Source organism: Salmo salar, chromosome 01 (assembly GCF_965601325.2).
Source record: "Salmo salar chromosome 01, fSalSal1, whole genome shotgun sequence".
In the NCBI taxonomy this organism is placed as follows: domain Eukaryota; kingdom Metazoa; phylum Chordata; class Actinopteri; order Salmoniformes; family Salmonidae; genus Salmo; species Salmo salar.
Genome location: NC_138291.1, coordinates 78,865,533 through 79,009,711, shown reverse-complemented (window position 1 = coordinate 79,009,711; position 144,179 = coordinate 78,865,533). Strand labels below are relative to the sequence as shown.

General features: G+C 43.0%; 4 protein-coding genes across 10 annotated transcripts; 1 reads left to right on the top strand and 3 right to left on the bottom strand.

Moving 5' to 3' along the window:
• The first annotated feature begins 7,091 nt into the window (after positions 1-7,091).
• Positions 7,092-8,911, top strand: nkx3.3 (NK3 homeobox 3). Its single transcript, XM_014215926.3, has 2 exons — positions 7,092-7,678; positions 8,055-8,911. The coding sequence occupies exons 1-2, from the start codon at positions 7,330-7,332 to the stop codon at positions 8,567-8,569; spliced, it is 864 nt and encodes a 287-aa protein (XP_014071401.1). The 5' UTR covers positions 7,092-7,329; the 3' UTR covers positions 8,570-8,911.
• A 30,820-nt stretch (positions 8,912-39,731) lies between these two features.
• Positions 39,732-71,484, bottom strand: slc25a28 (solute carrier family 25 member 28). 2 transcript variants are annotated; one of them, NM_001173593.1, is given in 4 exon segments: positions 39,732-42,309; positions 43,242-43,298; positions 47,822-48,050; positions 70,768-71,246. In NM_001173593.1, coding segments are annotated over 4 exon segments (1,188 nt in total). In that variant the 5' UTR covers positions 71,119-71,246; the 3' UTR covers positions 39,732-41,758.
• A 25,369-nt stretch (positions 71,485-96,853) lies between these two features.
• On the bottom strand, positions 96,854-115,026 carry LOC106612941 (uncharacterized). Of its 6 annotated transcripts, none has more exons than XM_082976944.1 (16): positions 114,764-115,026; positions 113,178-113,215; positions 110,259-110,812; positions 109,056-109,113; positions 108,396-108,555; positions 104,836-106,426; positions 104,390-104,469; positions 104,013-104,135; positions 103,681-103,848; positions 103,451-103,553; positions 103,012-103,241; positions 102,665-102,929; positions 100,926-101,249; positions 100,442-100,606; positions 100,218-100,286; positions 96,854-98,588 (listed from the first exon to the last, which is right to left on the bottom strand). In XM_082976944.1, the coding sequence occupies exons 1-16, from the start codon at positions 114,916-114,918 to the stop codon at positions 97,971-97,973; spliced, it is 4,701 nt and encodes a 1,566-aa protein (XP_082833070.1). In that variant the 5' UTR covers positions 114,919-115,026; the 3' UTR covers positions 96,854-97,970. The 6 variants fall into 6 exon arrangements, with proteins under 6 accessions (XP_082833070.1, XP_045578576.2, XP_082833072.1 ...); XM_045722620.2 differs by having other exon boundaries at positions 108,396-108,558; positions 114,764-115,025; XM_082976946.1 differs by having other exon boundaries at positions 104,836-105,571; positions 108,396-108,558; positions 114,764-115,021.
• A 3,930-nt stretch (positions 115,027-118,956) lies between these two features.
• Positions 118,957-133,810, bottom strand: pgam1 (Phosphoglycerate mutase 1). Its single transcript, NM_001139777.1, is given in 4 exon segments — positions 118,957-121,257; positions 121,657-121,837; positions 131,955-132,229; positions 133,621-133,810. Coding segments are annotated over 4 exon segments (765 nt in total). The 5' UTR covers positions 133,760-133,810; the 3' UTR covers positions 118,957-121,087.
• Positions 133,811-144,179: the final 10,369 nt, after the last annotated feature.

Below are 144,179 nucleotides of genomic sequence, written 5' to 3'. Positions count from 1 at the left end.
TCAACACACAACATTCTGATCCAGAGTCATGGGGTTAGACATGGGATGACTCATGGGGTGATAGTGCTCCCTGTTGCCCCTATTGGCCGGTTTTGAAGGCATTTCCCTCAGGGCATCATAGACGTCTAATTTCAATGTCAGTCTTGAACAACCTGGCTGGTCTAGGAATGGCATGAGTGGGGAGGGGAAAACTGAAAGCTACCTGTTATTAGCAGAGAGGTTTGGAACTCTCTTTCTTATTGGTCTATTAATGAATTTACCAACTGCCAGGTGGTCTTTTCAAACAGCTCTTACACTAAAAAGGGCACTATCATATTTTTCACAATTTCACAGTATTATTCCAACCTCATAGTGTGTAAATATATGACTGCACCAGGCCTTTAACCCGTGAAACTGAAATTAGACTGATTTGCCTTAATTCGATTTGTCATTGGATGAAGGCCTAAACCAATCAGAAACACTGATTACATAGTTGGGTTGCCACTTTTTCCACTACTTTTGCCTTTGAGGACATGTCACTGTGTTCTCATGGTAACTTCCATCCAACTTTCCACCTATAAAATGGGAAACATCCAACTGGGCACACACTGGTTGAATCAAGGTTATTTCCATGTCATTTCAACGAAATTACGTTGAACCAATGTGGATAAGACATTGGATTGATGTCTGTGCCCAGTGGGATGGTCTTCCGTCACAGTCCCCAAATAAACGATGATGTTCAATGGGACGAGAGTGTGGCATGGTTTGGGTTTACAATGGGGGAATTCATATAACTTTGATCTCTAGGTCTCCATATCACTGGCGCTCATTACAGACAGCTAACCGTTTTAAACAAACGGCCTGCCTCTCTCTATAGGCCTACACAGGACTGATCCGATACGAAGACGCCAATAATGGAGATGAATAGAAACGTAAACAGTGTTTGTGTCCAGTGATAGGCCGCTTCCCCTGGCTACTGCACTGCCGGGAGAGGATACCTGTGTCAGGGTAAGTGGCAGAGAGACGCTAAAGTAAATAGAGATGGCGACAGGAGGGCGATGCCTGAGGACGCGGTATGTGTATGTGTGTGTGTGCACGTGTGTGTGGAGAGTAAGTGCCACAGCCGTGATTGCTATCTATTGCTGTCAAAGATTGCAGCTCATCCAAAAGGCGCACGGCGTTAACAGAGTTTCCTAAAACAGACTCCCAGGGCTACAGAGAACAAATGCCAAGTATAGAGTAGACCTATAGACAGCTATAGGCCTAGCGGAGGAACTTAAATATTGATAGCCCACCTTACTCTCTCATCCTGGTCTACCCGAGCAGCAGCAGCTGTCAGCGGGGTTGGGGAATGACAGAGATGTGCTCCGGATCCCCGGATGGAAAGAGGAGACGCACATATAAACATGTCTAGGCTGTTAATGACATTATATAGGCCTATGTAGGCTATATGTTTGCAATATCTATGCTTCTGAGAAAATGTGAATCATACAGTATTTTAGGAGATTGTGATGAGGCTGAAAAAGTAATTCGTCATTATGCATAGAAGCCTACAATAGCTAGCCTACAAAGATCCTGTAATACAGGCTACCATGAACACCTGTAGGTTTGCTTAATAGAATTTCCATGACTTCTTCTCCAGACATGTTTTGACACCTCAGGGCTGTGTGTTCTCTGTAGTCAGAGCAGTGAGAAAGAGAGACCTCTCTGTTTAGTCAGGGGACGAAAACAAAACACAACCAAGGAGCAAGAACACTCACCTGTCATCACATAATCACATCATCTCATAAATGAAAGGTAGGCTCGAAAGTTGCACAATATGGACAGAGAGGGAGGTGTGTGCGTGTGTGTGTGCGTGCGGAGGAGGACTGCGAGTTGCTGCGCATAAAGGTAATGTGTGTACTTAGGTAGACTATTTTAAATTTGGTTATTGAGCTTTTGTTTTTTAAAAGCTCTATTGTGTAAAAAGGCACTCAAGACTAGGCTAATGACAGAAAAATATAATCACAAAAAAATATATACAACTGAAAATGTAGGACAAAAAAATCCCAAGAAAGTAAGAACAATGGAATGTCTCAATAAATGCATCAAACATGAAACATTATTAAAATAATGTGTAGTGACGTCTTATGTAAACAGTTTCCAACAATTATTGTATTTAGAGGATATATAGGAAACCCTAATTATGTCATTTGAGATCCTGATTGCAGGGTTGTCGCGATCATATTCAGATTATTATTGTTCTATTGTGAAGATCAGCTCTGTGTTGGAACCACTCGTCAAGGCGCAGGGCTGTATTTCCATACTCTCTCAAACCCATGTTATGACTGAGCCATTTTACTGAGTGTGGTAATCATTACTACCACAGGGCGGCGCTACTTACTCATTAACTAACTAACATTGACAGCAAATTAGATGAAGGTGAGCGGATTACTTCAAGAATGTAGGCTATTATATTCCAGGGCAATGATCCTCTAAGTCTTCCCTTTTCCAAATCAGTTTGCTATGGTTGCCAGAAGAGCTGCTGTAAGATGGAGGATGGTGTTCTTTCTGTTGCTGAAATGTTCTAGCTTCTAAATCACCTGTCAAACTCATTCCAAGGAGGGCCGAGTGTCTGCAGGATTTTACTCCACCCTTGTACTTGATTGATTAATTAAGGTCACCAATTAGTAAGGAACGCCCCTCGCCTGATTGTCTAGGTCTTAATTGAAAGGAAAAAACAAAAACGTGCAGATGGCATTGAGGAGTACACCACATCAGTCACTGGCTTCATCAATAAGTGCATCGATGACGTCGTCCCCACAGTGACCGTACGTACATACCCCAACCAGAAACCATGGATTACAGGCAACATCTGCACTGAGCTAAAGGGTAGAGCTGCTGCTTTCAAGGAGTGGGACTCTAGCCCGGACGACTGTACTCCCTGTTCACTCATGACTGCACGGCCAGGCACGACTCCAACACCATCATTAAATTTGCCGATGACACAACAGTGGTAGGCCTGATCACCGACAACAACGAAACAGCTTATAGGGAGGAGGTCAGAGACTTGGCCGTGTGGTGCCAGGACAACAACCTCTCCATCAATGTGATCAAGACAAAGGAGATGATCGTGGACTACAGGTTGAGAGCTTCAAGTTCCTTGGTGTCTACATCACCAACAAACTAACATGGTCCAAGCACACCATGAATGTCATGAAGTGGGCATGACAAAATGTATTACCCCTCAGGAGACTGAAAAGATTTGGCATGGGTCCTCAGATCCTCAAAAGGTTCTACAGCTGCACCATCGAGAGCATCCTGACTGGTTGCATCACTGCCTGGTATGGCAATTGCTCGGGCTCCGACCGTAAGGCACTAAGAGGGTAGTACGAACGACCCAGTACATCACTGGGGCCAAGCTTCCTGCCATCCAGGACCTCTATACCAGGCGGTCAGAGGAAGGCCCTAAAAATTGTCAAAGACTCCAGCCACCCTAGTCATAGACTGTTCTCTCTGCCACCACATGACAAACAGCTTCTACCCGCAAGCCATAAGACTCCTGAACATCTAGTCATATGGCTACCCAGACTATTTGCATTGCCCCCCCCCCCCCCCCCACCACTGCCACTCTCTGTTGTCATCTATAGATAGTCACTTTAGTTAACTCTGCCTACATGTACACACTACCTCAACTAACCGGTGCCCCCGCACATTGACTCTGTACCGACACCCCTCTGTATATATTGTTATTTTTTTACTGCTGCTCTTTAATTACTTGTTACTTTTACCTCTTATTCTTATCCGTATTTTTTTTTAACTGCACTGTTGGTTAGGGGCTCATAAGTATGCATTTCACTGTAAGGTCTAAAACTGTTGTATTCGGCGCATGTGACTAATAACATTTGAATTGATATGATTATAAGAAATCCCGCTATGCCTTCCGACGAACCATCAAACAGGCAAAGTGTCAATACAGGACTAAGATTGAATCGTACTACACTGGCTCCGACGCTCGTCGGATGTGGCAGGGCTTACAAATTATTACGGACTACAAAGGGAAACCCAGCCGCGAGCTGCCCAGAGACATGAGCCTACAAGACGAGCTAAATGACTTCTATGCTCGCTTCGAGGCAAGCAATACTGAAGCATGTATGAGAGTATAAACTGTTCTGGAAGACTGTGTGATCGCGCTCTCCATAGCCGATGTGAGTAAGAACTTTAAACAGGTCAACATTCACAAGGCCACAGGGCCAGACGGATTACCAGGACGTGTACTCTGAGCATGTACTGACCAACTGGCAAGTGTCTTCACTAACATTTTCAACCTGTCCCTGACCGAGCCTGTAATACTAACATATTTCAAGCAGACCACCATAGTCCCTGTGCCCAAGAACACCAAGGTAACCTGCCTAAATGACTACAGACCCGTAGCCCTCACGTCTGTAGCCATGAAGTGCTTTGAAAGGGTGGTCATGGCTCACATCAACACCATTATCCCAGAAACCCTTGACCCAGTCCAATTTGCATACCGCCGCAACAGATCCACAGATGATGCAATCTCTATTGCACTCCACAGTGCCCTTTACAACCTGGACAAAAGGAACACCTGTGTGCTTTTCATTGACTACAGCTCAGCGTTCAACACCATAGTGCCCTCAAAGCTCATCGCTAAGCTAAGGACCCTGGTACTAAACACCTCCCTCTTCAATTGGATCCTGGACTTCCTGACGGGCTGCCCCCAGGTGATAAGGGTAGGGAACCTCACATCTACCACACTGATCCTCAACATAGGGGCCCCTCAGGTGTGCGTGCTCAATCCCCTCCTGTACTCCCTGTTCACTCATGACTATATGGCCAAGCACAACTCCAACACCATCATTAAGTTTGCCGATGACACAACAGTGGTAGGCCTGATCATCGACAACGATGACACAGCCTATAGGGAGGAGGTCAGAGACCTGGCAGTGTGGTGCCAGAATAACAACCTCTCCCTCGAAGTGATCAAGACAAAGGAGATGATTGTGGACTACAGGAAAATGAGGACCGAGCACGCCCCCATTCTCATCAACGGGGCTGTAATGGAGCAGGTTGAGAGCTTCAAGTTCCTTGGTGTCCACATCACCAACAAACTATCATGGTCCAAACACACCAAGACAGTTGTGAAGAGGGAATGACAACACATATTCTCCCTCAGGAGACTGAAAAGATTTGGCATGGGTCCTCAGATCCTCAAAAGATTCTACAGCTGCACCATCGAGAGCATCCTGACTGGTTGCATCACCACCTGGTATGGAAACTCCTTGGCCTCCAACCGCAAGGTACTACAGAGGATAGTGCGTACGGCCCAGTACATCACTGGCATCCAGGACCTCTATACCAGGCAGTGTCAGAGGAAGACCCGAAAAATTGCCAATGACTCCAGCCACCCTAGTCATAGACTGTTCTCTCTGCTTCCGCACGGCAAGTGGTACCGGAGTGCCAACTTTAAGTCCAAAAGGCTTCTTAACCTCTTCTACCCCCAAGCCATAAGACTTCTGAACAGCTAATCAAATGGCTACCCATACTATTTGCATTGTCCCATTTTTAGCTGCTACTACTCTCTGTTTATTATCTATGCATAGTCACTTTACCTCTACCTACATGTACATATTACCTGTGTCCTCGCACATTGACACTGTATCGGTATCCCCTCGCTACTGTTATTTTATTGTTGCTCTTTAAGTATTTGTTATTTTTCTATTTTGTTATTATTATTTTTTTACTTCAGTTTATTTTAGTAAATACTTTCTTAACAATTATTTTTCTTAAAACGGCATTGTTGGTTAAGGCTTGTAAGTAAGCATTTCACGGTACCTGTTGTATTCCGCGCATGTGACAAATAAAATGTGTTTTGATTTGATTTGAAACTCGGCCCTTCTTGGAATGAGTTTGACACCCCTGTTCAAAATCAATGGCAGTCACTTTACAATTCACCTTCACATTTCTCTAAAATCGCAAGCTAATTGAGGTGCTCATTGGTTTCTCCATTCCTTTCTTCACTTGACCATAACTAAGCTATGTTGTTGTTAGGCCTACTATCTGTAAACAATCTGCAGACAAAAGTCTTCTTAATAGTTATACATCGCAAGTTCCTCTGATAACAAAAGTTATTAAGGCCTAAATGTTCTGCCCATTCCTTCTGCAAATACAGGCAATGCCACACCTGCGAAAACCATGAGGGTAATCAGGCTTCACTCACTTTACAAACACTGACTTACAGTATATAGGTCAACTACATTCACCTGACATTTGATCCGTTATGTACACAAGTAAACTTTAAATAGTACTTTGATTGAACAGTCATTTCGCTGAAAGTTTCGCAGCGTTTGATCCATGGGACATGCATAGCCTACTGTTTAGGCCATTTTAGGCATTATTTTAGCTTCAAATCCACATCAAGGCAAAAGCACAGGAAAGGTGATTAGGAAACTGGACGGAAGGGCGCAGCACACATTTGTGGACAAAAATTATAAACAAAATACAATATATGCCAGCTCCCTGTTTTAGTGTCAGCATCTTTACTAAATTTAATGTAGGCTAATATTGAAATGCGTAGGCCTATGCAATTCCTATAGTGTGGATAGCCTATTAGGCCTGAGGAGGTGAGGCTATAGCGCCCGACGGTCTCCACGTCCATTGTTATTGATCCTTCATAACACATTAAAACAAGATAAGAGTAGGCTACACAAATACAATGTTCTTAGATCTTGCAGAGCTCCGCGAGCCAATAGCCCATCACAGATTGCCCTCAACAAAATCACCCCAACTGCAGACCTTTCCCATAACTGTTGACGGTCACTACTTTCTCCTCATTCCGATAACAACTGTTGTCAAACTGAAACATGCGTTTAAAAGGTCTGAATTTGTGCTACCTTCATCCCTCATAGTCCATAACACTTATACAATCACTGCAGGCTTTTCCTCCTTGTCTTCAAATGACGCAAGTTTATCCTATTTATCTCTCCGTCTTCAAATAAAGTCAAGTGCTTGAAGGATAGACATACAGGGCAAGGCGGTCTGGGGCGGAGATAACTAGGTCAGACAGCCAATCAGCGCAGGCTTCAGTGGCAGTAGTGAGAGTTGTAGTGCAGACATGACATCTAATGACACCTCTGCTGTTGATTAGACCAGCGGCTGTTTCACCGCAATTAAATCACCTCGGGAGAATATCGAGAGAGAAGAGCAACGGACAACCCAATCAATACCTGTAGAGTTTAGACTTTTGAGGGGTCTCTGGATGGGGGTCGCACGACTTTAGAGAGCGGGTTGCGAGAGTAGCCTAACAAAACTTCGGTTGTGATAAAAAATTGGTTTTGCGTAAATGTTATCATGGCGCTGGGCTGCTCCTCTTTCTCCATCAAGGACATCCTCACCCGGGGACGTGACGCACGAGAAAACATTCCAACTTCACGGGATCTGACAGAACTCTGCACGTTAAAGCTGGCCTCCATCAACCAGGACCGGCAAACAGAGAGCAGGGATGGGAGCTTGAGGGGCCCCGGTTCATCCACTTCGGATTGCAGTGACGAGCACAACGGGGATGAGATGGAGATGAAACACATCCGCCAAGGAAGTATTAGTTCCTCTCCTGGTTTGGGAGACATCAGGAACCCTACGTCCGAGTCCGGTAGTGAAGAGTCCACGGGGGAGGAGGCGGAATACATGGCATGCAAAAAAGGTACTTCGCCCTCTGACTGTCTAAGATTATTTATATCGACCATGAATCTAAATGCAATTCTAAACTGGTGGTTCGAGCCCTGAATGCGGATTGGCTGAAAGCCGTATTCCACGGGTGTGACAAAACATTACTTTTTACTGTTCCAATTATGTTGGTAAGCAATAAGCAATAAGCAATAGCAATAAGTCACCTCGGGGGTTTGTGGTATATGGTCAATATATATAGGCCTAATAGTAAAATTATTTTGTGGAAACACGCTGTGTCCTGGAGAGATATAGACTGGCTAGCCAACGTCATTGCTATTTGAAAAATAAAGAGGTCGCCTGTTTGCCAAATAACCACAAGAGCTTTTACTTTTCTCTTTCCTCCAATACAGACATAAACAACAAACAACCCAGTCTGGATCAGGACAAACAGAGGGAGGAAGAGGAGAATGAGAGGGAGAGTAGTTACAGCACCGTGGGCCAATCCATATCTGTTAACAAGAAGCGCTCCCGTGCGGCCTTCACCCACACGCAGGTCTACGAGCTAGAGCGTCGGTTTAACTTGCAGCGCTATCTGTCCGGTCCCGAACGGGCGAACTTGGCGGGCGCCCTGAAGCTCACGGAAACCCAGGTGAAAATCTGGTTCCAGAACCGGAGATATAAGACCAAACGGCGGCAGATGGCGGCCGAAATGGCCGCTTGTATATCCTCTACACCAGCCACACTGGCTAAGAAAGTGGCGGTGAAGATCCTGGTTCGAGACGATCAGAGACAGTACCGAGGGGACGAGCTGCCTAGTCCGCCTGCTCTGCCACTCTATCCGGCCTACCAATATGGATACAACCCCTACATGTACTGCTTCCAGCCATGGATCTCTAGCAATGCGCTTTGTGGGGGGATGCATTGACACAATGGTGTAGCTCCAATTCCTCATGACATTCATTCACTTTATGGACTTACTAAAAGATGACAAAGACACTGGATAACCAGACGACATTTCTACATGCGTCTATGTGTAGCTAAATACTTTCTTTATTCTCTATTGGAGAGTGAGGTCATTTCAAAGCACAGGGAGCTTTTTGATACTGTATACCTGCAAGGCAAATGGGCCTATAGACATTACACTGACAACATTGATGGATACAGCAAAGTGTAGTAGCCTAGATAACAATATTGGAATTATTACGCAGGAATGTGCATCGAGTTTAATTGTATAGCCAACTAATAACCAAATAAAGCTTAAAAACTAGTTGGGAGTCATCATTATCCTAATGTCATTGTTTACACACACACACACACACACACACACACAAAGTTGATAACTGATTATAAAACAGGAAAGGGGTACATTCAACGGTGTCTTCCGCATTTAACCTAACCTCTCTAAATCAGAGAGGAGTGCGGGGCTGCCATAATCGACGCCCGGGGAACAGTGGGTTAACTGCCTTGCTCAGGGGCAGAAGGACAGATTTTTACCTTGTCAGCTCAGGGATTCAATCAAGCAACCTTTCGTTACTTGCCCAACGATATAACCACTAGGCTGCATGAGGAATATAGGTTAATTTAGGATTATGAAACAATGTTGGCTAATATCAAGTGCTAAATCGAAATAAACTACATTTACATTTCTAACATTTTCATACACTTTTGATAGACTTTTCGATCTAAACTTTCAATTTAATAGGTCTAATAACTTTTCACATTAGTCGATCGCATATATGCAATAGATTCGTTAAAACATTGATACAACACAAATACAATTGAAATACTTAGGTAAACTAAGGATTGTTTTTCTCCAAATTAAGCCAACATCCATCTTCATGAAATTATTAAATTCGTAAGAGGAAAAAACAAATATATGGATTTCAAAATATTGTGGGATTTTTTCAAAACATTCTTAAGGGTTGATAACGAATTTCATTATGACAGACACAATATAAGTACCGATAATATCTGTATTGTTTCTGCATTTAGCTGCCTGTTAGAAGTTGAACCCACAATATGTGGACAGAAAACGTACACAACATGACGACGCAAAAGACGTTGCACCAATGAGGACGTAATGCGTTTGAACATGGTTATTATTAGCCCATGGTGGAGATCTTGAAGACTACAAGTAACTCAATTGAATCACCGACATTCTACAATCTAAAAATGCTAGGTTTAAAAACAACCCAATTTTATAATTGAATATGAGGCTTAGAATGTAAAGGTATCAAATCAAATGTTATCTGTCGCATGCTTCGGAGACAACAGGTATAGACTATTTGTTATTTATTTAACCTTTATTTAACTAGGCAAGTTAAGAACAAATTCTTATTTTCAATGACGGCCTAGGAATAGTGGGTAGAATCTTGTTCAGGGGTAGAACAACAGATTTTTACCTTGTCAGCTCGAGGATTCGATCTTGCAACCTTTTGGTTACTAGTCCAACGCCGCTAGATCACGCAACGCAGCCACAACTGTCAGTAAGAGTGTCCATTATTGAGTCTTTCAATGAAGAGATTGAGATAAAACTGTCCAGTTTGAGTGTTTGTTGCACTGACTAACAGTGAAATGCTTAGTTAGAATCCAAAGTTAAAGATAATATAAAAAATAAAATAAAACATTTAAATAGTGACACAAGGAATAAATACACAGTGAATAACGAATAAAAATAACGAGTAAAAATAACATGACTAGCCTTTATATAGGGAGTAGAAAATAACATGGCTATATACAGGGAGTACCAGTACGGAGTCAATGTGCAGGGTACAATGTAATTGAGGCAGCTATGTACTGTACATATAGGAAGGGGTAAAGTGACTAGGCAACATTATAGATAATAGGCAGTAGCAGCAACGTGTGTGTGTGTGTGTGTGTGTGTGTGTGGTGTGTGTGTGTGTGTGTGTGTGTGTGGCGTCAGTATGCATGTGTGTGCATGTTATGTGTGTGTGGGCGTATGTAGTGTATTATCATAGAGGAGGATAGACTAGTTTGGCTAGTTTATATTTATGACATTTTAATTTTAGATGCTTTCACGCTTTCAAAATGTTGAGCCAAAAATCACAATTAATCTAACTAAATACGTGCTGCTGACACGCCCCTGATTTGTTTTGTGGTTAAAGTGTGCAAATGTCCCCTACCTTCGCCACAGGGTTTTAAGTGATTTTCCAAACAGATCTCGGATAGTATTGTCATTAAGGACCATAAATAGTAACCGTGGTTGAATGGTAGGCCTAAATCAATATCATATTAATAGTTGACCTGTAATTCATATAGGCTAATCATACATTTCCCTATTGATAATACAGGTATAACAAACCAATCGTAATACAATCATAATCATTTTTCATTAAAATACATATTAAAAAGTACATTTTAAGTTACTCATTTAAACTTTAATCCTGACCTAATAAACCCTAATAAACCTGGTATTTTGTGAACATTACACGTTTTTGATTATACACTTTCAGTATAATCAAAAACGTGTAATGTTCACAAAATACAAACATGCGTACACGAATTGCAAAAGTGTAGTGTAGGGCTGCCTACACATAATAAAAACACGTGATGTACACAAAATAAAAAGTGTGTTCCCCACGATTTAAAGAGTGCACTACATACACTTATACCTAAAACGTGTACAGTGCTTTCAGAAAGTATTGACTTTTTCCACAAAATACTCTGTAATGTCAAAGTGAAAGAAAAATTCTAACATTTGTAAAAAAAATTATATGAAAAAAATAACACTAATATATCTTAATTATGTAAGTATTCAACCCCCTGAGTCAACACATGTTAGAATCACCTTTGGCAGCGATTACACCTTTGCATCTTTCTGGGTGTCTCAGAGCTTTCCACACCTGGACTGTACAATGTTTGCACATTATTATTACAATTCTTCAAGCTCTGTCAAGTTGTTTGTTGATCATTGCTAGACGGCCATTTTCAAGTCATGCCATAGATTTTCAAGCCGATTTAAGTCAAAACTGTAACTAGGTTATTGTCCTGCTGAAAGGTCAATTTGTCTCCCAGTGTCTGTTGGAAATCAGACTGAATCAGGTTTCCCTATAGGATTTTGCCTGTGCTTAGCTCTATTCCATTTCTATTTATCCTGAAAAAGTCCTTGCCGATGACAAGCATATCCATAACATGATGCAGCCACCACCATGCTTGAAAAAATGAAGAGTGATATTCAGTGATGTGTTGTGTTGGATTTGCTCCAAAATTAACCCTTTGTTTTCAGGTCATAAAGTTAATTTCTTTGCCACATATTTTTAAGTTTTACTTTAGTGCCTTATTGCAAACAGGATGCATGTTTTGTAATGTTTGTATTCTGTACAGGCTTCTTATTTTCACTCTGTTATTTAGGTTAGTATTGTGTAACTAATGTAACTACAATGTTATTGAGCAATCCTCAGTTCTCTCCTATCACAGCGATTAAACTCTGTAACTGTTTTAAAGTCACCATTCGCCTCATGAGGAAATCCATGAGCGGTGACCTTCCTCTCCGGCAACTGAGTTTGGAAGTTCGCCTGTATCTTTGTAGTGACTGGGTGTATTGATACACCATCCACAGTGCAATGAATAACTTCACCATGCTCAAAGGGATATTTAATGTCTGCTTTTTTTACCCATCTACCAATAGGTGCCCTTCTTTGCAAGGTATTGGAAAACCTCCCTGATCTTTGTGGTTGAATCTGTGTTTGAAATTCACTGCTCGACTGAGGGACCTTACAGATAATTGTACAGAGATGAAGTAGTTATAAAAAAAATCATGTTAAACACTGTTATTGCAGACAGAGTGAGTCCATGCAATTTATTATGTGACTTGCTAACATTTCAGATTTACATTTTTTTATAAATTGTTTAATTCAAAATGTCTAAAAGCATAATTCCACTTAGACATCACAGAGTATTGTGTGTAGGCTAGTGACACACCATCTCAATTTCATCCATTTTAAATTCAGGCTATAAAACAACAAAATGTAGTAAAAGTTAGTAAAAGTCTAGGGGTGTAAATACTTTCTGGTGGCACTGTATCTATTCCACTAAATTATCATAAAATGTGTGTCTTACTGTGTGGAGTTTTGTCTGCTGTGTTTGTAGCCTAGCTTGTTAACTCTTGTTCTGAATCCGCTGTCTCTTCAGATGCATGAGTTGAGGTAAAAAAGAATAACAAAAAATTATCCAAACTTGTAGACTTCACTGAATTGTGTTGATACTTGATCATTTTGGGTGTTGGGGCTATATTATGAGGTGCTGTTAAATGTCTACAAATGGCACCCCATACCATATATTCTTACATACACTGAGCTTACAAAACATTAAGAACACCTTGACACAAACCGGTGTGCTTGGCATCTACTACCATACCGCCCGTTCAAAGGCACTTACATCTTTTGTCTTTCCCATTCACCCTCTGAATGGCACACATACACAATCCTTGTCTCAATTGTCTCAATGCTTGAAAATCTTTCTTTAACCTGTCTCCTCCCCTTCATCTACACTGATTGAAGTGGATTTAACAAGTGACTTCAATAATAGATTCATAGCTTTCACCTGGATTCACCTGGTCAGTCTATGTCATGGAAAGAGCAGGAGTCCTTAATGTTTTCTACACTCAGTGTATTACAGGTATGAATGTGTGTTTACTGCTGTTGTAAATTCCCTGCTCTAGGCCCAGCTGCATGAGTCAGATAGCTTCAATAGAGCATGTCGGTGTTGCACCACACAGCCCTGCTGCTCAGGACAGATCCACATTAATCATGCTATGCTGAAAAGACTGTACAGACTAAACCCTCATCTCACTGTAATAGGCCCTGCTGAGCAACCTGGACTCAGTGGTAGACGTAACATAGTAAAGGTCAATCCGGGATGCTGCAATTAGTAGGATATGTTACGTTTCGTAAGGTATGTATTCGTTTGTGGATGTCCATCATCCATTTCATATAATATGTTACAAATTACAATTCATATGATATATTACAAATTGCAATTCATACACTATGTTACAAATTTGCAAAACATATGCTATGCTATGAATTCCAAATTGTTGTGACTAAAGTTAGCTAGGTGGCTAACGTTAGATAGGCTAGGGGTTAGAGTTAGGGGTTAAGGTTTGGGTTAAGGTTGGGATTAGGAGTTAGGTTAAAGAGCTAAGGTTAGGGTTAGGGGAAGGGTTAGCTAACATCTTAAGTAGTTGAAAGTAGCCAAAAAGGTAGTAAATAGTTGGAAAATTGCTAATTAGCTAAAATGCAAAAGTTGCCCATGATGAGATTCAAAGACACCCAACCTTTGGGTTGCTAGATGTTTGTGTTATATGCCTACCCATCCCCCCCAACCAACCATCCACCCTACTCTCGTTTTTGCCTTAAGTAATCTTCTGTGTTATTTAGCGTTTTGTTCCACTGTTCCAAATAGCTAAGTAAAGTTCTGAACCAGTTCAAACCCCCAAAAGTACTGGTTTATATTGTTCCTTTCTGTTACATTTTTTTTACCTGTGAAATCAACCGTTTTTTTACATTTAGCTCATTAAATGACTTCACCAATCAGTGCAGATAGAGCAGGCAAGCTAGTTGTTTACATGCGTGGTGGAAAGACAAGTGTAGACTATGGTGCAAGATGCAACTGAAATTGTGCGGGTGGGGAGATGTTGAGAAGGAGGCTTGAAGCACTGGGCATCTTGTTATGACATGCATTCTATGAATTAGGTTCACAGAATTATACTTAGGAGGAGTGGCTTCTATGGAGGAACTTTGAATGTCCTTTGAGCTAGCTAGCTAACAAGCTTGTGTGTGCAGAGCGGCACCAGAACTTTACACATGTCTTACATGGAACGTGATAACGTGATAACTAGGTCTATAGTATCCTTAACTAGCATTGAACACGTTAATCCATTCTCTAGCTAACTAAAAATCTTTCTCCCTATCTTCTGAATCAAGCTTATAACGTCAGTACAGTAGCCTATGCTTCGGATGGGGAGGGGCAGGTAGCACACACAGGCAAAGATTTAGCACAGTGTGGATCACTTTCTTTCCAAGTTACGTTTCTGTTCCTGGTCTTACGCAACCATACCAAACGTAACACATCACTAATTTGAGTGTCCCGGATTTACATTTACTATGCTACGTCTAGTCTATGAGACCAGGCTGTGCCAAGGGGTTAGCTACTGCAGTTTAACTAAATATAAATATGTATGTTGGGTGGAGTTAAGTGGCAATAGGATATAGAACATGGAATGAGGAATGCTCAAAGCGACATTAGGCCTACTTTAAGATGGGAACTTAGTAAAGTTGTGTGCATTCTACATAGTCAAAGAATAATGAGTGCATTCTCTGTAGGCTAAATTATTGTGGTTTCAATGCGTGGTGAGAGTTTGATGCGTGGTGAGCGTTTGGGAAGAAAATGGCTGCAGTGGCATCCCTTAGGTAGATGAAACCTCAGTACTTTTGGATAAGGTGAGTTTTTCTCCCTAACAACATAAATCAAGTATTCATCATTACTTGAAGTATTCCAATGCATTATCGGTAGTAGTAGTATTGCAGCTGTAGTGAAAATCTCCATCACCCTATCTGCCTACCTACATGCTACACACCCACTAGGCCTCCAACCTGTTTGTCAGACAGAGTCACTCTCACCTTGGGCACGACACTGGCAGCCGCCCAAGCCTCATTCATCTCTTTCAGATCAGATTTACCACTCTAAGCTATCACGTGTGGCTGGTATTGTACATACATGGTTCTGTAGAGGAGAGACAACACAACTCCTTGTGATTAACGGACCATCATCAAGTGACATCTATTGACATTTACAGGGTGGTTACAGTCATGTGACAACAGAAGACTTGGGTGATTAGAGTTATCATTACATAATTGACAGCATGGTCATGGTCCCAAATCCCAACTGAAGACCATGATTAGTTTGTTACTGAAACAGGTGTGTTAGTGCAGGTTGGACCTTGGATCAAAAGCCTGCATATCTAGACCCTGCAGCCTCTTTTGATTGTGGTTAGGTGAGAGAAGGCCTGGGTCAGCAAGCTAACGTCTGTGTTTATCTATACATATATAATGCACAAGTATGTAAACATTCAGTCTGAGAGCGAGAGCCAAGTATCGCCTTCACGCTTCCCTGCTGTTTGACGTGAAGAGGCTCGTAAAACAGATAGAGTGAGTGAAAGAGAGAAAGAGAGGACCCACTAGGCACACACTGGTTGAATCAACATCGTTTCCACTTCATTTCAATGAAATTAAGTTGAACCAACGTGGAATAGACGTTGATTTGATGTCTGTGCCCAGTGGAGTGATAGAGATGAGTGGGAGAAAGGTAAGTAGAGAAACAGAGAGGATGGGGGGGTGTAGAGAGAGGGAGGGCAGAGACAGACAGACAGACTGACAGAGGGGGGAAAAACTCAGTGAGAAGAAAGTGTTTGAAGAATAGACTGGATTTGTTTTAGTGTGAAGAAAATGGGCCTAAAAACAAAGTCAATGTTGGGGAGAGATTTCTACCTGTTTTAACACCACGTCTGGACAGACAATGTACCTGTACTTAACATAATTAATTTGCAATGACTTCAAGTTGATAGATTTCTCATCTGTATTGGAAACACTAATCCTTTGTTGTCTTAGGAGTTTGCTACAGTAGCTCAGCTCTCAGCAGGGTGGAATGTACTGAGGGTGAGACATAGATACAATGAAACACTCACCCAGTCAGCACACACACATGCATACACGCACGCACACACACACACACACACACACACACACACACACACACACACACACACACACACACACACACACACACACACACACACACACACACACACACACACACACACACACACACACACACACACACACACACACACACACACACAGAGGTGTCATGCGCATAGGAAATGTATTACATTTTTTTGTGGTTGTTGTTGTCTCTCAGTAATACTACTGGCCACCTAGCAATTTTTGGAAGATTGGCTTTAGCTAGCCTGGATAGTTTCCCAGTCTCAACCAGAGAGGAAGACACATTTTAGGCTATTTTGGAGAATTGGCAAGACATGCAAAACAAGATATTGCTAGATACAGATTATTAAGACATATGGGTATGGTTCAATTTGCCTGCACCCTCCTTGATCTCTCTCGTGCTGGCTCGCCTGCTCTTTCTCTTTGCTAATGATGAGAGTGTGTGTTCAGTCTTCGGTCTGTTGTGTGTAGATTATCCTAGCCTATTGATTGATGATAGGCCCTGCTTTACCAAAATTGCGAGACATTGCAAGCCAAGAAATTGCGAGATCCAGCTTTTGATTGCCAATAGATAGGCCTAGTGCACAGTTCTGACGGTCTGCGTGGCATCCGACCTGCCTATACTGTGCCCCTCCTCTCTCGCTCCATTCCTTGCTAGCTCGCTATGGAAATGGCTGTTTAAACAGTAAGATATTTTTTTTCAATTTGTGACATCCCTACTCTCAATCATGTTACAGTTGCTAGCTTGTCTAACTACACTGAACAAGAATATAAACACAACATGTACAGTGTTGGTCCCATATTTCATGAGCTGAAAGAAAAAAAATCACAGAAATGTTGGCATATCAAGAAGCTGATTTAATAGCATGATTATTACAAAGGTGCACCTTGTGCTGGGGACAATAAAAGGCCATTTTAAAATGTGCAGTTTTGTCACACAACACAATGCCACAGATGTCTCAAGTTTTGAGGGAGCGTGCAATTAGCATGCTGACTGCAGGAATGCCCACCAGAGCTGTTGCATGATAATTTAATGTTCATTTTAATGTTCATTTGTCTACCATAAGCTGCCTCCAACATCATTTTAGAAAATTTGGCAATACGTCCAACCGGCCTCACAACCCCAGACCACGTGTAACCACGCCAGGACCTCCACATCTGGCTTCTTCAACTGTGGGATCATCTGAGGGGGTTGCAGCGATGCTGAGGAGGATTTCTGTCTGTAATAAAACCCTTTTGTGGAGAAAAACAAATTCTGATTGGTTGGGCCTGGCTATGCCTTCCCAGGCCCACCCATGCCCAGTCATGTGAAATCCATAGAATAGGGCCTGAATGAATTTATTTGAATTGACTGATTTCCTTAAATGAACTGTAAATCTTTGAAATTGTTGCATGTTGCGTTTATATTTTTGTTTAATATATCTTAGCTGGCATGCCTGCTGGCAAGGTTGGTAGACTTTAGAAAAGCAAGAAATTACTAAATGTACTGAATAAGACTAACATTCCTTTCTATCTTTTATCCAGATTTTAGCAGAGATTCAGAGAAGTATATTTCGTTTCTTTAAAAAAAGAACCACCAGTCAGGAGGATAGAGACAGCTCAAGAGGTATGCTTAGATATGCAGAAAAATATACATGTTTTTATATAGAATTAAGAATAACGATTATGGCTCTAGATGGCAGGAAAAATCTGTTTCAGATGTTTGAAAAATGAAAAATGTGCCAATTTACAACCTCCCAGCCATCACGTACTTTGTGCTCCCTTAGGTTTTTGGAGTGTATGACGCCACTGCACATACACAAACACACATGTATGGACGTGTGTACAGACACAAACACACAGACACAGTCTCTGCTACACTACAATGCTTTGTAAGAGCTAGGCTCAGAGATCTCACACTGTTCACAATCTGTCTTATATCTCCCTCACTAACTTTAAGCATCAGCTGTCAGAGCAGCTTAACAATCATTGCACCTGTACACAACCCATCTGTAAATAGCCCACTCAACTACCTCAACCCCATATTGTTATTTATTTTTTTGCTCCTTTGCACCCCGGTATCTCTACTTGCACATACATCATATGCACATCTATCACTCCAGTGTTTAATTGCTAAATTGTAATTATTTCACCACTATGGCCTATTTATTGCCATACTGCCCTAATCTTACTACATTTGCACAAACTGTACATAGATTTTTCTATTGTGTTATTGATTGTACGTTTGTTTATTCCATGTGTAACTCTCTCTCTTTATCTTGACCAGGTCGCAGTTGTAAATGAGAACTTGTTCTCAACTGGCTTACCTGGTTAAATAAAGGTGAAATATATAAAAAAATTAAAAAAACTGTAATTACAGTATCTGTAATTACAGTAGCATTTCCTGTAAGTCTATTGCAACAGTAATTATTTTGCCCTTTAACACTGAAAGTGATGTAAATGATCTCTATACAACAACTGTCAGCACTGACTGTTAATGGATATTTCCATTACAAACCTCACATAGATGCTGGGTGAGGATGGAACAACATCAATCTATCCAAAGAGATTTAACTAGGCCTACGGAGGGTGGAGTGTGTGTGTTTAAAGGTGAAAATGGTGAGGTTGGGGAAGTGTGTGTGTTTAAAGGTGAAAGGGGTGGTGTGGGGGTAGTGTGTGTGTTTAAAGGTGAAAGGGGTGGGGGGAGTGTGTGTGTTTAAAGGTGAAAGGGGTGGGGGGAGTGTGTGTGTTTAAAGGTGAAAGGGGTGGGGGGGTGGGGGGAGTGTGTGTGTTTAAAGGTGAAAGGGGTGGGGGAAGTGTGTGTGTTTAAAGGTGAAAGGGGTGGGGGGAGTGTGTGTGTTTAAAGGTGAAAGGGGTGGGGGGAGTGTGTGTGTTTAAAGGTGAAAGGGGTGGGGGGAGTGTGTGTGTTTAAAGGTGAAAGGGGTGGGGGGAGTGTGTGTGTTTAAAGGTGAAAGGGGTGGGGGGAGTGTGTGTGTTTAAAGGTGAAAGGGGTGGGGGGAGTGTGTGTGTTTAAAGGTGAAAGGGGTGGGGGGAGTGTGTGTGTTTAAAGGTGAAAGGGGTGGGGTGGGGGGGAGTGTGTGTGTTTAAAGGTGAAAGGGGTGGGGGGAGTGTGTGTGTTTAAAGGTGAAAAGGGTGGGGTGGGGGGGGTAGTGTGTGTAAGTGTGTGTGCAGGCGTTAATGTGTTGTCCCAGGGTAGACTTGGGTCAGGACTCAGGAAGGAGATGGGTCATGGTTAATACCTCTGTTTAAAAGACAGAGCTGCTTCCCCGGACCTTGTCTCCCCAGCCGCATTAGTGCTCCACACACACATGCACACATAGACACACACACACAGACACACACACGGCCAATATTCCCCCTCAGAGGACTGCTCTGCTGTGTTCCAGAAACTATTAGCTGATAGCATCGCAGCATGTAGGAATGTAAACATTTACAGTAAAACCATAAGAGATCTCCTCCCTTCTGGGTGTGTTGTATCCATCACAGACAACCACATTTTCCCCCAAAGACGAGGGTTTTCTCTCATATTTCACATAAACAATGGATGGTTCATTGAATGATTACTCATGATACACGATTTCCTCTTATATTACATTGGTGTCGGCAGTGGGAATTTATTATATGCGGTTGGATAACAATAATAATCTTTTAGATTTTACCTAGGAAAATTGACTGTATTTCATACAGAAATAACTTTTTGACCCAGGAACATTTCCCTCAATGCGGCTTTGATTCAATTCTCCCTGTCATGTCATTCTGAAGTTTGAAAATTCCAAAAAGAATTTTCTCTCTCTCTCTCTCTCTCTCTCTCTCTCTCTCTCTCTCTCTCTCTCTCTCTCTCTCTCTCTCTCTCTCTCTCTCTCTCTCTCTCTCTCTCTCTCTCTCTCTCTCTCTCTCTCTCTCTCTCTCTCTCTGTGTGTGTGTTCTAAAGCATTGGGAGGGGTCATAGTGAGGATTAGTAAAGGCAGTCTGATAGATGAGACCACCCAGGGGAAGGAGAAATCAGGGTTATTTATGATCACTAGAAGGACTATAGTGTTTGAGTGGAGTCCATTAGATTATGAGGAAGTAAGTTGCTTCAGATAGATAGACACTAGACAAGATGCACTAGACTGGACAGACTTTTCAGTCTGATAACAACACTAACAACAACCCCTTGTCGCAGATCTAAAAGAGCCTGAGTTGTGCTGTTGATCTTGGTTCAAAACCCAGTGGTATTTTATCATAGTAGAAAGCCTCTAAAACCAAGCATCAAACTGGACCTTCCTCCCGCCCTCACATCTATGTTATGTCATATTTTTAATATTATCTAATTATTTGTTTTTCATTAAACTATGTGTTGTTTATTTATGGTAAAAACAGGGGCAACATGCGTAAACATGGCACTTTGCTTGGACATACAAATAAATATTTCTCTAGTCAACTTAAAAAGTAACTCATGGCTACACTTATCAAATCCATGTCTTTCAGGAGAGATACTCTCACAGAAACATCCATGTTCCCTTGCCTTGGACATGCTATGTGTGTGTGTGTGTGTGTGTGTGTGTGTGTGGTGTGTGTGTGTGTGTGTGTGTGTGTGTGTGTGTGTGTGTGTGTGTGTCACTGGCCCCCTTCCTTCGTATACTATATATACAAAAGTATGTGGACACCCCTTCAAATTAGTGGATTCGGATATTTAGCCAGCTGCCTCTTGGCAGGGCAGGCCAGGCCAGGCCAGGTTGAATATTTGTGAGGCCTCCTGTCCATAGAAGGCCAGCTGAGTGGAAGATATCCTCCAATCTGCTACATCCCCTCCGACCGCTCCCACACACTCTCTCTCTCTCTCTCTCTCTCTCTCTAACACACACTCCCTCAGCCCCAGAGCTTTGGCCAGAAGAATTTAGATGTTTTAATGAGTGGTGATGAGCAGAGACAAGTAGAGCATTGAGAAGCTCTGACACAGAGCAACATCCACTATCACAAACCGATAACAACCACACTCACTCAGAAACTACTTACCACCTCTCTTCCTCTACTCCCCCTGTCTGCCTAGTCCTCCCTACTCAGGCTTTACCAAGCAAACATGACCCCATTGGCCCAATGTGGGTATTTGGTGGGCAAGGTGGGCATGGGCTAGCCCACATCAAGCCCACACCAGCACGAAACGGGCTAGCCCACATCAAGCCCACACCAGCCTGACACGGGCTAGCCCACATCAAGCCCACACCAGCCCGACATGGGCTAGCCCACATCAAGCCCACACCAGCCTGACACGGGCTAGCCCACAACAAGCCCACACCAGCCCGACACGGGCTAGCCCACATCAAGCCCACACCAGCCCGAAACGGGCTAGCCCACAACAAGCCCACACCAGCCCGACACGGGCTAGCCCACATCAAGCCCACACCAGCCCAACACGGGCTAGCCCACATCAAGCCCACACCAGCCCGAAACGGGCTAGCCCACAACAAGCCCACACCAGCCCGACACGGGCTAGCCCACATCAAGCCCACACCAGCCCGACACGGGCTAGCCCACATCAAGCCCACACCAGCCCGACACGGGCTAGCCCACATCAAGCCCACACCAGCCCGACACGGGCTAGCCCACATCAAGCCCACACCAGCCCGACACGGGCTAGCCCACATCAAGCCCACACCAGCCCGACACGGGCTAGCCCACAACATACCCACACCAGCCCGACACGGGCTAGCCCACATCAAGCCCACACCAGCCTGACACGGGCTAGCCACAACAAACCCAATACAGGGTAGCCCACACAGTTTCTCTTGTAAAAATTATATGTATGATAATAACAACTTGTTGGTTGTATTTCTGATACACTGTATCACGTTCCCTAAATACCTTTAAGGCTTGAAAATTATGCAATTCATGCATTGAATAAAATAAATTATAAATAAATACATTCCTATTAAATAGCAAAGGCTTATCGGCCCAATGTGGGCAGCCTACATAGGACCAATATTTTAGCCCGCATTGGGCCCATATTATGCCAATGTGGACATGTTTGCTGGGTACTTACTGCCTCTCACCAGCCTCTAGTTAACAGGTCAGAGACTCCAAACCACTCTCCTCTTCTGTTCTCCCTCCCTCCCTCCCCTCCCTCCCTCCCTCCCTCCCTCCTCTCCTCCTCCCTCCCTCCCTCCCTCCCTCCCCTCCCTCCTCCTCCCTCCCTCCCTCCCTCCCTCCCTCCTCCTCCTACTCCTCCACCAAGTGACTGTGGTCAGGTAACACACATACAGTACACAGTGTCCGACAGGTCAGGGCCTGGACAAGTGTGTGTGTGTGAGAGAGCTCACGGGGGGGTTTAGAACAGCCTGAGACTTTGTCCGACCTGGAATTGAAATTGTCTCTCTAAGGAGGTCTAGTCACGTAGAAGGTACTCACACGTGCGTGCCCACACACACGCACACACGCACGCACACAACACACACACTAGTCACATAGTGGGCTGCAGAGCGAGACAGGGGAGGTTACTAAGTGTTCTTCTGTAAGACTTTCTGCAGGAGAGGAGTGTAGCAGATGAAGCTACATTTTAGGACATGGAGTGATAACATCCAGGTCACCATTCTGACATGAGACTGTGATAGCTTGTTTAGTGATAAAGACTGTCCAAGATATTCTACATGTGAGAGCATCAGCTACTGTACGCCACCAACAACTCTCTCACTGCTCCAAAGTAGCTATATGTGACAGGGACTTAGTGAAGAGGAGTAAAACACGCCCCAAAAACGTCAATAGTGTGCTCACAGACACACTCATTGTGTCAATGTGTGTTCACCAAAGTTACTGTGGGATTTATCTCCAAACGTATCTTATTTGTTTTTTTTTACCCCTTTTTCTCCCCAATTACGTGATATCCAATTGCAAACTTGCCTCATCGCTGCAACTCTGACGGTGTTGAGAGCCGTTTCTAAACAGGCAATAAAGGGGGGAGGACAAAGAGACAAAACATTAGAGACGTACAGACTTATCAGAGGTCTGAACAATCTTCATACGCCTTACAGGAGACCATGTGCTGGCCAAGACATAGCTTATCATTAGCAGAGGCACAGTCAAGTCCCAGTTTCCATGAAGAAACTATGTATTTAATTTGCATTTCAACAACAGCTGGCTAAATGTGTATTATGTGAAAGTCTTTGTGCAGGGTGCAACTCCCCAACGGGCTCGGGAGAGGAGAAGGTTGAGTCATGCGTCCTCCGAAACATGACCCTCCAAGCTGCGATTCTTAACACACCGCTCACTTAACCTGGAAGCCAGCTGCACCAATGTCTCGGAGCAAAACTGACGTCAGTCTGCAGGTGCCCGGTCCCGCACCTTCATCAAGGAGTCACTAGAGCGCGATGAGCCAAGTAAAGCCTCCCGGCCAAACCCTCCCCGAACACCCGGACGACGCTGGGCCAATTGTGCACCGCCCTATCGGACTCCCGGTCGTGACACAGCCTGGGATCGAACCCCAGGCTGTAGTGGACGCCTCAACACGGTGATGCAGTACCTTAGACACCTGCACCACTCGGGAGGCCCAAAATGTAATGTTTTAACAATGCTCATGAGAACACAGAGATTATTTATGCAGTTGAAGTAACCAATGCAAAAATGTGTTGCATGTGATGGGTAAGTATTCCAAACTATTTTTAGTTAAAGTTCAAGTTCTGTAGATAAAGTCTAAAACCTAGTCATTATACAAACTTTGGTCCTGGCCTTGCTGTGTTGACTAGTTGACTAGTGCTGCAGGCAGATTGTTTGACAGGAGAGGAAGACAGTGTTTCTTTTATAGTTCAAAGTACTGACGGCCTCTCTCTGTGTCCCTGACTGCACCTGCGCTGTTAATGCCAGACACACACCGTTCCGTCTTGTCCACACCCTCTGACAGATCAGTGACCTTGTTTTAAGCCTGTGGCAGGGTGTGTGCATGTGTGTTCATGTCTGTGTGTGCATGTGTTGCTCACTAAAGAGCTTGTCGGAAGATTTTTATGACCTTGTTTACCTTTTTGAAGGAATTTTGTCACAACATCTGAGATGGAGGAATGGGTTGGAGGGGCAGACAGGGAGGGAGAGGGTGTATGAAAGGGTAGAAAGAGAGAGTGGTGGACACCTACACTCATCTGCAAAGAATGCTAGTTTTCACCAGACCCTACACAGGCCTTAACCCTTAATGCTGAGGGGAGGTATGTGAGAGAGAGAGAGAGAGAGAGAGAGAGAGACGAGAGAGAGAGAGAGAGAGGAGAGAGAGAGAGAGAGAGGAGAGAGAGAGAGAGAGAGAGAGAGAGAGAGAGAGAAGAGAGAGAGAGAGAGAGAGAGAGAGAGAGAGAGAGAGAGAGAGAGAGAGAAGAGAAAAAAAAAAAAGATATTGCCTGGGGACATATAGAAGGAGGAACACTTAGCTGACTCTCACACAGTACTTTCATCATCAAAGGCACTGCAATACAACCTACCCAATACACACACAGATGTCTTTGTGACATACAGATATAGAGTACCAGTCAAAAGTTTGGACACACTTACTCATTCAAGGGTTTTTCTTTATTTTTACTATTTTCTACATAATAGAATAATAGTGAAGACATCAAAACTATGAAATAACACATATGGAATCCTGTAGTTACCTTTTTTAAAAAAACAAATCCAAATATATTTTACATTTGAGATTCTTCAAAGTAGCCAACCTTTGCCTTGATGACAGATTTGCACACGCTTGGCATTCTCTCAACCAGCTTCACCTGGAATGCTTTTTCCAACAGTCTTGAAGGAGTTCCCACATATGCTGAGGACTTATTGGCTGCTTTTCCTTCACTCTGTGGTCCAACTCATTCCAAACCTCCTCAATTGGGTTGAGCTCCGGTGATTGTGGAGGCCAGGTCATCTGACACAGCACTCCATCACTCTTCTTTTTGGTCAAATAGCCCTTACACAGCCCTGGAGGTGTGTTGGATCATTGTCCTGTTGAAAAACAAATAATAGTCCCATTAAGTGCAAACCAGATGGGATGGCGTATCGCTGCGGTAGCCATGCTGGTTAAGTGTGCCTTGAATTCAAAACAAATCACTGACAGCGTCACCAGCAAAGCACCCTACACCATCACACCTCCTCCTCCATGCTTCATGGTGGGAACCACACATGCAGTAATCATCCCATCACCTACTCTGTGTCTCACAAAGGTACTGCGGTTGGAATCAAAAATCTCAAATATGGACTCGTCAGACCAAAGGACAGATGTCCACCGGTCTAATGTCCATTGCTTGTGTTTCTTGACCCCAGTCCTTCTTCTTATTGGTGTCCTTTAGTAGTGGTTTCTTTGCAGCAATTCGACCATGAACAGTTGCTGTTGAGATGTGTTACTTGAACTCTGTGAAGCATTTATTTCCTTTCCTGTGGTGGTCCTCATGAGAGCCAGTTTCATCATAGTGCTTGATGGGACTGCACTTGAAGAAACTTCAAAAGTTCTTGAAATTTTTCATATTGACCATCCTTCATGTCTTAAAGTAATGATGGGGGTGGCAGGTTGCCTAGTGGTTAGAGCGTTGGACTAGTAACCCAAAGGTTGCAAGATCAAATCCCTGAGCTGACAAGGTAAAAATCTGTTGTTCTGCCCCTGAACAAGGCAGTTAACCCACTGTTCCTAGGCTGTCATTGAAAATAAGAAATTGTTCTTAACTGACTTGCCTTGGTAAATAAAAAATAAAATATGGACTGTCATTTCTCTTTGTGTATTTGAGCTGTTCTTGCCATAATATGGACTTAGTCTTTTACCAAATAGGGCCATCTTCTGTATACCACCCCTGCCTTGTCACAACACAACTGATTGGCTCAAACGCATTAAGAAGGAAAGAAATTCCACAAATTAACTTTTAACAAGGCACACCTGTTAATTGAAATGCATTCCAGGTGACTACCTCATGAACCTGGTTGAGAGAATGCCAAGAGTGTGCAAAGCTGTCATCAAGGCAAAGGGTGGCTTCTTTGAAGAATCTCAAATATAAAATATATTTTTTTGGTTACTACAGGATTCCGTATGTGTTATTTTATAGTTTTGATGTCTTCACTAGTATTCCACAATGTAGAAAATAGTCAAATAAAGACAAACCCTGGAATGAGTAGGTGTGTCCAAACTTTTGACTGGTACTGTATATACACCGATCTACACATTAAGACCATTTCTTTGTCCATATTTGTCTTCCTCTCTGATCCCTCGCTCCATCTCTCCTCTTTCAGTATCACTATTAGTCTTTGCACGCTGATGCCAGCTTGCTGTGGGGTGGCAATAAATCATCTTAGCCAATGCAGAACCGTTCACAGTACCACGTACACCCCCCACCACGTAAGTGTGTTGTGTGTGCTAATCATTTTCAGCTTGTATGCTTGGTGGTGGGAAGAATATGTCTCTGTGCTCATTGTCTGTAGTGCAGGTGCACTTTCTCCTCCACATCTGAATTCTCTGACACACATCCATAGATGAATGTCAATGGGAGAATATCTCTGCTGAAATTGAAGTTACAGCTTTCTATCCACAGTAACTCATGACTTCTCTTTCTTTCTCCTTTGCTATGGGCAGGGAAGGCGCTCGCTCTGTCCAGAGTAACTCGATCTGTGACTTTATCTGTGTGTCTGATGGTATCGTTACAGGTTGTGTTGTCCAGCCTGCTCCTGTGGTCAATAATGGGGATTAAAACTGATCACGACAACAGATAGCACCTTTACTCACATCTCTAATTCACTCACACATTGTCTCAATTGTCAGATATGGTCAGTGTGTGCGTGTGTAATATTTTACTTGCTGCCAGTAAGGAATGGATCACCCATTTGCAGTTAAAATCTGCTAGGGTTTTTGAATAGAGATAAGCTGAAAGCTGGGTTAGTCGGTTTACTACAGTGAGAAGACCAATAGGGAACTGCATTAGAGTCCAAACCTCCCCATGCTCTTGTCTTGTACTCACCTGAAACACTCCTCTTTGGACGAAACACAGACCTTAAAGCACCAGCTACAACTATAACTGGTCGTTCCAGCAATTGGTTGCCTTTTGAGTAGTGTAACTTGTAAGATTTAAAAAATGCTTCTAATTTTAACATTCTGTCATAAAGATCACATGTTCAACTTAATTAAAAATGTTTTCCCATCTAAAAAAAAAGACAATACTAAGCGCCAATTAATGTAACCGTAACAGGGTTGATGATTTAATCTTAAATCAGTCATAAATCCCCTTGTGACAGGGGCAATTGAATGCTAGCTTCACAAACAAAATGCAATTCTTAAACATTTCTGTCCTGTCTATGGGTAACAGTTTTCCACCACAAAACACCAGAAAATGGCCAAAAAGAGTAGAACCAGCTCACCTGCTTTTACTTCTTTTGGAAATAATATTTAAAAAGGAATAGTTTCACCATATTAAAATGAGAGTTCAGTTCACGTAACAAGGTGGACCTTAAAATGAGGGACAGGATTTGTTAACCTTAAAATGATTCACTCATCACATAATAATCGCCAGAAATAACTTAGTCAAAGAAACATTATAACTAGGGCTTTACAATGATGGTGAAAACGTGGAGAAATGTTTGGGTTACTAGAAGTCACAGAGGGACATGTCAATATGCTGAATTCTGGCACTTTAGTTTGTCTTATATTCATATTAAAAATCATATTTATTGAATTTTCCATGTGGTCTATATTAAATAATATAACAGGCTTGTAAAATTCCACATGAACAATTTCTACTTAAAATATCAAAGGGATGCAAAAGGCACTTATTTCGTGGAACAACCCAACTGTCACACACACAAGCACGCGCACGCACACACACGCACGCACGCACACACGCACGCACACACACACACACACACACACACACACGCTCACAGAGAGCATGTAAGAGCATCACTCTCCCATCACTATCCCCTTCCTGTCCTCTCCTCTCTCCTGAAGTGGGAGTGAGAGAAACAGGCAGGTGGATTATCATCAACAGCTCCTCCATCCAGCATCACCCCTAAGAGAGCATGGGACCACAACTGGTGTGTGTGTGTGTGTGTGTGTGTGTGTGTGTGCTCACACCTCATCCATTACATCCTGAGCCAGGCATCAGCACATTAGCACCAGAGCTGGCCTAGAGAGAGAGAGACAAAGAGGGAGAGAGTGACAGAGATAGAGAGAGGGAGGGAAAGAGAGTGACAGATAGCGAGAGAGAGGGAAAGAGGGAGAGAGTGACAGAGATAGAGAGAGGGAGGGAAAGAGAGTGACAGATAGCGAGAGAGAGGGAAAGAGGGAGAGAGTGACAGAGATAGAGAGAGAGAGGGAAAGAGGGAGAGAGTGACAGAGATAGAGAGAGGGAAGTTGTATAGTACGGTGAGAAAGTGACCGCCTTTTCCACTTCACTTCAGAGTCCAGTGCCATACTAATTAGAGTGGGCTTTAAGACGAAACATTTGACCCAAGTTAAACAATTTAAAGGCAATGCTACCAATTACTAATTGAGTGTATGTGAACTTCTGACCCACTGGGAATGTGATGAAAGAAATAAAAGCTGAAATAAATAATTTTCTCTACTATTATTCTGACATATCACATTCTTAAAATAAAGTGGTATTCCTAACTGACCAAAGACAGGGAATTTTTACTGGGACTGAATGTCAGGAATTGTGAAAAACTGAGTTTGAATGTATTTGGCTATGGTGTATGTAAACTTCTATTTATCTTAAATGACCGTGTTTTTATGCATTTGATGATATAATCTTGAAGCCCATTCGAAACAATATGGGACTGGATACAGAAGTAAGGTGGAAAAGGCGATCACTTTCCCACTGTATTAAGCAGTAAGACACAAGAGGCTGTGCATTTGGAAACTATTTAGACCCCTTCGCTTTTTGTTACATTACAAAAATTACAAAAGTGTTTTCCCCTCATCAATCTACACACAATACCACATAATGACAAAGCAAAAATAGTTTTTTGGAAATGTTTGCAAATATATAAAAGAATTCAAACTGAAATATCACATTTACGTAAGTATTCAGACCCTTCACTCAGTACTTTGTTAAAGCACCTTTGTCAGGGGCTCCCGAGTGGCACAGCAGTCTAAGGCTCTGCATCGCAGTGCTAGAGGCATCACTACAAAAAATATAGAATAAAAACGCCCCTTTGGCAGTGATTACAGCCTTGAGTCTTCTTGGGTATGACGCTACAAGTTTGGCACACCTGCGGGCTGCACACCTGGGGCGGCAGGGTAGCCTAGTGGTTAGAGCATTGGACTAGTAACTGAAAGGTTGCAAGATTGAATCCCTGAGCTGACAAGGTACAAATCTGTCGTTCTGCCCCCGAACAAGGCAGTTAACCCACTGTTCCTAGGCTGTCATTGACAATAAGAATTTGTTCTTAACTGACTTGCCTAGTTAAATAAAGGTCAAATAAAAAAATACAATTTGGAGAGTTTCTCCCATTCTTCTCTGCATATCCTCTCAAGCTCTGTCAGGTTGGATGGGGACTGTTGCTGCACAGCTATTTTCAGGTCTCTCCAGAGATGTTCAATCAGGTTCATGTCCAGGCTCTGGCTGGGCCACAGAAGGACATTCAGAGACTTGTTCCGAAGCCACTCCTGCGCTGTCTTGGATGTATGCCTTCAACCTAGTCTGAGGTCCTGAGCGCTCTGGAGCAGGTTTTCATTAAGGATCTCTCTGTACTTTGCTCCCTTCATCTTTCCCTCGATCCTGATTAGGCAACCCAGTACCTGCTGCTGAAAAACATCCCCACAGTATGATGCTGCCACCACCATGCTTCACCATAATGCGCCTTTTACTGAGGAGTGGCTTCCGTCTGGTCACTCTACCATAAAGGCCTGATTGGTGGAGTGCTGCAGAGATGGTTGTCCTTCTGGAAGGTTCTCCCATCTCCACAGAGGAACTCTGGAGCGCTGTCAGAGTGACCATCGGGTTCTTGGTTACCTCTCTGACCAAGACCCTTCTCCCCCGATTGCTCAGTTTGGCCGGGCGGCCAGCTCTAAGAAGAGTCTTGGTGGTTCCAAACTTCCTTCATTTAAGAATGATAGAGGCCACTGTCTTCTTGGGGACCTTCAATGCTGCAGAAATGTTTTGGTACCCTTCCACAGATTTGTGCTTCGACACAATCCTGTCTTGGAGCTCTATGGACAATTCCTTCGACCTCATGGCTTGGTTTTTGCTGTTAACTATGGGACCCTATATAGACAGATGTGTGCCTTTCCAAATCATGTCCGACCAATTGAATTTACCACAGGTGGACTCCAATTAAGTTGTAGAAACATCTCAAGGATGATCAATGGAAACAGGATGCACCTGAACTCAATTTGCAGTCTCATAGCAAAGGGTCTGAATACTTATGTAAATAAGGTATTTCCGTTTTTTATTTTTTATAAATTTTCAAAAATTTCTACAAACCCGTTTTCACTTTGTCATTATGGGGTATTGTGTGTAGATTGGTGAGGGGGAAAAACAATTTGATCCATTTTAGAATAAGGCTGTAACGTAACAAAATGTGGAAAAAGGGAAGTGGTCTGAAGACTTTTCAAATTCGTTGATGTCACAGTTAAATTACGTTGTTTGGCCAGATGTGTTGGAGAGGAACAGCTTCTGTAGACGAAACACCATACATTAGGCACACTGTCAGCTACCATTATTACAGCTGTCCAGTAATCTTTGTGTTCATCATTACTACTGCTGTCCAGTAGTCTGTGTTCATCGTTTACATACCAAATACAGTCATGTTAGATAAGAGAGGCAAAACGTTAATTTGTTTTCAAACTAGTTACAAAGACACGCACACCCACAGACCAACATGTCTTAGCTCCAGACTAAATAGTTTATATTAGGATAGGAAATGGTGTCAGAGGGACTGTCCCCCCCACACACACCCAGTCAGGCTCTCATGAGGAGCATCACCAGAGGCATGGGTGAGCCAGCTACACCAGACAGGAAGAGATATGCAGGGCCAAACACAGTGAGAAACAGATAGACACACACACACAGACGGTTCATTATAACTCGCTGTTTGAACAGGTGTCTGGCTGACAAGAGACAGTGTTGTGTGTGTGTGTGTGAGTGAGATGAGTCAGTGAGACATCACTCTACACCTGAACCTGTGAAAGCCGATTCTTTCTAAAGCTGCTTGTCCAAAACATCACTGTCTTAGCTAACCAGAGGACACCATGCTTTAGGCTACTTCTCCTCGTTCTGTTCAAACAATTAAGACAACACACACACATAAGAACCTAACAAGGGGAAGTACTGGGAGAAATCACTTTCTAACATTAAAATGCTAATGGATTTATTTTATTATCAGCAGGCTATCCAGGAAGTACATTCCCCTGCCATGTGCTTTACAATGACAACGGAGATACAGTTGAAGTCGGAGGTTTACATACACCTTAGCCAAATACATTTAAACTCAGCTGTTCACAATTCCTGACATTTAATCTTAGTAAAAATTCCCTGTCTTAGGTCAGTTAGGATCACCACTTTATTTTAAGAACGTGAAATGTCAGAATAATAGTTGAGAGAATGATTTATTTCATTTCTTTCATCACATTCCCAGTGGGTCAGAAGTTTACGTACACTCAATTAGTATTTGGTAGCATTGTCTTAAAATTGTTTAACTTGGGTCAAACGTTTTGGGTAGCCTTCCACAAGCTTCCCACAATAAGTTGGGTGAATTTTGGCCCATTCCTCCTGACAGAGCTGGTGTAACTGAGTCAGGTTTGTACAGTCGTGGCCAACAGTTTTGATAATGACACAAATATTAATTTTCACAAAGTTTGCTGCTTCAGTGTCTTTAGATATTTTTGTCAGATGTTACTATGGAATACTGAAGTATAATTACAAGCATCTCATAAGTGTCAAAGGCTTTTATTGACAATTATATGAAGTTGATGCAAAGGGTCAATATTTGCAGTGTTGACCCTTCTTTTCAAGACCACTGCAATCCGCCCAGGCATGCTGTCAATTAACTTCTGGGCCACATCTTGACTGATGGCAGCCCATTCTTGCATAATCAATGCTTGGAGTTGCCCTGAATTTGTGAGTTTTTGTTTGTCCCCCCTCCTCTTGAGGGTTGACCACAAGTTCTCAATGGGATTAAGGTCTGGGGAGTTTCCTGGCCATGGACCCAAATTATCAATGCTTTGTTCCCCAAGCCACTTAGATATCACTTTTGCCTTATGGCAAGGTGCTCTATCATGCTGGAAAAGGCATTGTTCGTTACCAAACTGTTCCTGGATGGTTGGGAGAAGTTGCTCTCGGAGGATGTGTTGGTACCATTCTTTATTCATGGCTGTGTTCTTAGGCAAATTGTGAGGGAGCAAACTCCCCTGGCTGAGGAGCAACCCCACACATGAATGGTCTCAGGATGCTTTACTGTTGGCATGACACAGGACTGATGGTAGCGCTCACCTTGTCTTCTCCGGACAAGCTTTTTTTCCGGATGCCCCAAACAATCGAAAAGGGAATTCATCAGAGAAAATGACTTTACCCCAGTCCTCAGCAGTCCAATCCCTGTACCTTTTGCAGAATATCAGTCTGTCCCAGATGCTTTTCCTGGAGAGAAGTGGCTTTTTTGCTGCCCTTCTTGACACTAGGCCATCCTCCAAAAGTCTTCGCCTCACTGTACATGCAGATGCACTCACACCTGCCTGCTGCCATTCCTGAGCAAGCTCTGTACTGGTGGTGCTCCGATCCCACAGCTGAATCAACTTTAGGAGACGGTCCTGGCGCTTGCTGGACTTTCTTGCGCGCCCTGAAGCCTTCTTCACAACAATTGAACCGCTCTCCTTGAAGTTCTTGATGATCCGATAAACGGTTGATTTAGGTGCAATCTTACTGGCAGCAATATCCTTGCCTGTGAAGCCCTTTTTGTGCAAAACAATGATGACGGCACGTGTTTCCTTACATGTAACCATGGCTGACAGAGGAAGAACAATGATTCCAAGCACCACCCTCCTTTTGAAGCTTCCAGTCTGTTATTCAAACTCAATCAGCATGACAGAGTGATCTCCAGCCTTGTCCTCGTCAACACTCACACCTGTGTTAACGAGAGAATCACTGACATGATGTCAGCTGACCCTTTTGTGGTAGGGCTGAAATGCAGTGGAAATGTTATTTTGGGATTCAGTTCATTTGCATGGCAAAGAGGGACTTTGCAATTAATTGTAATTCATCTGATCACTCTCCATAACATTCTGGAGTATATACAAATTGCCATCATACAAACTGAGGCAACAGACTTTGTGAAAATTAATATTTGTGTCATTCTCAAAACTTTTGACCACGACTGTAGGCCTCCTTGCTCGCACACGCTTTTTCAGTTCTGCCCACAAATCTTCAATAGGATTGAGGTCAGAGCTTTGTAATGGCCACTCCAATACATTGACTTTGTTGTCCTTAAGCCATTTTGCTACCGCTTTGGAAGTATTATTATTAGTTTTTTTATTTAACCTTTATTTAACCAGGTAGGCAAGTTGAGAACAAGTTCTCATTTACAATTGCGACCTGGCCAAGATAAAGCAAAGCAGTTCGACACATACAACAACACAGAGTTACACATGGAGTAAAACATACATACAGTCAATAATACAGTAGAAAAATAAGTCTATATACAATGTGAGCAAATGAGGTGAGATAAGGGAGGTAAAGGCAAAAAAGGCCATGGTGGCAAAGTAAATACAATATAGCAAGTAAAACACTGGAATGGTAGATTTGTAGTGGAAGAAAGTGCAAAGTAGAAATAGAAAAAATGTATGTACAGGTACAGTGATCTGTGAGCTGCTCTGACAGCTGGTGCTTAAAGCTAGTGAGGGAGATTTGTTTCCAGTTTCATTTTTTAAAAACATTTTTAGTCATTTAGCAGACGCTCTTATCCAGAGCGACTTACAGTAGTGAATGCATACATTTCATGCATTTATTTAGAGATTTTTGTATTTCTTTCCAGTCATTGGCAGCAGAGAACTGGAAGGAGAGACGGCCAAAGGAGGAATTGGCTTTGGGGGTGGCCAGAGAGATATACCTGCTGGAGCGCGTGCTACAGGTGGGTGCTGCTATGGTGACCAGTGAGCTGAGATAAGTGGGGACTTTACCTAGCAAGGTCTTGTAGATGACCTGGAGCCAATGGGTTTGGCGACGAGTATGAAGCGAGGGCCAGCCAACGAGAGCGTACAGGTCGCAGTGGTGGGTAGTATATGGGGCTTTGGTGACAAAATGGATGGCACTGTGATAGACTGCATCCAGTTGTAGTTGTCCACATATTCTAAGTCAGAACCGTCCAGAGTAGTGATACTGGACGGGCGGGCAGGTGCAGGCAGCGATCGGTTGAAGAGCATGCATTTAGTTTTACTTATATTTAAGAGCAGTTGGAGGCCAAGGAAGGAAAGTTGTATGGCATTGAAGCTCGTCTGGAGGGTTGTTAACACAGTGCCCAAAGAAGGGCCAGAAGTATACAGAATGGGGTTGTCTGCGTAGAGGTGGATCAGAGACTCACCAGCAGCAAGAGCGACATCATTGATGTATACAGAGAAAAGAGTCGGCCCAAGAAATGAACCCTGTGGCACCCCCATAGAGACTGCCAGAGGCCCGGACAACAGGCCATCCAATTTGACACATTGAACTCTATCAGAGAAGTAGTTGGTGAACTAGGCGAGGCAATCATTTGAGAAACCAAGGCTATTGAGTCTGCCGATGAGGATGTGGTGATTGACAGAGTCGAAAGCCTTGGCCAGGTCGATGAATACGGCAGCACAGTATTGTTTCTTATCGATGGCGGTTACGATATCGTTTAGGACCTTGAGCGTAGCTGAGGTGCACCCATGACCAGCTCTGAAACCAGATTGCATTGCGGAGAAGATGCCGTGGGATTCCAAATGGTTGGTAATCTGTTTGTTGACTTGGCTTGCAACAATTTCGGCAGATAATTTTAGAAAGAAAGGGTCCAGATTGTCTAGCCCGGCTGATTTGTAGGGGTCCAGCTTTGCAGCTCTTTCAGAACATCAGCTGACTGGATTTGGGAGAAGGAGAAATGGGGAAGGCTTGGGCGAGTAGCTGTGGGGGGTGCAGTGCTGTTGACCGCGGTAGGGGTAGCCAGGTGGAAAGCATGGCCAGCCGTAGAAAAATGCTTATTGAAATTCTCAATTATAGTGGATTTATCGGTGGTGACAGAGTTTCCTATCCTCAGTGCAGTGAGCAGCTGGGAGGAGGTGTTCTTATTCTCCATGGACTTTACAGTGTCGCAGAACTTTTTTGAGTTTGTGTTGCAGGAAGCAAATTTCTGCTTGAAAAAGCTAGCCTTGTCTTTTCTAACTGCCTGTGTATATTGGTTTCTAACTTCCCTAAAAAGTTGCATATCACGGGGGCTGTTCGATGCTAATGCAGAACACCACAGGATGTTTTTGTGTTGGTTAAGGGCAGTCAGGTCTGGAGAGAACCAAGGGCTGTATCTGTTACTGGTTCTACATTTCTTGAATGGGGCATGCTTATTTAAGATGGTGAGGAAGGCATTTAAAAAAAATAACTAGGCATCCTCTACTGATGGGATGAGGTCAATATCCTTCCAGGATACCCGGGCCAGGTCGATTAGAAAGGCTTGCTCGCTGAAGTGTTTCAGGGAGCGTTTGACAGTGATGAGTGGAGGTCGTTTGACCGCTGACCCATTATGGATGCAGGCAATGAGGCAGTGATCGCTGAAATCTTGGTTGAAAACAGCAGAGGTGTATTTAGAAGGCAAGTATGCTTGGGGTCATTGTCCATTTGGAAGACCCATTTGCGACCAAGCTTTAACTTCCTGACTGATGTCTTGAGATGTTGCTTCAATATATCCACATAATTTTCCATCCTCATGATGCCATCTATTTAGTGAAGTGCACCAGTCCCTCCTGCAGCAAAGCACCCGAACAACATGAAGCTGCCACCCCCGTGCTTCACGGTTGGGATGGTGTTCTTCAGCTTGCAAGCCTCCCCCTTTGTCCTCCAAACATAACGATGGTCACTATGGCCAAACAGTTCTATTTTTGTTTCACCAGACCAGAGGACATTTCTCCAAAAAGTACGATATTTGTCCCCATGTGCAGTTGCAAACTGTAGTCTGGCTTTTTTTTATGGCGGTTTTGGAGCAGTGGCTTCTTCCTTGCTGAGCGGCCTTTCAGGTTCTGTCGATATAGGACTTGTTTTATTGTGGATATAGATACTTGTATACCTGTTTCCTCCAGCATCTTCACATGGTCCTTTGCTGTTGTTCTGGGATTGATTTGCACTTTTCGCACTAAAGTACGTTCATCTCTAGGAGACAGAACGCGTCTCGTTCCTGAGTGGTATGATGGCTGCATGGTCCCATGGTGTTTATACTTGCATACTATTGTTTGTACAGATGAACGTGGTATCTTCAGGCGTTTGAAAATTGCTCCCAAGGATGAACCAGACTTGTGGAGGTCTACACATTTTTTTCTGAGGTCTTGGCTGATTTATTTTGATTTTCCCATGATGTCAAGCAAAGAGGCACTGAGTTGGAGGGTAGGCCTTGAAATACATCCACAGGTACACCTCCAATTGACTCAAATGATGTCAATTAGCCTATCAAGAAGCTTCTAAAGCCATAACATCATTTTCTGGAATTTTCCAAGCTGTTTAAAGGCACAGTCAACTTAGTGTATGTAAACTTCTGACCCACTTGAATTGTGATACAGTGAATTATAAGTGAAATAATCTGTCTGTTAACAATTGTTGGAAAAATTACTTGTGTCATGCACAAAGTAGATGTCCTAACCGACTTGCCAAAACTGTAGTTTTTTAACAAGAAATTTGTGGAGTGGTTGAAAAACAAGTTTTAATGACTCCAACCTAAGTGTATGTACTGTAGATGACACAAACTGCTGTTTAAACTTTTGATTTTTGTTTTGATAAGAGAGGAAAGGTGTGTGTGTATGAAAACAATCAATGCAAACAGGTGTACCAGCATCTGTGGGCAGCTTGAAGGAGTCTTCTGCTCTGTTTATTGATCTGACAGGATTACAGGTTATAGTCAGAGATCTTTAAGACTAATCAGCTCCATTCATCATCCACACCCTCAGTGTCAAGGTCCCTAATCAATCAATCAACCAACCAACCAATCAATACATTTGTGTGATTGATAATATACAACAGAGTAGAACAATGTTACACCCCTAGATTTGGGGAGGAAGCTAATCATAGATCTACACTATATATATACAGAGGTATGTGGACACCCCTTCAAATTAATGGATTTGGATATTTCAGCCACACCCATTGCTGACAGGTGTATTTTATTGAGCACACAGCCATGCAATCTCCATAGACAAACATTGACAGTAGAATGGCCTGATACTGAAGAGCTCAGTGATTTTCAACGTGGCACCATCATAGGATGCCACCTTTCCAACAAGTCAGTTTGTCAAATTTTTGCCCTTATAGAGCTGCCCCAGTCAACTGTAAGTGCTGTTATGGTGAAGTGGAAACGTCTAGGAGCAACAATGGCTCATCCGCGAATTGGTAGGCCACACAAGCTCACAGAACGAGACCGCCGAATGCTGAAGCGTGTAAAATCGTCTGTCCTCGGTTGCAACACTCATTACTGAGTTCCAAACTGCCTCTGGAAGCAATGTCAGCACAAGAACTGTTAGTCGGGAGCTTCATGAAATGGGTTTCCATGGCCGAGCAGCCGCACACAAGCCTAAGATCATGTGCAATGCCAAGCGTCGGCTTAAATGGTGTAAAGCTCGCCACCATTGGGCTCTGGAGCAGTGGAAACATGTTCTCTGGAGTGATGAATCACGCTTCATCATCTGGAAATCCGACGGACAAATTTGGATTTTGCGGATGCCAGGAGAACGCTACCTGCCCGAATGCATAGTGCCAACTGTAAAGTTTGGTGGAAGAAGAATATTGGTCTGGGGCTGTTTTTCATGGTTCGAGCTAGGCCCCTTAGTTCCAGTGAAGGGAAATCTTTACGCTACAGCATACAATGACATTCTAGATGACTCTGTGCTTCCAACTTTGTGGCAACAGTTTGGGGAAGGCCCTTTCCTGTTTCAGCATGACAATGCCCCCATGCACAAAGCGAGATCCATACAGAAATTGTTTTTTGAGATTGGTGTGGAAGAACTTGACTGGCTTGCACAGAGCCCTGACCTCAACCCCATCGAATGCCTTTGGGATGAATTGGAACTCCGACAGCGAGCCAATCCTAATCGCCCAACATCAGTGCCCAACCTCACTAATGCTTCTGGCTGAATGGAAGCAAGTCCCTGCAGAAATGTTCCAACGTCTAGTGGAAAGCCTTTCCAGAAGAGTGGAGGGTGTTATAGCAGCAAAGGGGAGACCAACTCCATATTAATGCCCATGATTTTGGAATGAGATGTTCGACGAGCAGGTGTCCACATACTTTTGGTCATGTAGTGTATGTGTCTAAGGGTAACTTCTACCTTTAGTCTTTAGAACAGCTTATTAAACAAATGTGGCATGTTCAGAAACCTTTAAATGGACCACTGAAAGTTCTGCAACATGAGCTCATTCCTTCTTGACCCTTTAGTTAGTCAGGGCCAAACCCTAACATGAGTAGGGCTGGCACAATTATTGTATAATCATGTAACCGACAATTATGGACAGTAACCGTAAACTAAAATATTGTCCTAATAAATTCATTTTAGAAGGGAGGATTCAACTTTATATTCAAGTAGATATACAGTATCTACAGTACAATTTCAAAGATTTTACTGAGTTACAGTTCGTATAAGGAAATCAGTCAATTGAAATAAATAAATTAGGCCCTATTGTATGGATTTCACAACTGGGCAGGGATGCAGACATGGGTGGGCCTTGTAGGGCATAGGCCCACCCACTCCGGAGCCAGGCCCAGCCAAACAGATTAGTTTTTCCCCATAAAAGGGCTTTATTACAGACAGAAATGCTCCTCAGCACTGGTCCCCCCCTCAGGCAATCCAGCAGGTGAAGAAGCTTGTTGTGGAGGTCCTTGCCTGGCATGGTTACATGTGGTCTGGGGTTGTGAGGCCAGTTTGACGTACTGCCAAATTCTCTAAAACGACACTGAAGGCAGCTTATGATAGAGAAATTAATATTCAATTGTCTGACAACAGCTCTGGTGGACATTCCCTGAGAATTGCACTCCCCCAAAACTTGAGACATCTGTGGCATTACGTTGTGACAAAACTGCACATTTTAAAGTGGCCTTTTATTGTCCCCAGCACAAGGTACACATGGGTAATGATCATGCTGTGTAATTAGCTTATTGATATGTCATACCTGTCATGTGGATGGATTATCTTGGCAAAGGAGAACAGGGAAGTAAACAAATTTGTGCACAACATGAGAAATAATATTTTTTAAAGAACATTTCTGGAATTTTTTATTTCAGCTCATGTAACATGGGGGCACACGTATATATGTTTGTGTTCCATGGTTACCCAATAGCAGTTTTACAAGAAATGGGTAATGTTGGTAATAATTTTAAGAGCAGCACGGCACGGTCGGGAGGAGAACCTTAAATTTACAAAAGATGCATGCGGTCAAAATCATTTATTTTTTTGACAGAAGCGTATTGTATTCATGGTCATAGCCAACGTTTAAAGATTACAAGATCAAAACTTTTTTCAACAAAAATGACAATGACAACCGTGGCTATTTCCATGACAATTAATCGTTACCCAACATTCCATAATCGTCCCTAAACATGAAGACGGTGTGTAAACATCAATATTTTATGTAAACCATGCCAATAGGAGATTCTCATGAAATTCCGTCATGTAAACATGGTTCTGGAGTTTGGATTTGGCTGTTAATGCATGGGAATCCATATCCTGTGTGTGCCTGTTGGTCTCTGCTTTAGCCAACCTGTCCTGTCTAAACCTTTGTGTACTTGTTAATACTGGGACAGTCAGGCAGGCAGCCAGTCTAGGTAAAACAAGGGTGTGACTGTAAACCAACAGAAAATTTAAGTGTGTGTGTAGGTTATCCCATCCAAGAATTTGATCTCCTCAAAACAAAAATACAACGTGAGATCTGGGAAAACAACATCTCCTTACATCGGTACCAATCAGAAGACAGGATGGAGTTTATTGGCCAATGAAATGGCAATTATTTCTAGAAGCCAATCATGTCGCTTTGGATCTAGAACAGTGGTGTCAGCCAACTAAAGGCTAGTACTTTGTGTTCTGGAATCAATACAAAAATAACTCTCAATAGTTCCTCAGAATAGAGCTAACGTGCTTTACAAAATACTGAAAGCAATAAATTAAGTCTATTTCAGCATTTTACATAAAATCTGATCCGATTAAAAAAAAAATTGTCATTTAAATTCACATATATAGTATGCAACCATTTTGAGAGCAATTCCTGATTTCAAACCTTGAGAGGACTCCCTTTGTGTCTCTACCATTTCTGAAGCGATAAGGTAGAAGTTGCTCCTAACCATTGGTCGAGGATTAGATATTCTTTCATACCCTCAACAGTTAAGATTTGAGAAACGACAAACTGATCCTAGAGCTGGGGTTAAGGCCAACTTGTACCTGAAGCCTATAAACTATTGCCTAGGTTTACAAAGCAACACTAACGCCCCCTAAAGGCAGACTGTCACTCACACCTCATCATATTTTATTACTCCAGCTTTATTGGGAGGGGGACAGTGGCCCCTGGTGGGGCTTACAGTGAACAACATTCTCATCCACATACAGTTAACGCCATAATTAACTTTACATGTACTCCGTAATATAACATCATACAAAGCTGGGACACTTCCTGCTTACACACATCAACAAAAACCGAATCCAAATCTAATGGCTCTTTTCAATCTGCGCCTCAATAAGGGAATTTTGTTAATTTCTATCAGCAGGAATTGGCCCAGGTGTGTAGAATGATGTTATATTGCTGAGTCTGTCTTTAACACGGACAGATAGGACAGCGGTTGTCAAATTCATCACAACAATACTTATGAAAGAGATTGGAAACTCATTAGCAAAATATTTAACAAAACTCACTGGAGACTAGCAAAACAGAATCAACAATTGTTCTGGTTAGCATTTATGTGCGTTGATAACGTAGTGTCAATACATGACATTCACTTTCATAGGAAATTGTACATTTTCAGTTGCAAACAGTTTAGCATGGATGTTATTAGTTGAACCACATCTGGAAGTCTCTTTGTTATTGGCTGTCTGAACAGGGGTAAAGAGGGTATTGGTTGGTTTATGTGCGTATCGATTCTTCCTCTCCACTGTTCCTCTCAATTCTCCCTTGCTCTGAACACCTGCTTGCTCCGAAGGGCAAAGGAAGGGGGTTGATAGAGAGAAAACAGAAGAGACGGCAAAGAGAGATGGCTGAAAGAAGAGGATTTTCTTTATTTTTCCTTCTCTACTTCTCTCCCTGCGCTATCCTCTTCTCGTACTGGTGCTTGGTGATTCCGTACTTGAAGAACTCATAGACGGACCAGCTGATGGCTGTGGAGGGCATCTGATAGATCACCCTGGCCTGGACTCCTTTGAAGAACCCAGGCAGGCCGCCCAGCCTGTACACTGTCCGGAAGGCATGGGCCAGGCCTGTAATGTGTCTGTGTGTCCCCTGACCTCCACCCTGGCCTGCAGCGGGGAGCCCCACCAGGGACTCCTGGGTGTTGAGCAGGGTCTTGCAGACATCCAGAGGGGTGGTGGCTGCAGCAGCAATGGCCCCGGCCAGGGCTCCAGACACCATGTGTGAGGAGGGGTTGTACTGTCTGTGGGGGTTGAGGAGCTCCTGGAGGGACTCGTAGGTCATGAAGTGGAGCACCTGGAAAGGCACGTTCATGGTGAGCTGGGTGGTGTAGGAGCGGTAAAAGGCTGCGGCGCCCTCTCTCTGCCACACGGCACGCACACAGTCCATCACGCCGCGGTACGGAGAGTTATACATCTGCAAACGCTGCTTCACCACTGGACAGGGAGGGAGAAAAACAGATGGAAGGAGAGACAGGAATAGCCAGAAGAGAGCGTAAGAGAGAATGCAGGCAGTAGAGATGAGGAATGGGGGAAAGAGAGCGATGAGAGCAGTATAAAAGAAAAAACAAGGCATAGTGAGGCAGAGAGGAAGGAAGGGATAGGTGAGTAAAGAGGGGGAGCAGAGGGGAGGATTGGAGGGATGCAAGGTAGGATTGCCAGGTGTGTTTTCATCATTAGGGACCAGGAAAATAGCCCGGAGGATAAAAAAGAAAGACAAATTATTGACCAGATATTTATTTTTTTGAAAATGCAGTCATAACATCCTCCAAGGCTGAGGAGGGCATTAGGATGTTCAGATTAATTAAGACATTAACAGAGATTTTTATTTAGACTGCTGAAGTTCAAAGCAGTGACCCAGGCGTTACCTTGGAATCTGAGACTAGCACCTATGTCCCTCGCCTCCACCCTACACAGCTGCCTGAGGATCACCTGTCCAGGCATTTCAGTGGAAGGATACCCATCAAAGTCCGCTGTAGTCTACAGATGGTGGTTGAGTTAAATACAAAGGCGACAGGACACAAGGGAGCATCTTTCTCCACGTCTCCCCCCTCCCTCAACCCTGCTCGCTCCCTCAATCTCTATCCCAGTCTCTATTCCAATTTCATTCTTGGCCCTGCTCCTCCCCATCACCCTACCCTCTTTCTCTCTGTCTCCCCCTCCACCTTGCCCTCCCGTCCCTAGCGAGCAGTGCAGAGTAAACAGGCTAGGCCCTTGATGCAGTAGGAGCTACAGCTGCAGAGGGAGCTCTGCTACAGCCATTTATCTGCAGCAAAGAACGTCTCAGTCACCTGAATACACGCCATGTGTGAGATCGAGAGAGCAGGTTTAAGAGAGGGAAAGATATATTTATAGATGGATAGATTTACCTTCAGATGGGTTCATGGCTGCATCATGAAGCAATGTGGCCACACACCCCGCCGTACCTGTAACACATACACACTCAATGGTTAAACACACACACAGAGAGAGAGAGAGTGAGAGAGACAGACAGACAGAGACAGAGAGAGAGACAGAGAGACAGAAAAGACCAGAGATATAAAAGGAGAAGGAAAGAGTAGAGGAGAGACGAGGAGAGAGGAGAGGCCAGATGACAGAAAATGCTCTAGCTATCCCTTGCGGTAAAACAGGCCATCACCACTCCTGCTGGACCAGAGTCAAACATCCCCTTCCACTACTGGGCAGGTCTTACCCTGCCTCTCCCCTGACCTGGAAACCAGGGAGGAGGGAAAAACAGAGACAGACAGCTGACCTGGGAAGAAGGGAAGAGAAAGAGAGCAGAGAACATGTACAGGGATAAAAAGAGCAAGTATCTCTAGTACTAGATTTGTCTGAGCAAACTTAAAAAATGTTCTTGTCGTGCAAATTAGGGATGTGCAAAGTTATTTGAATATTCAAATGTCGGAACGGACGTTAGAATTCGAATACTTGTGATTATTCATGTGCGAGAGCGAAAAAACTATAGGCCTATTTTAACAATGAAAAAGCCTTTTCTCAATTAAATTAAAATATCCAATTTGGAATTGTTATATACAAGGATATACACTCACTGGACAGTTTTAGGTACACCACCACTTTCATGAAAATGGGTCGCTCCTACAGAGAGTGAGTCATATGGCCATGGCTTGTTTTATAAAGCAGGCAGAGAGGCAGAGGCATTCAGTTACTGTTCGATTGAACGTTAGCATAGGCAAAACGAGTGACCGAGTTTCGGTGTAAGGATCGTCGGTGCCAGGCACGCCGGATCTAGCATCTCAGAAAGGACTGACCACCTGGGCATTTCACACATGGTAGGGTCTAGGGTTTACCAAGAATGGTGCATAAAAAAAACATCCAGTAACGGCAGTCTTCTGGGCGATGAGCGAGGTACAGTTAAAGTCGGAAGTTTACATACACCTTAGCCAAATACATTCAAACTCAGTTTCACAATTCCTGACATTTAATCCTAGTAAAAATTCCCTGTCTTAGGTCAGTTAGGATCACCACTTTATTTTAAGAATGAAATGCCAGAATAATAGTTGACAGAATTATTTATTTCAGCTTTTATTTCTTTCATCACATTCCCAGTGGGTCAGAAGTTTACGTACACTCAATTAGTATTTGGTAGCATTGTCTTTAAATTGTTTCACTTGGGTCAAACGTTTTGGGTAGCCTTCCACAAAACGTTGGGTGAATTTTGGCCCATTCCTCCTGACAGAGCTGGTGTAACCGAGTCAGTTTGGTAGGCCTCCTTGCTCGCACACGCCTTTTCAGTTCTGCCCACAAATTTTCTATAGGCTTGAGGTCAGGGCTTTGTGATGGCCACTCCAATACCTTGACTTTGTTGTCCTTAAGCCATTTTGCCACAACATTGGAAGTATGCTTGGGGTCATTGTCCATTTGGAATACCCATTTGCGATCAAGCTTTAACTTCCTGACTGATGTCTTGAGATGTTGCTTCAAAATATCCACATAATTTTTCATCCCATGATGCCATCTATTTTGTGAAGTGCACCAGACCCTCATGCAGCAAAGCACCCCTACAACATGATGCTGCCACCCCAATGCCTCACGGTTTTGATGGTGTTCTTCGGCTTGCAAGCATCCCCCATTGTCCTCCAAACATAACGATGGTCATTATGGCCAAACAGTTCTATTTTTGTTTCATCAGACCAGAGGACATTTCTCCAAAAAGTACGATTTTTGTCCCCACGTGCAGTTGCAAACCGTAGTCTGCCTTTTTTATGGCGGTTTTGGAGCAGTGGCTTCTTCCTTGCTGAGCGGCGTTTCAGGTTATGTCGATATAGGACTCGTTTTATTGTGGATATAGATACTTTTGTACCCGTTTCCTCCAGCATCTTCACAAGGTCCTTTGCTGTTGTTCTGGGATTGATTTGCACCAATATATGTTAATCTCTAGGAGACAGAATGCGTCTCCTTCCTGAGCGGTATGACGGCTGGGTGGTCCCATGGTGTTTATACTTGCATACTATTGTTTTTACAGATCAACGTGGTACTTTCAGGCATTTGGAAATTGCTCCCAAGGATGAACCAGACTGTCAGAAGCTTCTAAAGTCATGACATAACTTTCTGGAATTTTCCAAGCTGTTTAAAAGGCACAGTCAACTTAGTGTATGTAAACTTCTGGACCACTGGAATTGTGATACAGTGAAATAATTAGTCTGTAAACAATTGTTGGAAAAATTACTTGTGTCATGCACAAAGTAGATGTCCTAACCTACTTGCCAAAACTACAGTTTGTTAACAAGACATTTGTGGAGTGGTTGAAAAACAAGTTTTAATGACTCCAACCTAAGTGTATGTAAACTTCAGACTTCAACTGTATGTGCAGGCATAAGCTATGGTCAACGAAGACAATTGCATTTAATCGATGGTAATTTGAATACCGTGACGAGATCCGGAGGCTCATTGTCATGCAATTCATCCTCCGCCGTCACCTCATGTTTTATCATGATAATGACACAAGGATCTGTACACAATTCCTGGAAGCTGAAAATGCCACAGTTCTTCCATGGCTTGCATACTCACTAGACAGGTCACTCAATGAGCATGTTTGGGATGCTCTGGAACGACGTGTACAACAGAGTGTTCCAGTACCAGGCAATATCCAGAAACTTCACACAGCCATTGAAGAGGAGTGGGACAACATTCCACAATCAACAGTCTGATTAACTATGTGTGAAGGAGATGTGTTGCGCTGAGTGAGGCAAAATGGTGGTCATACCAGATACTGACTGGTTTTCTAATTCGCACCGCCATCTTCTTTTTTTTAAAGACATCTGTGACCAACAGACGCATATCTGTATTCCCAGTCATGTGAAATCATAGATTAGGGCCCAATTTATTTAAATTGACCAATTTCCTTATATGAACTTGAAATTGTTGCATGTTGCATTTATATTTTTGTTCAGTATAATAAAATAAACTTTTCAATGTTGCTTTTATGACATTCACCCTTCACATGTGTAGCTTGTTTATGTTGGCCAATCAAAGCTTATGCAATGAGAGTACACTAATGCAATGCAAGTTGGAATAAAATTACAGAATTAAAAGTGAGAATGACTAGGCTACAACGAGCAACCAACAAGTAGGCTGTTGTTTTATCTGAATGGGGTTGGGGAGAAAGCGTAGCATGTGGCCTCAATTAGCCTAGCCAGCTATAGTAAGTCACAGCCGAAGATTAACATTTTATCTTTATCCAATGTCTGATATGTATTTGGATGACGTCGTCGCTGCTCCCTGTGTGCACTGAGTGCTAGTGCGCATGTGAAGTTGGGCATGTAAACCGGATGCAACCCGGATATAGACAGTCCATAAATCGGCGTATGTAAACACGAGCAGATTATGTTGAAAACAACGGACGCAGTCCCCACTTCTTTTATACCTCAATGGCTCGCTCCCATCTCTCACACTCTGCCCCATCCTCAGCTGCAGCAATATTGCCAGCCTCGCTCCTCACATAGCAGTGCTCAGGTTAAAAACTTTTCTCTGACGCATGTCTGTAGCGTGGACCCGGACACCATAGCATGGCATGTAGTCAGTCAGAGGCCCTGGTCTATTTGTGGACCTGGCTGACTCTGCAGAACTCTGACCTCATAGAGAGAATACAGACAATGTCAGATCAGCTCCATGGCCAGAAAGATACCCCTCCTGCTGGGACGGAAATAGCCCCGGACAACAGCTGATCCACCACCTGAGCGGCTGGTGATGTTTATCACACTGGCAGGTGGCCCAACAAGTTAGATTCAGTCAAATCAAATGTATTTTATAAAGCCCTTTTTACATCAGTAGTTGTCACAAAGTGCTATACAGATACCCAGCCTAAAAACCCAAAGAGTAAGCAATGGAGAAGCACAGCAGCTAGGAAAAACTCCCTAGAGGGCAGGAGCCTAGGAAGAAACCTAGAGAGGAACCAGGTTCTTAGGGCCTGCTTACTGTACTGGGTATGAGAGAGCCTGAAGTATAGCGCAGGCATTTGTCCCCTCTACTGTCCAGGGGATGGGGGTAATAAGGGTGTGGCACCACCACTCTCCCGCCACTCTGCTCCAGCTGTTAGAACTGGCAGGCTGACTCACCCACACACATAACTCAGTGTCTGAGAGAAAGGTTCATCTAGGTTAGTCCGAGCAGCATCCACTTAGTGTCCAGGGGAGAAGGGGGTCTTCTCTCCCTCTCTCTCTGCAGTGTTACAGAGATGATCTCTACAGGACTACAGCAACATAGCTGTAAAAATACAGCAAAATAGTTTAATTGAATCTTCATCACTACTTGCTTGAGTTGCTAAAAATAGAATATTGGAAAAACCAAATGAACTGCTAGCATTTACTAGAAAAAACAATGTCATATAGTTATATTTCCAGGAAGTCAACAAGTAATCCAAAGAGTGGTTGCAGAGAAGTATAGGATTGGTGTGTGCATATGCTAGTGTGTGTGTGTTTTCCTGGTATACCGTTGGCCAGATGGCTGTTAGCCCCGGGGTGGATGATGTCACCCAGACTCTTCTTCAGTTTCTCGTAGCAGGCGAAGTAGAGAGCGTGCGCCGGACCCGCCCCCACGGCCGTGGCATTCAGCCCTCTCATTGGTCGCCAGACACCCTCGGTGGTTATGATTCGCCGAAGAGCGTCCATCACATTCCGGTAACGGGCAGCAGGCTCAGGCTGTAGGCTCTGCATACGCGTCTACACAGGGAAGAGAGGTTAGAGGTCACACACCTACTGGTTACCCTAGTCATAACCTAACCATACACTTCCCGCCATACCTAACCTTACTGCAACCATAACATTTAACTTAAAATTTGAGAACTACCATGTTAGCAACCAATGAAATCTGAGCAGAGGTGGGATGAATACACTGCTAACCAATCAAAACACAGTAAGTAATAGTCAGTGCTTATACCTTCCACCCGCTAAATATTTTGAAAATGTTGAGTAGTCATGCCCACGCCCAGTTGAATAGAAGTGTTGAATAACGAGACCCAGGGTCAGAGGGACAAAAGCTGACTTCCTGTAAGCATCTGTCCCACTAGCAACACTCCAAAAACCTGACTCCACACACAAACACAATCCTTATCATTGGGCCAGTGTCAGGATTCATCCTCTCACAGTAAGTCTAGTGCTGTGAGAGCCAGAGGGTCTTCTAATAATGACCACATCACCACAAGCAAAGGAGGCCCTGGGCTCTCACATGCCGATTGTTTTCTGCACTGGTGTGTGCACGCTTTCCAGGAAGTATAAACAGGGCCTCGGGCCACCGTTATAGGCTATGTGGAACTCTAGGCCTGTAAGAGATTGATAAGGGAATTTATATGTTTAAAAGGTAATGACTAAACAATTCCACCCTGAAACGTAATTATGACATTATGTAACATATATAATGAATAATTAGACAAACGTAACTATTAGATTCTGTAACATGTATAATGAATTAGAATGATAAACTTCAGTCTAATAAGGTTTGGTCGAGACAAGTAGAAATGTTTGTGCGACTAAGAAAATACAGAGAACAATTGAACTGTGTATGACCTGACTGGAACTCTGAGAAACTTACGGCAGGAAAGGGAGTCCCATCAAGGTCCCTCTAATCTCGGGGGAATGGAACTGCCAGCTTGGTAGTGATAAACAGTGGTGAGAACTACGGGGAAGGATACATCCCACCTACTGTTCGTGTGTATGTATGTGCATAGGCTATTTACTGTTTGTGTGTAGGTATGTGTGTAAGTAGGGAGGGAGTAAGTTATAAAATGACATGTTCTTTGTATTTTGACTTTAGAACGTTCTCGTGAATAAACTTTACGGACCTTTTGCATAAGCTGAGTCTTTACCTAATTATTATTAAACCCAGGGTCTTACAAACCTTGGGGATTGGTCAAAGCTTATTGATTGGTAGTTATTATCATTGGGATTGAAAATTCTCGTGACAGCTTGCTCCTTTCGAGCCGGATCTCAATACCTGCTTCTGTCGGTCCAGGGAGACACCAAAACCGTGCACAGGCGGATGAAAGATCCGTAGATTAACCTCTCTGGGGTATGTGGGACGGTAGCGTCCCACTCGTGAACAGCCAGTGAAATAGCAGAGCGACAAATTCAAAACAACAATAATCTCATAATTCAAATTTCTCACACATACAAGTATTATACAACATTTTATAGATAAACTTCTCGTTAATCCAACCAAAGTGTCCGATTTCAAAAAGGCTTTACGGCGAACACATACCATTAGATTATGTTAGGACAGTACCTAGACAAGAAAAAACACATCCATTTTCCAAGCAAGGAGAGGCGTCACAAAAAAACAGAAATACAGCTAAAATGAATCACTAACCTTTGATGATCTTCATCAGATGGCACTCATACGACTTCATGTTACACAATACATGTATGTTTTGCTCGATAAAGTTCATATTTATATCCAAAAACCCCATTTTACATTGGTGTGTAATGTTCAGAAATGTTTTGCCTCGAAAACTGACGGTGAATGAGCACATCAATTTACAGAAATACTCACCATATACGTTGATAAAATATATAACTGTTAATCATAGAATTAAAGATAAACTTCTCCTTAACTTCTATGGGCTAGGTGGGACGTTAGCGTCCTCTATTCAACAGCCAGTGGAATCGCGTGGCGCGAAATACAAATTACTCAAAAATGCAATAATTTCAATATTTCAAACATACGACTATTTTACACCATTTGAAAGATAAGACTCTCGTTAATCTAACCACATTGTCCGATTTCAAAAAGGCTTTACAGCGAAAGCAAAACATTAGATTATGTTAGGAGAGTACATAGACACAAATAACCACACAGCCATTTTTATAGCAAGCATATATGTCAAAAACCAAAAACACAGCTAAATGCAGCACTAACCTTTGATGATCTTCATCAGATGACACTCCTAGGACATTATGTTATACAATACATGCATGTTTTGTTCAATCAAGTTCATATTTATTTCAAAAAACTGCTTTTTACATTAGCATGTGATGTTCAGAACTAGCATTCCCACCAAAAACTTCCAGTGAATTTACTAAATTACTCATGATAAACGTTGACAAAATACATAACGATTATTTTAAGAATTATAGATACAGAACTCCTTTATGCAATCGCTATGTCAGATTTTAAAATAGCTTTTCGGCGAAAGCACATTTTGCAATATTCTGAGTACATAGCTCAGCCATCACGGCTAGCTAATTTGACACCCGCCAAGTTCGACGCAACCTAAACTCAGAATTACTATTAGAAAAATTGGATTACCTTTGCTGTTCTTCGTCAGAATTCACTCCCAGGACTGCTACTTCCACAACAAATGTTGTTTATGTTCCAAATAATCCATAGTTATGTGCAAATACCCCCGTTTTGATCGTGCGTTCAGGTCACTATCCAAAGGGTAACGCGCGGGCGCATTGAGACAAAAAATTTGAAAATGTTCCTTTATCGTACTTAGAAGCATGTCAAACGCTGTTTAAAATCAATTTTTATGGTATTTTTCTCATAAAATAGCGATAATATTCCAACCGGACAATGCTGTATTTATTCAAAAAGGAAGAGAAAAAATGGCGAGGTCTCGTGAATGCACATTTCCTATCTCTTAGCCACCAGGCAGTCCAATGACAAACTGTGCTCCTGTTATCTGCCCGGAGACAGGAGACGCGTCAATCCGCTTTCTGAACGCTTTAGAGAGCCAATGGAAGCCTTAGAAAGTCCTACATAACTACAGTGCCCGTGGGGTTTCGATAGAGAAGCAAAGGGAGAACTAGAAATTCGCCAACAGGCCACTTCCTCCATGGAATTCTCTCAGGTTTTTGCCTGCCATATGAGTTCTGTTATACTCACAGACACCATTCAAACCGTCCAGACGAAAAGTCAAAAGTTCTATTAGAGTTTGTAGAAACAGGTCAAACGATGTGTAGAATCAATCTTTAGGATCTTTTTATCATAAATCTTCAAAAATATTCCAACCGGACAATTCGTTTGTCTTCATAAAGGAAAGAGAACCGAGCTCGTGCTCATGGCCGCGCGCGTGACTAAACTAATGGCCTACTGCCAGACACCTGATACAAACAGCTCTTATTCGCCCCCCATTCACAGTAGAAGCCTGAAACAACGTTCTAAAGACTGTTGACATCTAGTGGAAGCCTTAGGAAGTGCAATATGACCCCATAGACACTGTGTATTGGATAGGCAATCAATTGAAAAACTACAAACCTCAGATTTCCACACTTCCTGGTTGGATTCTTTTTCTCAGGTTTTTGCCTGCCATATGAGTTCTGTTATACTCACAGACATCATTCAAACAGTTTTAGAAACTTCAGAGTGTTGTCTATCCAAATCTACTAATTATATGCAATGTTTTAAAGGGAACCAAGTATTCTGTGCAAATGGAAGATGGGAATTGGGTATAAATTCAACCAGGAGGAAGGGGGGTCCGTAATGACTCCAGGTATCTGTGGCCACTACCAATATAAACTAGCTAAATGGTGAGACCTAAAACGTAAAATTGGTTAAAAGACATTGGAGAAAAACGTAAATTGGGAGGCAAAATATAATAGAATTATGAGAGAGGTCAGAGACATGATTATATTAATATAGGTCACCTGTCTAAATACGCTTAGAAGGGGATAGTCAGATCTTTCGGATAATCTAAGTCTGATTATCCAGTGAAGAAGGGAAACCTAATATAGCGGTGTGAGATACGAGATATTAATCAGTCAAAAGTCACAACGGAAAAATGGGCTCTTAACGAGGACTTTACAACCCTTGGGAAATAGCTTATAGTTGTATACGTGTGAGACCTAATGTCCGATCGAAAGACACCTCTATAGATAAAGTTTCAAGAAAGGAAAAGCACACACATAGATTGTGAGAAGAGATACACATAGAAATAATTGAATCAGAGTTTAAAATTACTTAATCCTATCCCAGGTATTCCTTAAAGAGGTGGGGTTTCGGGTGTCTCCGGAAGGTGGTGATTGACTCCGCTGTCCTGGCGTCGTGAGGGAGCTTGTTCCACGATAGGGATGCCAGAGCAGCGAACAGTTTTGACTGGGCTGAGCGGGAACTGTGCTTCCTCAGAGGTAGGGGGGCCAGCAGGCCAGAGGTGGATGAGCGCAGTGCTCTCGTTTGGGTGTAGGGACTGATCAGAGCCTGAAGGTACAGAGGTGCCGTTCCCTTCACGGCTCCGTAGGCAAGCACCATGGTCTTGTAGCGGATGCGAGCTTCAACTGGAAGCCAGTGGAGTGTGCGGAGGAGCGGGGTGACGTGAGAGAACTTGGGAAGGTTGAACACCAGACGGGCTGCGGTGTTCTGGATGAGTTGTAGGGGTTTAATGGCACAGGCAGGGAGCCCAGCCAACAGCGAGTTGCAGTAATCCAGACGGGAGATGACAAGTGCCTGGATTAGGACCTGCGCCGCTTCCTGTGTGAGGCAGGGTCGTACTCTGCGAATGTTGTAGAGCATGAACCTACAGGATCGGGTCACCGCCTTGATGTTAGTGGAGAACGACAGGGTGTTGTCCAGGGTCACGCCAAGGTTCTTAGCACACACATAGAGAGTAATAGCACACACACATAGATTGTGAGAAGAAGCATAATAACAACAATAGTAATTGAATAAACATGGGTAGTAAATCCTCTAAGGGGATTCCGGAATTAACCGGAGATGAGAGATATAATGCAGGGCAAGGATTTAAAAAAAAATCTATTTTGGCCCGAAAAGGAGAAAAAAGTACAAATTTGATGGATGTTTAAATATAGAAAAACTAGAATGAATGATCAGGCAGATGCATAAGGTATGTGGGGATAAGGCAGAGAAGCAACAGACTGAAGGGCTTGACACCGCTAGGGTGTGGCTGTCTGAAGCCCGGAAAAGAAGGCAAGTGTAGAGAAAGATTCAAGAAGGAAATCAACAGGGGAAAAATTATGTGCGTATGAGACCTAATAACTTATCAAAAGTCACAATAGTAATTATTCCTAAATTCTGAGTAGGAGATAGAGAGAGTGACAAAAGTTAAGAGAGGAAATGAAAAGAGAAGATAAGGGGACATACAGAAAGATAGAGGGAGAAAGAGAGAGACAACGAGAGTAATGAGAATCATCGCCGGAGAAATGCTTGGACCTTTAAATTAGGGCTATTTTCTGTGAATTGTCTCAGTAGTACGTGCCTGATTTTACGACTACAGACAATTATAAATAGGGTTATTTGCGAGGAGTCTTCGTCATTTCAATAGCTTTGGTGGTTCAGTTGTATAATTCTCGCCGGCCACACGGGACACTCGGGTTCGTTTCCCAGCCTAGGCACCAATTGACTAAAATCTGGGTTTCTGATTGTAATTCAACTATTGGTATGTTTTGCCTGGAAAGATACAGTCGTTAGTGTTTGTTTAAGATATAAACTGAACATTTTAATAGGCTTGTTTAGGTTAAATTGAAAGACTAATTCATTCAAAATAATAGCGAGGCGATTTCGATGTAATACATTGTCTGTTGCCTAAATGGTCTGCTGAAAATAACATATTGAGAAGGGAGTCGTATTTAAAATAACTGAATCAAAGAAGAGACAGTTCCCTAAATCTAATTGATTCTAATAATAAGCGGATAGGTAAGGGCGACAGAGTTGTGCCCACCGAAATGTTTATTTTTTTTATTCTAAAGGGTTGACTGATGTATGTTATAAATTTGGCGATTTACATGTTCCTTTTAAGTCTTGGACATTTCATAAGTATGAAGCTGAAAGAGAAGAGAAAGTTGTAAAATGTGCTTTTAATCTTACAATAGAGGTAAGGCAGAACGTTGTTTGAGTAGGGGGTATATTTTTGCCTACTGGTAAGAATAAGGGAGTTAGTTACAGTTGAATTATAAAAGTTGTGATAGTTTCTGATGATTGTTGCTTGGTGAATTTGAGCAGGAAGTTTAATGTATCCTAACATTATAATCTGTTTCCATTACGTGGAACAATGTCCAGTCATTACTAAGTGGAGGGGGAGCCTGGACATTTAGAATCTTGAATACAAGACATGCGTCAGTGTACTGCAAAATAAAATAAAATCCAACTCAGGAGCTCATGCTTTCTGAGAATGTAACTGATGATGGCTATTGGGTTTCCTATCAAGCACTTCGAGAGACTTTTTGCAGACAGACTGAATGGGTTTTAATGTTGTAAAGCAAGCTTGGTCCAAACTACTCAAGTAGTATTTTAAGTAGGGGAGTATCATAGATTTGAAGTACAGTTTGTTACCTCTGCAGTCAAACAATTTCATATGTTTTGGAAGTTAGCTAGGTTGAATTTGGTTATTTGAGTTACCTTTTTCACTTGCTTTTTAAAAGAGGTTGGAATCAAGTATGATGCCGTGGTACTTAAAAATCAGATACCACCTGGAGCTTCTCCCCTGATACATAGATATCTGTCTCAGGGGCATCAGTTGTTTTCTTTGTAGTGAGTTCTTGTGAAGCTTGTTGTTTACTATTTGCATGCATTTATCACTGTATCATCTGCATACATTGGGACTTCAGACTCTGTAAAGACAGAAGGAGTGCCACGGTTTCTTAAGAGATTTCCATTTTTCTTAGTGCCACGATATCTTAAAGGGGCACGCGCACACATGGAATTTTAGAAGTTTTATTTTCTGAGTTTTAATTAAACATGTGAATTCTTTTGATAAAGGAATGTTCTGGGAACCTGGGATACAGCATGTAGAAAAAGTTTGATGGTTTTTCTTTAATTTGTCTAATATAGTAAGAAGCACTTCTTTGAAGGGGTGGTATGACTTTTGACCTCTACCATGGCTTTCCTTTGCGGTCTGATCAGCCTCATTGGAAAGCCATTTGGATAAAGAATTTAAGGTAATTTGTAATACTGATTTTCAGGTAATTTGTGTAATTGATAATTATGGAGTTTTTGGTTCAAATTACAAATATGTCTAAGAACTAATGAGAAGAAAGGGCATAGTCTTTGACTAAGGGTAGGCTTCCTTAAGTCTATTTTCCTATGACCATAAGGGTACAATCATTTCTTTGTGGAGTTGTTCAGATTAGTGATTTTGATCTGATTATGTTATTTGAATATCTTTTGACCAGTAGTAATATTTTTATACATTACCTAGCTAGGTTTTATTTTCCCTTAGGTAGTCAGCTGTTGTCGTACGCAGTGTAAGAAATTTAACACAACACGGCTGTGAAATAGATATATTATATTGTTGAATAAGATTAGAAAGTTAGCAAAAATAAGTTTAATAATGGTAGACTTATGTTAAGTATTTAGGACATATTCTAAGCAAACAGGACAGGGATATATGACGACATCTGTGGTGATCCAGTATCATTGAGAGTATCGAGATAAACTTAATCAACTATGTAATAATCTTAGAGATTACTACCATAGACATGTTGATTTTTCTCAAATCCATGAGTGCAAACAGGGAGACAGTGAGACATTTAGTCAATATTTGGAAACAGAAACCATATTTGATACTGTCTGTTATGAGAAAGAGCGACAGACAGATAGAAGGAAGGGCAGATGGAGAAGTCCTCCCCCACACTGCTGAGACATTGATGGTTTAGGAGTAGCAGGAGGAGAACAAGATAGAGAGCAGATGGTTAGAATCTCATAATAAGCCAGGATTGAGAGAAGATAGAAGTGACACAGAATGGGTAGATAACAGTTACTGAGTGGAGACCAGAATATGTTTAGTAAATTCGTTAGGAAGAGATATGATGATTTTGTTGCACGTAGTTGTTACCCTAACTAAAAGGGGAATGAAAGCAGTTGGTTTCAGGAACTAAGGTGTTAGAAAATGAACCATTGCCCAGAAATTATTCTGCACAGCAGGCCAAAATAGTAGCATTGACTAGAGCCTGTGAAATAAGAAAGGAGAGAAAGGCTAGAGTTGGTTTACTAGGATCTATTTCTTTAAATAATGGATTACATTTCAGCTAATCAGGTAGACCATATAGAAATGCCAGAGTCAGGGAGACCAGAACAGGTAGGCATAGAAGTTGAAGATATACTAGCAGAACACATGAGAAGACTGTTTGTTAACCAAACCCGTATGTCCAAGATTTTGTGTCCAACAGGTGAATTAAAGGAGAAGGTGATTCACTCAATCCAACCAGGAGAAATGGGTGAGGATCCAGTCCCTGAGGAGGAAAGACTGAAAGCAGCCCCGTTGGGAAGGCCCATACCAGGTTCTGTTAGACCACCGCCTTTGCCATTAGAATAGCTGAGCGAGTCACTTGGGTCCATGTTACCCACTGCAAAAAGGTATGTACACATACAAGCCCTGCTGATCACACAGAGTTAAGAGAAGAACCGAGTACCAACAGGGTCCGGGGGTTACCTCCTTAACCTCTTGGGGCTAGGTGGGACGCTAGCGTGCCACCCGTGGTGCACTCCATCAACAGCAGGTGCATTTCAAGAGCGGCAAATTTGAATCCAAATAAATGTCAAAATTCAAATTTTTAAAAAATACAACTATTTTACACCATTTGAAAGATAAACATCTCCTTAATCTAACCACGTTTTACGATTTCAAAAAGGTTTTACGGCGAAAGCATAAATTTAGAGTATGTTAGGACAGTACATTTACAAGAGTTGTGTGTAATGTTTTGTCAAGTCAAAGACAGGGTCACCAAAACCATAAAACCAGCTAAAATGATGCACTAACCTTTTACAATCTCCATCAGATGACACTCCTAGGACATTATGTTAGACAATGCATGCATTTTTAGTTCTATCAAGTTCATATTTATATCCAAAAACAGCGTTTTACTATGGCATTGATGTTGAGGAAATCGTTTCCCTCCAATAACCGGCAGTCAAGTCAGCGTAACAAATTAAATAATTAAAATTAGAAAACATTGGTAAAATATTATATTGTCATTTAAAGAATTATAGATTTACATCTCTTGAACGCAATCAACTTGCCAGATTTAAAAATAACCTTACTGGGAAATCACACTTTGCAATAATCTGAGCACTGCGCCCAGAAAAATACGCGTTGCGATACAGACTAGACGTCATGTTGGGGAGATCTAAAATCGAAAATACTATGTAAATAATCCATTACCTTTGATTCTCTTCATCAGATGTCACTTCCAGGTATCACAGGTCCATAACGAATGTAGTTTTGTTCAAAAAAGCTCATCATTTATGTCCAAAAATCTCCGTCTCGTTAGCACATGATGTAAGCCAGCCGGACTTCTCGTCATGAACGAGGGGAAAAAATATATTTCCGTTCGTTCAAACATGTCAAACGTTGTATAGCATAAATCATTAGGGCCTTTTTTAACCAGAACATGAATAATATTCAAGGTGGACGAATGCATACTCTTTTATAACGTATTGGAACGAGGGTACCCAACATGAACTCGCGCGCCAGGTGTCTAATGGGACATCATCGTTCCATGGCTCTTGTTCGGTCAGATCTCCCTCCAGAAGACTCAAAACACTTTGTAAAGGCTGGTGACATCTAGTGGAAGCAATAGGAAGTGCCAAAATATTCCTAAACCCCTGTGTTTTTCAATGGGATAGGTTTAAAGTCAATACAACACATCAGGTATCCACTTCCTGTCAGAAAATGTCTCAGGGTTTTGCCTGCCAAATGAGTTCTGTTATACTCACAGACACCATTCAAACAGTTTTGGAAACTTTAGAGTGTTTTCTATCCATATATAATAAGTATATGCATATTCTAGTTACTGGGTAGGATTAGTAACCAGATTAAATTGGGTACATTTTTTTTATCCAGACGTGCAAATGCTGCCCCCTAGACCCAACAGGTTAACGAAGATTCCCTATCCCGACCGTTCATCACTGTGTGTGCTCCTAGAGGTGTGAGTATGGGGTGGTACCTAGCAGACCGACTAAGGGCAGGAGAGGGTTGGCGGTTTTTGGGAATATTAGGGACTCTGAGCTGCATCATAGTCTTGGTAATCTTTCTGATACATTCAGATCCACCACCTTCCGGTACTAATTATTCAATGCTGTTGTCATTGATAAGTAAGAGATAAACTATATAATACACTCACCATCCAGGAGGAGTGACTTACAGAATAAGGAATCAAAGAAAGGTCAAGATGTAGGATTTAAGGTAAACAAACAATTTCCTAGGGAAGCAGACAACTGTACAGGGATTGGGTTGGCCAGATTGAAGTACTCGGCCAACCCACCTCGGATCACTTTAACTCCTGATGAGTACCAGTGTGATAGATACAAGAATGTCACCGAGAACTTAGGTGATTTTAATGGCTGTAAGGCAATTGTTAAATGTGACCGACTTAGGTTTGGAAGTACAGGAAAAAATTCTTAACCTCACAGCACCTATAACTGATGTATGGTGGGCTTGTACCAGCAAAGGACGCATACGATAGACACTACCAAAAGGGTGGTTAGGAACTTGCGCCCCGGTGTTATTGGTCCAACCAGTTCAAGTTAGTCATCAGAGACCAGTTATAGGAGGCTAAAGTAGGCACAGGAGGAGTTTTGACCAGGATGGGAGTAGCTTTGTCTAGATTAATGATATTGGCATCCCCAGGGAAGTTCCAGATGAATACAAAGCTATGAATCAAATAGGTGAAGGCTTTACCACTACGTTCTTTTGGTGGTTGACAATAAATAAATAAAAAAAATGTGGATTGGATTAATTACATCTATTATAATCAACAGAGATTCATGAATGAAACCGGGGATGCAGTAAAGGGGTTCTCTGACCAATTATCCGCCACCTCCCTCATGACCTGGCAAAATAGGATGCTCTCGATATGTTATTGGCAAAAAATTACGGGGCATGTAGAATGATAGGGGTTCATTGCTGTACGTTTATTCTGAATAACACAGCTCCAGATGGATCAGTGACCAAGGCCCTGGCTGTTTTAACCACATTGGCTAACGAGTTAGCGGCGAACTCTGGGGTGGATACATCACTGACTGGGTGGTTCGATAGTATGTTTGGATTTTTTTTTTGTTGTTGTTGTAATTACCGTATAGTGGGCTGCTTTCACCTGTATGAGTGTGTTGGTGTTGTGTGGATACTGTTTGGTCCCTCGTGTGAGAGGTTTAATCACCAGAACTCTAGATCGATGACGCAACAGATGGTGAGATATGGACCGATTCCGAGCTCCGACCAGTGGGATGACGAATACAGGCCTCGTAGATGGCTCCGTTTCTTTCAACCACGAGAAGCATAACACATCTCCCCCATACCACGAGGGGCCCATGATGGATGAGACTATCTTCAATGTTTAGACAGACTTCTTTTAATGAAGGTTATAATGAAAAACCTAAAAAGAAGAGTTGTAATTGGATATAGGCCTAGAACAGTCATTGATGAGCATCTGATGTAAATACATGTATTGGTTTTGTGTAACATTTATGATTCCATATGGCGATTGATGTATCAGTGTGTATGATTTAGTCATGGGGTGGATTGATATGGGAATGTATATGTCTAAAGGTAATGACTAAACAATTCCACCCTGAAACGTAATTATGACATTATGTAACATATATAATGAATAATTAGACAAACGTAACTATTAGATTCTGTAACATGTATAATGAATTAGAATGATAAACTTCAGTCTAATAAGGTTTGGTCGAGACAAGTAGAAATGTTTGTGCGACTAAGGAAATACAGAGAACAATTGAACTGTATGACCTGACTAGAACTCTGAGAAACCTACGGCAGGAAAGGGAGTCCCATCAAGGTCCCTCTAATCTCGGGGGAATGGAACTGCCAGCTTGGTAGTGATAAACAGTGGTGAGAACTATGGGGAAGGATACATCCCACCTACTGTCCGTGTGTCTGTATGTGCGTAGGCTATCTACTGTTTGTGTGTAGGTATGTGTGTAAGTAGGGAGGGAGTAAGTTATAAAATGACATGTTCTTTGTATTTTGACTTTAGAACGTTATCGTGAATAAACTTTACGGAGCTTTTGCATAAGATGAGTCTTTGCCTAATTATTATTAAACCCAGGGTCTTACAAACATTGGGGATAGGTCAAAGCTTATTGATTGGTAGTTATTATCATTGGGATTGAAAATTCTTGTGACAGAGAGTTACATGTATCTTTGCAGATTGCTGCCATCTTGAAAAGGTTTTTCCTGCAATATATTTGATGTCAACGTCCCAATGTGACTAATCTCTGAATAAAAGTTAAATTAAATGAAAACAGTTCCCTCGGCCCTGACAAGTATATACAGTACCAGTCAAAAGTTGACGCCTACTCATTCAAGGGTTTTTCATTATCTTTACTATTTTCTACATTGTAGAATATCAGTGAAGACATCAACACTATGTAATAACACAGCCCTGACAAAAAAAAGTGTTAAACAAATCAAAATATATTTTACATTTTAGATTCTTCAAAGCAGCCACCCTTTGCCTTGAGAGCTTTGCACACGCTTGGCATTCACTCAACCAGCTTCACCTGGAATGCTTTTCCAACAGTACTGAAGAAGTTCCCACATATGCTGAGCACTTGTTGGCTACTTTTCCTTCACTCTGTGGTCCAACTCATCCCAATTGGGTTGAGGTCGGGTGATAGTGGAGGCCAGGTCATCTGACGCAGCACTCCATCACTCTCCTTCTTGGTTAAATAGCCCTTACACAGCCTGGAGATGTGTTGGGTCATTGTCTTGTTGTAAAAACGAATGATAGTCCCACTAAGTGCAAACCAGATGGGATATCGCTGCAGAGTGCATGCTGGTTAAGTGTGCCTTGAATTCTAAATAAATCACTGACAGTGTCACCAGCAAAGCACCTCCACCATGCTTCATGGTGGGAACTACATGCGGAAATCATCCATTCCCCTACTCTGCGTCTCACAAAGACACAGCGGTTGGAACCAAAAATCTCAAATTTGGACTCATCAGCCCAAAGGACAGATTTCCACCGCTCTAATGTCCATTGCTCGTGTTTCTTGGGCCAAGAAAGTATTTTCTTATTGGTGTCCTTTAGTAGTGGTTTCTTAGCAGCAATTGGACCATGAAGGCCTGATTCACACAGTCTCCTAAGAACAGATGGTGTTGAGACATGTCTGTTACTTGAAGTCTGTGATGCATTTAAACTCAGCAAAAAAAAGAATTGTTCCTTTTTCAGGACCCTGAATTTCAAAGATAATTGGATTTTTACGAATTAAACACTGCTTCCCATGCTTGTTCAATGAACCATAAACGATTAATGAACATGCACCTGTGGAACGGTCGTTAAGACACTAACAGCTTACAGACGGTTGGCAATTAATGTCACAGTTATGAAAACTTAGGACACTAAAGAGGCCTTTCTACTGACTCTGAAAAACACCAAAACAAAGATGCCCAGGGTCACTGCTCATCTGCATGAACTTACCTTAGGCATGCTGCAGGAGGCATGAGGACTGCAGATGTGGCCAGGGCAATAAACTGCAATGTCCGTACTGTGAGATGCCTTAGACAGCGCTACAGGGAGACAGGGCAGACAGCTGATCGTCCTCACAGTGGCAGACCCCGTGGAACAACACCTGCACAGGATCGGTACATCCGAACATCACACCTGCGGGACAGGTACAGGATGGCAACAACAACTGCCTGAGTTACACCAGGAACGCACAATCCCTCCATCAGTGCTCAGACTGTTCGCAATAGGCTGAGAGAGGCTGGATTGAGGGCTTGTAGGCCTATTGTAAGGCAGGTCCTCACCAGACATCACTGGCAACAATGTCGCCTATGGGCACAAACCCACCGTCGCTGGACCAGACAGGACAGGCAAAAAGTGCTCTTCACTGACAAGTCTCGGTTCGGTCTCACCAGGGGTGATGGTCGGATTTGCGTTTATCGTCGAAGGAATGAGCGTTACACCGAGGCCTGTACTCTGGAGCGGAATCGATTTGGAGGTGGAGGGTCCGTCATGGTCTGGGGTGGTGTGTCACAGCGTCATCGTACTGAGCTTGTTGTCATTACAGGCAATCTAAATGCTGGGCATTACAGGGAAGACATCCTCCTCCCTCATGTGGTACTCTTCCTGCAGGCTCATTCTGACATCACCCTCCAGCATGACAATGCCACCAGCCATACTGCTCGTTCTGTGTGTGATTTTCCGCAAGACATGAGTGTCAGTGTTCTGCCATGGCAAGCGAAGAGCCCGGATCTGAATCTCACTGAGCACGTCTGGGACCTGTTGGATCGGACGGTGAGGGCTCGGGCCATTCCCCCCCAGAAATGTCCGGGAACTTGCCGGTGTCTTGGTGGAAGAGTGGGGTAACATCTCACAGCAAGAACTGGCAAATCTGGTGCAGTCCATGAGGAGGAGATGCACTGCAGTACTTAATGCAGCTGGTGGCCACACCAAATACTGACTTACTTTTGATTTTGACCCCCCCTCCCCCCTTTGTTCAGGGACACATTATTCAATTTCTGTTAGTCACATGTCTGTGGAACTTGTTCAGTTTATGCCTCAGCTGTTGAATTGTGTTATGTCCATACAAATATTTACACATGTTAAGTTTGCTGAAAATAAATGCAGTTGACAGTGAGAGGACGTTTCTTGTTTCGCTCAGTTTATTTGGGCTGCAATTTCTGAGGCTGGAAACACTATTGAACGTATTCTCTGCAGCAGAGGTAACTCTGGGTCTTCCTTTCCTGTGGTGGTCCTCATGATAGCCAGTTTCATCATAGCGCTTGATGGTTTTTGCGACTGCACTTGAAGAAAGTTATTGAAATTTTCCAGATTGACTGACCTTCATGTCTTAACCTCTTACATCTAGACGTTCCGCTAGCGGAACACCTGCTCCAATATCCAATGATAGGCGTGGCGCGAATTACAAATTCCTCAAAAATACAAAAACTTCAATTTTTCAAACATATGACTATTTAACAGCATTTTAAAGACAAGACTCTCCTTTATCTAACCACACTGTCCGATTTCAAAAAGGCTTTACAGCGAAAGCAAAACATTAGATTATGTCAGCAGAGTACCAAGCCAGAAATAATCAGACACCCATTTTTCAAGCTAGCATATAATGTCACAAAACCACAGCTAAATGCAGCACTAACCTTTGATGATCTTCATCAGATGACAACCCTAGGACATTATGTTATACAATGCATGCATGTTTTGTTCAATCAAGTTCATATTTATATCAAAAACCAGCTTTTTACATTAGCATGTGACGTTCAGAACTAGCATACCCCCCGCAAACATCCGGTAAATTTACTAAATTACTCACGATAAACGTTCACAAAAAACATAATTATTTTAAGAATTATAGATACAGAACTCCTCTATGCACTCGATATGTCCGATTTTAAAATAGCTTTTCGGTGAAAGCACATTTTGCAATATTCTCAGTAGATAGCCCAGCCATCACGGCTAGCCATTTAGACACCGACCAAGTTTAGCCCTGATCAAACTCCGATTTACTATTACAAAAGTTTCATTACCTTTGTTGTCTTCGTCAGAATGCACTCCCAGGACTGCTACTTCAATAACAAATGTTGGTTTGGTCCAAAATAATCCATTGTTATAGCCGAATAGCGGCGTTTTGTTCGTGCGTTCCAGACACTATCCGAAATGGTAAAGAAGGGTCGCGCACATGGCGCAATTCGTGACAAAAAAAAATTCTAAATATTCCATTACCGTACTTCGAAGCATGTCAACCGCTGTTTAAAATCAATTTTTATGCCATTTTTCTCGTAGAAAAGCGATAATATTCCGACCGGGAATCTCCTTTTCGGCAAACAGAGGGAAAAAAAAATCACAAAGACGGGGGCGGCCAGGTCACGCGCCTAAGCCCACAGTCCCTTGATCCGCCACTTGAGAAAGGCGATAATGTGTTTCAGCCTGGGGCTGGGATGACGACATTCAGGTTTTTCCCGGGCTCTGAGCGCCTATGGACGACGTGACACTTCCTACGTTAGAGCACAGATCCTTAGTAAAAGATAGAGATGGCAAAGACGTACCAGAAATGGTCAGACAGGCCACTTCCTGTAAAGGAATCTCTCAGGTTTTGACCTGCCATTTGAGTTCTGTTATACTCACAGACACCATTCAAACAGTTTTAGAAACTTTAGGGTATTTTCTATCCATATATAATAAGTATATGCATATTCTAGTTATTGGGTAGGATTAGCAACCAGATTAAATCGGGTACGTTTTTTATCCAGACGTGAAAATCCTGCCCCCTAGCCATAAGAGGTTAAAGTAATGATGGACTGTTGTTTCTCTTTGCTTATTTGAGCTGTTCTTGTCATAATATGGACTTGGTCTTTTACCAAATAGGGCTATTATCTGTATACCACCACCACCACTACCTTGTCACAACACAACTGATTGGCTCAAATGCATTAAGGAGGAAAGAAATTACACAAATTCCCTTTTAACAAGGCACACCAGTTAATTGAAATGTATTCCAGGTGACTACCTCATGAAGCTGGTTGAGAGAATGCCAAGAGTGTGCAAAACGCATCACCGGGGGCAAACTACCTGCCCTCCAGGACACCTATAGCACCCGATGTCACAGGAAGGCCAAAAAGATAATCAAGGACAACAACCACCCGAGCGACTGCCTGTTCACCCTGCTACCATCCAGAAGGCGAGGTCAATACAGGTGCATCAAAGCTGGGACTGAGAGACTGAAAAATAACTTCTATCTCAAGGCCATCAGCGCAACATAGCTTCAGTGTGTAAATCAGCTAGAAAGATGTGTCGGCATCAAGTAATTTTCTCTGGCCACCTCCCAGTTAGGGGGAGTGATGAGCTCTACAGCAAAGTCTCACAACTCAATCGCAGGTTAAAAACGGTTTTCTGCCCCTCCCAAAAGATAGAATTGTAGATAATTGGCCCTCTTTCTGGGACTCACACACAAACAGGACCAAGCCTGGCCTGCTGAGGAGTGATGGACTCCATCCTAGCTGGAGGGATGCTCTCATCTTATCTACGAACATAGACAGGGCTCCAACTCCTCTAGCTCCACAATGAGATAGGGTGCAGGCCAGGCAGCAGGCTGTTAGCCAGCCTGCCAGCTTAGTCGAGTCTGCCACTAGCACAGTCAGTGTAGTCAGCTCAGTTATCCCCATTGAGACTGTCTGTGCCTCGATCTAGGTTGGGCAAAACTAAACATGGCAGTGCTCACCTTAGCAATCTCACTGGAATAAAGACCTCTTCCATTCCTGTCATTATTGAAAGAGATAACATCTCAAAATAGGAATACTTAATGTTAGATCACTCACTTCCAAGGCAGTTATAGTCAATTAACTAATCACTGATCATAATCTTGATGTGATTGGCCTGACTGAAACATGGCTTAAGCCTGATGAATTTACTGTGTTAAATGAGGCCTCACCTCCTGGTTACACTAGTGACCATATTCCACGCGCATCCCGCAAAGGCAGAGGTGTTGCTAACATTTACGATAGCAAATTTCAATTTACAAAAAAAACAACTGTCTTTTGAGCTTCTAGTCATGGAATCCATGCAGGCTACTCAATCACTTTTCATAGCTACTGTTTACAGGCTGTTTACGTTTGCAATCACAACAAATAATCTGCTCAGACCCCAACCAAGGATCATCAAAAGACGTGCTATAAATTCTCAGACAACCCAAAGATTTCTAGATGCCCTTCCAGACTCCCTCCACCTACCCAAGGATATCAGAGTACAACAATCAGTTAACCACCTAACTGAGGAACTCAATTTCACTTTGCGCAATACCCTAGATTCAGTCGCACACCTAAAAACATTTGTCATAAGAAACTAGCTCCCTTGTATAGAGAAAATACCTGTGCTCTGAAGCAAGCTTCCAGAAAATTAGAACGGAAATGGAGCTACACCAAACTGGAAGTCCTCCAACTAGCTTGGAAAGACAGTACCGTGCAGTATCGAAGAGCCCTCACTGCTGCTCGATCATCCTTTTTTTCCAACTTAATTGAGGGAAATAAGAACAATCCTACATTTATATTTGATACTATCACAAAGCTCACTAAAAAGTGTGATAAATTCATTAACTTCTTTGAGGAAAAGATCATGATCATTAGAAAGCAAATTACGTACTCCTCTTTAAATCTGCGCATTTCTCCAAAGCTGAGTTGTCCTGAGTCTGCACAACTCTGCCAGGACCTAGGATCAAGGGAGACACTCAAGTGTTTTAGTACTATATCTCTTGACACAATGATGAAAATAATCATGACCTCTAAACCTTCAAGCTGCATACTGGACCCGATTCCAACTAAACTACTGAAAGAGCTGCTTCCTGTGCTTGGCCCTCCTATGTTGAACATAATAAATGGCTCTCTATCCACCGGATGTGTAACAAACTCACTAAAAGTGGCAGTAATAAAGCCTTTCTTGAAAAAGCCAAACCTTAACCAAGAAAATAAACAAAACTATGGGCCAATATCAAATCTCCCATTCCTCTCAACAACAAAAAAAGCTGTTGTGCAGCAACACACTGCCTTCCTGAAAACAAACAATGTAGAACAAAACGCTTCAGTCTGGTTTTAGACCCCATCATAGCGCTGAGACTGGACTTGTGAAGGTGGTAAACTACCCTTTAATGGCGTCAGACCGAGGCTCTGCATCTGTCCTCGTGCTCCTAGACCTTAGTGCTGCTTTTGATACCACCGATCATCACATTATTTTGGAGAGATGGGAAACTCAAATTGGTCTACATGGACAAGTTCTGGCCTCGTTTAGATCTTATCTGTCGGAAAGATATCAGTTTGTCTCTGTAGATGGTTTGTCCTCTGACAAATCAAAAGTAAATTTCAGTCTTCCTCAAGGCTCCATTTTAGGACCATTATTGTTTTCTATATATATTTTACCTCTAAGTGAAAACATTACATACGCTATTGTCACAAGACGCAGGCCTCCTTACTGTCCCTAGAACTTCTAAGCAAACAGCTGGAGGCAGGGCTTTCTCCTATAGAGCTCAATTTTTATGGAATGGTCTGCCTATCCATGTGAGAGACGCAGACTCAGTCTCAACCTTTAAGTCTTTATTGATTATTATTATTTGACCCTGCTGGTCATCTATGAACATTTGAACATCTTGGCCATGTGCTGTTATAATCTCCACCCGGCATAGCCAGAAGAGGACTGGTCACCCCTCATAGCCTGGTTCCTCTCTAGGTTTCTTCCTAGGTTCTGGCCTTTCTAGGGAGTTTTTTCTAGCCACCGTGCTTCTACACCTGCATTGCTTGCTGTTTGGGGTTTTAGGCTGGGTTTCTGTACAGCACTTTGTGACATCAGCTGATGTAAGAAGGGCTTCATAAATACATTTGATTGATTAACAGCCATCCCTAACACAGAGAGGCTGCTGCATACATTCAGACTTGAAATCATTGGCCACTAACAAATGGATCACTTGTCACTTTTTTAATTACACTTTAATAATAATGTTTACATATCTTGCATTACTCATCCCATATGTATATACTGTATTTCATACCATCTATTGTATTTTGCCTATGCCGGTCGGTCATTGCTCATCCATACATTTATACGTACATATTCTTAATCCATCCCTTTACTTAGATTTGTGTGTATTAAGGTAGTTGTGGAATTATTAGATTACTTGTTAGATATTGCCGCTCTGTCGGAACTAGAAGCACAAGCATTTTTGCTACACTCACAATAACATTTGCTAACCATGTGTATGTGACCAATAACATTTGATTTTAAGCTGTCATCAAGGCAAAGTGTGGATACTTTGAAGAATCTCAAAGATGTTTGATTTGTTTAACACTTTCTTGGCTACTACATGATTCCATATGTTATTTCATAGTGTTGTCTTCACTATTATTCAACAATGTAGAAAATAGTAAAAATAAAGAAAATCCCTTGAATGAGTGTCCAAACTTTTGACTGGGACTGAATATAGACACTCTTACTGACATTTGTGGCTGCTTTGTGTGATGTATTGTTGTCTCTACCTTCTTGCTCTTTGTGCTGTTGTCTGCTACAATGTTGTGCTGCTGCCATGTTGTGTTTCTACCATGTGGTTGTCATGTGTTGCTGCCATGCTAAGTTGTCTTAGGTCTCTCTTTATGTAGAGTCTCCATTGTCGTGATGTGCATTTTGTCCTATATTTTTAATCCCAGCAGGAGGCCTTTTGGTAGGCTGTCATTGTAAATAAGAATTTATTCTTAACTGACTTGCCTAGTTATATAACGGTTAAATTTTAAAAAATGTAGCCTTTGGTATGGTTTTGTATTGCAGAGAGCTTGCCTGGAAAGAGCATGCCTAATCTCAACCTGGATTGAGTGTAAACAACAAGTTACGACATTATCTCTACTGTGCAATCTGCCACAACCATTGCAAGCTATTTTACAAGGATTTTTAACTGTGTTTGTGTCAGTGCTAGTCCACTGGGGTCAGCTGTCAGCTTGAGCTAAGTCTCCTCCATCTGTACAGATCTGGTAATGTGTTTATGAGTAGGGCCAGTTAACGCCATGTTGTTTGACAGGTGACATGATTTATAGATCAGTGAGTCTGTGTAGCATCTAGCTCAGGCTGCCCTTCCTCAGCAGGCAGACAATTTCACTGTCTGGGCTGCACCTCAACACTCTAAAGATACATCCTCGCCTCCTCTCCTTCGTCTGTACGGATCTGAAAACACAGTATATGTGAAAGCAACATGGTGGCTGGATGCACACTGGGAACATGCTTTGTTTCAACTGTCCTTTCATGTCATTGAAAAGAAAGGAGACAGGGAGAGGAAGCCACTTCTGACTATTGAGACACAGCCCGAGTTGTTTGAGCAGCACCTGGAGCAGAGGTGGGAACTACAGCTGGGAAAGAAGATGAATCTCTGCTTTGTTCTGAGAGCCCTGCTCTCCCACCTGACACAAACTGTTGACTCCTCTCCCTACCTACCATACCACTCTCACTCTGTTGATCTGTATCTGCATAGCAGTAAACTATCATTTCAATCAAGGACCAACTCATGACTATCTCTACAGCAGGGGTCTCCAACCCTGTTCCTGGAAAACTACCGTCCTGTAAATTCACTCCAACCCTAATCTAGCACATCCGATTCTAATAATTAGCTGGTTGATAAGGTGAAACAGGTTAGTTACAACTGGGGTTGGAGCTAAACAATACATGAGGGTAGCTCTCCAGGAACAGGGTTGGAGACCCCAGGGACCACAAGATGGGAAGAAACCAGACATTGACATGGCTCATGTGCTACAGCCCTTTACAGAGTAGATCTAAATCCTTGAGTGGGCCTGTCAAAACTGCACAGGCCAATGTAATTTATCATCTCTTGTTTACATAACACCCAAGTCATCCCAGCTAAGTACATAATCCAAAACTAATGTATAGTCAGTCTTATGATAACTTTTCTTAAAAGTGTGCAGTGGTAGAGCCAATTTGTCAGCCTAATTCTGCAGAATTAGCACAACATAGTAGCATTGTAAACTTAATCCCAGAACATCCAGCCCTGTATTTTCCGTAAACAATGAACATTTCCACCCCACCTAAATCCTGCTAGCCAGGCAGCAGTTAAAATTGCCTTAGAAGACCACACCAGCGTCAATGCATTCTCTGCCTAGTTAAAAGCTACTTGTAGCTCGGCTATGTTTTTGGTGCTGAAAAGTGTAGAGACTATTTTGACAGGTGTTTTCTCCCACCCATGGGTTCTCTTCTTGAATAGGGGGAACGTTCGGAAATACAGGGAAGTAGTTAATAGTAGTATGTACTAGTATGTAAATAGCGCTATCCCGGCTATCAATGCGTTGTACATTGGTATGCCTTGGCTTGTATGTACAGGAGGGGCACACGTGCTGCTTCGTGCTAACTCGGTCTCCTTCCCCAAAGCAAATATCACAACTTCTCGTTTCATTTTCGAAGTATTAAAATAGCTTCCAAAATCTGCTCATGAAAATACGGAATAAAGTAGCTAGCTAACATTCATTGTCAAACTGATAAGCCTAACCTATTTTCTAGTAGGCACTAGCTCGCTTGCTACTAGCTAATCAACATTGACCCCAGGCTCGAGCTGATGCACAGGCCGACCTTGTTGGGTTGGTTAGTTAGCTAACGTTAGCTGAAATGGCTTTTTAACTAGCATATGATGCTAACAACTGCAACATAACTTTTAGCGAACAGTGTTTCATATTCACTCCAATTAAATCCTGTACACCAAAGTCATTAACCTACTACAGAAATTATGCCGAGTAAATAATTCGCAGTGGATGGGAGTTAATTAGCATGTTCAATTAGTTTCCTAGCTGAAATGCAAGCCTGTCCGGTTCGACCTTGATTCGTCTGTGTTGTGACCTGCCAAACTTATTGACAAGTTGAAGCCACATGTCATGACGACCCAAAGGAATGTCCAACCCTCATGTGCCCAATTTCCAATATCAGTCTGTTACAACTAGTTTGCGTTTAAACGCTATCCCAGCATAGCCTACCACGTTACCTTGACACAGTCGATGGGGAACATCAGGCAATGCTCCATGATCCCAGCCACTGCTCCTGCAACCATGTGGGTGCTGGTCGAAGCGCCCTGCGGCAAACCTTCATAGTCGGGTTCCGAAGTATCTGCGAACGTTACTTCAGGGGGCCCCCCACTGAACTGAATTACAGTCTTAATCTCGGTCTCGCCTCCGATCCTGGGAGACAAACTCCCAACGAGGCTTTCCGACACTCCCCAGATCCTTCCCCCGAGCCATCGGACCTCTGCGCCGGCTGAGGCTCCAGCAACCCCGGAGTCCCCGCCTGCTCTCTCTGCTGTCATCCGACGTCTTCTCAAGAAACCATCCGCTTCCATTAGAAACCCGATGGACAGTCTTTATGCCCAAATGGCACTCCGTTTAAAGCGATTTCGTGTTCCCGTTTGTAGTTCGTTTTTTTACATTCCCGTCCCAGATGTTTACCGGTCGTAGTTTCCACTCCTGGCCTCAGTCCCCAGGGCGGACAACACCACGCAGTGTTTGGGACACACACTAACCGTTTGACGCTGGAGGAAATGGGAGCCCATTGGCAGAATTTCAACCTTCTGATATATTATAGATTTTTCTCAAATATAAATGATTTGTGTGTGATTTGATATGGCTCATAACAAATATTGTTCTAATACATGCTATTTTGTTAATCAATGTATATTACAAGTTGACAGGTTTCAAAAGTTATGTTCTTGGATAACAACATCTAAAGAAGGCGGGAACCGAATAAAAAACGATGTTATGATTGGATAACTCGGGTGACGCCGTTGTTTCCCCCCCCCCCCCCCCCCCCTCTGAGGCGGAGTAGCCTCCCCATTGTATGAGGCTGGAAAAGCTTGTCAAGGACAATAGGTCATGACTGGGTTGCAACTTCTGCTCAAAAACAAATACGGCCAGATGGAATGTATAATACCGGTAGTCAACACAACCAAAGGCAACCTTATTTACTCTCCTTTTCCCATGTCTCCTTTGTTGTGATATAAGGCTTTATCTTGGGTTTATTGAGATGCAACAGATGGCAACGTTTCTTATTATTCATTCAATAGTGCTAGCGTAATTGTATGTATTTCCACTTACCTTTCTTTTCATGGATGTAATTTAGTTTATTTATATACTGTTATATAAACGCAACATGCAACAATTTCAACGATTTTACTGAGTTACAGTTCATAATAAGAAATCAGTTAATTGAAATTAATTCATTAGACCCTAATCTATGGATTTCACATGACTGGGCAGGGGCGTAGCCATGGATGGGCCTGGGAGGGAGCCAGACCCAGCCAATCAGAATGAGTTCTACCTCACAAAAGGGCTTTATTACTTACAGAAATACTCCTCAATTTCATCAGCTGTCTGGGTAGCTGGTCTCAGATGATCCCGCAGGTGAAGAAGCGGATGTTGGCACGTCGTCTGCGGTTTGAGGCCAGTTGGACGTACTGCCAAATTCTCTAAAATTAAGTTGGAAGCGGCTTATGGTAGAGAAATGAACATGAAATTATCTGGCAACAGCTCTGGTGGACATTGCTGCAGTTAGCATGCCAATTGCACACACCCTCAAAACTTGAGACATCTGAGGCATTGTGTTGTGTGACAAAACTGCACATTTTAGAGTGGCCTTTTATTGTCCCAAGCACAAAGGTGCACCTGTGTAATGAAAATGCTATTTAATCAGCTTCTTGATAAGCCACACATGTCAGGTGGATGGACTATCTTGGCAATGGAGAAATGTTCACTAACAGTGATGTAAACAAATTTGTGAACATAATTTGAGAGAAATACACTTTTTGTGCGAATTGAAAAATTTGGGGAATCTTTTATTTTGCCTCATGAAACATGGGATCAACACTTTACATGTTGCGGTTATATATTTGTTCAATATACAAACATACACATTTTTCATTATAGCTTGATCCCTAAAGACCAACCAAGGCTTACTACCACATTTCACATGAGGGAAATTCCACAGTAATTAAATATCTGCTCCGAATTAAGATTGAAAGATGTCTGCAAAAATAATGGGTTGTCAGCTATGACATTACCAAATCTATTTTGGGTATTGAACTACAATATGTGAAGTGCGTTTACACCCGGTAACATAATTGCCGTAATGGAATATCATCATGGATCCCTGATCTATACTACACAGAAATGCATCAATAATGATATGAATTTCATTCTCTTCACGGTGATGTATCCTAAATAGGTACACTGCATTGTAGTGTACTCATTTCTAGCGGGCTCTATTGTCTACTGTACATAACTCTACTACATTCTACTGTACAGGATTGTACTGAACTATTATTTTCTTTACTATACTGTACTGAACTACACTCTACTTTTCTGTACTGTACTGTAATGTACTGTACTGTGCTGTCCAAACTTGTTAAACATAGACGTCTATGATTGGTTCAGATTGACAAATCATTAACGTCTATGTTTGGGTAACCTCGTCCCCAGGCTATTGCGTACAGCACATATATAGTGCATTCAGAGACCATTCAGACCCCTTCACTTTTTCCACATTTTGTTACATTAGAGCCATATTCTAAAACTGATTAAATATTTTTTTTCTCCTCATCAATATGCACACAATACCCGATAATGACAAAGCAAAACAGATTTAAAACTTTTGGGGCTAATCTATCTGGCAGAAATACCTTATTTACACAAGTATTCAGACACTTTGCTATAAGACTCAACATTGAGCTCAGGTTCATCCTGTTTCCATTGATCATCCTTGAGTTAAATAAAGGTTAAATAAACATAAATAAAAATATTTCTACAACTTCATTGGAGTCTACCTGTGGTAAATTCAATTGATTGGACATGATTTGGAAAGGTACACATGGTCTATATAAGGTCCCACAGTTGACAATGCATGTCAGAGCAAAAACCAAGCCATGAGGATGAAGGAATTGTCTGTAGAGCTTTGAGACAGGATTGAGTTGAGGCACAGATCTGTGGAAGGGTACCAAAAGGTTTCTGCAGCATTGAAGATCCCGAAGAACAGCGGCCTCCATCATTCTTAAATGGAAGAAGTCTGGAACTTCCAAGACTCTTCCTAGAGCTGGCCGCCCGGCCAAACTGAGCAAAAGGGGGAGAAGGGTCTTGGTCAGGGAAGTAACCAAGAACCCGATGGTCACTCTGACAGCGCTCCAGAGTTCCTCTGTGGAGACGGGAGAACCTTCCAGAAGGACAACCATCTCTGCAGCACTCCACCAATCAGGCCTTTGTGGTAGAGTTGCCAGACAGAAGCCACTCCTCAGTAAAAGCCACACGACAGAGTTTGCCAAAAGGCACCTAAAGGACTGTCAGACCATGAGAAACAAGATTCTCTGATCTGATGACACCAAGATTGAACTCCCTGTTCTGAATGCCAGGCTTCACATCTAGAGGAAACCAGGCACCACTCATCACCTGGCCAATACCATCCCTACGGTGAAGCATGGTGGTGGCAGCATCACACTGTGGGGACTGGGGCAAAGGTTCACCTTCCAACAGGACAACAACCCTAAGCACACAGCCAAGACAATGCAGGAGTGGCTTTGGGTCAAGTCTCTGAATGTCCTTGAATGGCCCAGCCAGAGCCTGGACTTGAACCCGATCAATCATCTCTGGAGAGACCTGAAAATAGCTATGCAGCGACGCTCCCCATCCAACCTGACAGAGCTTGAGACGATCTGCAGAGAAGAATGGGAGAAACTCCCCAAATACAGGTGTGCCAAGCTTGTAGCGTCATACCCAAGATGACTCAAGGCTGTAATCGCTGCCAAAGGTGCTTCAACAAAGTACTGAGTAAAGGGTCTGAATAATTATGCAAATGTGATATTTCAGTTATTTTTTTTTTATACATTTGCAAAACAAAATTACCTGTTTTTTGCTTTGTCATTACGTAGCAAAATGTGGAAAAAGACTGAATGCTTTCTGAATGCACTGTATGTGTAGCCAAGGTATTTTTACGAAAAGTGTACTAAGTGTGAAGAGGCTCTCTTTCGCCACTCCGCTTCTCAGACTCTCCATCTCTCGTTGTCACGTTCTGACCAGTATGAGGGTTATTTTGTTAGTGTAGGCTGGTCAGGACGTGGCAGAGGGTATTTGGTTTATGTGGTTCGGGGTGTGTGTATTATGTAGAGGGTAGTTGATTTATGTATTCCGGGGTTTTTTGGTCACTGCTCTGTTAGTCTATGTTCTTTCTAGTTAGTCTGTTTCTATGTTTAGTTAATTGGGGTGTGGACTCTCAATTGAAGGCAGGTGTTGTCTAGTTGCCTTTGATTGAGAGTCCTATATATTAGGGTGTGTTTGTAATTTGTGGGAGGTTGTCACTTGAATTGCTGTTGTTTGCCTTTAAGGCTGTAGTCGTCGTCGTCGTCGTCCATCGTTTTGTTTTGTTTAGTATAAGTGTTTTCATTAAAAAGTGAATTATGAGCACTCAACCCGCTGCGCCTTGGTCCATTCCTGACGACCGTCGTTACACTCGTAGTGGGAATAGGGCCTAATACATTTATATTTCCTCTAGTCAGAAGTACCCCGCATTGCGTGGACAACATTCCTTTACTCCACTAAATGAACCAAACAATATTTGCCAGTCTTCCAGTCTCAGGCCATGACTCATGAGCAACTGATCTACCATCAGGGAGACAATAGGCCTACTTTGGCCCTTGGCCCTTTTAGTATATTATGGATATCCCCTAGAGAAGGATGTGCATCTATGTTATCAGGTTCATCGCAGCAGCAACATCAGCAGATTCTTCAGGCGGTTAAAAACAGGCTTCGTGTTGCAGATATTTTGTTAACTGTATAATAGAAAATGCATAATGCTCTTTTCATGGGGAGCTGGCCTAGGGAACAATGTCCTTTCTAGGCTTAACAGGGTACTTCTATAGTCACTGTTCTGGATAAGCTCTGAACACTCCCCAGGTTAGTTTGTTAGAATAAGGCTCCTGCTATAAAATACTTATTACCTAAGTCATTTTCATGACCATGATTAACCTTTTGTTTATCAATCAGCTGTGAGCTTTTCTGGGTAAGTCTCTAAGAGCTATGCACACCTGGACTGTACAATATTTTTCAGTGACGCCAACCATGACACAGGGCTCAAGTAACTTGTTAGCTACAGGGATGGTGGTCTTTAGACGTCTGGACAAAAAGCGTTGCGCTGGGCTGCTGTTTTTGGTGGGTGTGTTCCTCCACTGTAAGATGGCTTTCCAGGGGTTGTTGCTGTTACAGTTTTTTTGCAATCTTGACAACTGACTCTGCCTTGCCATTTGCATTTGGGTGCCTTGGAGAGGAGGTCATGTGGTCAAACTTCCATTCTGAGGTGAAACACTTGAACTGTGCAGTGAATTGTGGACCATTGTCCGTGATGACCTTGTCAGGCTGGCCTTGCCTTGCAAACTGTGCCTTGCAGCGCTTTATGACCGTCTCTGCAGACAAGTCAGGGAGCAGTTCAATTTCCCAAAACTCAGAGTAGTGTTCAACGATGAGAAGTTAGTCCTTTTGTCTGTGGCTGAATAAATCCATGCTGACGATTTGCCAGGCCCTTGTGGGAAGTTTGTGCAACATCATGGTTTCCTTTTGCTGTTCATGAGCGTACTCGTTGCATGTGGTACAGCTGCTGACAAAGTCTTTAATTTCTGCTTGCATGTTTGGTCAGTATAATGTTTTGTGTGCCTGGCAGTAGCATGCGTCACATCCAACGTGACTGGAATGTATGCGGGTAAGCATCTCTGGATGTAGGGATTTGGGAATCATGACCTTCTGACGTCTGAACAAGATGCCGTTTTGTTTACTTATCTCATCTTGAAAGGTCCAGTATTCTCTCACTGTGAAAGGTGTTTCTTCTTTTAGGTACGGCCAACCTGTGAGAACCATGAACTTCAGTGACTGTAGGTGTTCGTCCTTGTCAGTGTGTTGCCTGATCTAAGCTAGGCGGTGATCTGTGACTTTTAAGTAGTCCACCTGATTGATCTGTTGAACATCTTGTGGTTCCTGCTGTAGCGAACAGATGGCATGCCGCTGATAGGCAGTGCTTCTGCCTGTACATTGTGCTGTTTCCCTGCTTAGTGTGTTGCTGATGTGCATCTCTGGTCCTGGCTTGTAAACAACCTTCAGGCTGTAGTTTTGTAGATTCAGGAGCACGCTTTGAAGCCTATTGGGCACATTGAGGAGAGGTTTACTGAATATGGCAATGAGTGGTTTGTGGTCAGTTTCAGCGGTGACCAGCTCTCGACCATACAAGTAGTGATGGAAGTGCTGGTAGGAGAAGACGATGTTGAGGCACTCTTTCTAAATTTGTGCATAAGTTTGTTTGGTGGGGGTGAGCGCTCTCGAGGCAAATGCAACGGGCTGGCCTTCCTGCATAAGGCAGCATCCAAGTCCACTTTGGCTGGAGTCACTCTGGATTGTGACAGGATTCGTAACGTTGTAGTAGTGCAACACTGGCATGAATGAAGCCAGAGATTTCATCTCCTGCACCGCTGCCTCGTGTTTGGGTAGCCAGTGCCATGGTGTGTCTTTGTCCAGAAGCCAGCACAGAGGCTCATAGACTGCTGATAGGTGTGGATTGAACTTTGCAAGATAGTTTGCAAAGCTGATGAGACCCTGCACTCCTTTTGCATCAGACGGATTTGGCATGTCGAGGATCGCTCTGATCTGGGTCCGGCTTCAGGCCTTTGGCCGAGAGAATGTGGTCATGGAAGTGGGCGTCTTTCATATTGAACTGATCAGCAGTGCTCCATCAGTGCTAGGAGCTTCACATCGTGGTCACGTTCTGCTTCTTTGTCTGTGTCACCACAGCCTACGATCAGGACATCATCAGCTATAGGTTCAATGCCCTTGAGTCCAGCGAGTAACTCATGCTGCTGGCGTTGGTATACCTCCGGCGCCACAGACACACCAAACGGGAGTTTGAGCCAGCGTTTCCGACCCCAGGGTGTCCAGAAGGTAGTCATGAAGCTGCTTTCTTTGTCCAGCTTGCATTGCAGGAATGCATCTCGGGTGTCCATCAATGGGAAAATCCTGTCCTTGGGAAGCTTGTAGAGGACATCCTCCAGTGTCGGCATGATGTAGTGGGAGCATTTCAGTGCTTGGTTCAGATTCTTTGGGTCGATGCAGACCCTAATCTTCTCTGGCTTTTTCACTATGACCATATTTTTGATTCAGTCACAGATGTCATGTGGCCATCAGCCTCAAACTTGTCCCGCTGGGCCTTCACAGCTGGGCCTTCATTGCAATGGGCACATTGCGAGGAGCACACTGGACTGCAGTGACGCTCTCATCCAATTCAAAGTGTACCTCCCCAGGTACGGATTCAGCAGACCCGTTGAATACATCGTCATATCTGCTGAGTAGTTGTTCTTTGGACAGGGGTCCATGCTGGACATGCTCCACGATTTGCAGGTAATTTGATACAGTGCACTGCATCAGTCCCAGGCGTTCACATGTAGAGCCTGAGAAGAGGATGTTGACTGAATGTTGACAGACACAAATGTCAAGTTCAATAGCCATGTTCAAGCATTGTACAAGTCCCTACATACAGGGTCCGTGGAACAGCCCAGCTAGTCGATTACCTATCAACTAGACTTCGTAACAGATGCCTCTATCTTTGTAGTGACTGGGTGTATTGATACACCATCCAAAGTGTAATTAATAACTTCACCATGCTCAAAGGGATATTCAATGTCTGTTTTTTTCCATCTACCAATAGGTGCCCTTCTTTGCAAGGCATTGGAAAACCCCCCTGGTCTTTGTAGTTGAATTTGCATTTTAAATTCACTGCTCAACCGAGGGACCTTACAGATAATTGTATGTGTGGGGTAGAGATGAGGTAGTCATCTCTGACTTGCTAAGCAAATGTTTACTCCTTAACTTATTTAGGCTTGCCATAACAAAGGGGTTGAATACTTGACTCAAGACATTTCAGATTTACATTTTAACCTGATTTGTAAAAAAATTCTAAAAACATCCTTCCACTTTGACATTATAGGCCAGTGACAAACAACAAAATGTGGAAAAAGTCAAGGGGTGTGAATACTTTCTGAAGGCACTGGTAAGGTAAGGCAAAGATGTAATGTGAATTGAAAAGTAGAAATCGCTTTCGTCACCCCACTCCTCATATTCCTTCATATCTCGTATTGGGAATAAGGCCAGACATTTCTACATTTCAATTCAAATTACAACCTTGTTGTGGCTGGCAACGCAACAGTCTTGGTCCGCAGCTCAAATTGACAGTAAATATCACAGTAGCCACACTAGCCTGTAAGCACAAACTATTTAACAACTTTTTTTCTAAAACTTATTACACTATTGAATGCAACCAAACCATATTACTCTTGAATAATGCAACAACTCACAAGCATGCGCAGATAATTAAAGGGTTTATTTTCTCGTCCGTACATATTAAATTAGCTTACAATCCACATCTAACTCCAGCCAGCTAGCATGCTTCATGATCAAGTAACATTAGCATATCAATGAACGTTTACCCCTCTGTTACAAATACAGTGCCTTGCAAAACTATTCATCCCCCTTGGAGTTTTTCCTATTTTGTCCAAATTGGTGAAGTGAAATAAAAAAAATAGACTTGCAGCTGTAATTGCTGCAAAAGGTGGCTCTACAATGTATTGATTTTGGGGGGGTGAATAGTTATGCACGCTCAAGTTCTGTTTTTTTTGTGTTATTTCTTGTTTGTTTCACAAGGAAAAAATATTTTGCATCTTCAAAGTGGTAGGCATGTTGTGTAAATCAAATGATACAACCCCCCCAAAATCCATTTTCATTCCAGGTTGTAAGGCAACAAAATAGGAAAAATGCAAAAGGGAGGAATATTTTCGCAAGCCACTGTATGAATTTAATGTAACATTATCATACTGTACATAATATAAAATAGGCTACACTGCTAGGTAACATTAGCTAGATAAACACAAGTCCTGCATCCTCACAATATGCTGGCGTTTAGCTGAACCATTGCCAGAAAGGAGCATTTAGGCCTACACTAGCAAATTAAAGTTATTAGAACAAACCAGGATTAATTTGATCAATATCATAGAAGTCATTATGAGGTAAACAGCTAATTGAGACTGAAAACGTTGATAATTCGCTGATGTCAGTGCAGTCAAGCAAAAAAAACTATAGTTGAGATTTAAATTTACGCTGGCAATTTCAGAATGTAATAGGCTTGAAAGGACAATAGCTATGTTAGGTTCAGGACTTTGCTGCCATCATGGCACATTGGTCAGAATGCAATGAGGATTATGTATTGGTATTTATTAGGGATCCCCATTAGCTGCTGCCAAAGCAGCAGATACTCTTCCTGGGGTCCAAACACATTAATGCACTTACATCACACATAAAACAAAAGATAAAACAGTACATCATAACATTATTACACCACTACATATCTACAATACAATATGTATGATACCACCATACAACAATATTACAATGTACAGTACGTGTGTAGAGGGCGTGTGCTAGCGTGTATGCGTATGCCTGTGTCTGTACCTATGCGTGTGTCCCTTTACAGTCCCCGCTGTTTCATAAGGTGTATTTTTATCTGTTTTTTTTATCTGATTCTACTGCTTGCATCAGTTACCTGATGTGGAATAGAGTTCCATGTAGTCAGGGCTCTATGTAGTACTGTGTGCCTCCCATAGTCTGTTCTGGACTTGGGGATGTGAAGAGACCTCTGGTGGTGTCTTGTGGGGTATGCATGTGTGTCCGAGCTGTGTGATTGCAGTTTAAACACAGCTCTGTGCATTCAGCATGTCAACACTTCATACAAAAACAAGTAGTGATGAAGTCAATCTCTCCTCTACCTTGAGGCATGAGAGATTGACATGCATATTATTCATGTTAGCTCTCTGTGTACATTTAAGGGCCAGCCGTGCTGCCCTGTTCTGAGACAATTGTAATTTTCCTAAGTCCCTCTTTGTGGCACCTGACCACACAACTGAACAGTAGTCCAGGTGTGAGAAAACTAGGGCCTGTAGGACCTGCTTTGTTGATAGTGTTGTTAAGAAGGCAGAGCAGTGCTTTATTATGGACAGACTTCTCCCCATCTTAGCTACTGTTGTATCTACATGTTTTGACCGTGACAATTTACAGTCCAGGGTTACTCCAAGCAGTTTAGTCACATCAACTTGCTCAATTTCCACATTATTCAATACAAGATTTAGTTGAGGTTTAGGGTTTAGTGAATGATTTGTCCCAAATACAATGCTTTTAGTGTTTGAAATATTTACGACTAATTTATTCCTTGCCACCCATTCTGAAACTGCAGCTCGGTCAAAAGCCGCACTGAAGTTTAACAAAACAGCTCCAACAAACGTTTTCTCATCAATTTCTCTCAGCCAATCATCAGTAATTTGTGTAAGTGCCATGCTTGTTGAATGTCCTTCCCTATTTGTATTTATTATGGATCCCCATTAGATGCTGCCAAGGTAGCAGCTACTCTTCCTGGGGTCCAGCAAAATGATGGCAGCTGTACAATTTTTAAAACATTACAAAACATTCACAACAGATTTCATAACACATTAAGTGTGTGCCCTGAGGCCTCCTCATTACACACGGCAGCACGACCAGGTGAACTGGGGACAGCAAGGAGTCATCAGGCCAGGTAGTCCTGAGGCATGGTCCTAGGGCTTAGGTCCTCCGAGAGAGAGAGTGAGAGAGAGCGCGAGAGAGTGCGAGTGAGTGCGAGAGAGCGCGAGAGAGAGAGAGAGTATACTTAAATTCACACAGGACAATTGATAAGACAGGAGAAATACTCCAGATATAAACAGACTGACCCTAGCCCCCGACACATTAACTATTGCAGCATAAATACTGGAGGCTGAGACAGGAGGAGTCGGAAGACACTGTGGCCCCCGTTCAACAATACCCCCGGACAGGGCCAAACAGGCAGGATATAACCCCACCCACTTTGCCAAAGCACAGCCCCCACACCACTAGAGGGATATCTCCAACCACCAACTTACCATCCTGAGACAAGGCTGAGTATAGCCCACGAAGATCTCCCCCACGGCACAACCCAAAGGGGGGCGCCAACCTGGACAAGAAGATCACGTCAGTCACTCAACCCACTCAAGTGACGCACCCCTCCTAGGGATGGCATGGAAGAGCACCAGTAAGCCAGTGACTCAGCCCCTGTAATAGGGTTTGAGGCAGAGAATCCCAGTGGAGAGAGGGGAACCGGCCAGGCAGAGACAGCAAGGGTGGTTCATTGCTCCAGTGCCTTTCCGTTCACCTTCACACTCCTGGGCCAGACTACACTCAATCATAGGACCTACTGAAGAGATGAGTCTTCAATAAAGACTTAAAAGGTTGAGACAGAGTCTGCGTCTCTCACATGGATAGGCAGACCATTCTGTAAAAAATTTAGCTCTATAGGAGAAAGCCCTGCCTCCTGCTGTTTGCTTAGAAATTCTAGAGACAGTAAGGAGGCCTGCGTCTTGTGACTGTAGCGTACGTGTAGGTATGTACAGCAAGACCAAATCGTAAAGATAGGTAGGAGCAAGGCCATGTAATGCTGTGTAGGTTAGCAGTAAAACCTTGAAATCAGCCCTTGCCTTAACAGGAAGCCAGTGTAGAGGCTAGCACTGGAGTAATATGATTACATTTTTTGGTTCTAGTCAAGATTCTAGCAGCCGTTTAGCACTAACTGAAGTTCATTTTTTGCTTTATCCAGGTAGCCAGAAAGTAGAGCGTTGCAGTAGTCTAACCTAGAAGTGACAAAAGCAATGATACATTTTTTTGCATCATTTTTGGACAGAAAGTTTCTGATTTTTGCAATGTTACATAGATGGAAAAAATCTGTCCTTGAAACAGTCTTGATATGTTCGTCAAAAGAGAGAGCAGGGTCCAGAGTAACGCTAAGGTCCTTCACAGTTTTATTTGAGAGGACTGTACAACCATCAAGATGAATTCTCAGATTCAACAGAAGATCTCTTTGTTTCTTGGGACCTAGAACTAGCATCTCTGTTTTGTCCGAGTTTAAAAGTAGAACATTTGCCGCCATCCACTTCCTTATGCCTGAAACAAAGGTTTCCAGGTAGGGCAATTTTGGGGCTTCACCATGTTTCATCGAAATGTACAGCTGTGTGTCATCCAAATAGCAGTGAAAGTTAACATTATGTTTCCGAATGACATCACCAAGAGGTAAAATATATAGACAAAACAAAAGTGGTCATAAAACGGAGCCTTGAGGAAGAATGAAATTTACAGTTGATTTGTCAGAGGACAAACCCTCCACAAAGACAAACTGATATCTTTCCGACAGATAAGATCTAAACGAGGCCATAACTTTTGGGTTTCCAATCTCTCCAAAAGAATGTGGTGATCGATGGTATCAAAAGCAGCACGAAGGTCTAGGAGCATGAGGACAGATGCAGATCCTCGGTCTGATGCCATTAAAAGGTAATTTACCACCTTCACAAGGGCAGTCTCAGTGCTACGATGGGGTCTAAAACCAGACTGAAGCGTTTCGTATACATTGTTCATCTTCAGGAAGGCAGTGAGTTGCTGCACAACAGCTTTTTCCCCCAAAAATTGAGAGGAATGGGAAATTCGATATATAGAGAGCCATTTATTATGTTCAACATAGGAGGGCCAAGCACAGGAAGCAGCTCTTTCAGTAGTTTAGTTGGAATAAGGTCCAGTATGCAGATTAAAGGTTTAGAGGCCATGATTATTTTCATCAATTTGTCAAGAGATATAGTATTATAACAAACTTGAGTGTCTCCCTTGATCCTAGGTCCTGGCAGAGTTGTGCAGACTCTGTCAGGTTGGTGTGTTTAGCTGGTGTATAAAGTCAAGATGAGTGAAACAACACACTTTACTCGACAGCACAAAGTAAACAATTTACGAAGTGCAAAAAGAACGGTTGCCACAAAGCATGGGTGATAAAAAGCACCCGGTACAAACCAGCCGGAATATACCGTCCTGAACAAATAAGAATCACACACAAAGACATGGGGAAACAGACGGTTAAATACATTAACAGTAATTGGAAAATGAAAACCAGGTGTGTGGGAAAACGAGACAAACCAAATGGAAAATGGATCGAAATGGCTAGAAGACCGATGACGTCGACCGCCGAACACCACCCGAACAAGGAGTGGCATCAACTTCGGCCGATTCTTGGGGAATGCTGCTTTTTGGTTAGCTTTGCAACAGTATCAAAAATACATTTTGGATTGTTCTTATTTTCCTCAATTAAGTTGGAAAGAAATAGGATGATTAAGCAGAATGGGAGTGGAATGAGCGGAATGGGAGATTTGATATAGGCCCATAGTTTTGTATATTTTCCGGGTTAAGGTTTGGCTTTTTCAAGAGAGGCTTTATTACTGCCACGTTTAGTGAGTTTGTTACACATCTGGTGGATAGAGAGCCGTTTAGTATGTTCAACATAGGAGGGCCAAGCACAGGAAGCAGCTCTTTCAGTAGTTTAATTGGAATCGGGTCCAGTATGCAGCTTGAAGGTTTAGAGGCCATGATTATTTTCATCATTCTGTCAAGAGATATAGTACTAAAACACTTGAGTGTCTCCCTTGATCCTAGGTCCTGGCAGAGTTGTGCAGACTCAGGACAACTCAGCTTTGGAGAAATGCGCAGATTTAAAGAGGAGTCCGTAATTTGCTTTCTAATGATCATGATCTTTTCCTCAAAGAAGTTAATGAATTTATCACTCCTGAAGTGAAAGCCATCGTCTCTTTTGGAATGCTGCTTTTTAGTTAGCTTTGTGACAGTATCAAAAATAAATGTAGGATTGTTCTTATTTTCCTCAATTAAGTTGGAAAAAAAGGATGATCGAGCAGCAGTGAGGGCTCTTCGATACTACACAGTACTGTCTTTCCAAGCTAGTCGGAAGACTTCCAGTTTGGTGTAGCGCCATTTCCATTCCAATTTTCTGGAAGCTTGCTTCAGAGCACGGGTATTTTCTCTATACAAGGGAGCTAGTTTCTTATGACAAATGTTTTTAGGTGTGCGACTGAATCTAGGGTATTGCGCAAGGTGAAATTGAGTTCCTTAGTTAGGTGGTTGACTGATTGTTGTACTCTGATGTCCTTGGGTAGGTGGAGGGAGTCTGGAAGGCCATCAAGGAATGTTTGGGTTGTCTGAGAATTTATAGCACGTCTTTTGATGATCCTTGGTTGGGGTCTGAGCAGATTATTTGTTGCGATTGCAAACGTAATAAAATGGTGGGCCGATAGTCCAGGATTATGAGGAAAAACATTAAGATCCACAACATTTATTCCACAGGACAAAACTAGGTCCAGAGTATGACTGTGGTAGTGAGTAGGTCCGGAGACATGTTGGACAAAACCCACTGAGTTGATGATGGCTCTGAAAACCTTTTGGAGTGGGTCTGTGGACTTTTCCATGTGAATATTAAAGTCACCAAAAATTTGAATATTATCTGCCATGACTACAAGGTCTGATAGGAATTCAGGGAACTCAGTTAGAAACGCTGTATATGGCCCAGGAGGACTGTAAACAGTAGCTATAAAAAGTGATTGACTAGGCTGCATAGATTTCATGACTAGAAGCTCAAAAAGCAAAAACGTCATTTTTTGTTTGTAAATTGAAATTTGCTATCGTGAATGTTAGCAACACCTCCCCCTTTGTGGGATGCGCGGGGAATATGGTCACTAGTGTAACCAGGAGGTGATGCCTCATTTAACACAGTGAATTCATCAGCTTAAGCCATGTTTCAGTCAGGCCAATCACATCAAGACTTTGATCAGTGATTCGTTCATTGACTGTAACTGCCGTGGAAGTAACTGCCTTCATTCCTGTGCTGTTTATAACTACCTTGGTACTGTAGGTTGACTGATAACCTGAACCAGGTTGCAGGCACTGGTTAGAGTTTGAATATTTAAATAACCCAGAAAATATTCCTCTCTGTTGATATCTCATACATTATCAAGCATTTCACACATATTATCAAAATACTGACTGTTAGCACTTGGTGGATTATAGCAGCTTCCCACAAGAATAGGCTTTAGTTGAGGCAGATTAACCTGTAGCCATATTACTTCAAGAGTATTTAACATGACAGTATTTAACATGACATCCTTTCTAAGCAATACTGGAATGTGGTTCTGAATATAGACCGCAACACCGCCCCATTGACATGTCTGTCTTTTCTGGTTATAACCATGTATTGATACCACTGTATCATCAAAGGTATTATCTAAGTGAGTTTCAGAGATAGTCAGAATATGAATGTCATCTGTTACTACCAAGTTATTCATTTCATGAACCTTGTTTCATAGGCTACATATGTTAAATGTGGGCTATTCTTTGCACTTTTCTGGAATGCTTGATTGTTTTTATTGGATTACATGGAAGCTTATCAGAAGTAGACATGCTCATGTTATTTATTTTTGAGCTGATAGTGCAGGGTGAGCTGCACACAGTGAACTTCCTACTAGTGCACACCACCTCAGTGCTAACATTATAACTCTGGTTCATAGGCACATGATTACTGCATAGAATATCTGTAGGATCAACAGAGGTATTCAGGGCAGTTAGAGGAACATAAACAAGGTTACTTACATTGTGTCTGCCAACGCTCCAAGGATAATGTACATTTTCTGCAGCATTATGACAACTCAGCCACACAATGGTAAGGATTAACTGAGCTGGGCTTGGGTCATTGATAAGTCATTGACTCAACGCAGACTTCAAATGTGTGGGCAGAGTCCATTAGCCAAGATGATTTGGATGGACTCTGTCATTCCTGTAGAGCATCTTCTGTTACCAAAAGGTGTCAAAATGATCTATAAAAGTGATTCCAACAGAGCTAATGTAATCTTTTAGCCATGTTCAAATGCCAGTGGCACTACTGTTTAATGCCAGTGGCATTAAATCCCCTTGGCATTTTTCCTATTTTGTTGCCTTACAACCTGGAATTAAAATAGATTTTGGGGGGGTTGGTATCATTTAATTTACACAAAATGCCTACTAATTTGAATATATGTTTTCTTGTGAAACAAACAAGAAATAAAACAAAAAAACTGAACTTGAGCGTGCATAACTATTCACCCTCCCAAAGTCAATACTTTGTAGAGCCACCTTTTGCAGCAATTACAGCTGCAAGTATATTGGGGTATGTCTCTATAAGCTTGGCACATCTAGCCACTGGAATTTTTGCCCATTCTTCAAGGCAAAACTGCTCCAGCTCCTTCAAGTTGGATGGGTTTCGCTGGTATACAGCAATCAAAGTCATACCACAGATTCTCAATTGGATTGAGGTCTGGGCTTTGACTAGGCCATTCCAAGACATTTAAATGTTTCCCTTTAACCACTCAAGTGTTGCTTTAGCAGTATGCTTAGGGTCATTGTCCTGCTGGAAGGCGAACCTCCGTCCCAGTCACAAATCTCTGGAAGACTGAAACAGGTTTCCCTCAAGAATTTCCCTGTATTTAGCGCCATCCATCATTCCTTCAATTCTGACCAGTTTCCCAGTCCCTGCCGATGAAAAACATCCCCACAGCATGATGCTGCCCCCACCATGCTTCACTGTGGGGATTGTGTTCTTGGGGTGTTGGAAGGTGTTGGGTTTGCACCAGACATATATTGTTTTCCTTGATGGCCAAAAAGCTCAATTTTAGTCTCATCTGACCAGAGTACCTTCTTCCATATGCTTGAGGAGTCTCCCACGTCTTTTCTTGTTTTTTCTTTAAGCAATGGCTTTTTTCTGGCCACTCTTCCCTAAAGCCCAGCTCTGTGGAGTGTACGGCTTAAAGTGGTCCTATGGACATATACGCCAATCTCTGCTGTGGACCTTTGCAGCTCCTTCAGGGTTATCTTTGGTCTCTTTGTTGCCTCTCTGATGAATGCCCTCCTTGCCTGGTCTGTGAGTTTTGGTGGGCAGCCCTCTCTTGGCAGGTTTGTTGTGATGCTATATTCGTTCCACTTTTTAATAATGGATTTAATGGTGATCTGTGGGATGTTCAAAGTTTCAGATGTTTTTATAACCCAATCCCAATCTGTACTTCTCCACAACTTTGTCCCTGACCTGTTTGGAGATCTCCTTGGTCTTCATGGTGCCCCTTGCTTAGTGGTGTTGCAGACTGGGGCCTTTCAGAACAGGTGTATATATACTGAGATCATTTGACAGATCATGTGACACTTGATTGCACACAGGTGGACTTTATTTAACTAATTATGTGTCTTCTGAAGGTAATTGGTTGCACCAGATCTTATTTAGGGGCTTCTTAGCAAAAGGGGTGAATACATATGCTCGCACCACTTTTCAGTTTGTTTTTTTTTAGATTTTTTTTTAAATAAGTAATTTTTTTTTGTTTCACTTCGCCAATTTGGACTATTTTATGTATATCCATTACATAAAATCCAAATAAAAATCAATTTAAATTACAGGTTGTAGTGCAACAAAATAGGAAAAATTCCAATTGGGATGAATACTTTTGCAAGGCACTGTATTATACAATACAGAGGCACATGGGGCGAGGGTTTGGATGGAGTTGAATATGGAGGTTTGGAGTTGGGCTTGTAAGGCCTCTAGGTGTGATATGAAAGATGTGGTGGTCTGGAAGGGAGATACAAAAGGGAAAACATTAGGAACACATCAACATAAAGGTGCAGACATGACAAAGTAGTGAACTAGTGCTCAGAGAGAAGCATGCTGCTTATATGGGGAAACAGAGGTGTGAAAAAGGCAAGAGAGGTGATTAAGGGAGTGGGAACAGGTGTGAAGGGAAAAGGGATGCCTAGTCAATTGCACAACGGAATTAATTCAATGAAAATGTGTCTTGCGCATTTAACCCAACCCCTTTGCATCAGAGAGGTGCGGGGGGCTGCCTTAATCAACGTCCACGTCATCGGCACCCAGGGAGCAGTTGTTGTTGGGGGTTAACTGCCTTGCTCAAGGGCAGAACGGCAGATTTTTCTACCTTGCCAGCTTGGGGATTCAAACCAGCAACCTTTTGTTTACTGGCCCAATGCTCTTAACCAGCTTGGCGGGCTGCCATGACCCTTCACAACAAGACTGACACTCAAATTTCTGGTAAAATTTCTATAAAACTAGTACAAAAAAGAAGACATTTTAGCTGTGAAATTGCTCCGCTAATAATTGTTTTTACTGTAACAGTGTTGGCTCAACAAGATAATACACTGCCCTGCTTAGAGGGGGGTAACTGTCGGGCTGGTGGCATGCGCTATCTCCAGAGGTAGTGGTCGAGACTTGAGAAGTTCGCAAGTTTACTTTGCAGTAATAATGTGTAGCCGAGGGTATTTTTGTGAAAAGTCTAGTCAGTGTGAAGACCCTCTTAATTGCATAGTGATGAGTATTACTTTCATTTCTTTTCAATTGGTTATCTAGTGGGCCACATGCCACATCGAGATTAGAAAAGGGTTGGTCACTAAAATAAAAAAAATATGGAGGCAAGGTCTATGTGAAGCAGAGTATGTGAGTGGAGCTGAGCAGTCTGAAATCCCGCTCATCACTCACCGAGTGGTGCTTGCTGCTCCCGGCACCATGTCCTTTCCAACCGCTCCACTAAAAAACACTCTTCACTCTCAGGAAAAAAAAACTGCCGCTCCAAATGAGCTCCATTAATTAAAATCTCAATTTAGCCAACACCCATCTATTTTTTGACTACCTGGACCTACCATTTGGTTTTGAAGTATTGAAACCAAACCATATGATTTGAATTAAAAAAGTATTTTAATAAACAATATGAAAAAGGTGACTAACAAGCACTCATCATTTCAAATAACCTACATGTAGTATTAAAACAGCATATACACGCTAAATAGGTCAGGCGAAGGAAAGAAAATGTATTATTTCAGCCAGGTCACCCTTGATACAAGTCAGTATTCGATGTCCATCCATGTCTGAGGATGTCGGAAGATTATACAATAAGCGATCATTGATTTTTTCCATAGACAGGGTTATTTTGCCTAAAAACCTTTCAAAATGGGAAAACTCTTTGAAAGACGTACTATGTCAGGCATATTGGGCAAAAATCAATTATCAAATCAAATTGTATTTGTCAAATGCTCCAAATACAACAGGTGTAGATCTTACCGTGAGATACTTTCTTACAAGCCCTTAACCAACAATGCAGTTCAAGAAAGAGGTAAGAAAATATTTACTAAATAAACTGAAGCCAAAATAGTAAAATAAAAAGTAAGACAAAAATAACGAGGCAATATACAAGAGGTACCGGTACTGAGTCAATGTGCGGGGGTACAGGTTAGTCAAGTTATTTTGTACATGTAGGTATGCATAGGTGACTATGCATAGATAATAAACAGCGAGTAGCAGCAGTGTAAAAACAAGGGGGGGGGGGGGGGGGCGTCAATGTAAATAGTCCGGGTGGCCATTTGATTAATTGTTCAGCAGTCTTATGGCTTGGGGGTAGAAGTTGTTAAGGAGCCTTTTGGTCCTAGACTTGGCGCTCCGGTACAGCTTGCCATGCGGTAGCAGAGAGAACAGTCTATGACTTCGGTGACTGGAGTCTTTGACAATTGTTTGGGCCTTCCTTTGACACAGCCTAGTATATAGGTCCAGGATGGTAGGAAGCTTTGTGCCAATGATGTACTGGGCCATACGCACTAACCTCTATACCGCCTTACGGTCAGATGCCGAGCAGTTGCCATATCAGGCGGTGATACAACCTGTCAGGATGCTCTCGATGATGCAGCTGTAGAACTTTTTTAGGATCTGGGGACCCATGCCAAATCCTGAGGGGAAAAAGGTGTCGTGCCCTCTTCACGATTGTCTTGGTGTGTTATGACCATGATACTTCATTGGTGATTTGGACACCAAAGAACTTGAAACTGTTGACCCGCTCCACTACAGCCCCGGCGATGTTAATGGGGGCCTGTTCGGCCCGCCTTTTCCGGCAGTCCACGATCAGCTCCATTGTCTTGCTGACGTTGAGGGAGAGGTTGTTGTCCTGGCACCACACTTCCCGGTCTCTGACCTCCTCCTTATAGGCTGTCTCATCATTGTCGGTGATCAGCCCTACCACTGTTGTGTCGTCAGCAAACTTAATGATGGTGTTGGAGTCGTGTTTGGCCACTCAGTTGTGGGTGAACAGGGAGTACAGGAGGGGACTAAGCACACACCCATGGGGCCCTGATGTTGAGGATCAGTGTGGCAGATGCGTTGTTGCCTACCCTTACCACCTGGGGGGGCCCATCAGGAAGTCCAGGATCCAGTTGCAGAGGGAGGTGTTTAGTCCCAGGGTCCTTAGCTTAGTGATGAGCTTCGTGGGCACTATGGTGTTGAACGCTGAGCTGTAGTCAATGAACAGCATTCTCACATAGATGTTCCTTTTGTCCAGGTGGGAAAAGGCCGTGTGGAGTCTGATTGAGATTGCATCATCTTTGGATCTCTAAGGGCAGTATGCGAATTGGAGTGGGTCTAGGGTTTCCGGGATGATGGTGTTGATGTGAGCCATGACCAGCCTTTCAAAGCACTTCGTGGCTACAGACGTGAGTGCTACCTTCGCTTCCTTGGGCACAGGGACTATTGTATAGATAATAGAACAAAGATGAACAAAACTTTTAAGAGATCAGATTTTTTGCCTTTGGGAAACTCGCTCTGCACTCAAATTGAGCACGCTCCACTCCTCACTCCGCTCCACTCACATACTCTGGTGTGAATGAGAGTGAAGGTCGCCCCCACCCCCCATGTTCACTCAGTGTCATGACACCTTGTGAATTGACTAAAGCCTGCTTATAAGAATCCTGATGACCCAACAGTTAGGAATGCTTCTCTCTCAGAGATCGCTTAGATCAATGGCTACAGGCCACACATCATCTCATCCACCAGACGTCTCTCTGCCATCAACTAGCTGAATTGTCCAGACAACAAGCTAATCGTGTTTCAGTTTGGAGCTGTTTTAACACTATTATCTCCTCTACTCCCTGGGAGGATCTTCAAGGCATTGCCGTGTTGAATTTCTGCCGACCAAGGTGAATGAAGTGTTAATTTCTGCTTATAAGAGCAAAGGCCCTGGTCCTGATCGGGTTAGGGTTGATTGTGTGTTGTCCAGAGGCACTCCTTAAATGAAAGCCAAGCAAAAGGAGGAGAATGGTCATCCTTCTTGTTTGACCCTAATGTCTCTCTAACACACTCTAACATGTCCTGGGAGAGATGTTTTACAGGAGGCTAGCAGGAAACCTTAGATCACTAATAACACAGTACCATCAGAACACACACAAACGCACAAGGAGAGAAATCCTCGATCACTAATAACACACTACTTCATTCCCTCTCCTGTGGGATGACAGGAGTTATTTTACACAGCATAAGCAAAACAAGACAGAAAGTTCACATTATACCGACTGAAAATTAGACGATAAACAGGTTATGTCCTGCTGTGTTTGGTTGTTTTTGCACGTTCAGTGAACACTCTTCCTTGGGTTACAGAACAGATCCCTTCCGTGTGGGCTCTCTGTATTCCCCTGGCTGCTGCATTGCTAGCTGATCTATTGCCTCTTATTGTATTAAACACAGGCACTGGACCACTTAAGATGCTGATGGAGCCCAATCTGACAATGCCAATAGCAGCACTAAGAAACCATCTTCTGTTAAGGAGACTCTCAAGTTGGGCCCTTCACTTAAGATTTCCTTAGTGCTGTTATTGAAACTATCTGTCTGGGCTCTGTCATGATATGTGGTTCTGTATGGCTCAATTGGTAGAGCATGGTGCTTGCAATGCAGGATTCTATGTTTGATTCCTGGGACCACCCATATGTAAAATGTATGCGTGCCTGACTGGAGGTTTCTGTGGATATAACTTTGTGCCCCAGGATTTGTCCAATGTTGTTGAATGTGCTTTAAATATGCTATTATAATAGCAATGGTTAGAAGGGAGTCAGGGCTTCAGTTACCACAAAAATGTCACCTCAACATTGCTGCATCAACATGCCTTTCACTAAAGCCATACACAGTATTTATTTTATACCTATTTTCAACATTGTGAAATCATCTGTATTTAACTAGTATTAAAAGTTGATATTGCTCAGTCTAATTGTGTGTCTAGTCACTGGCTGATTCCAAATTTAATTCAAAATTATTTATAGGAATTTGAGTCAGTGTTATACAATGCTAAAATCAAAACCACACCGTGATAAAGTTCAGTAAATAAGGTGAATTTGGCCTTCATTCATTCCACCTGCAGTAGTGTTCCATTTGCTTATGAGTCTATGACTGCGTTTAGACAGGCAGCCCAATTCTGATCATTTTTCCCCCCACTAATTGGTATTTTGAACAATCACATCAGATCTTTTCAAATCAGATCTTTTTCAGAGCTGATTGGTCAAAAGACCAATTACTGACAAAAAAATATCCGAATTGGGCTGCCTGTCTAAACGCAGCCCTCGAGATGCCTCTGTATTGGGGTCTGTCTGTATTTCGGTTGAGGACACAGTGTCGGTTTTATGTAACAACTGCACCACCATGTGGAAAAGTATGAAATGGCAAGCAAGGATAAAAAAATATGTTTTTTTAAACCTAAGACACGCACACACCAGAAGTTATGGCTTCATAACAGGATGATAGAACTCTTGAAGATGTTGCAGCACAAAGTACAGGAGAGACAGTCAAGGACCGATAGCCGATAGGAAAGTGCTAATATCACCCCAAAATACCATCCCGACCGATTATCGGTCGATCTCTAGATGGCAGCACTTTTTACTGTATTCTTCACACATCTCTAGCTGGCATGGTCAAGTTCCTTATTCTTTACATATAGGTGTGAAGATATGAAAACTATTTCCACTACATAGCAACAGTTCAACCAATGAGGGTGGGGAGGAAGAGAGAATGAATGACTTGTTATTTAGCCATCAAATAACAATATTTTAGTTCACACACATGCAAGAGTACATGTACACAGTCCAAAATTGATCCAATACCTTTATCCTTTCTCGTGAGAACAGCATCTCCACTTCTTAATGTATTCTTACCAGTGGCAATTTTAGCATGTACATCTTGGTGGGGCAAAAAATAAAAAAAATGCCAGAAAAGCCACTACACAACACTAAACAATACATTAATTGCACTTTAACGGTGACAAACGGTACCCACAAACTGTTATGGCCTACATAAAGCTGTCCCAACAGCAGTCCCAACACCTTACCACTGCTACACCTGGCTGTCAGCGGAGCCTTGTCTGGCAGCAAAACTGTTCATTCAGTCTCATTTACTGCCTTTGAAAAATACATAGCTGATATGGCTGACTTGCTTAAACAAATGTGGTTTCTACTGACAATTGAGATGTACAAACTATGGTATAAGGGGACAAGCGGATAAGAGGCAATCCGTAATTTCAATTAAGACATTAATGAGCGTGCTAGGACAGAAGTAACGTTAGTCAATATAACTATTTGTTTAGCACTTTTGAAATGTACAGCGACAGGATTCAGAACATGGGCCATTCTTACAATGTTCTCCCTGTACCCCAAGTCAGAACCGTAGGATAAATAAAGGGGGCAAATAAGCAGAAAATGAAAGCTCTTACAATATTAATTTCTCTAAAACAGGTTATAGGCTACAGTAGAACATTCAGAATGGTAGGCAAAATGAAGAGGGGTAAATAGACCAAATTATTATGGTGAGGCACATGGGCTAATAACATCTTACTACACAACATACAGTTGAAGTCGGAAGTTTACATACACCTAGGTTGGAGTCATTAAAACTAGTTTTTCAACCACTCCACAAATTTCTTGTTAACAAACTATAGTTTTGGCAAGTCGGTTAGGACATCTGCTACGTGCATGACACAAGTAATTTTTCCAACAATTGTTTACAGACAGATTATTTCACTTATAATTCACTGTATCACAATTCCAGTTCGTCAGAGGTTTACATACACGAAGTTGACTGTGCCTTTAAACAGCTTGGAAAATTCCAGAAAATGATGTCATGGCTTTAGAAGCTTCTTATATGCTAATTGACATCAATTGGAGGTGTACCTGTGGATGTATTTCAAGGCCTACCTTCAAACTCAGTGCCTCTTTGCTTGACATCATGGGAAGATCAAAAGGAAATCAGCCAAAATTATAGACCTCCACAAGTCTGGTTCATCCTTGGGAGCAATTTCCAAATGCCTGAAGGTACCACGTTCATCTGTACAAACAATAGTATACAAGTACAAACACCATGGGACCACGCAGCCGTCATACCGCTCAGGAAGGAGACGCGTTCTGTCTCCTAGAGATGAACGTACTTTGGTGCAAAAAGTGCAAATCAATCCCAGAAAAACAGCAAAGGACCTCGTGAAGATGCTGGAGGAAACAGGTACAAAAGTATCTATATCCACAGTAAAACGAGTCCTATATCGACATAACCTGAAAGGCCGCTTACCACTGCTCCAAAACCACCATAAAAAAGCCAGACTACGGTTTGCAACTGCACATGGGGACAAAGATCGTACTTTTTGGAGAAATGTCCTCTGGTCTGATTAAACAAAAATTAAACTGTTTGAACATAATGACCATCGTTATGTTTGGAGGAAAAAGGGGGACATGATGCTTGCTCACTTGAACAGGAAGGTGACGCGTCAGTCCTTGGTGGGAAAATGTTATAAGTCTGACATTCTCTGGATTTATGATGCTTTCAAAACAACTGGAGGCCGGATTTACAATTCCAAGTTGGATGACCATTTAAAACGTATTTTCCCAGTTGGAGCTTGTTTATTCCCAGTTGTCTTGAACTCACTGAAGTGAAGTCAAGTTTTCGCAGTTCCGAGTTGTTTTGAGCGTGGCACAAATCATGCGTCATTGACAGCATGGCTAATGTTAAATGTTTATCATTTTAAACTTGGAAAAGAGCCCCTTAATCCCAGATTTGGGACCACACAGCCACTGTCACTGATTCCTTCCAAACCACTTGTTGAATTTGCAATTTCCAACTTGTGTAATGTTTATGTCCATTGGCCGATGAGCACCGATACGTTTTATCTATAACTTCTCTTCATATGACAAGGATTAAAAAGGATTTGCCAATAGATTGTCGACTTGATTCATGATGACTGCTAGCTAAGATTGTGAAAGTATGTTGACATGATCAGTCCAATCAAAGCTACTGTACATATATGATTTAAAGTAATTTTTTCTGTGGCCAATGACGTTGAGCCTTCTTGGATGGGCACTTCTAATATAACACCCGAAGGGCGAGAATTTTCAAGGTCTCCTCTTACACTTGGCAGTGACGTAAAGTCCCCATGAGTGACAGAACACTGAGCCAATCACGGCGCAACGCTCCGTATTTTCTGCTGGCTTGCCCCACCACCACAGAAAGCACTGCGCTAGGCTGAAACACCTGCATTTTGGAGCTGCCTTACTCAAGAAAACAAAAAGAGGCCATGTTTGTATGTGGCTTTATTAACTCTGATATATATTATTTTTTACATTGTTTGCAAATTGATGTGACACGTATTAATTCCAAAATAACGTGTATATTGTTGTATGTTGAAGAGAGGGAAAGATTGAAGTGTAGGGTCATTGAGGTTGGACGGGATTTTGGGGATGGGGCTATGGATGGATTAGACGTTAGTATGCATCTTTTTTATTTTCTCAGAAGTACTGAGTTTGGTAGGACGATTATGAAATTTAGAGCCAATGTTGTGAACGACCACACACTCCAGCAAAGTAGGTGGCAGCATGCACCTTTAACGTTTGTTTGCGGACTGCCATTATCATATACTGAATAAAAATATAAAACGCAACATGCAACAATTTGAAATCAGTCAATTGAAATTAACATAACATTTTCTGAAAACAGCTCTGGTGGACATAACTGCAGTCAGCATGCCAATTGCACACTCCCTCAAAACTTGAGACATCTGTAGCATTGTGTAGTGTGTAGTGTGACACAACTGCATGTTTTAAGAGTAGCCTTTTAGTGTCCCCAGCACAAAGTACACCTGTGTAATGATCATGCTGTTTACTCAGCTTCTTGATGTGCCACACCTGTCAGGTGGATGGATTATCTTGGCAAAGGAGAAATGCTCACTAACAGGGATGTAAACATTTGTGCACAACATTTGAAAAATACGCTTTTTGTACGTAAGGAACATTTCTGGGATCTTTTATTTCAGCTCATGAAACATGGGACCAACACTTTACACATTGCATTTATAATTTTGTCTTCAGTACAAGTTGTCAAGTCAAATATACTGTATCCATTTTAAGTCTACATTTAGCAAAAATTAATTTTCTTATACATTTTGGGCAGTTAGCTGGCTAACTCATTGGAACAGCGCCCAGTTAAGGCGTTCTCATACATAGGTTCGGTTTGCTCCAAGCAGAACGCGGCTAGGCGAAGTGAACGTCTGCGCTCGCATATTCCATTAGAATACATTCACTTGAAAAACGAGAATATTACTCTTTGTCCCTCTTAAGACACCATAGCCAGTACACTCCTCAAATTAGTCAGAATAAATCTAAGATAACTCAAATGTGTAATTGATTTTCCAGAGGTCTTAGTTGCGCAACTTTTCATCGAAGACGATTGGTACAGTATATCTCAAGTGAAAAAATGTCCATGAACTAGTAGTCTGTCATTGATAGCACAACACACTTCATTGAAGACTCCCTACTGTTGACCAATCACAGATGAAGGGGCATAGACCTCAGCTAGCAAACTTCAGCATGCCACAAGAAAAATCTGGTCGAACAGTCGGGGAAAAAACCTGCCTAATGCTGCTGAACACCAAAATGACCAAAAACGTCAAAAACAATTGTCATATATGCAAACTGTTTAACGTTGGCTGACAAATACAACCAGAGGGGTCGCGAACGGTTATAAAAACAGAAATAACTTCAATTGAGTGCAAACAAAAATAGAAAACAAGTGCAAATAGTAAAATGAATTAATAGAACTGCCTCAGTTTCTGTAGATAGGATTTGTCTTTTGCATTGTGCAACAAAGTGCATGAAAAAAAAAACTACTAATGTAACGTTTCTTCACTTGAAGTGATTTACCTGAGGAAAAAAACACACAGACAGTTGGGTTAATGGCACCCTATTCTCTGGTCAAAAGGGAATAGGGTGCCATTTTGGATTCAGCTTAAGTCTACAGTCTAGATGACAGTTGGTCTAGACCGGTACAATTCGATATGGATGCAGCCGGGTTGTCTTCCGTTGCAGTCTTCTTCTCTGGTTTCTCTCGGCTTCTCTCAGTCTCCCTTCATTCTTCACCCTTCTCCTCCATCTCTGAATCTTTCTCTAAATTGCCTCTCTCCTCAATCTCTCCTTCAGTCTGTCCTTTCCTTCCCTCCTCCACTGCTGCTTCCCTTTTTTCTGTGACCCTCTCCTCCGCCTTGACTTCTGTCCGTTTTTCCTCCATGTCCTCCATCTTTTGTTCCTCACCTGACTCCTCTAACGTAAGTTCCATCCGCTCCTCTTCCAACTCATCCATCTTTAGCAACTTCTCCTCCCCTCCTAGAATCTCCTTCTCCTCCTCCATGGCAAAGTATTTTTCTGGCGTCTCTCCTCTTTCATCCTCCATGGCCAAAGCCTTTTCTGCAATCCTCTCCTCCTCATCCTCCTCTCCTTTCACCACTTTCCCCTCTTCATCCTCCATGGCCAAGTATTTCTCTGGTGTCTCTCGTCTTTCATCCTCCATGGCCAAAGCATTTTCTGCAATCCTCTTCTCGTCTTCTCCTTCCACCACTTCTCCCTCCAACTCCATGACTGTCTCCTCATCCTCTCTCTCCTCTTCTCTCTCCCTTTGGGAGTGTTTGCTCTCCTGGCTGCTGCTCACTGCGTCCTCAGGCAGAGGCTGCCAGTAGTCATACAGTTTACCCTGGAGGGAACAGACATATTACATTACTATAAAAACACATCACATTGATATCAAACATGAATTACTACAGCTTACCCTGGAGGGAACAAACATACATTATTACAACAGTTTCTCTCTGCAATGATAAATACACAGAATTAAACCAAACACAGCTCTGCGACACCATAGTTTACCCTGGCAGTACTTCCCAGTACTATATAACCTCAGCAAAAAAAATAAACGTCCTCTCACTGTCAACTGCGTTTATTTTCAGCAAACTTAACATGTGTAAATATTTGTGCGAACATAAGATACAACAACTGCGACAAACTGAACAAGTTCCAAAGACATGTGACTAACAGAAATGGAATAATGTGTCCCTGAACAAAGGGGGGGGGGGGGGCAAATGAAAAGTAACAGTCAGTATCTGGTGTGGCCACCAGCTGCATTAAGTACTGCAGCGCATATCCTCCTCATGGACTGCACCAGATTTGCCAGTTCTTGCTGTGAGATGTTACCCCACTCTTCCACCAAGGCACCTGCAAGTTCCCGGACATTTCTGGGGGGAATGGCCCTAGCCCACAACGAGCAGTATGGCTGGTGGCATTGTCATGCTGGAGGGTCATGTCAGGATGAGCCTGCAGGAAGGGTACCACATGAGGGAGGAGGATGTCTTCCCTGTAACGCACAGCGTTGAGATTGCCTGCAATGACAACAAGCTCAGTCCGATGATGCTGTGAAACACCGCCCCAGACCATGACGGACCCTCCACCTCCAAATCGATCCCGCTCCAGAGTACAGGCCTCGTGTAACGCTCATTTCTTCGGCAATAAATGCGAATCCGACCATCACCCCTGGTGAGACAAAACCGCGACTCATCAGTGACGAGCACTTTTTGCCAGTCCTGTCTGGTCCAGCGACGGTGGGTTTGTGCCCATAGGCGACGTTGTTGCCAGTGATGTCTGGTGAGGAATTGCCTTACAATAGGCCTACAAGCCCTCAGTCCAGCCTCTCTCAGCCTATTGCGGACAGTCTGAGCACTGATGGAGGGATTGTGCGTTCCTGGTGTAACTCTGGCAGTTGTTGTTTCCATCCTATACCTGTCCCGCAGGTGTGATGTTCAGATGTACCGATCCTGTGCAGGTGTTGTTACACGTGGTCTGCCACTGCGAGGACGATCAGCTGTCCACCCTGTAGCGCTGTCTAAGGCATCTCACAGTACGGACATTGCAGTTTATTGCCCTGGCCACATCTGCAGTCCTCATGCCTCCTTGCAGCATGCCTAAGACACGTTCACACAGATGAGCAGAGACCCTGGGCATCTTTCTTTTGGTGTTTTTCAGAGTCAGTAAAAAGGCCTCTTTAGTGTCCTAAGTTTTCATAACTGTGACATTAATTGCCAACCGTCTGTAAATTGTTAGTGTCTTAACGACCATTCCACAGGTGCATGTTCATTAATTGTTTATGGTTCACTGAACAAGCATGGGAAACAGTGTTTAAACCCTTTACAATGAAGATCTGTGAAGTTATTTTGATTTTTACAAATTTTCTTTGAAGGACAGGGTCCTGAAAAGGGGACGTTTCTTTTTTTGCTGAGTTTAGAACACCTCTAGCTATGTCTTTATGTACTATAGTTATGCCATGGTCTACCTGGAGAGGCCTGGTTCTCTGGACCAGCACTTGCCACTTGGTGTAGATCCTGGCTACAAAGTCCTTCACCTGGAGAGAGGGGGAGGGAGAAAGAGAGGGCGGAGAGAGGAAGTGAGCCAAGGGGGGGGGTTAAGAGCAGTTTAACCAGAGAGATCATATCATTAATGCATTTATGTGGGTTACAGATCCATTGAAATGTCTATATGGAAGGAGTGACCACATACCTTGCTTCTGTACAGCATCTTCTCACTCTCCCTGATGTCACACTTGATGTGTTTCTCCAGCTCAGCACATAGCAACAACAACTGGTTCTTCTGCTCCGGAGGGAAGAACTCAAAGTTGGTGGCTTCATTAGCCAGGGCCAGGAGGCTGTAGCAGAGGTAGTAAGCCTGAAAATAACATGTTCATTAGGCACCAAACAGAAGTAAACTGACTGAACCAGGAGGGACTACTTGGATTATTGTGCCAATAAAAAAATATTTCAGTTGAAATCACTGTTCATTGTCTGACCTAATGAACACAACCCTAATACTCCTGATTTACATGAACAACAGGGGTGTACGAATTAGGAACCAGACGGAAGCAAACAAACCTAAGCTGGGAGGGACAAGCTACTGCACTTGTCCAATAAGAAACTTGTTTTGTTGCATAAACATTTTCCGTTGCAAAATGACCCTTAAATACCCTGGTAAATAACCCTTTGCTGACCTGCTGGTCCAGAGAGGCACAGTCCTCTTCCTCCTCTTCCCTCTCTCTGTGTGGGTTTTGACTCCTTCTGAAGGAGGTGGCCAGGCCCCTGAGGAGTGAGGATGGGCGCATGCGGGGGAGGTACCGACGCAGGTCTGACAGCTGGAACTCTGTGTTGGAGGGCCTGTAAGTGCATCTGATGTTCAGCAGCTTGGAGATGGCCGACAAACTGAGGTGTCTCCTGAGTTGCTTGCCGCGAATGTTGTCTGGCAGTAGCTGGACCAACCAGCGCAGGTTGTGGTGGTTATCACTCAGGTCAATCAGCGACATGCAGATCCTGGGCAGCTACAGGATGAAACAGGAGATAGATCAACATCAGACTGCAGAAAAAAACACAAAAGTGACATGAGTTTACCTAGCAAAGGAAAGAAAGGTCAACCTAGAGAAAGAAGAATAAAATGGTGACATTGTCTTGGTTTAGGAGGGGAATTCCCTTTTCAACCTCATGTATTAAATCGCCAGTGTCTACATTTGTGAAAATGGCGCATGTCTACATTCAGCAGCTAAAAAAGATATGGTCCTAAATAAGTCCTCGAAGATATGATCATAGAGTAGGATAAAAAAAAATGTCAGCGTCCGAAATCGGTCTTGCCTACTACTTACTGAAACTACATGCTGTGTACTTATCATATAACATAGGCTACTACTTACATCGTACTGTGGAGTTAAATTGAAAGCAGTAAGCAACACATATCAACATACGAGGCTCATTCATTCTGAGTTTTCGTCAAATGTGCAATTGCATCGATTCCCGCTATTCGTTTACTTTATTATCAGCTGTTGTCAATTTTTTATTTTACCTTTATTTAACTAAGCAAGTCAGTTAAGAACAAATTCTTATTTACAATGACGATCTAGGAACAGTGGGTTAATTGCCAGAACAACAGAATTTGACCTTGTCAGCTCAGGGATTCGACTTAGCAACCTTTCAGTTATTGGCCCAAAGCTCTAACCACTAGACTACCTGCCGCCCCAATCACACGTGGGTCTGAAAATAATTATATTCCTCCATATTGTGCTCCAAATTCTATTAGATGAAAAGCCGAAATGAGTATGACATCCTGGAATTTAAAGCACTCAAACTTCTAAATTTGACATACGATAAAAACATTCAATCTTTGCATTCCCAAAATGCCTACTATTTATAACGCAAGTACGAGTATTCAGACATGGCCAGTGATTTTCAAAACCTGCAATGTTTTCTAGCCAGAGAGAGGGCATTTCCCTGCTCCCTGTGTAACCACAAGTTTTTAAAAATGTTTTTACTTTTGACCACATCATATTGAACTTTTTAACTTTGGGCTCAATTCAATCCGTAGCGCTGAAGAGCTGCACTACAGCTCGATAGAAATGTAAAGGTAATGTTCCTCACGTTAGCGGAGACGGCAGCCACGGTAAACGATGCATATGTCAGCTCAAATCGGAAATGACCTTTATATTTCGATCGCGCTGTTTCGCTGAACTTCAGCGATACCGATTGATTTTTTTCACATGTATGGCGCTGGAAATAATGAATTAAAGTTTGAAAAGTGGTGGAATTGCCCTTTAAGTATTGTTACGTTTAATTAGACGGCGGACACAGCCAAGTCGGAGATGAAGTTAGAAAGGCTGAGGCAGGGACTGAACCCACAACCATCGGGGTTGTACATGACTGATTTCTACTGGACCACGCAGGAGAAAGAAATTAAAGGTTGACTGACCATGATGTCCCAGTCCCTGATGCTGCTGATCAGGTTGCGCAGTAGGGAGCGGAGGTGCTCAGTGGGCTGGAGGGTGAGCTGCGTGTCCAAGCCCACTCTGCTCACCACCGTCAGGAGTAACAACAATTCTCCGTCACTGTAGGCCCGCGGGCACAACGACGTACACTGAGACAGGTACTTGATGACGCTATCAAAGTTGTGTTCAGGGAAAGTGCTGATCTCCTTCTTACTGGACAGGCTCTCTGTGCTGATCTGTAAGCCCTCTCTACACAGACAAACACACAGGTAGTTATTATCAGTCTATCATCACATTTTTATGAACAAAGTTTTTATTGACACACGCTTACAGCAGGTCTCCCTCGGTGAAGGAGGGTTGTAGGTTCTCCAGGGGGAACAGGGTGACGAAGGGAACCCCCATGTTCATGAAGACCAGGGTCACGTCTCCAACACTGGGCACCCACACCTCAAAGCGCTCATTCTTATTCAGCATCATGTGTTCAGCAGCGGAGCAGGCAATATCTTTGAGGGCCTTTAGTACCTGATGACAGGTCAGCTTGTCTGAGTGGACTGACACCATCTACAGGAGGGAAGGAAAGATAGTCAAAAGTCTCTTTCTTTAATAAGCCATCCTCATTTGATTAACCCCCCTCCCCTAAAAACACATTGCATACCACAAGAGACAGAGAGACAGACAAAAGGAGAAAGACAGATCCATCCATTGATCAACATTTAATTCAAGTAATTATTCAAACAAATCTATTTGTAAAAGGAAGTGTGGAATAGTACCTGGAAGAGCCAACGGGCCACCTGGGGTGGGCAGGGGGAGGAGCGGTAGGCTCTCTGGATCAGCTCGGAACTGACATGGGACCTGAACTGGTCTGGAGTGGACCTTCGAGATACCAAGGGGGAGGGAGAGAGAGAAAATGAGGGTGATGGGAGCAAGAAAGGTTAGAACTAAACATTGAACTGCCTCTCAGCCTGTTCACTCTCTCATACACATACACAAAATGTCTTACCAGAGTAGTGTTTTCTGTGCGGTGTCTCGAGGGGAGACGTTACAGTGTCTCAGCTGCAGTGTGTGTTGATTGAAAAGACGGCCAAAGTTGTCCAGGCTGAACATCGCTTCGCCGGGGTGCAGGTCCCGGATGGCACTGGACACCACCGAGAAACGCTGCAGGAACTCCCTGGGCGGAGAAGAGTGTGGAATTGTGGTCATTTCACCCTTCCCCAGTGGTCTCCCAACTGTTGTTACTTTCGTTTGTGTGAGATGGCCTCTTCTATGTTCTCGGTGCTCTCCTACTCTGCATTTAAGTGTGTGTGTGTGTGTGTTAAGTGTTTGTGCTGTTACCTCTGCTGGTGGGAGATGGCTGTCTCCATGTTCTCTGTGCTCTCATCCTCCTCCTCCTCCTCCGCTAGTCTCAGCAGGTTCTCCTCACAGGACAGACGCAGCTTGGTCTCCATCTCCTTAGACCTTGGGGGAATAACCATGACATTGCACACATTGTTATGACATAGTACTCATACGATATGACATAGAAGTCTTGTTGAAGCAATGCAGAGACCTCTACATCTCCTTAAACAAGGGGGGGTGGAGACAACAAGGACATAACAATGTCATGTCACAACGGCACGTTGTCATTTTAAAGCAATGCAGTGATTTTGCCATCTCCTCGACCCACATGGAGAAAATAGCACTTATAATAGTCAGGTATGATAAAGCAATACCTTTGAATGCTCTCTTTTTCCTTCAGCATCTCGTCCAGGTTGTTCCTGTAACTCGTGGGTTTGGCTTTAGACGTCACAGGCTGCCAGAGAGAACACACAAACGTCATCAACTCACTAAGACAGAGTTCATTCTAGGGTAACACACTGTAGCATTGTTAGTGACGACTTGGGATTCGTTGTCCACTATTTTTCTGCTCCTTTTCTAACCTTCTACTGTAAGTTAACTAAACACAACCAAATGACATGCTAGAAAGTAGCTGCTACACTGTTGCTATTCTGCACATTTAAGCCTACTTCAAAACTGGAAAATTACAATGAGTAAATACACATTTAAACAATAATCTTGAGTCCCAAATGGCACCCCATTCCCCATATAGAGCATTACTTTTGAGCAGGGTCCATAGGGACACCATTTGGAAAACAGCCCTAAGAAAGTAGCATTTTACCAGCTGGCTGTGGTGTCGGGGCCCAACAGGGGTGCTGGGTGCAGTGAAGGTTCCTTTCTCTGGGGTGTCTGGGGGCCGGGCGGTACGGTCCAGGATCTGCTGCAGGGATGGCAGCTCGTCCTCACTGCTGCTGCTGCTGCTGGCCTGGGATAGCTCCAACTCTAGCCCCAGGTCGAGGCCTAGGCCCAGCTCCACATCCAGAGGGTCCTCCTCCAGAAATGTTAGACTTTTCTGGGGATTATCTATCTTGCTTCTTTTTTCTCCTTCCTCAAGGAATGATAAACTCTTCTGGTCTCCTTCCTTCCTCTTTTCACCCTCTCCTTTTCGGTCCAGTCGTGAGGTGGGAGAAGGAAGGAAGGGAGAGCTGGTGCTGGCTTTGAAGACTGCAGTCTCCATGTTAAACGACTCGTCCTTACACAAGGTCTTTGCGGAGGCTGAGAGGGGGATAGTTTTCAGGCCGGAAGACTCATTCTTGAGGTTGGCATGCTCATCCATAGGTGACTCCAACCCTGCTGAAGGAATACCAGGAGATCTGGTTCCTGCCTCTGTCTTAACAGACTTATCCGCAAACAGTCTCACAGCGGGAAAAGTAGGACTCGTTTTCAGTTTGGACGCGACATCCTCCATCGTAACAGACTCATCCTTAGGGGATGAGGGCTTCCCTGAGGAAGTGCTGGTGATGGTCCTGTACGAGGAGGTCTGTAATTTAGTCAAGTCAGTCCCGCACGACTCCAGCCTTAAAAAAGAGGGAGAGTAGATGTTAGGGCCCAGGAGTAGTTTAGAGGGGTCCACTGCCGCTACCTTACAGGGAAAGATATTGGGGCCAGAGATTCGCTCCGAGGGGGAGATTTGGGGGATTTCTCTGGGGCTTGTTACAGAGGTGGGCCGCAGTCTTTTAGAAGCACCACAGCCTGTAGCCGACACACCAGACACAAGAACCTTGTGTACAGAGGGCGACCCGACTCCTCTCTGGGGACTGGGGGAAAAGGTCATCGCTGCTTTAGACAGGCTAGAGGTTATGGGGTCAGGAGTGAAAAGGTCGTGCAGGTCATCCAACAAGGCCGACGTTCCCCGGGGGCGAGTGACGTTTCGGTTCTGTGCCAATCCGAGATGGCGCAGAGAACTAGAGCAGTTGGAGTATGAGCTGTGAGACCTCGAGACAGGTTTGGGGGTTCTTCTGTCGGTGCGACCTGTCGGTTCTCTTCCTCTACTCTCTGGCGCTCTTGCTCTGCCCTCTTTCCCTCTGCTGCATTCTCCTCTACTAGCACTTTTGACAGGCAAGTTCGCTGGGTGACCGGATTGGATACTACCACTATAAACAGATTGAGGGTTGCCAGATTGGTGATTCATTCCACTGTATCTACACTGAGGATTGCTATTCTCCCTCACACTGTTCCTGCATGGTGGTTGTCCTCGGTTGTTAAAGAGCTGCCTCGCAGGCTTGGGTGTGGGGAGTGGAGAGGTAGGGACAATGTCCATCCCTCTCGCCATCCCTCCCTCCGTCTTCTTAGGGGTGAGACGCTCCTTCAAACTCAGAATAGGACCTGAGTTCAGACTGTTTTTCATGAAGACCTTCTTCAGGTAGGATGGGCTGGGGGGGGGGGGGGGGGGGTATTTACAACAGAGCATTTAGCCATCACAAACCAGACTAAATAGACAAAATATCACAATCAGCCAGATTTACAGCTTTTCAATCGTTATTTCAATTGATGATATATTCATTGATTCTTGTAAAAAATAACATAGAAATGCCTTATGTGCCTAGTTAGTACAATTATCTAACTTATCATAACCCAAAATATAAGGTTGGCTTATTCCATTGTCTGTCTTTCTGTAGTAATTTTCAGCAAGTACACTTCATGCAAAGTTAACCCTAATAGTAATTGCCCAAAGGGGACAAATCAAGTTTTTTATTTTATTTCACCTTTATTTAAATAGGCCAGAGGTGAAAATAACTACAATTTAGCATTAATACTGGAGTGATAGATGTGCAGATGATGATGTGCAAGTAGAGATACTGGGGTGCAAAAGAGCAAGAGGGTAAGTAATAATATGGGGATGAGGTAGACGGGTGTGCTATTTACAGATTGGCTGTGCACAGGTACAGAGATCGGTAAGCTGCTCTGACAGCTGATGCTTAAAGTTAGAGAGACTCCAGCTTCAGAGATTTTTGCAATTCGTTCCAGTCATTGGCAGCAGAGAACTGGAAGGAGAAGGGGCAAAAGGAAGTGTTTGCTTTGGGGATGACCAGTGCAATATACCTGCTGGAGCGCATGCTACGGGTGGGTGTTGCTATGGTGACCAGTGAGCTGAGATAAGGCGGGGATTTACCGAGCAAAGACTTATAGATGACCTGGAGCCAGTGGGTTTGGTGACGGATATGTAGTGAGGGCCAGCCAATGAGAGCATACAAGTCACAATGGTGGGTAGTATATGGGGTTTTGGTGATAAAATGGATGGCACTGTGATAGACTACATCCAGTTTGTTGAGTAGAGTGTTGGGGGCTATTTTGTAAATGACATCGCCGAAGTCAAGGATCGGTAGGATAGTCAGTTTTACGAGGGTATGTTTGGCGTCATGTGTGAAGGAGGCTTTGTTGCAAAATAGGAAGCCGATTCTAGATTTAATTTTGGATTGAAGACGCTTAATGTGAGTCTGGAAGGAGAGTTTACAGTCTAACCAGACACCTAGGTATTTGTAGTTGTCCACATAGTCTAGGTCAGAACCGTCCAGAGTAGTGATGCTAGTCAGGCAGGAGGGTGCAGTCAGCAATCGGTTGAAGAGCATGCACTTAGTTTTAGTAGCATTTAAAAGCAGTTGGAGGCAACGGAAGGATTGTTGTATGGCGTTGAAGCTTGTTTGGAGGTTTGTTAGCACAGTGTCCAATGAAGTGCCAGATGTATACAGAATGGTGTCGTCTGCGTAGAGGTGGATCAGAGAATCACCAGCAGCAAGAGCGACATTATTGATATATACAGAGAAAAGGAGTCGGCCCGAGAATTGAACCCTGTGGCACCCCCATAGAGACTGCAAGAGGTCCGGACAACAGGTCCTCCGATTTGACACACTGAATTCTATCTGAGAAGTAGTTGGTGAACCAGGCGAGGCAGTCATTTGAGAAGCCAAGGCTATTGAGTCTGCCGATAAGAATGCGGTGATTGACTAGAGTCGAAAGCCTTGGCCAGGTCGATGAAGACGGCTGCACAGTACTGTCTTTTATCGATGGCGGTTATGATATCGTTTAGTACCTTGAGTGTGTCTGAGGTTCACCCATGACCAGCTCGGAAACCAAATTGCATAGTGGAGAAGGTACGGTGGGATTCAAAATGGTTGGGGATCTGTTTAGAAAGGCAGGGCAGGATGGAAATAGGTCTATAATAGTTTGGGTCTAGAGTGTCTCACCCTTGGAAGAGGGGGATGAGTGCGGCAGCTTTCCAATCTTTGGGGATCTCAGACGATACGAAAGAGGTTGAACAGGCTAGTAATAGGGGTTGCAACAATTTCAGCAGATAATTTTAGAAAGAGGGTCAACGTTGTGTTGAATGTCTACCCTTCTCACCTGGCTGTTCCATAGGGTGGGTGACTGGTACAGATAGGGGCTGGGCCTGAGTCTGGCCTATAGTCCTCCGGACGCAGTTTCTTATTGGCCATTTCCTCCCCTCTCGTTCTCTCCTCCAAGTCTGTGTTTCTACCTCTCTTCTGCGGCAGGGATTTGGTGCCTACTGGTGGGAGAAAGCAGCAGCATCATCATCAACAACTACATTCACAATGATTCGAATAGTTCAAAACGTAAAATACTATAGAATGAGTAGAAGTGGGTTCTAGCAAGGCCCTTCAATAAAATTACATTTTTCATAAAACGAGGGGAAAAAAAGTCCTTTAACACACATTACAATAAAACAGAGACCCACTAGATTACAACTCTATTTTTCCATCAGCAAACTGCAGCACTTCATGCGAAGTTGTCCAGAATTTACATGGTTTACTACTCTCAACAAGTCATTAGTTAAATGACAGAGGGGGCATCAGAAACTACTATACTTGTCTGCATCAGCATTGTTACTGTATAAAAACAGCATTGAAACATCATTTGGAGATGGTTACCCTATTGATTTGTTTACAGACTACATTTACACAGGTTCAGGAATGTATTCAGCAATCTAAACTAAGAGGTCTAGGATGTGCTCGTTATTTTATATAAGTTAGGTATAATTTGTACCTGAAGTGAACAGTTTGCTAGTTTCAGTGGTTCCTCTGTGGTCCAGGGAACCACCACTCTGCGGAAAAACAAACAGAACCAAACATATTAGTCATTTATATTATACAGAGCAACTTACAGGAGTGAGTGCATACATTTTTGTACTGGTCCCCTGTGGGTATCGAACCCACAACCCTGGCGTTGCAAGCACCATGCTCTACCAACTGAGCCAATATCAACATCAGTAGCTGGGTTTCCATCCAAATGGTGACAGATTTCATGCAAATATTCTCAAATCTGCATTAAAAACAATATGCAAATTTTTCCAACAGAGATGTTTCCATTGACTTGTTGCCGATAAAAAGGCTGTGCGTGATGACGTAGTGCACATAAAATAACTTTTGCCGTTAAATAAAATATACAAGTTAAATGGGTTTCCATCGCATTTGTCATAACAAATTTTGAGTTATACAGCAAAGGTGCCCACTCTGGTCTTGATAGGTGCTCTCTAGCCCAGTGGTTCCCAGACTGTGTGGTGGGGGCACAGTGTGTGTCATGAACAGTGCTTGTGCCCATAGAAATAGACGTGGGGTGCTGGATGTTCCCCAATGCTGGAAGGGGGACCTGAGTGAAACATTTTGGGAACCCCTAGCCAACAGCTTACAGATACAGTGCGGGTAGGTTACCTACATGAGATTATTTGTATTTGTCAAACAGCAGCCAAGCATCAATCATCATGTCACCAGAATAAGACATAATATTTATTGGCAAGGAGCATCAAGCTCATCACTGTGCACTTTCACCACCCTGTGAAGTTTATAACTTATTTTATCTGTAGCCTAATAAACTGCATGCTTTCCCAAGTTGTAGTGGGAGAACCAGACAACATGTCATTGCGTGACTCCAAGTTTACTTCAATATGATGGTTATTACATCAATATTAGTGCATAAAGGGGTTTCCACCTCCATTTCACAAAAAGATCCCACCTTGTATAGCGTATTTTGTTTTATCAACATTTGGAAAGTTTACCAACAAATGTGCTGTTTCCATCAGGTCTGTTGTGAATGTTTTTTTTATTCCACATAAAAAAGGTTGGATGGAAACCTGATTATTGAATTGTAATTATTGAACTGTGTGAGGTGAGAGTTTAGATTAAAGTCTGTGTGTTTGTATCTGCTGCTGACACCAAGTTTCGGGATCAATACAGATATTTATCCATCTACCTGCTGTGGATTGACAGGGCTACACATGGTGTGTGACAGTGGGCAACCGTTCCTCATTGTGTCCTTCCTGTCGTCACCTGCTGTGTACTGGGGGGTAGACTGGAGGGGCAAGCCAGCAGTAAACGGAGCACTAGAGCTCCCAACATCACTGTTGCCTGTTCCCGTACCAACCCTAGGGTCAACGGTCATACTCCTAGAGGGGTTAAGGGTCACAGGGCTGTGGGAGGGCTGGGGTTTGAGGGAAGGCTGTATCTTCTTGGTGAGGGGGTTTGTTAAGTTGGCCTTGACATCCTTGGCTTCATCCCCACCTCCACCCCCGGAAGCTTGGTGGTGCACCCCTGGCGGTTGTGGAGGGTGAGGTCCAGGAGAGGGCTTGGCCCTCACTGGGTCCAGTCCTGCGCTGGTCAAGGGTAGCACTCGATTTGGCAGGGGGTGCGTGTTCGGGTTGGACAGGCATCCGCGGGGCTGAGAGGGTTTCATGGGGGTCACCTGGAGGTAGGAGGCGGCCGGGGAGGGTTTGGGACCAGGCAACCCCAGAGGGATGACGTCTTTGACTGCAAACACAGGAGGAAGAATGATACAAGTGTGAGCAAATAAACCAGTAGAGATGGAACCCAGCATCATATGGATGAACCATCCCCTCCCATTGCACCACAAGTTTGCTCAAAAGAAAAAACGCACACTGCATTAATGCAGGTTAACAGCCCGAAAGCATTTCTTGGCCCACCACTATACGAAGGGCAACAAGATACCATAAATTGGTTAATAATAACTCAAATATTTTCAGAATACAGGGCAAGTGAGCAAGTAATAGTTTTGAGTTTGAGCCCAAAATAATCATGTAAGCTATATAGGTCGTTATGGTTATTGTGCCAAGCTGTTAAACAAAATCCACAGCCAGAGAGACAAAGAAACAGACACACCACACAGTAGCAGCCAGGGGTTTGACACAGTTCAAGGGTTAGTGTTAGCATAACACCAAATAACAACAATGAAGCATTATGCTGTAGCCTGTTATTGCTCCAAGCCACAACACAATAAAAACCCAGAAATTCTGTTTCTCACCCGCAATGGTGAAATATTGCCTAAGGCTACTCATCATTCTGTATACAGTTGAAGTCGGAAGTTTACAAACGCCTTAGCCAAATACATTTAAACTCCGTTTTTCACAATTCCTGACATTTACTCCTAGTAAACATTCCCTGTTTTAGATCAATTAGGATCACCACTTTATTTTAAGAATGTGAAATGTCAGAATAATAGTAAAGAATGATTTATTTCAGCTTTTATTTCTTTCATCACATTCCCAGTGGGTCAGAAGTTTACATACACTCAATTAGTATTTGGTAGAATTGCCTTTAAATTGTTTAACTTGGGTCAAACGTTTTGGGTAGCCTTCCACAAGCTTCCCACAATAAGTTGGGTGAATTTTGGCCCATTCCTCCTGACAGAGCTGGTGTAACAGTCAGGTTTGTAGGCCTCCTTGCTCGCACACGCTTTTCAGTTCTGCCCACAAATTTTCTATAGGATTGAGGTCAGGGCTTTGTGATGCCTACTCCAATACCTTGAATTTGTTGTCCTTAAGCCATTTTTCCACAACTTTGGAAGTATGCTTGGGGTCATTGTCACTTTTGGAAGAGCCATTTGCGACCAAGCTTTAACTTCCTGACTGATGTCTTGAGATGTTGCTTCAATATATCCACATCATTTTCCTGCCTCATGATGCCATCTATTTTGTGAAGTGCACCAGTCCCTCCTGCAGCAAAGCACTCCCACAACATTATGCTGCCACCCCCGTGCTTCACGGTTGGGATGGTGTTCTTCGGCTTGCAAGCCTCCCCCTTTTTCCTCCAAACATAACAATGGTCATTATGGCCAAACAGTTCTATTTTTGTTTCATCAGACCAGAGGACATTTCTCCAAAAAGTACGATCTTTGTCCCCATTAACAGTTGCAAACTGTAGTCTGGCTTTTTTAATGGCGGTTTTGGAGCAGTGGCTTCTTCCTTGCTGAGCAGCCTTTCAGGTTATGTCGATATAGGACTTGTTTTACTGTGGATATAGATACTTTTGTACCCGTTTCCTCCAGCATCTTCACAAGGTCCTTTGCTGTTGTTCTGGGATTGATTTGCACTTTTTGCACCAAAGTACGTTCATCTCTACAAGACAGAACGCGTCTCCTTCCTGAGCGGTATGACAGCTGCGTGGTCCCATGGTGTTTATACTTGCGTACTATTGTTTGTACAGATGAACGTGGCACCTTCAGGCGTTTGGAAATTGCTCCCAAGCATGAACCAGACTTGTGGAGGTCTACATTTTTTTTTCTGAGGTCTTGGCTGATTTCTTTTGATTTTCCCATGATGTCAAGCAAAGAGGCACTGAATTTGAAGGTAGGCCTTGAAATACAGCCACAAGTACATCTCCAATTGACTCAAATGATGTCAATTAGCATATCAGAAACTTCTAAAGCCATGACATTTTCTGGAATTTTCCAAGCTGTTTAAAAGGCACAGTCAACTTAGTGTATGTAAACTTCTGACCCACTGGAATTGTGATACAGTGAATGATACGTGAAATAATCTGTCTGTAAACAATTGTTAGAAAAATTACTTGTGTCAAGCACAAAGTAGATGTCCTAACTGACTTGCCAAAACTATAGTTTGTTAACAAGACATTCTTGGAGTGGTTGAAAAACAAGTTTTAATGATTCCAACCTAAGTTTATGTAAACTTCCGACTTCAACTGTAAGTACAATCTCACTCCGTTACATTAGCATGTGACAATGCCTGAGGCAGTCACACGAAGCAGCAGGCACCACAGTTATCTGCGTGTAGTGAAATCACGTGTGTTTGTATATAGATAGGCTCACTGAGTCATAAGTTCAGTGTTGTTTCATCAGTTGTCAAGATCTGAAACTCACCAGTACTGCCTTTTGGAGACAAGTAGTCTGCAATTGATCTGTAACAACAGACAAAAGTCAGTCAAGAAGTTATTCCCCAAAAAGTCAGGTTCAACATTATGCTGTATTTTAGTAAATTAAACATTGAAAATGGCATACAACAAATCATTCATACAATGGAAAGAGCAACCTGACCTTGGCAAAGTATTTCATTTTTTATTTAACTAGGCAAGTCAGTTAAGAACAAAGTCTTATTTACAATGACGGCCTACACTAAAGTAGATGGGTTACACCAGTCAATCATATAGACTGGTTATGTGTACTCGAAACCAGTTAGGCCTAATTGACAATAACACATTTATTAAGTCTACAAAGTAATTTGTCTCACTCGTTAACTTAGTCTTAGCTTAGCATGTTTTAAATCGTCTACAACGCAACACATTTGGGTTGTTAGCTTGCTACTCTAGCAACCAAATATTCTGTCGACTTGTAAAAAAGAGCTATCTACTGTAGCTAGCTAGCACTCCACTAGCTAGGTGACGTTAGATAGCTCCCAATGTTAATTAAACTTCCGCCAGGAACATCTAGCTAGCTAGGTTACACATTTGTATGTGATATGACTAACTTACATAGCTAATAGTTACTAGTTATCACTAACAAGCCAAAAAGATTTGACAACCTCACAATGGTTAGCTTGGTGGCTAGTTTGTTGCACAATACCGTCACAGATATAACAATGAGCCAGATGTTTCACCGGATGTATAAATCTGAAGCATCCGGTTGACGTTTCCACTGAGGAAGCCCAGTGGCCGAAAGTGGGAGAAATTTATTTTGGCCGTCCTTCTACACATTTTTACATTTTAGTCATTTAGCAGACGCTCTTATCCAGAGCGACTTACAGTAGTGAATGCATACATTTTTTTATCCGTACAGGTCCCCCGTGGGAATCGAACCCACAACCCTGGCGTTGCAAACACCATGCTCTACCAACTGAGCCACACATTTTATCAGCGATAAAACATTTGATCTCAATACAGTTTTTCTATAGCCAAAACTACCTGTTACGAACACAATGGGCTATGTTTAGTAGACGCGCACATCAGAGTAGGCGTTCCCTAACGGAAATGTGCAAATACCAGCTAGAAAGCCCCAATAAGATCTCGCTAGCTCGTGCTTGGCTCTGCCCACCTCCTTGCTTGTTCTGCCCACTATCGTTAATGTGCTCCCATTGGAAAGAACAGGTAGTGGTATATCTTTTGTTAGTTATAAACAATCTTAGGTAGCGTTAGCTAGCATTATCTTCTGGAACGCAGTTAGTTTCTTACCTCCCATTTCCTTCAGATTGCATTTTTCTCATTATGACAGAACAAGTTAACATTTAAATTGACTTCGCTATGTATTTGTTTCCGTATCAGACTATCAATAATGATATCTTCCTTGCTTTCACTCTCCCGCCTGCAGTAAAATTATGATACCCGCCATTTTTGTTCATTTACACAACGGGTGGGTCTAAACATGAATGCTGATTGGTTAAAACCGCATTTAAACCAGTTTCTATTCCACAAATTACCACCGGCTAAATCTATTACATTAAAATGCCTATTTACACTGTTCCATCTGACTGCGCAATCCACTGTCTCATCATCCCATCCAGGCAATTTATAAACTTGATCTCCAATGTAAAAACTACGAGCTCACAGAACAAGGCTCCGGGCAGCCGAGCGGAAATGGAGGAAAACTCGCCTCCCTGCGGACCTGGCATCCTTTCACTCACTCCTCTCTACATTCTCCTCTTCTGTCTCTGCTGCTAAAGCCACTTTCTACCACTCTAAATTCCAAGCATCTGCCTCTAACCCTAGGAAGCTCTTTGCTACCTTCTCCTCCCTCCTGAATCCTCCTCCCCCTCCCCCCCCCCCCCCCCACCCCTCCCTCTCTGCGGATGACTTCGTCAACCATTTTGAAAAGAAGGTTGACGATATCCGATCCTCGTTTGCTAAGTCAAACGACACCGCTGGTCCTGCTCACACTGCCCTACCCTGTGCTTTGACCTCTTTCTCCCCTCTCTCTCCAGATGAAATCTCGCGTCTTGTGACGGCCGGCCGCCCAACAACCTGCCCACTTGACCCTATCCCCTCCTCTCTTCTCCAGACCATTTCCGGAGACCTTCTCCCCTTCCTCACCTCGCTCATCAACTCATCCTTGACCGCTGGCTACGTCCCTTCCGTCTTCAAGAGAGCGAGAGTTGCACCCCTTCTGAAAAAACCTACACTCGATCCCTCCGATGTCAACAGCTACAGACCAGTATCCCTTCTTTCTTTTCTCTCCAAAACTCTTGAACGTGCCGTCCTTGGCCAGCTCTCCTGCTATCTCTCTCAGAATGACCTTCTTGATCCTAATCAGTCAGGTTTCAAGACTGGGCATTCAACTGAGACTGCTCTTCTCTGTGTCACGGAGGCTCTCCGCACTGCTAAAGCTAACTCTCTCTCCTCTGCTCTCTTCCTTCTAGACCTATCTGCTGCCTTTGATACTGTGAACCATCAGATCCTCCTCTCCACCCTCTCCGAGTTGGGCATCTCCGGCGCGGCCCACGCTTGGATTGCGTCCTACCTGACAGGTCGCTCCTACCAGGTGGCATGGCGAGAATCTGTCTCCGCACCATGCGCTCTCACCACTGGTGTCCCCCAGGGCTCTGTTCTAGGCCCTCTCCTATTCTCGCTATACACCAAGTCACTTGGCTCTGTCATATCCTCACATGGTCTCTCCTATCATTGCTATGCAGACGACACACAATTAATCTTCTCCTTTCCCCCTTCTGATAACCAGGTGGCGAATCGCATCTCTGCATGTCTGTCAGACATATCAGTGTGGATGACGGATCACCAGCTCAAGCTGAACCTCGGCAAGACGGAGCTGCTCTTCCTCCCGGGGAAGGACTGCCCGTTCCATGATCTCGCCATCACGGTTGACAACTCCCTTGTGTCCTCCTCCCAGAGTGCTAAGAACCTTGGCGTGATCCTGGACAACACCCTGTCGTTCTCCACTAACATCAAGGCGGTGACCCGATCCTGTAGGTTCATGCTCTACAACATTCGCAGAGTACGACCCTGCCTCACACAGGAAGCGGCGCAGGTCCTAATCCAGGCACTTGTCATCTCCCGTCTGGATTACTGCAACTCGCTGTTGGCTGGGCTCCCTGCCTGTGCCATTAAACCCCTACAACTCATCCAGAACGCCGCAGCCCGTCTGGTGTTCAACCTTCCCAAGTTCTCACGTCACCCCGCTCCTCCGCTCTCTCCACTGGCTTCCAGTTGAAGCTCGCATCCGCTACAAGACCATGGTGATTGCCTACGGAGCTGTGAAGGGAACGGCACCTCCATACCTTCAGGCTCTGATCAGGCACTACACCCAAACAAGGGCACTGCGTTCATCCACCACTGGCCTGCTGGCCCCCCTACCTCTGAGGAAGCACAGTTCCCGCTCAGCCCAGTCAAAACTGTTCGCTGCTCTGGCACCCCAATGGTGGAACAAGCTCCCTCACGACGCCAGGACAGCGGAGTCAATCACCACCTTCCGGAGACACCTGAAACCCCACCTCTTTAAGGAATACCTAGGATAGGATAAAGTAATCCTTCTAACCCCCCCCCCCCCCCCCCCCCCCCTTAAAAGATGTAGATGCACTATTGTAAAGTGGTTGTTCCACTGGATATCATGAGGTGAATGCACCATTTTGTAAGTCGCTCTGGATAAGAGCGTCTGCTAAATGACTTAAATGTAAATGTAATGTAAAAAGCATATAGACGTTCTCACATTTCTTTTAGTCTAACATTTCGTTTTCAACCGCGGAGATTTGTATAAAACTTGCTGTCTGTCTCTTGACATTTGCAACATTGTTTCAATATTCAAATTCTCCAGCTGTTGCATAGTAATGAATGTGTCTGGCAGTCGAAATCATGAATCAACATACTTTTTATGGATATATACAATGAAATATCAATAGAAAACAAATAAAACGAAACGAAGTGCAGCTTGTTTGCAGTCTTTCCAGCTTCAGTTTGAAGTGATTGTGTTAGCTGTGTTGTTGGCCAGCTCCTCTAACCAACAGTGTCCTAGTGAGAGAGCACATGTTATATGTCAGGTGAAATCGCGCATTGTTATGGATGTTTCCAAATAAATGTCACTAGGAAACAGTTTAAACAAATGCAGCTACTGTTGTTATTCTGGCTGCACTGTTTGACATGACTGTAAATTCGCCGTAGTTGGCTAGCTAGCAAGCAAGGGATAAGAACGTTGCCAGCCAGTATGGCAATGGAACATTTAGAGCGAACAACTGGGTATTGTCCATTGATACAGAGCAAAAAGACTTGACGACTTGGTCGCGTCTCTAACCGATAGAACGAACGACCAGCTGGCTTGGGTAGCAACCCTAGATTTCTGTCGGGATTATATCTTGTGGAAGGATGCAATATACTGAACAAAAATATAAACGCAACAATTTCAAGAGTTTGTGTTACAGTTCATATAAGGAAATCAGTCAATTGAAATAAATACCGTAGGCCCTATTCTATGGATTTCACATGACTGGGAGCCAGGCCCAACCAAACAATATGAGTTTTCCCCTGACAAAGGGGCTGTATTACAGACATAAACAATTCAGTACCCCACCCTCCCTCTGATGATCCCACAGGTGAAGAAGCCAGAAACTGCGTGCAGGCTTTTGTTTCAGCCCAGCACTAGCACACCTGATCCAACTAATTCTGTTCATGAACAGTTGATGATTTCAAAACAGGTGTATTAGTGAAAGGCTGTAACAAAAGCCTGCACACCCTGTGGCTCTCCAGAGATCACGGTTCTAGGTCCTGGGATGGCGTGGTTACACGTGGTCTGTGGTTGTGATGCCGGTTGGACGTACTGTCAAATTCTCTAAAATGACATTGGAGGCAGCTTATGGTAGAGAAATTAACATGTAATTATCTGGAAACTTCTCTGGTGGACATAACTGCATTCAGCATGCTAATTGTAAGCTCCCTCAAAATTGAAGAAATCTGTAGCATGGTGTTGCATGAAAAACCTGCACATTTTAGAGTGGCCTTTTATTGTCCCCAGTACAAGGTGCACCTGTGAAATAATGATGCTGTTTAATCAGTGTTCTTGATATGCCACACCTATCATGTGGATGGATTATTTGACAAAGGGTAAAATGCTCACTAACAGGGATGTAAACAAATTTGTGCACAAAATGTGAGAGAAATAAGCTTTTTGGTGGATAGAAAATGTCTGGGATTTTTTAATTCAGCTCATGAAACATGGCACCAGCACGTTGCGTTTATATTTCTGCAGTGGTGGAAAAAGTACCCAAATGTCATACTTGAGTAAAAGTAAAGATATCTTAATAGAAAATGACTCAAATGTCACCCAGTAAAATTCTGCTTGAGTAAAAGTCTAAAGTATTTGGTTTAAAATAAAAGTATCAAAAGTAAAAATCACTTCAAATTCCTTATATTAAAGCAAACCAGATGGCACAATTGTTTTTTTTAATTTACAGAAAGCCAGGGGCACACTAACACTCAAGACACAATTTACAAACAAAGCATGTGTGTTTAGTGAGTCCACCAGAGGCAGTAGGGATGACCAGGGATGTTCGGTTGATAAGTGCGTGAATTTGACTATTTTCCTGTCCTGCTAAGCATTCAAAATGTAAGAAGTACTTTTGGGTGTCAAGAAAAATGTATTGAGTAAAAAGTACAATATTTTCTTTAGGAATGTAGCAAAGTAAAAGTAGTCAAAAATATAAATTGTAAAGTACAGATAACATTTTATTAGTCACATGCGCCGAATACAACAGGTGTAGTGTAGACCTTAGTGAAATGCTTACTTACGCGCCCCTAACCAACAGTGCAGTTTAAAAAAAAACGATGAGATAAAAATACCCCCCAAAACTCCTTAAATAGTACTTTAAAGTATTTTTACACCACTATTTTTGTTCATGTGTAGTATGAATAAATCAAAATAAAGTTCATGAAAATATATAAATCATTATTTGAATATGTTGGTAACCCGTATAAAAGTGATAATGCCCTCGAAACCGGTGTTTGGAGGATATATTGGCACGGTTTGCCGGCCCTCGACAACACCCGTACCACATATCCTCCAAACACCAGCTTCTCTGGCATTATCACTTAAATGTGCATGTTCAGTAGCCAAACGTTGTCGAATAGAGCCTATACATGACTCCTTGTTCTACATATCGGAGGCGTTTGTTTTCTTCTACATAACGCCGTTATCTGAACGTTACAACAAAAAAAAAACATGGTCATGCTGAACACGACCGTGGGATGCATTCATTAACTCTTGCAATTGAAACCGTTGAGTGTTTAAGAACCAAACAGAGCGAAAACGAGCAGGGACACAAAGGAATTTGTCCAATAAAAATTGTTTTTGTTGAAAAAACGTTTTGCAACAGGATCAGAGTAATGAATAAACCCCTGCATTGAAATTCATACTAAAAACAATCATTCGATTTTGATAACATTTATAAAAAAATAATGGTACAAACTGACCAAATCATGTTTCTTCCCACACATTTATTGGTTCAGCACAGGTTTTAGTGCTGTACATCTAAAAAGTGCATCGCAATGAACCCTAATAACATTTATTCCAAATGATCGTATTTTCAGTCATAAGATTGCCAACCATTTCAAAAGAGAAAGCCTTGGGAATGGATGGGGAAGGATATAAGCGGCATATCCTATAGGAGCAGGTACCTACACTGCAGTTTCCCCATTTAGAGGGGTCTAGCAGCATACAGGGTAGCAAAAGTAAACTTATAGTAAAATGCATGTTCCACCATGAAGCCTATTCATAGGTTGTGGAATGCTCAAAGTTGCAGATAAAAATGTGATGTTTAGAATCAGCTTGCTTGGACATAGAAGAGAGTTGGTCTGTCATGTGCAACCTATTTCTATCTGTGAAATATGAATGCTTAGCCCTGAATGACACTGATGCTGGCTGAAGCAGAAAGACTGACATTGCAGGTACCAAACATTTGATCCCACTGACAAAACAGTAGCCATGTGCCACAATACTCACCAGGAAATGGATGGAAAGACATGTCACACACAGTAGTACTAGACATGTAAACGACACACAGAAGTAGCATCCAAGGCTAGGGGGCAGAGGGGAAAAAAAGCTATTTAGTCTCTGCCATGGCTCTCGAAGGAGATGGAAACAGTCTTCCAACTACTGATTCAGTGGTTCTACAGAGAATTGTACGACCAGAGACAGAGCACAGTGGAAAATAAAAACCAGTATAACCTTACGTGTTTAGTGTAAATAGCGGTTTACGTTTTCAAGCGCAAATATTCTTCTATAACATCTAAATATATACTATTTTCTAGCGAGACTAGGAAGTATGCTAACGCAGGACTAAATATTTTCAAATAAACTAGGCTTCATCATCACACTCGTAATCTCAATGATCCATTGTTAAACAGGGAAACAGACACAATAATAAGCCAGTGGAATGATTTGATAGTGTAGTCAGTTGTCCCCATAGAAGTGGCTTGATCAATTTTAATCTATACTAATTTATTAGTTACTTTATAATCCACATTTGTTAGACTCTCTATGCACAGTAGAGTTGAATATGAACACACATTCTTAGTGCCTATGTTTCTTGGACTGCAAGTACAGTGTGTGTGTGAGCTCCTTTGAGAGCTGTAGTATTACTAACCTCCTCCAACCCATATCCCTTTACCCCTACTCTATGCCACATGGAGTAGAATGAAGCTTCCCATAAACACTGATCTAAGGTCAGTTTTACATGCCTCCTCCGAAGGTTAGAAATTGATGGGAGGCTAATATAAAATCTGACCCTAGATCTGTAAATAAGCACAACTTCCTACTCCATGATGCAAAGTGCCCCCTTTCTCTTTTTATTTCTTGGCTTTGCCCTGGGCTGCCACGGCCTCCATAGCCTTCCTGACGGTTTCCTCGTCCCCCAGGAACTGCATGGGCTTAACAGGCTTCAGGTTCTTGTCCAGCTCATACAGGATGGGGATGCCTGTGGGCAGGTTCAGCTCCATGATGGCTTCCTCAGACATACCTGCAGGGGGCAGCACATAGGGGTTATGGTTAATCAGTGACGACAAAATAAATAATGTAAATTAAACAATCATAACAAACAAAGTGTATACAAAAACAATTAGCACACAGATGGACACATACATTTCATATGTGCAGATTAGAATGTGTAGGAAGTAAAACAATACTACCACAGACCAGTACTTCCTAGAAACCAAGCAGAATAAACTCCAATTCCAGTCCTGGAGAAAAACGGTGTGCAGGCTTTTGTTTCAGCCCAGCACAAGCACACCTGATCCGACTAATTCTGTTCATGAACAGTTGATTTCAAAACAGGTGTATTAGTGAAAGGCTGTAACAAAAGCCTGCACATCCTGTGGCTTTCTAGAGATCACGGTTCTAGGCAGTTCTTACTACTTACCCTCAAGATGCTTGACAATGCCCCTGAGGCTATTGCCATGGGCAGCGATAAGAACCCTCTTGCCCTGTTTGATCTGGGGCACAATCTCGTCGTTCCAGTAGGGCAGTGCCCGGGCGATGGTGTCCTTCAGGCTCTCACAGGATGGAAGCTGCTCTTCCGACAGGTCGCCATAACGACGGTCCTAAATAAAAGATGGAGATATTTAGTATGTCAACAAACAGAAAAATGCCTAACAGCAACCTGGGCCTAAACCCTCATACCACCATATTGCTTTCAGTCAATCAATTGCATTTATAAAGCCTTTTTTTACAATCAGCAGTTGTCACTATAGGCTGTGTTAACACAGGCAGCACAATTCTGATAATTTTGCCCAATTATTGGCAAAAGAACTGATGGGTCAAAAGACCAATTAGTAAAACATATCAGAATTGCACCCTAAATCTTAGGGGGTACAAATCTCGGGGGGGGGGGGAAACGACACTCTTGACCCAAACTGCTACAGACATATCTATCCTACCCTGCCTTTCTAAGGTCTTCAAAAGCCAAGTCAACAAACAGATTACCGACCATTTCGAATCCCACCGCACCTTCTCCGCTATGCAAGCTGGTTTCAGAGCTGGTCATGGGTGCACCTCAGCCACGCTCAAGGTCCTAAACAATATCTTAACCGCCATCGATAAGAAACAATACTGTGCAGCCGTATTCATTGACCTGGCCAAGGCTTTCGACTGTCAATCACCACATCCTCATCGGCAGACTCAATAGCCTTGGTTTCTCAAATGATTGCCTCGCCTGGTTCACCAACTACTTCTCTGATAGAGTTCAATGTGTCAAATTGGAGGGCCTGTTGTCCGGACCTCTGGCAGTCTTTATGGGGGTGCCACAGGGTTCTACTCTTGGGCCGACTCTTTTCTCTGTATACATCAATGATGTCGCTCTTGCTGCTGGTGAGTCTCTGATCCACCTCTACGCAGACGACACCATTCTGTATTCTTCTGTCCCTTCTTTGGACACTTAACAACCCTCCAGACGAGCTTCAATGCCATACAACTCTCCTTCTGTGGTCTCCAACTGCTCTTAAATACAAGTAAAACTAAATACATGCTCTTCAACCGATCGCTGCCTGCACCTGCCCGCCCGTCCAGCATCACTACTCTGGACGGTTCTGACTTAGAATATGTGGACAACTACAAATACCTAGGTGTCTGGTTAGACTAAACTCTCCTTCCAGACTCACATCAAACATCTCCAATCCAAAGTTAAATCTAGAATTGGCTTCATATTTCGCAACAAAGCATCCTTCACTCATGCTGCCAAACATACCCTCGTAAAACTGACCATCCTACCGATCCTCGACTTCAGCGATGTCATTTACAAAATAGCCTCCAATACCCTACTCAATAAACTGGATGCAGTCTATCACAGTGCCATCCGTTTTGTCACCAAAGCCCCATATACTACCCACCACTGCGACCTGTACGCTCTCGTTGGCTGGCCCTCGCTTCATACTCGTCGCCAAACCCACTGGCTCCAGGTCATCTACAAGACCCTGCTAGATAAGGGGGGACTTTATCTCAGCTCGCTGGTCACCATAGCAGCATCCACCTGTAGCACGCGCTCCAGCAGGTACATCTCTCTGGTCACCCCCAAAGCCAATTCCTCCTTCAGCCGCCTCTCCTTCCAGTTCTCTGCTGCCAATGACTGGAACGAACTACAAACATTTCTGAAACTGGAAACACATCTCCCTCACTAGCTTTAAGCACCAGCTGTCAGAGCAGCTCACAGATTACTACACATAGCCCATCTATCAATTCAGCCCAAACAACTACCTCTCCGTTACTGTATTTATTTAGCTCCTTTGCACCCCATTATTTCTATTTTTACTTTGCACTTTCTTCCACTGCAAATCTACCATTCCAGTGTTTTAATTGCTATATTGTATTTACTTCGCCACCGTGGACTTTTTTTGCCTTTACCTCCCTTATCTCACCTCATTTGCTCACATTGTTTATAGACTTATTTTTCTACTGAATGTTTGTTTTACTCCATCTAACTCTGTTGTGTGTCAAGCTGCTTTGCTTTATCTTGGCCAGGTCGCAATTGTAAATGAGAACTTGTTCTCAACTTGCCTACCTGGTTAAATAAAGGTGAAATAATTGTGTTTTTTAAAATTCTACTGAAATGGTGTTTGTTTACTAAAATATGCTTCTGTTCAAATCTGGTTAAAAGATTAAATGTAGTGAATAAAGCTCTCATTCTTTCAGTAATTTCTTAATTTTCTGAAGTCTACCAACACTTTACATTTTAGTAATTTAGCAGACGCTTTTATCCAGAGTGACTTACAGTAGTGAGTGCATACAGTTTCATACTGGTCCCCTGTGGGAAATCAAACCCACAACCTTCGCATTGCAAGTGCCATGCTCTACCAACTGAGCTGGACAACCTTGCCAGCAGGCATGCCAGCTAAGATAGAGTAGCTAGCTTGTGTAACTAACTTGTTTCATACTGCAGCCTGAAATGGCTACTTGGTAGCTAGTTATAAAATTGCTAGGTGGCTAGTAGTATCATCCCCAGCTTCCAAATTGGCATTCGTCCCCCCTCTTCCCTGTAACTATTCCCCAGGTCATTGCTGTAAATGAGAATGCGTTCTCATACTACTTACCTGGTAAAATAAGCGTACAATAAAAATAAAGAATGAAACAAATGTAACAATTTGGGAAGGAAGACACCTTCAACTGTCCAGTGCTTTTGGTTCTACATTGAATAACTCAGACAAAGTCATTGCATATTTCCATACGTTTAGCCTGTAAAGACCAGTAGGCCCATGCCTCTGTGCTGTATATCTCTGCTAGTCCTACTTGGTGATTTTTAAACACGACCCGACAGTGCAAATGACGCTGTCACCAATCGATTCTGATCTCAGCTGAACTTTGAACTTTACCCTCCTATATCACACTCCTCTGCAATACATTAACTCAGAGTTGAAACGCCAAAAGACCTTGATATACAAGAGCACCATGAATACAAATATATATTTTTAAAGGCCCAGCTCAGTCAAACATGATTTTCATGTGTTTTATATACACGCCGTGGCCAGTTTATTGCCCAGTTCACAAAAATGGTTTGCTCCTATATACAGTGAGTCACGTGGCCATCGCTTGCTATATGAAGGCATTGAAGCAGTCAGTTACTGTTCGATTTAATGTTAGAATGGGCAGAACGAATGACCTTGAGCGTGGTATCATTGTCGGTGCTAGTCGTGCCGGTTCCAGTATCTCAGAAAAGGCCGGCCTCCTGGGTTTTTCCACGCACAACAGTGTCTAGGGATACCGAGAATGTTTTTTTTTGATTGTCGCACCAAAGTCAGCAGCAGTCCTGTGGGTGAAATCAACGAGCTGTTGAGAGGTCGAAGGAGAATGGCAAGAATCGTGCAAGCTAACAGGCGGCCACAAACAAGCAAATAATGGCGCTGTACAACAGTGGTGTTCAAAACGGCATCTTGGACCGCCTAACTCGTCATCCTTGTCACGGATGGGCTATTGCAGCAGACAACCACACCGGGTTCCACTCCGATCAGCTAAAAACAAGAAGCGGCTCCAGTGGGTATGCGATCACCAACACTGGATAATTGAGGAGTGGAAAAATGTTCCCTGGTCTGACAAATCCTGGTTCCTGTTGAGTCATGCTGATGGTAGAGTCAGGATTTGGCGTAAGAAGCATGAGTCAATGGCCCCATCCTGCCTGGTGTCAACGGTACAGGCTGGTGGCGGGGGTGTGGGGAATGTTTTCCTTGACACCAATTTACCAACTTGTCCATGCCCTGAAGAATTCAGGCGGTTTTGGAGGAAAAGATACCTAATAAACTGGCCACTGAGTGTATATTTCCACACTGACGTTGGAATAATACTGTGAAACTGAATATTGTGATAATGCCCTTCTAGTGTAAGAGCTGTTTGAAAAGACCCCCTGAAATTTCAGCTTGTTTTGGTGGGATGGAGTTTTGGCCTGTCTGGTGACATCACCATGTGGTAAATTAATTAATAGACCAATAAGATAGAGTTCTAAACCTCTGACAATAACAGCTAGTTTTCCCCTCCCCACTCAGACCAAAATTCTGACTTGAGAAATTGCTCTTGCTAAGAAGTAATTATTTATTGTTAACCATTGATGAAAACAATCACAGTAAGGTACTTAATTGTTACCCAGAAATTTGATATTGAGATAAAAGCGGGTGCATTGGGCCTTTAAAAGATGCATGTACGTACAGTGCACTTGGAAAGTATTCAGTACCCTTGACTTTATCCACATTTATTGTTACAGCAATATTCTACTATGGATACAATACATTTTTCCCTCAATCTACACACAATAACATGAACAGGTGTTTAGAAACTTCAAAAGAATAACAGAAATAACTTATTTACATAAATATTCAGACCCTTTGCTATGAAACTCGAAATTGCGCTCAGGTGCATCCTGTTTCAATTGATCATCCTTGAGATGTTTCTACAACTAGATTGGAGTCCACCTGTGGTAAATTCAATTGATTGGACATGATTTGGAAAGGCACACGCCAGTTTATATGAGGTCCCACAGTTGACAGTGGATGTCAGTACAAAAAAAAAAGCCAAGCCATGAGGTCGAAGGAATTGTCTGTAGAGCTCTGAGACAGGATTGTGTCGAGGCACAGATCTTGTGAAGAGTACCAAAAAATGTCTACGGCATTGAAGGTCCCGAAGAACAAAGTCCTCAATTATTCTGAAATGTAAGAAGGTTGGAACCACCGAGACTCTTTCTAAAGCTAACCGCCCTGACAAACTGAGCAATCGGGGGAGAAGGGCCTTGGTCAGGGAGGTGACCAAGAACCCGATGGTCACTCTGACAGAGCTCCACTGTGGAGATGGGAGAATCTTCCAGAACGACAAACATCTCTGCAACACTCCACTAATCAGGCCTTTATGGTAGAGTGACCAGACGGAAGCCACTCCTCATTTCAAATGGTCACATACACATGGTTAGCAGATGTTAATGTGAGTGTAGCGAAATGCTTGTACTTCTAGTTCTGACCATGCAGTAATATCTAACAAGTAATCTAACAATTTCACAACAAAGGAATGAATAAGAATATGTACATATAAATATATGGATGAGCGATGGCTGAACGGCATAGGCAAGATGCAGTAGATGTTATAGAGTACAGAATATACATATGAGATGAGTAATGTAGGGTATGTAAACATTATATAAAGTGGCATTGTTTAAAGTGACTAGTGATACATTTATTACATCCAATTTTTAATTATTAAAGTGACTAGAGATTTGAGTCATTATGTTGACAGCAGCCACTCAATGACAGTGATGGCTGCTTAACAGTCTGATGGCCTTGAGATAGAAGCTGTTTTTCAGTCTCTCGGTCCCAGATTTGATGCACCTGTACTGACCTCGCCTTCTGGATGATAGCAGCGCGGTGAACAGGCAGTGGCTCGGGTGGTTGTTATCCTTGATGATCTTTTTGGCCTTCCTGTGACATCGGGTGGTGTAGGTGTCCTGGAGGGCAGGTAGTTTGCCCCCGGTGATTCGTTGTGCGGACCTCACTACCCTCTGGAGAGCCTTACGGTTGTGGGCAGAGCAGTTGCAATACCAGGCGGTGATATAGCCCGACAGGATGCTCTCGATTGTGCATCTGTAAAAGTTGAGTTTTTGATAAGCCAAATTTCTTCAGCCTCCTGAGGTTGAAGAGGCGCTGTTGCGCCTTCACCACGCTGTCTGTGTGGGTGGACCGTTTGAGTTTGTCCGTGATGTGTACGCTGAGGAACTTCTCCACTACTGTCCCGTCGATGTGGATATGGGGGGTGCTCCCTCTGCTGTTTCCTGAAGTCCACAATCATCTCCTTTGTTTTGTTGAGTGCGAGGTCATTTTCCTGACACCACACTCCGAGGGCCCTCACCTCCTCCCTGTAGGCCGTCTCGTCTTTGTTGGTAATCAAGCCTACCACTGTAGTGTCGTCTGCAAACTTGATGATTGAGTTGGAGGCGTGCATGGCCTCGCAGTCTTGGGTGAACAGGGAGTACAGGAGAGGGCTGAGAACGCGCCCTTGTGGAGCCCCAGTGTTGAGGATCTGCGGGCTGGAGATATTTCCTACCCTCACCACCTAGGAGCGGCCCGTCAGAAAGTCCAGGACCCAGTTGCACAGGGCGGGGTCGAGTCCCAGGGTCTTAATGACGAGTTTGGAGGGTATTGGGTGTTAAATGTCGAGCTGTAGTCAACGAACTGCATTCTTACATAGGTATTCCTCTTGTCCAGTTGGGTTAGGGCAGTGTGCAGTGTGATTACGATTGTGTCGTCTGTTGAGGCTGTAAGCAAATTGCAGAGCGTCTAGGGTGTCAGGTAGGGTGGAGGTGACTAGTCTCTCAAAGCACTTCATGATGACGGAAGTGAGTGCTACGGGGTGATAGTCGTTTAGCTCAGTTACCTTAGCTTTCTTGGGAACAGGAACAACGGTGGCCCTCTTGAATCATGTGGGAACAGGGATGGGATAGGGATTGACTGAATATGTCCGTAAACACACCAGCCGGCTGGTCTGCGCATGCTTGGAGAACACGGCTAGGGATGCCGTCTGGGCCGGCAGCCTTGCATGGGTTAACACGTTTAAATGTTTTACTCACGTTGGCTGCGGTGAAGGAGAGCCCACAGGTTTTGGTAGCGGCCCGTGTAAGTGGCAATGTATTGTCCTCAAAGTGAGCAAAGAAGTTGTTTAGTTTGTCTGGGAGCAAGACATCGGGGTCCCCGACGGGGCTGGTTTTCATTTTGTAGTCTGATTGACTGTAGACCCTGCCACATACCTCTCGTGTCTGAAACGTTGAATTGCGACTCTACTTTGTCTCTATACTGACGCTTAGCTTGTTTGATTGCCTTGCGGAGGGAATAGCTACACTGTTTGTATTCAGTCATGTTTCCGGTCACCTTGCCCTGGGTACATCACCGATGCACTTGCAAATAAACTCGCTCACCGAATCAGCGTATACATCAATGTTGTTGTCGACGCTATCCGGAACATATCGCAGTCCACGTGATCGAAGCAATCTTGAAGCGTGGAATCAGATTGGTCGGATCAGCGTTGAACAGACCTGAGCACTGGCATTTCCTGTTTTAGTTTGTCTGTCTGTCTGTCTGTCTGTAGGCTGGGAGCAACAAAATGGAGTCGTGGTCAGATTTGCCGAAAGGAAGGCGAGGGAGGGCTTTGTATGCATCACGGAAGGAAGAGTAACAATGATCCAGGATTTTGCCGGCCCGGGTCGTGCATTCGATATGCTGATAAAATTTAGGGAGCCTTGTTCAGATTAGCCTTGTTAAAATCCCCAGCTACAATAAATGCAGCCTCAGGATGTGGTTTCCAGTTTACATAGAGTCCAATGAAGTTCTTTCAGGGCCATCGGGGTGTCTGCTTGGGGGGGGGGGGGGGGTTGTGGGTGAATATACACGACTGATTATAATCGAAGAGAATTCTCTTGGTAGATAATGCCATCAGCATTTAATTGTAAGGAATTCTAGGACAGGTGAACAGAAAGACTTGAGTTCCTGTATGTTGTTATGATCACACCATGACTCGTTAATCATAAGGCATACACCCCCGCCCTTCTTACTAGAGAGATGTTTGTTTTTGTCGGCGCAATGCGTGAAGAGACCAGGTGGCTGTACCGACTCGGATAACGTATCGCGAGTGAGCCATATTTCCGTGAAACAAAGAATGTTACAATCTCTGTCTCTCTGGAAGGCAACCCTTGCTCGGATTTCGTCTACCTTGTTGTCAAGAGACTGGACATTGGCAAGTAGTATACTCGGTACCGGTGGCGAACTGCCGATCTACGGAGCCTGGCCAGAAGACCGCTCCGTCTGCACTAGAGGTCGACTGATTAATCGGAATGGCCGATTAATTAGGGCCGATTTCAAGTTCATAACAATCGGTATTTCTGGACACCGATTTGCCTATTTTTTTTTATACCTTTACTTAACTAGGCGAGTCAGTTAAGAACACATTCTTATTTTCAATGACGGCCTAGGAATGGTGGGTTAACTGCCTTGTTCAGGGGCAGAACGACAGATTTTTACTTTGTCAGCTCGGGGATTCAGTCTTGCAACCTTACGGTTAACTAGTCCAACGCTCTAACCACCTGCTTTACATTGCACTCCACGAGGAGCCTGCCAGTTACACGAATGTAGTAAGAAGTCAAGGTAAGTTGCAAGCTAGCATTAAACTTATCTTTTAAAACAATCATAATCACTAGTTAACTACACATGGTTGATGATATTACTAGATTATCTAGCCTGTCCTGCGTTGCATATAATCGATGTGGTGCCCATTCGCGAAAAAGGACCGTCATTGCTCCAACGTGTACCTAACCATAAACATCAATGTCTTTCTTAAAATCAATACACAAGTATATATTTTTAAACCTGCATATTTAGCTAAAAGAAATCCAGGTTAGCAGGCAATATTAACCAGTTGAAATTGTGTCACTTCTCTTGCGTTCATTGCATGCAGAGTCAGGGTTTGGGCCGCCGGGCTCGTTGCGAACTAATTTGCCAGAATTTTACGTAATTATGACATAACATTGAAGGTTGTGCAATGTAACAGGAATATTTAGACGTAGGGATGCCACCCATTAGATAAAATACGGAACGTTTTGTTTGAGATGATAGTTTCCGAATTCGACCATATTAATGACCTAAGGCTTGTATTTCTGTGTGTTTATTATATTATAATTAAGTCTATGATTTGATAGAGCAGTCTGAGCGGTGGTAGGCACCAGCAGGCTCGTAAGCATTAATTCAAACAGCACTTTCGTGCGTTTTGCCAGCAGGTCTTCACAATGCTTCAAGCATTGCGCTGTTTATGACTTCAAGCCCATCAACTCCAAGATTAGGTTGGTGTAACCAATGTGAAATGGCTAGCTAGTTAGCGGGGTGCGCGCTAATAGCGTTTCAAACGTCACTCGCTCTGAGACTTGGAGTAGTTGTTCCCCTTGCTCTGCATGGGTAACGCTGCTTCGAGGGTGGCTGTTGTCGATGTGTTCCTGGCTCGAGCGAGGAGGGGGACGGAAGGTATACTGTTTCACTGGCAATACTAAAGTGCCTATAAGAACATCCAATAGTCAAAGGTATATGAAATACAAATCGTACAGAGAGAAATACTCCTATAATAACTACAACCCAAAACTTCTTACCTGGGAATATTGAAAACTCATGTTAAAAGGAACCACCAGCTCATGTTCTGAGCAAGGCACTTAAACGTTAGCTTTCTTACATGGCACATATTGCACTTTTACTTTCTTCTCCAACACTTTGTTTTTGCATTATCTAAGCCAAATTGAACATGTTTCATTATTCATTTGAACTAAATAGATTTTATTGATGTATTATATTAAGTTAATTAGTTATTCAGTATTGTTGTAATTGTCATTATTACAAATAAATCAAACACTTTTACAAACAGACAATTAATTGCTATCAGCTTTTTTTGGTCCTCCAATAAATCTGTATCGGCGTTAAAAATCATAATCGGTCGACCTCTAGTCTGCACCTTCTGCGGCGCCGTTGTTTTGGGTCGCCTGCTGGGATCCGATCCATTGTCCTGGGTGGTGGACCAAACAGAGGATCCGCTTCGGGAAAGTCGTATCCCTGGTCGTAATGTTGGTAAGTTGACGTTGCGCTTATTTCCAATAGTTCCTCCCGGCTGTATGTAATAAGACTTAAGATTTCCTGGGGTAACAGTGTAAGAAATAACACACAACAAAAAAAAGAAGTACTACATAGTTTCCTAAGAACGCGAAGCGAGGCGGCCATCTCTGTCTGCGCCAGTAAAAGCACGACAGCGCGCTTGGAGTTTGCCAAAAAGCACCTAAAGCGCTCTCCTCAGCAGAACACACAATCCATAATAGTCTCTGGTACTACCCCTCTGACAGAACACTGGGTTGCCATGACGGAGGCCTTGGCATCTATGTAATCAGACAGCCCATACTCTGATCATGTCTCCTGTTAAGGGGCCGGTGCATCAATGAACTGGGGAAAACACATGTTGATACTTTGAGACATGCTTTACTGTAGCCCTCAGAAACATACTAGCACAGGGAAAAACTCAATCGTCAACATTTAAATCTGTCAAGACTTCCACTATAGGCTCTTCCCAATGCGAGTGAGCTAGCCTAAAGAAAGACTTATATTCTGTTGTTGTCTGATGTCATATATCAGGCAAAATCGTATTAATAATAGTGAGTGTGTGTGAATGCGTGTCCCTCACCTCGCTGATGATAGTGTAGAAGTCATGGTCTGGGTCCATGGTGGGAGGAGGGATATCGAAGCTCCGCCTCCAGATCTTCACCTGAGCCTCTCCATGCTTGGCAGCAGTCTCTGACTTGTTTAACCCCGTCAGGCCACCGTAGTGGCGTTCGTTGAGGCGCCAGGTCCGGTGGACGGGAAGCCACATCTGGTCAATGCTGTCCAGACACAGCCAAAGAGTGCGGATGGCCCTCTTCAGAACTGAGGTGTAGCATACGTCAAACTCATAGCCAGCATCTGAGGAAGAGAAAGGTTGTGATCAGGTTTGACTCATGATGATTTGTGGGTGGGTGGATGGACCAACAGAGTAAGACTAGGAAAATCAACAAATGGTCAAGTTCTGGGTTGGGACAAAAGCTTATGCTAGGTCGACAGGACCAGGAGTGGATTCGATGGAGAGTACAACACCTGGACACTACTGTAGACTATTTTTACATAATTCAAGCAAGCAACGTCATCATCTACTCATCCATCACTCCAGTGTTAATTTGCTAAATTGTAATTACTTCGCTTCTATGGCCTATTTATTGCCGTATCTCCTCACGCCGTTTGCACACACTGCATATAGACTTTCCCCCTATTGTGTTATTGACGTACGCTTGTTTATTCCATGTGTAACGCTGTGCTGTTTGTATCGCAATGCTTTGCTTTATCTTGGCTAGGTCGAAGTTGTAAATGAGAACTTGTTCTCAACTAGCTTACCTGGTTAAATAAAGGTGAGAAGAAAAAAAATCTGACATTGCACGGATTACTAAAAGTCTTCGTTTTGGGCCAAATATGACTATTTAGTCAGAAACACCAGATATTTGCCTAACCAATACAATAAGGCTTGATTTTATTACTTAATTACTATAACGAAGCAGCACGTCTAGAACTGCAGGTTCTCATCCTTCGGAAAAGCTGTGACGTCAAAAGTGGTGGAGTCGGGATCTCCGTTGCTCATTTGTCCACAGTGAAAGGGGGCTGAACTAATAGGCAACCAGAGGGCATTCTATTAATGTCCCGAGCGAACCGGGTTAGCGTTGATTGCATTCGATTTGGAACCGGCTGCGTCCCGGGCGTGAGCCAGGTGACCCCGTTTTGGCCACCAACACGTTGAGAAATGAGTAGGATTCTGTGTTTTCACATGCAGAAGTGATTGCATTTGATACAAAAGCTTATCTACCTTCCCAGTGAATCATGCTGCCTTGTTGACAACATGAACGAGAGCCGAAGATTACTGTTCGATTTGAGAAAGACGCTCCTTCCTCACCGCTTTTGACCGTTCACGTAATAAACCATAGCCCGGTGCACTTAATCGAACTCATTAGAACGGGGCATGAACAAAGTGGAAATAAGGGCGTGATTGACAACGGGGAGACACCACCATTCTATGTCAAATCGATGGAATTATCGTGTAACAAGTGGTTTCACATCTACATGTTTTATTGTAAATCATCAATAATAGTTGAGATCCCTACAAGCGGCAAAAAATGCCAAATGTGCAGGCACAGGTCTTTCGATAAACAGAGAATGGAAATGTACAATCAGTCAGTTGCATTAGTGAGGACATTTGATGTGTTGTGTCTGCTATAGTATCCTACAATGCAAGTAACTAGCTGGTCAAATAAAATAGAACTAGAATCCACCTTTCAGGGCCTGTCCTCCTCTCCTCGCCTCCCGTTCTCCAGTCTCGCTCAGATCGGCGTCGAACCAGCCACAAAATCTGTTCTCCTGGTTCCAGTTGCTCTCTCCGTGGCGGATCAACACCAGCTTGTAGGCGGCCATAGTGATAGAAGTATCTTAATTGGAACAAGCTCCGTATATAAGGAGGAAACGCCGCTGCTCAAGTTGAAAAGAAGCAACAGAATGGCTGGACCCAGCCAGCTACTTTTGAAGCTAGAGAAAATGAGTGATGCGATTGGTTATTTTCTCACTCTGTGTTTCACACCAATCCAATGGGATCCCGCTGCTGTAGGCCTACTTCCTGAATATTTCTCGACCAATGAAATAAAGGTAGGCGGGCACATGGGCCCATGACCTTCACAGTGAACAGGTATTTTATAGCTGTATTATAATGTTTTGTAGTTTGATACCTACAATGTGACTACTACCACATTTCAGTGGCATCAAAAGCAACCACTGAATTTGGACTGAAAATGATGAAGGATTGTAAATGTTATGATAGAATACTTAACTACCAGCGCCCCAATCTCACCTGATTTATCACATTCCTTTGATCAGTTGGGTGGATCATTCAGAGTCATCGCGACAGTTTTAGTAATCATCACTGCATTCTCAACCATCTTTGATGTCAAATAGGTCGATCAATTTTTTTCATTTATAATTCCGTTTTACACTGAACAAAATTATAAACGCAACATGCAGGAATTTCTAAGACTTTACTGAGTTCATACAAGGAAAACAGTCAATTGAAATAAACAAATTAGGCCTGAATCTATGGATTTCACATGACTGGTAATACCGATATGCATCTGTTGATCACAGATACCTTTAAAAAAAGGAAAAAGGTAGGGATGTGGATCAGAAAACCAGTCCGTAACTGGTGTGACCACCATTTGCCTCATGCAGCGCGACACATATCTCCTTCGCATAGATTTGATCAGGCTGTTGATTGTGGCCTGTAGAATGTTTGTCCCACTCATTTTCAAAGGCTGTGTGAAGTTGCTGGATATTGGCGGGAACTGGAACATGTGGTCGTAGACGTCAATCCAGAGCATCCCAAACATGCTTAATGGGTGACATGTCTGGTGAGTATGTAAGCCATGGAAGAACTGGTACATTTTCAGCTTCCAGGAATTGTGTACAGGTCCTTGCAAGATGGGGCCATGCATTATCATGCTGAAACATAAGATGATGGTGGTGGATGAATGGGACAACAATGGGCCTCAGGATCTCGTCACGGTATCTCTGTGCATTCAAATTGCCATTGATAAAATGCAATTGTGTTCATTGTCTGTTGCTTATGCCTGCCCATACCATAACCCCACCTCCACCTTGGGGCACACTGTTCACAACGTTTACATCAGCAAACCGCGCACTCACACATCGCCATACACGCTGTCTGCCATCTGCCCTGTACAGTTGAAACCGGAATTCATCCATGAAGAGCCCACTTCTCCAGCATGCCAGTGGCCTGGCCATTGAAGGTGAGCAATTGCCCACTGAAGTCGGTTATGATGCCGAACTGGAGTCAGGTCAAGACCCTGGCGAGGACTACTAGCACCAAGATTAGTTTCCCTGAGACGGTTTCTGACAGTTTGTGCAGAAATTCTTGGGTTGTGCAAACCAACAGTTTCATCAGCTGTACGGGTAGCTGGTCTCAAATGATCCAGCAGATGAAGAAGCCGGATGTGGAGGTCCTGGCGTGGTTACATGTGGTCTGCGGTTGTGAGGCCAGTTGGACGTACTGCCAAATTCTAAAACAACGTTGGAGGGACCTTATGGTAAAGAAAGGAACATTAAATTATCTGGAAACAGCTCTGGTAGACATTCCTGCAATCAGAATGACAATTGCACACTCCATCAAAACTTGAGACATCTGTAGCATTTGGTTGTGTGACAAAACTGCACATTTTAGAGTGGCCTTTTATTGCCCCAGCCCAAGGTGCACCTGTGTAATGATCATGCTGTTTAATCAGCTTCTTGATATGCCACACCTGTCAGGTGGATGTTTTATCTTGGCAAAGGAGAAATGTTCACTAACAGGGATGTAAACAAATTTGTTCACAAATTTGCGAGAAATAAGCTTTTTGTGTATATGGAACATTTTGGGGATCTTTTATGCAAAAATTTCAAAAACTCGGTTTTTGCTTTGTCATTATGGGGTATTGTGTGTAGATTAATGAGGGGGAAAAACAATGTAATCCATTTTAAAATAAGGCTGTAACGTAACAAAATGTGAAAAAAGTCAAGGGGTCTAAATACTTTTTGAATGCACTGTACGGGTTTCTAACTCCATTGAGAAATGATAATCAGAATCAGAGATTATGCAACAGATCTGCTTTGCTAACACTGGTTAAAAAGTGTTCAGAGACTCCGCTGATAACATCGACGAGCTAACATCCTCCATCATTGGCTTCATAAGGAAATGCATCTGCAATGTTGTCCCCACAGTAAAGGTTAGTTGCTTCCCAATCAAAAGCCCTGGATTAACACAGACGTTGGTGCTAAAATAAAGGACAGTGCTACCACATGCAGGGCTATCACAGACAACCCTGAGGCTACGGCTGAGGAAAGGAAAAAGCACAAGATGTCCTGTTACGACCTCCGCAGAGTCATCAAATGAGCAAAAGGACAATATAGGAAAAAGGTGGGCTTTGACGCCGCCGCTTGTGGCACGGGCTATAGTCCATCACAGATTATAAAGGAATACCCAGCCGTGATCTGCCCCACGATGCCTCTCTTCCAGATGAACTCAATGCATTTTATGTACGCTTTGGCAATAACAACGTGCGTGAGGGCCACCACCCACCCAGAGGACTGGGTGATCGCGCTCTCCGAGGCCGACATGAGTAAGGTCTTTAATCAAGTCAACATTCGCAAGGCCGTAGGACCGGACGATATTCCAGGACGGATTCTCAGAGCATGCACAGGTCAACTGGCAGGCATATTCAATTTAATTTCCAGCCTCTCCTTGTCCCAGCCTATAATCCCCACGTCTTAAAATGACTACCATCATTCCTGTTCACAAGAACGCTAAGGCTTCATGTCACAATTAATTCCGCCCTGTAGCACTCACATACTACTTTACTCATCTCATATGTATATACTGTATTCTATTCTACTGTATTTTAGTCACTCTAACACTCTAACATTGGTCAATCTAATATTTATATATTTCTTAATTCAATTTTTTTACTTTTAGATTTGTGTGTATTGTTATGAATTGTTAGATACTACTGCACTGTTGGAACTAAGAACACAAGCATTTCGCTACACCCGCAATAACATCTGCTAAATATGTGTATGTGACCAATAAAATTTGATTTGATCTGTAATCATGAAGTGCTTTGAAAGGTTGGTAATGGCACACATCAACTCCACCATCCCAGACACCCTAGACCCACTCCAATTTGCATACCACCCCAACAGATCCACAGACGACGCAATCTGCTGTATCTTCCACCCTCATTCCTACAGAACACATGATTGGGTAGGGATCACTAACCCCTGTAGATTCCTCCTAAACCTCCCAATTACATCTGCCTGCCAATGAACTTGAGATCAGAGAAAGAGCCAGAGCAGATTCATTCCCATTTACTGGGTCAATCCTCGTTTCCTCGGCCGTCATTAAGGCACACAAGCCCTTTCTCATCCAGGAGTTCCTCCAACACTTATCCATTTACATCAGTCTGTGACCCTCCCCAGAGTGTACTGAGTTGTCATAATGCTTCAGCAAATGTACATTATCCCAGGGGTGTTGGAAGACACAATGTAAGTAACCTAATTTATATCCCTCTTACAGCCCTGAATGCCTCTGTGGATCCTACAGCTATTGCATGCAGTAATCATATGCCTATGAACCAGAGTTATACTGTTAGCACTGAGGTGTTGTGCCCTAGCAGGAAGGCCACTGTGTACAGTTCACCCCGCACTAACATAAATAACCTGAGCATGTCTACCTCTGCCAAGCTTCCCAGTAAAGTAAGAAAAACAATCAAGCATCCCAGAAAAATGTTAAAAATAGCCCATGTTAACATACACTGCTCAAAAAAATAAAGGGAACACTTAAACAACACATCCTAGATCTGAATGAAAGAAACAATCTTATTAAATACTTTTTTCTTTACATAGTTGAATGTGCTGACAACAAAATCACACAAAAATAATCAATGGAAATCCAATTTATCAACCCATGGAGGTCTGGATTTGGAGTCACACTCAAAATTAAAGTGGAAAAGCACACTACAGGCTGATCCAACTTTGATGTAATGTCCTTAAAAAAAGTCAAAATGAGGCTCAGTAGTGTATGTGGCCTCCACGTGCCTGTATGACCTCCCTACAACGCCTGGGCATGCTCCTGATGAGGTGGCGGCTGGTCTCCTGAGGGATCTCCTCCCAGACCTGGACTAAAGTATCCGCCAACTCCTGGACAGTCGGTGGTGCAACGTGGCGTTGGTGGATGGAGCGAGACATGATGTCCCAGATGTGCTCAATTGGATTCAGGTCTGGGGAACGGGCGGGCCAGTCCATAGCATCAATGCCTTCCTCTTGCAGGAACTGCTGACACACTCCAGCCACATGAGGTCTAGCATTGTCTTGCATTAGGAGGAACCCAGGGCCAACCGCACCAGCATATGGTCTCACAAGGGGTCTGAGGATCTCATCTCGGTACCTAATGGCAGTCAGGCTACCTCTGGCGAGCACATGGAGGGCTGTGCGGCCCCCCAAAGAAATGCCACCCCACACCATGACTGACCTACCGCCAAACCGGTCATGCTGGAGGATGTTGCAGGCAGCAGAACGTTCTCCACAGCATCTCCAGACTCTGTCACATCTGTCACATGTGCTCAGTGTGAACCTGCTTTCATCTGTGAAGAGCACAGGGCGCCAGTGGCGAATTTGCCAATCTTGGTGTTCTCTGGCAAATGCCAACCGTCCTGCACGGTGTTGGGCTGTAAGCACAACCCCCACCTGTGGACGGCGGGCCCTCATACCACCCTCATGGAGTCTGTTTCTGACCATTTGAGCAGACACATGCACATTTGTGGCCTGCTGGAGGTCATTTTGCAGGCTCTGGCAGTGCTCCTCCTGCTCTTCCTTGCACAAAGGCGGAGGTAGCGGTCCTGCTGCTGGGTTGTTGCCCTCCTACAGCCTTCTCCACGTCTCCTGATGTACTGGCCTGTCTCCTGGTAGCGCCTCCATGCTCTGGACACTACGCTGACAGACACAGCAAAGCTTCTTGCCACAGCTCGCATTGATGTGCCATCCTGGATGAGCTGCACTACCTGAGCCACTTGTGTGGGTTGTAGACTCAGTCTCATGCTACCACTAGAGTGAAAGCACCGCCAGCATTCAAAAGTGACCAAAACATCAGCCAGGAAGCATTGGAACTGAGAAGTGGTCTGTGGTCTCCACCTGCAGAACCACTCCTTTATTGGGGGTATCTTGCTTATTGCCTATAATTTCCACCTGTTGTCTATTCCATTTGCACAACAGCATGTGAAATTTATTGTCAATCAGTGTTGCTTCCTAAGTGGACAGTTTGATTTCACAGAAGTGTGATCGACTTGGAGTTACATTGTGTTGTTTAAGTGTTCCCTTTATTTTTTTGAGCAGTATATGTAGCTTAAGAAACAAGGTTCATGAAATCAATAATTTGCTAGTAACATTCATATTCTGACAATCTCTGAAACTCACTTAGATAATACGTTTGATGATACAGTGGTAGCAATACATGGTTATAATATCGACAGAAATGCCAGGTGGAGGTATGGCTGTTTATATTCAGAACCACATTCCTGTAAAGCTTAGAGAGGATCTCATGTTAATACTGTTGAAGTAATATGGCTTCAGGTTCATCTGCCTCACCTAAAGCCCATTCTGGTGGGAAGCTGCTATAGACCACCAAGTGCTAACTGTCAGTATCAGGATAATATGTGTGAAATGCTTGATAATGTATGTGATATCAATAGAGAGGTATATTTTCTAGCCGATTTTAAATATTGACTGGTTTTCATCAGGCTTCCCACTCAAGATAAAGCTTCAAGCTGTAACTACTGCCTGCAAACTGGTTCAGGTTATCAATCAACCTACCAGGGTAGTTACAAACAGCACAGGAATGAAATCATCAACATGTATTGATCACATCTTTACTAATGCTGCAGAAATTAGTTTGAAAGCAGTATCCAAATCCATTGGATGTAGTGATCACAAAGTAGCCATATCTACGAAAACCAAGTTCCAAAGGCTGGGCATAATATAGTTTATAAGAGGTCATACAATAAGTTTTGCAGCGATTCCTATGTTGATGATGTAAAGAATATCTGTTGGTCCGTGGTCTGTAATGAGGAGCAACCGGACACTGCACTTGACACATTTATGAAATTGTTTATCCCAATTACTAATAAGCATGCACCCATTAAGAAAATGACTGTAAACGGTTAAATCCCTATGGATTGATGAGGAATTTAAAAATGGTGTGGTTGAGCGGGATGAGGAAAAATAAATGGCAAATAGGTCTGGCTGTACAACCGATTGGCAAATGTACTGCAAATTGAGAAATCATGTGACTAAACTGAATAAAAAGCAGAAGAAAATACACTATGAAACAAAGACAATTCACATAAAGAATGACAGTAAAAAGCTTTGGAGCACCTTAAATGAACTTTTGGGCAAAAAGGCAAACTTCGCTCCATCATTCATTGAATAAGATGGCTCATTTATCACAACACCCACTGATATTGCCAACTACTTTCATTATTTTTTCATTGGCAAGATTAGCAAACTTAGCAGCAAATGCTGACACTACACATCTCAGTATATCTGCCAAATTATGAAAGACAAGTATTGTAATTTTGAATTCCATAAAGTAAGTGTGGAATAGGTGAAAAAATATTGTTGTCTATCAACAATGACAAACCACCTGGGTCTGACAACTTGGATGGAAAATTACTGAGGATAATAGCGGACGATATTGCCATTCCTATTTGCCACATCTTCAATTTAAGTCCACTAGAAAGTGTGTGCCCTCAGGCCTGTTGGGAGGCAAAAGTTATTCCCCTACCTAAGGATAGTAAAGCCCCCTTTACTGGCTCAAATAGCCGACCAATCAGCCTGTTACCGACCCTTTGTAAACTTTTGAAAAAAAATGTGTTTGACCAGATACAATGCTATTTTACAGTAAACAAATTGACAACAGACTTTCAGCACGCTTACAGGGAAGGACATTCAACAACCACAGCACTTACACAAATGACAGATGATTTGCTGAGAGAAATTGATGATAAAAAGATTGTGGGGGCTGTTTTTTTAGACTTCAGTGCGGCTTTTGACATTATCGATCATAGTCTGTTGCTGGAAAAACGTATGTGTTATGGCTTTACACCCCCTGCTATATTGTGGATAAAGAGTTATCTGTCTAACAGAACACAGAGGGTGTTCTTTAATGGAAGCCTCTCCAACAATCAGGAATTCCCCAGGGCAGCTGTCTAGCCTGTTAGGGACAGACGTTCCGCTAGCGGAACGCCTCACCAATATCCAATGGTATAGAGTGGCGCGAATTACAAATACCTAAAAAATGCTAAAACTTCAATTTTTCAAACATATGACTATTTTACACCATTTTAAAGAGAAGACTCTCCTTTATCTAACCACATTGTCCGATTTCAAAAAGGCTTTACAACGAAAGCAAAACATTAGATTATGCCGGGAGAGTACCCAGCCAGAAATAATCACACACCCATTTTTCAAGCTGGCATATATGTCACAAAAACCAAAACCACAGCTAAATGCAGCACTAACCTTTGATGATCTTCATCAGATGACACTCCTAGGACATTATGTTATACAATACATGCATGTTTTGTTCAATCAAGTTCATATTTATATCAAAAACCAGCTTTTTACATTAGCATGTGATGTTCAGAACTAGCATACCCACTGCAAACTTCCGGTGAATTTACTAAATTACTCACGATAAACTTTGACAAAAAACATAACAATTATTTTAAGAATTATAGATACAGAACTCCTTTATGCAATCGCGGTGTCCGATTTTAAAATAGCTTTTCGGTGAAAGCACATTTTGCAATATTGTGAGTAGATAGCCCGGCCATCATGGCTAGCTATTTAGACACCCACCAAGTTTGGCACTCACTAAACTCAGATTTACTATAAGAAAAATTGGATTACCTTTGCTGTTCTTCATCAGAATGCACTCCCAGGACTTCTACTTCAACACCCAATGTTGTTTTGGTTCCAAATAATCCATAGTTATATCCAAATACCTCCGTTCTGTTCGTGCGTTCAAGTCACCTGCCGAAGGGTGACGCGCCGGCGCGTTTCGTTACAAAAAAATTCAAAATATTCCATTACCGTACTTCGAAGCATGTCAAACGCTGTTTAAAATAAATGTGAAAATAAATGCTCAAAGTGGAGGAGAGATTGACTTCATCATTACTTGTATTTGTGAGAGGTATTGACATGTTGAATGCACCGAGCTGTTTGTTTGAATTACTGGTACACAGCTCGGACACCGATGCATACCCACAAGACATGGCACCAGAGGTCTCATCAGTCCTCCAGAACAGACAATGAGAGGCGCACAGTACTACATAGGGCCATGACTACATGGAACTCTATTCCACATGAAGTAACTCATGCAAGCAGTAAAATTAGATTTTTAAAAAATGATAAAAACACACCTTATGGAACAGCGGAGACTGTGAAACAATACAAACATAGCCACACACACATCAAATCAAACTTTATTTGTCACATGCCCCAAAAACAACAAGTGTAGACCTTACCATGAAATGCTTACTTACAAGCCCTTAACCAACAGTGCAGTTCAAGAAGAGTTAAGAAAATATTTAACAAATTAACTAAAGTAAAAAAAGAAAAGAAAAGAATAAAAAGTAACACAATAACAAGGCTATATACAGGGGGTACCGGTTAGTTGAGGTAATTTGTACATGTAGGTAGGGGTGAAGTGACTATGCATAGATAAAAAACGGAGAGTAGCAGCAGTGTACAAAACAAATGGAGGGGGGGGGTCAATGTAATAGTCTGGTGGCCATTTTATTAATTGTTCAGCAGTCTTATGGCTTGGAGGTAGAAGCAGTTAAGGAGCCTTTTGGTCCTAGACTTGAAAGTGGCAGCTCTAGCCTTCACCTCGATTCAGATGTTTCCTATAATCCAAGGCTTCTGGATGGGATATGTACTGTTGTGTCTGGACTATCGTTAAATGTGAAGACCGTTATTTTATCAAATCAATTCTCTTGGTGTAATTATTATTATGCAATTAAACTAATAACGTAAACTTTAATTAACTAGGAAGTTGGGGCACCACGAAGAAAATGTATAGAGTCTCTATTTCCCGAATTGACTATTCAGATATTTTCATATCTTATCGGGTACAGTCTTCTATTAATCTTTACCTTCTGTTAGTCTCATTCCAAACGTAAAATTATTGGTTATCTGCACGAACCCTAGCATAAATTATGAATCAGCGATATACAAATTGGCTTAATTATTTATTTACTAACTAACTTAGTCAATCACAGAAATACATAACAAACAAACAGTAGATATTGGTTACTAACACAATGCATTGATAACATGATAGAAAAGTCCCTAGTGGGCTAAGCCGATATGACGGCTTGGTAGACAAAGGAAAGGGGTGGGGACTGAGAAAGAGCGGGAGAACAGAATGGATAACTGCACTCATAGAAATTGCTAATACTTCACATGAACGATCGCTCATTCAAAAATAAATTACAATTTACATATTTACGAGTGTAAGTCTTGCTTTCTCTCTCTCTCTGTGGTCACCGGTCCATCTGCTGGAGAGAGTCGACAGAAAAGTCTCTGGTTGCATTTCCCTCGACGATTAAAGTTGTAGGTTGTTAGAATGGATACTTCAGAGTACCATTCAGGAATGTTCTTAGATAGGTGTTTTTGGCGGTTGTCGGTATTCTTGTTCTAGGTTTACGTAATTTCTAGCTGCAGACTAGTAATTTGTCGTCTAGAATTTCTCACTTATTCTGTAGTGATCGAAATTCTCAGATGCTCCACGTGGTATTGTTTTCTGGTCTTGTAGTTTTAAACCATTTCACACTAGCTTCAGCTGCATGTTTTCTAGTCTTAGAAATTCAACCATTTGCAACCTTAGCTTACACCGTGGTTTGTGTGGTCTGGTGTGAATTGCGTCACGAGTGGGTTTTATACACTTCAGTGTAACGATCGTCTGGAAGAGGGGACCAAGATGCAGCGTGGTAAGTGGTCATAATTATATTTAATGAAACACTTTAAAACAAACAAGAAAGAAAACGAAAGCCAACAGTTCTACCAGGTGAACACACACAAGACAGAAAACAACTTCCCACAAAACCCCAAAGGAAAACAGGCTGCCTAAGTATGACTCCCAATCAGCGACAACGATGTACAGCTGTCCCTGATTGAGAGCCATACCAGGCCAAAACAAAGAAATACATAGAAAAAAGGACATAGAATGCCCACCCAA

Coding starts and splice junctions, on each gene's coding strand:
- nkx3.3 (XM_014215926.3), top strand. CDS start 7,330: ATGGCGCTGGGCTGCTCCTCTTTCTCCATCAAGGACATCCTCACCCGG. Junction 7,679..8,054: donor ATACATGGCATGCAAAAAAG/GTACTTCGCCCT, acceptor CCTCCAATACAG/ACATAAACAACAAACAACCC.
- LOC106612941 (XM_045722620.2), bottom strand. CDS start 114,918: ATGCCAGGTCCGCAGGGAGGCGAGTTTTCCTCCATTTCCGCTCGGCTG. Junction 109,114..110,258: donor GCCCTGTCAATCCACAGCAG/GTAGATGGATAA, acceptor GTTTTTCCGCAG/AGTGGTGGTTCCCTGGACCA. Junction 101,250..102,664: donor TCAGGGACTGGGACATCATG/GTCAGTCAACCT, acceptor TTCATCCTGTAG/CTGCCCAGGATCTGCATGTC.
- slc25a28 (XM_014211720.3), bottom strand. CDS start 71,118: ATGGAAGCGGATGGTTTCTTGAGAAGACGTCGGATGACAGCAGAGAGA. Junction 43,299..47,821: donor TAACAGCCATCTGGCCAACG/GTATACCAGGAA, acceptor TATGTGTTACAG/GTACGGCGGGGTGTGTGGCC. Junction 42,170..43,241: donor AGCCATGAACCCATCTGAAG/GTAAATCTATCC, acceptor GTGCCTTTCCAG/GTGCTCCACTTCATGACCTA.